The sequence below is a fragment of the Melozone crissalis genome, unplaced genomic scaffold (assembly GCF_028551555.1).
Source record: "Melozone crissalis strain CALT ecotype California unplaced genomic scaffold, PUWL_Pcris_2 ptg000068l_1, whole genome shotgun sequence".
NCBI classification, from domain to species: domain Eukaryota; kingdom Metazoa; phylum Chordata; class Aves; order Passeriformes; family Passerellidae; genus Melozone; species Melozone crissalis.
The window spans coordinates 16,107,180-16,228,743 of record NW_026535846.1 but is presented as its reverse complement, the minus strand read 5'-3'; the positions used below and the strand labels follow the sequence as shown (position 1 = coordinate 16,228,743).

Below are 121,564 nucleotides of genomic sequence, written 5' to 3'. Positions count from 1 at the left end.
ACTGGGACAGCCCGCAGGACTCAGGTCGGAGAGGAGCTAATCTCGAAGCAGGTTATAAAACCTTTTGCCCCCAGAGACGGGAAGACGCGCCGGGCTTGTGGCCGGGCCGGGACTCGAACCCGGATCCTGCTCCAGGCCACGGCCCGGCCACGCCCCCGCGGCGCGCGCGTCCTAGCGACCGTTGCGGCGTTTCAAACACACACACGCTCCTCCCACAGCCAATCAGCGCGCGCGCCGGCCCCGGGGGCTGTCGGGAGTTCTCCCGCCGCGGAAGCAGTGCCGGGGTGTGGAGCCACCGCGCATGCGCCTTTCGAGGCGGGCGGCGCTGCCTGCGCCCCGATCCCCGCGCATGCGCAGTGCGCGGCGGCGGCGGGCGCGGAGCGCGGTCGGCGCCGAGGGAAGCCCCGGGAGCAGCGGGAGCGCTCCCACCGCCACCGCGGGCAGCGGCACCGGCTGCAGCCGCTGGAGGAATCGGCCGCCCCCGGGCCGCCCCCGGGATGCGGCGCTGCTGCGGCCGCCCCCCCCGCCGGGCTCGGCGCGGCCCCGGGCTGAGCCCGCGGCGCCGCCCGCGGGGCCTGTAGGGCCGGGGCAGCGGCGGCCCGAGGAGCCGCGGCGGCCGCCGGCGGTGAATGGGCGCCGCCGCGGGGCGGAGGAGCCGGAGCCACCGCCGCCGCGATGGCTCAGGAGAAGATGGAGCTGGACCTGGAGCTGCCGCCGGGGAGCGCCGCGGCCCCGGGCGACGGCGGCGGCCTGAGGCGGTCGAACAGCGCCCCGCTCATCCACGGGCTCAGGTGAGGGGCCCGGGGGGCTCAGCCAGCCCCGGGGTCGCCGCTGCCCGCCGGGGCCTGGGCCAGGCCCGAGCTCCCTCAGCGGCCTGTGGATCGTGTCCCTTGTCCCGCGGGGCCGCCGGTGCCCCCTTGTCCCCTTCCACTGCTGGCCGCGCTCCCGGCGACAGCAGCGCTCCCGTTCAATAAAATGGTGTTTGCAGCGCTCTGCAGGCTGCAGCGCGTGTCACAGCACTCTGGAGCTGTAAGTAAAGCGCACCCAAAAAAGCTGCTCACAAAACTTTGTTTTCTCCCCCTGCAGTGACAACTCCCAGGTGTTTCAGCCTTACGTGTTGCGGACTCGCAGGAACAGCACAACAGTTATGAGCCGCCATGGAATGGTGAGGAATCTGAAGCATGTCATGTTTACACACATCAGGGCATAATTGGAGTAGAGAAATGAAGTTAAACTTGATTTGTATTTGCACTAAGTATCCTAGCAAGCTTCCAAGCTGCAGAATAAGCAGTTTTTCATCTCTAACTGCAATGTATAGTGAAATAATACTGGTATGTTGACTGTCTCCAAGAAGACAAGAGTAGTTGGCATTTTATGTGACTCCCCATATTAAGTCCAATTTTAAATTTAGGCCTGTGTTAGAAGAGTAAAATGCTGTCAGAATTAAGTGTCCTGAAAGGGTGTTTTACTGTGTTCTGAAAATGGGCAGTGTCATGGTTCTTTGTTGACCTGTTTGACATAGTGCTCTTTTTTTGCAAAGGCAGAACACTAGACCTCAGAAAATCCCTGAAAGAAGAGAGATTTATTTGTTGCTCTCTGGTAGTGTACACTACTGCAGTTGTTAAACTTTTCAGAAATGTTCCATTTCTTTTTTCTACCCTATCCTTGTCAGGTGAGGCATTTGTGTGCTCTTTCCACTGAAATTTTTCTGTCTTGTCTGAGGATAGTGAAGATTGAATATTGCATTTCTCAAAACCCTAAATTCCTGACATAAGTTTCCTCTCTGTCTTCTGTTCAGGAAAAGTGACAGGGACTTTTAATTCAAAGTCTTCTGTTGTGAGACTTGTTAAGAATCCAGAATTTTGGAGCATGTCAGTAGGTGTGACACTGGACATGTGGCCATCCTGAATGGGAACTGTTGGCACATTTGTATGTGATGTTAGAGTTCCAGAGGAATTAAATGCATAAAATTGCACACAATTGAAAACTTGCAGAAGTTAAGCTTTAGGGAGTGTTGTTCAAGACTGGGTTGAAGCCCTGAGATTTCTCCTTTCCAATAGGCAGCAGGTTGAGTTGGGTGTCCTACAGGGATTTGTCATATCCTGGGCAGTGGGGAGTTGTGTGACAATCACAGTTTCATTTGTAGTATCTCCCTTGTATAAATGGCATCTATAGCTATGTGTGCACTGGAGATGCTGAGCAGTCTCTGCCTGCAAGTCAGATCCATGCCACTTGCTGGGTGATACCAGGAATTTGTGAGTGGTAAAACAAATCTTTTCTCTTGAAGGTCAGTGTTTGCTTTTTTGCAACATTGTTTGAGTCACCCACATGCAGTTGTGCAGCTCATATTGAGCTCCCTAAGAATGAGGTTGATGGTAAATAGTGTGCATGCAAGCAGTGGTGTGTGATTTAATCATTGTGGCTGTCACTTCTTTTCCCAGTTTTTGTCATCATCTCCCATTCGTATTCCTAGCAGCCGACTTCATCAGATCAGGAGGGTGAGTGGAGTTTTAATCTGTGTGTTCAGTAACAGAATGAAAAGTACTGTATGGTATTGAAGTACTTGCACAGTGAGGGTTTCTTTCCTATTGAGTATTTCAAGTACTAAAGAAAACTGAATATTTCTTAAGACTTAATTTCATCAAGGAAGTGGCCTTGCAAGGCTTATTGTTGTGTTTAAGCTACCTTGCATTTTAGGAGTATTTCATTTAAGAGAAGCAGTGAGCTGGACTGGTGGCTGTCCTGTCTCTCTGTGTAGTGGTTCTGCTGTTCATTTTTCAGTCCTGATGGCAAATAATGGAATCACAAGTGTTATTTCAAGTACCTGTGATGAGTCAAATGTTATGGGAAAACTTAGGACATTTATCTCTTGCAGGAGGAAGGAGTGGATTTAATGAACAGAGAAGCAGCACATGAAAGGTGAGTGTTACTGCAAGAAGGTGATAAAATAGCCAGAGTTATCCTCTTTGTAGCTACTGATGGGGTTTTTTGTATTCTAGGGAAGTGCAGACAGCAATGCAGATAAGCCAGTCATGGGAGGAAAGCTTGAGCCTGGTAATCTTTTTATAGATGTTTCCTATTTAATTCCACTTTTACACTCAAATGATGAATTTAAGGGAAAGAGAGGAATTAACTGTGAAAATAATTTAAGAGGAATTTAAGCCCATCTGCTTTAGCTACTTTGTGCATTTGACCCAATGACTTTCCATTAGAAGGTTGTGCCTTGGATTTCAGGGTAATGTCCTGTGCCAGTGTTAAGTCTGAAACTTTGTATTCACAGAGCGACAATGACTTGGACAAGTCTGAGAAATCTTTTTCCCCAAAGAGAATAGACTTTGTTCCAGTTTCACCTGCACCTTCACCTACAAGAGGAATAGGAAAGGTAGGATAAGTGAAATACCAGGCTGAGACAATATTTCTGAATTCTGGACCAAGCTAAACTGTCAAGATGTTTAACTTCACAAATTGTTCCATAGTTTCAAAAACCCCTGGACAGCACAACTGAACAAGCACCAAAAAAGCCAAATCCATATTTTGTTGGTTTCTTAGAATCAAATGGTTGCCCTCTGGGAGCCTGCAGAGTTTAAGCAGTGAAACACTGGATGATTTTAGTTGTTGAGTTGGGTGGGTTGGGATTCTGGTTCTAGGGAAGCTGGAACAGGTCATGAAATAGTCATGGACAGCATCTCCAGGTGCAGAAGTGAGGGGATTTTGGGGAAGAAGGACCAAAATTGGACTGCAAATCTGTATGGTGAGAGATGAAAATGTGTCCATCAGTTATGGAAAGGAAGGCACAAATGTTCTCTGAAGGAGGACTTGGGTGTGTTGGACTTGTTCTGAAAACTGGTGGCAGATGCCAGGGAAAGAGCTGCATGTTAGATAAACTGCTTTTCCAGTGAGGATTGGAAAACTGAAATGTGGCACAGAGAAGCTGGCACTGAGTGTGAAGATGAGCTGCTTGACCTTGTTGGCACCCTCTTGTGTGATTCTGCTTTTGTACAGAAAAGGAGAAATCTCTGTGCTCCCACCAGATTGGTGCATGTAACAGCCCCACACGAGTGCTGGGTAAATGTGTTCCTGGGAAAACACTGGTGCTGCCAGCTGGTCCTGCACCTTTGCAATTCTGACTGTGAAGCACTAGCAGATAACTTGACACAAAGATTTTTGTGTTTGGCTAGAGTCATTCATGGGCTAAGCTCAAATTAGCTGCAGAATCACAGAGCTAAATATCCTGTTTTACTCTGGAATATTGTCAGTTTTCAGGTTAGATGTATTTTGAGTAAACTCAACTTGTTTGTTTAAAAAGCCCCTTGAAAGAATTAAGTCCTGAGTACTGTATGCTGTTTCTAAATGTAACAAAGAACAGAAACAATTCTCTTATTTAGAGAACAGTGTCTATTTCAATTTTACTTCTCTTGTGGGTCTCAAGTTTAGTTAATCTGAGCAGAATTGCATGGGCCACTATGTTTTTTAAGTTAAATTCTAATACTTGTAAGATTATATTTGATAATCTGTGTAATCTGTTGTTAGTTTTTCTTTAAGAATAAAAAGGGAATAGAAGAGGGGATGTTTGTTTTGGAAGGTGGAGCGTAACATCTGAGTATTTTAAAGGAAATTCTAAATTATCTTTATTTGAACTTTCTTCCTGCAGCAATGTTTTTCACCATCATTGCAAATGTTTGTGAGCAGTAATGGATTACCTCCAAGCCCTATTCCCAGTCCAACAAGGCGATTCTGCAAGTAAGAATTGAGTGTCTGTTGTGCTAACATTGGAATTTAAGCCAAAGATTAATTCAAGTTGATGTTAAGGCATTAAAAGAGATTTCAGTTTTACAAGTGCTGAAGCATTGCCACATAAAAATGCACTGAAAGTTCATCCTTTATGTGTGTGCTCTTATAGAGCAAGTGTCAACTTTAAACTGGACTTGGTAACTTGGGGGGAAGTCCTCAGGTATTTCAAATTAGCTTTGTCAGCAGATTGGTTGTACATAAATACACTGCAAAATTTGGAAAAGGATTGAAATGAGGATGTGATCCACGAAGGGAAGGAGAAAACCTTAGAAAATCTTCTACAACTTTGTGTGACAGATAATCTGCTCTAATAGGCAGCCCTTTTTTGTTGTCTATGTATTTAGATTCCACAAGAGTTCCAGTTGTGCAGGAATAGTTTTGAAGAATGCTCCATATGCTGTGGTTGTGTTGATTTGGTGCAAACTGGAACCTTTACAGGCCTGACTCTCAGTGTTCTCTCTTCAGCAGGAGGAGTCAAAGTCCAATCAACTGTATCAGGCCCAGTGTTCTTGGCCCCATTAAAAGAAAAGGTATGTTTATTCACCTTACCTTAATATGGATGTAGTTTTCTAGCTGGATACATTTTTTTGTAATTCTGTAAATATAATGCACTTGTATGCACAATGAACTGGAATTTGCCAGGCATAACTCAAAATATAATATAAAGTAGCTAATCTAAAACACAGGAATAAAAAACTTAAAAAACAGCTACTGCTTGACAGAGGCAAACTTTGTTATACATCAGATTAAATGTCAGAGTTTACAAATGTTCAAAACATTCCTCCAAGTACCACTGAACAGTGCACACCCTTCAGATCATCTTAGGAATGTTGCTTATCATGCAGTATCTTCTAAACTTAGTACTGAATGTTTGTTTTCACTCTGAAAGTTCAGAAGGTGAGTGTTTAGAGAAATGGAATAGATCAGTGCCCTCTCCTCCTGAAGGAGGAAAATACATTCTTTCCTGGAACTGTTCCTTGTTAGATATTTACAAGTAACATCCTCAAACAAATCTCCACAGTAGAACTGTAAAAATGACATATTCCTAAAGTGTGCCTTTAGCTGTGCTTATCATTTCTGCTTTTTTTTTTTTAACTTAGGCATTCTTAACTGCACCAAAAACATCCTTTTATTGTACAAGACTTACATTTAGGCTTTGAGAAAAGTTACTGGTTTTGTTGGCTTTTTTTTAGTACTGCTTGTCCTGTCAGATAAAGAGCATTGTCTAACTGATACTGATTTGACAGAGGAGAGATACCAGTTTTCTCATAGATGTCAGTTCTATCTTGGCTTTTATTTCCTGTGTATTTTAAAGGCACTAAAATTGATCAAAAGTTTATTAAACTAAATGATCAATAAGGAATAAATATCCACACTTACACCTTACACAAATTGTAAAAGCAGTGCAGGTAGAGGGACAGGCCTTTCCTCACCAAATCCATGTGCTCCCATGAAACATCTTTTACAAAGTGGAGATATGAGTTTTCCTTTTCTTTCTTGAAATATAGAGGAATTTTCAAAATGCTGCCTAATTTTGAAACATCTAATCCATGTAAATGAACTTGCTTTCTTTTCCTAAATATGTGGTCCTGTTTTTTTTTCTGGATTTCAGTCATAGATTTACAGTAGGAGAAGGAAAGCCATGAACTGAAGAACTTTTCACTTCCATAGGGATTTATACTGGTGGACTCTGCAATGTATTGTAGCTGTGCAGATTTGTCTCTGTGAAATTTAAGGGGCAAAAGTGTTGGTGTTTTGTTCATTTTTCTGCACAACCAAGTATTTTATAAATGTTTTTTGCCCATTCTGCTTGCTAGAAGCAGTTATTCCTTGCCTTAAGATAGGAATGTATCCCTGTGGGCTGAAGGAAATGAAACTTGTGGAAGTTACCAGTCTTCTATAAAGCAGTGTGATTCTGTTGCAGAATGTGTAGACTGATTTGGTATAATGCTCAGCTTCTGTCAGATTTTTGAACTGACTTTGCAACTACTGCCAAGTGTAGGCAAAAGCCAGAAAAATTGTTCCCATTTCATGCTTTTTTTCCCAAAGTAAGAATGAAAATATACTGTAGGTGAGAAGGTTTGGATTTTTAAAATTTATTTTCAAGTTCATGATATTTTCAAATGTGTGTTGTAGAGCAGCTATTGGTGAGCCAGCTCATTCACACTGAAGATTATACTAAACAGATTGCATGAATTCTTCCCATCATATTTAATCTCTTAATGTCTGTAGATGATTACAGGTACAAAGATAATCTGATCCATGATGAGTGAGTGGAAATGCTTCCACATGACAGATTTATTCCATTCAGCTTCCCTGTAAAAGTGTACCCATGCATCAGAATTCATTGTACAGGGGAGGGTGAAACTGAACCCAGCTGTCATTCTTATTTTCATAATCACTAACAATTTTAAACTTCATATTTTGACTTACATCAGTTACCTCATCTCAGCTGTTTACTTAAAATATGTCATGGTAATTAGTTTGCTTTAGATTATTTTGTCTGATTGCAGTACAAGTAGCAAGTTTTACGTTTTTGAGATCATTGTAGGCCCTCAGATACTGCTGAAATTTTAGCTAAGGATGGACTGGATGGTCTAACAAAAGCTATCATCAAGTTGATGTCTTAGTCTTGGTTGGCTGAATTGGAGAACTGGTGTTACAAATGCAGCCTTGGGGTGTTGTAGGTCAAACCTCTCTTTTACAGCAGGCAAATATTAAATGTATATTGCAGGCTCAAGTGGGTTTGATTATTTGCACTGTTTTTCTTAGGTGAAATGGAAACTGAAAGTCAGCCAAAGAGACTTTTCCAAGGAACAACCAACATGCTTTCTCCAGATGTTACACATCTGACAGATCTCAGTTCATGGTAAAATATTTCACATACCCTGAAATGCCAAAACAATGAATGTGCATTTTTCACAAGCTTTCTAGTTGTTTTTTTTTTCCAGGAAAAAAATACTTTTGTGTGTCTCTTGTGGATGTCTATTAATGGAAGCTGCCCTGTGACAATGCTCCTTCTCCTTTAGTCAATTCTTCCTGAGCAGACTCTAGCCTAGATTTTGGGTATCACATCTTTTACACTGAATATAATTGTTACAAATCCCTGTTGATTCATAAGCAAAGTTACTTCAGTTCATCATTGCAGTATGTTATAGGTAGTGGTTGTAGAGTATCTGTGGCACTTCACTGAATACTTAGAAAATGTGTGTGGGTACTTGATTGTTCTTGTCCCTAAGTTCATGATTTTTAGAATTATCTTTCTTTATTACAACCATAAAATACCAAGGGTTTTTTTGTGTTGAGTCATAGACTAAGTATTCAAAAATATCAGCTGTTATTATTGTAATTTCAGACTTTCACTACAGACTTGAAACGGCTTAGATGGCTTTTTCCATGTTGCTTCCCCCTAAATTGAAAAAGCATCAATTTATATGCCCTCTGGGATCTTGTATCTAGACTTCAAAATCCAATCACAGGAATTCTGTGAGAAAAATAGGTCTCAGTCTTGCTTTGAGTAATGCCATGTTAAAGAGCATACCAGCTAATTAATGATAGCTTTGCTGCATTACTGATTAATTTATTTTTTTTCCTTTACTATAAACTTTTAAGGTTTTATATTTACTTGTTGTCACCTCCTTTCTATGATTAAAATCAGCTTCCTGATTTATTCTGCATGTTAAAAACACCCAATAATTCTGCTCCTCGTTCCCATGAGGAGCATGAATACCTCGAACATGCTACAGAAAACAAGGAGTTTTCAGGGCTGCCAGTCTTGCAGGAAAGACTGAGTGGTAGTATAGGTCTCCTACAAGTCCTGTGCAAGGGGGAAGCTTTGCTCAGAGCCTCGTGGCCCTGCACTAAAGGAGCTTTTTCCCTTTCCCCAGCCTGTCCTCGGATATTCTGGACGGGAGCAGCAGCAGCGTTGGCTCCTCCTCTGACTCCCTGACTAAAGGCAGCATCACCACGGAGTCCCCAGTGCCCTGCTCCAACTCCTGCTCCTCCTTCATTCTCATGGATGACTTCTCACCCAAGTGACTTCACCAAGTCCTGAGTCAGTGTCTGGCTGTGCTCTCCCCTTGCTGTACGCTCGTACAGAGAAATGAACTCTGATCCTTGAACCATTCATATGAGGTTTATTAAAAGGAAAAATTGTTGTTACTGTAATCCTTGGCTACTTTCCAGTGATTTTTTTTTTTAATTTATCCATTTAATGGACATTGTAGACCATATTAATGTCTGGTTTTGCGAATTTATTTTTTAAACAAGATGTCTGCTGGTATTATACTAACTTTTGCTTTCAGGAACTTGCATACACTTTTTGATTCCAGGAATAGGTATTTACCTATTAGTGTTGCAATTTTTAGGAATGTACTTCTGTCATTATCATGGTCGCTATGTCTAGGGAAATAACTTGGTTTGGAAGGATTTGAAAATACTAATTTATTCTCTGGCACTTCTACTATTGAGTAAAATTACTCTTGCTTTTTTTTTGTTTTTTTTCAGTTACTAGCCTCAAATTCCTTTATGGAAGGGAGAAAAAAATATTTTATTTCCTTAGTGCTGCTAGTCATTTTTATGAATTCATTTACAGAAGACCACATTGAGTGTGGAAATCTCACTCTATTACATTAAACTAAAAACCCCACAGCAAAATAACTAATGACTGTCACTTTTGCCATCAGTGAAAAAATAATAATACTCTGCAAACAATTAAATTAGCTGCATAGTTCTCTTCCCAGAACATTTGTCCTGCAGATTGTATGAAATAAGGTCATTATTCAGCAAGATTTGGCCAGGAAAAATTAATCCACACCTCGATTGAAGACATACAGTGCAGATAACTAAGTTAATTAAACTACTGTGTAGGAGAACCATGTATGGCACCATCGATGTCTCCTGTGGCATTGAGGTCATAAGTATTTTTGTGCCTTAGGGGACATTGTTACAAAATTATGGAATGTAAACCAGAGGGGTGGGTGGGGAAAGTCCTTTGTGTACAGCTTGTTTATAGAGTGCTTACCCAAGCGCCTGTCGGGGGTGCTGCTTCCCTTTGAGTTCCCTTTGAGGTGTGGAGGTGCTGGGGCAGCCCCAGCTCTGAGGGGCAGCCAGGGTGAGATCCTTTGCAGCTTCTCGGGGCAGGGTTTGTCCCTTTCTTGGTCATGAGCAGAGCAAACAGCTCAGCCAAGGTTGGATCCCTAAGGAAAGGCTTTGGATTGGATGCAAGCTCTGCAAATTGCTTGGTGAAGGAGTTCCCTTTGAGCTATGAGTAGTCTTGATACAGTACCTTGGTCAGTCTGAGGTAGGAACAGAGATTTTACTTTTTAAAGACTATAACGGGGCAAAATAAATCCGTTTGTAATCTACTGTGTTATGCTATTTATTATTTATAACTCTGTAAAAAGTCTGTGGTGATGAATTATAGTATTTTTTTATGATTGAATAAGTTTTTTATGTTCAGTAATTGCTGGCTGGTTTGTATTTAATACGCAACATTGTCTGCCAGAATCATAAGCTTCCATTTTTGAATGTTTGTAACATAAATGCTTTTGTTACCTAAAACGTACAACTTGTGATCTTTCTGAAAGAAAATAGCACTGAATTTAAAGTAAGATTATGTGCTTTAGATGTGAGCACAATCTCTGGCAATACTGTCTGGCTAAAAGGGAGGGGAGAACTGTAGTTTTTTCTGTTCTGAAGAAGCCGTTGGGTATCCAGAAGACATGTACATACCAGATTATTTTTAAAAGTGTTTCCATTAAATTGTAAGAAGTACCAGAATGGGCCAACAGTGGCACTATTATTTGTATGATCATTTCCACCTGTGGAACATTAGTTCCCTACTTCAAATAAATGTGCATATTGTAAAATATTGTCCATTGGTGCCATTTTTAAATGAGCTCTACAGTATTGAATGTTAATTTTGTTTGTATATGGACAGTGCTATTTCTTGAATTTTTGATGTCTTAAGTCGCTTACTTATTTTTTTATTCATGCCTGTATGTTCTCTGCCTTCTTGGTGCTTAAGGAAGGCTGCTTTTCCATTTGCAAAATATTGATAAACAGTCTGTGATGAAATCCACCCCCTTACCTGTGCCCTGCTTCCCTTCCACCGTGCTTTTACTGGTGTGGAAATCTGAGGGGTGCCAGGAGGGGGAAAACTATTGCATGCTTTCTTAAACCTGAGAAGAGCATAGCTATTGTTTCATTTTGGCTGATTTACCTGTACAATTGATGTATTCCAGATTTGTTTGTTAGTGGAGAGTCCTATCTGAGTGCTGGCCTCTGTAAACATTCGAATGTAAGCTGCATAAAGCGAGCGCACAAACAGCCACTCTTGTTACAGCAGTTTTTGTAGTGTTCTGCCTATTCCCCACTCTTGGAAGGTCTTGTACAAGACATTGCTCTTTTATAAAATATAAAATATATCTGTAATGCCCTTTCTGGCTGTGTCTGTTGTTTCAGAACTAATGGATATTGCTGGGTAACGCCCAGGGTAGGCCCAGGCTCTCTTTCACACTCCTAGCACAACTTGTTTATTTTGAAACTAAGTTTTTTAAATGCTGATTATTGATTCTTGCACTGCTCAGAGGGATCATTGATACTGCAGCATACTCTAAAACTGACTTTTAAAAGTTGCATTTCTGGATTTGTTATCTGCCTTGTCTGAGAGAATTAGACACCAGTTGGGAAAGAAGGCCAGCTGGTGCTGGTAGTCAGCTTTAATGTATAACTATTGACATTTAACAACTGTTTTTTATGACTTCACCAGACTTATTGCTGCTGAATTGCCATGATGAGTGTCTGAGAATTCCCGTCTTTCCTCCACTTCCTTCTTTTTAAAAGGGATCATTAGTGCATATCTTTTGCTGAGAATCACAGTGATGAGTTACCTTTAATGTTGTAATAGTTGAGAACTAAGTTAAAATACCTGTGTTATTCAAGCAGCATTTTAGATGGACTATTTTTAATGTGTTAATTAGCACAGCATTACAGCAATGGTCTTTGCACAGCTCATTGACCAGCACTGCCTTTAGATCATATCCAGAGCACGCTGAATCCTCATTTCATGGCCTTGAAATGCTGGAAGGATTTTACCAATGGTTTAGAAAAATGTGTGTGTCAGCTGTGGAACTCTGTATGTTTTGATAATATCAAGTGTTCTGCATCAGGAAATGGATCACAGTGTGCATGTTTCATTCTCCTTCATTGAATTTCAAATGGGGGGATGATGGGCCCAAAAGCCTGTATTTAAGGGGCTGTTTTTCTGACTGTATGTGATTAAATACTTTCTCCTGCAATGGAAGTAATTAAACTGTCAGTGGGTGAGGATGTAAATCTGAGTCCTGCAGACTTTATTGAAAAACTCATTTTTGAAAGGCTTGAGGAACTCTATACTGCATAAAAACACTAAAGTGGGATTTTTTAAAAATTATTTTGTAAGTCATGATAAAAATAGAGAATCATTTCAATAATTCAAAATGCTAAAAACATTTTAAATGCAAGGCTTTATCTTGGCATGTTTCTCCAGGCAGGTCTGTGTTGGGGGCTGTTTGCAGAGGTGGAACTTGAGCAGGCTCGGGCAGATTTGGAACTGAGGTTCTGGTGCACAAACACAATAGACTGGCCCAGGGAAATGATTTTTTTGCAAATATTCACATTCTTATCTGTAGACCCTGCTAATACATTGTGTGACAACAAAGATGAGAACTTGTTTTTCCTGGAAGGAATTTAATCAGCATATAATATTCCTGGTAATTTAATAATAAAAAAGTTTGCATTAACATGAGTTCAAGAATTTCATGAAGTCATAGGCCTGTTGCATTTGGGTTTTTTTTTTTTGGAGTAAAGGGCAAGGAATATTTTTGGAGCTATACAAACTGCCCCTTGTATTCCAAGGCTATTACATGAATGGCAGCTATCCATAGGAGATGGGAAGGATCTTTGCCTCTCATTGAGTATTTTACTCTCTCTTGAGGCTTGTGAAGTAATCCTTAGCAAATTCAGTGTAAGAGGGGTCACTGGAGGCACCAGAAGACCCAGTGAGAAGGAAGTAGTGATGTGTTCCCCTAATGATAAATTAAGAGTTTTAGCCTTGAGTTAATCTTGCCCAGCTAATTTTCAAAGGAAAAATGCATTTTTCAGACAACTGAGACTTTTCATGGGAGTGTGCCCTGTCCAGACTTAGAGGAAAAGGCTCCTTGTGGGCAAGTCTAGGGCTGTTTTCCTTAATCCACTCCAAAAATGAGAGCTGGGCTTGCCAATCAGAATTGGAGTGGCATTCTCTCAGTTCCAGCTGGTTTTGGGGAGGGCAGAGATTTGGTGTCTGGGTTTCCTTAAGGGCTGGTTATCTAATTCCCAAGGGTCCCAACAAGGTCCTTTGTCATCAGGCTAAAATCAGAAGTAGATCTTTTTTAGGGCAAGTCTGTGTTCTGAGGGAGTAGTTTTGCTGCAGAGCTGGTTTAAGGGTGACAGCTGGGTTTGGTTCCTGCTGCAGGGACAGGGCTGCTGCTCCTACAAATGCACAGGCACAGAAACCCCTGCAAAGGGTCCCTGCACCTCCAGGCTGTCCTTCATCCCTTCACAGTGGACTGGGCACTTGGCGGAAGTCTCTTGTTTCAATCCAAACCCTTTTTGCATTCAAGCTGCTTTTTATTACTTGCTCTTAGATCTTAAAGCCTTTTGGTTTGAGTCTTGCCTCTGATTATCATGCCAGGGCCAGCATTTTCTTCTTAAACCTGGAGCAATTTGGTTTGTTGTTCTTGCATGATGAAGTTTGGAGATGGAGAGGAGGTGGGTTCTTGCTATTAGCAAAGAATGCAAGTTAGCTTGGATGATCACAAAAGATTGTGGGGGTTTAAAAGAAATGAGACCTGAAAACACAGAACAAAGAAATGCCTATTTTTAGTGAACCAATTTGGCTGGTTTGATACCAGGCTCCTTTTCTAAACACAGGCAATAGTCTTCTGAGCATATTTTTAGTAGCAGCAACAAAACCCAATGTGCTTCCACCTTCAAAGTCTTCTTACTGTAAAGTAAGAATTTATTACTGAAAGATCGCAGGTTTTGCTCATCTCTAACCAACCAGGCCAGGTCTCTCTTGGTCTCTGCCTAAGTTTGCAGTGACAGTCCCTGTGATTCAACAGGACAGTGAGTGACACCAGGCTGTCAAGCAGTTCCTGTCTGTCCAAAAAGCATCATCTTACACTGTACAAGAGTTCAAACACTCTTCTTCTTCCTTAGCTTATTTCTGAGGGCCATAAAATTTTATTACCTGCTATACAAATACAATTATGATTTAATTACTATAGGTTGCCTATCTTACTGAATAGCTGTGGTAAAATTCCTGGTGGTCTCTTGCCTGTCTCTTACCTTGGGGTATAACAGAATTTGGTATTTTTGATTATTTTTCAGATATTTTCTGAAAGAAAATTTTCCATTGTATTTTGATTCGGCAAGGTTTGGATTTATGCAGAAGTAAGTCGTATTTGACAACATGAGTTAAATGAATCTTGGAGACAATGACATGAGATTTTTTTCAGAAGATGAATAGCTTAACCCCTCTATGACCTAATGAAACCTCCTGCATTCTGGCACCACTTCTGAACTACCACCAAAGTTGAGTAAGTTGGCAGAAGCTCCCAGCTATTACTTGTGTTTGGATAGTTTATAACACAGATTACGAAAACCCTATTGTGTTAGAACAAAAATATTTTCCTTCCCTCAAATAATTTGCAATTTAAATTTATCATGAGAACTGTAATCGTTTATCAATGCAATGTGTGCTCAATAATTTTTTCAGCATGCAAAAGTTAAGGCTTGTAATAGGCAGGTAGGAAGCAGGTGGTATTAAAAACTGTGGGCCCAAGTAAAATAAAGAATGTAATGGAAGTTAACTAATCAAGCATCTAAATACAAATGTTGGATCTAGCCTCTGACAAAGCTCTACAAGCCCCTAACATTTTGGAAAAATTCATCTACTGCCATGAACTTAACAGCTCTCTCTCAACCCTAGTTAATGTCAACACTTCCCTATTTATGACCAGAACCTCCAAGAACTTGGAAGAAAATTAAATATGAAAAGGGGGAACTAGAATAAAAATGCCTCTGTGCCTATGATGCATGAGTTCTGGTTTGAAAAATGTTACAAAGTACAGTGAGTTGGGACAAATATGCTTTGAATAAGAGCTGAGGATGTGCTGTGTAGAGTACGTGTAACATCTTGTTCATGTGCAAGAACAGACTGTGAAAGAAACAGCTCTGTGTGGGAGAAGCAACATCAAAGGCCCTGAAAGAATCAGTGCTGTAATAGAAAACATTTGCCTTTGAGGACTCGTTTTGCTTCTGGTCACTTCTTATTTTTTTCCTCAATTTTCCCCCTCTTGTATTAAAACACAGAAAGGAGCATGAGTAGGGTGAGCTGGATGGGCAGCAAGGAGGGATATGGAGGGACAGCTGAACTTCCTTCCATGGGATTGCACAGCTTCCCTCCGACCCCCTTCACATGGAGTTTGCATCACCCTTAAAGGCTGTGGTTGTGTTTTTTGGGCAACCAAAGCAAGGCTGGAAGCTCAGCTTTGTGTCTTCAGCTGGAAAGTGAGCACATGGGATTGTCAGCTTCGGTCAGATGTGTCCTGCATGGGGGCAAAGCTCTCCCTGGGGCAATGAGAGGGGAATTAAGGGGGCAGGAGTGGGACAGAGGTGCTCCAGAAGCTCTGGGCACTGTGGCAGAGCAGGAGGGAGCTGGTGGGACAAGGGACTGTGGATAAAGTGTGGAAACCCAGAGGACACTGGGAATATTTCTGTGTCTGCTCTGGGGTGCCCTGACCCGGGGAAGCACTGACTGACCCTCATTCATGGAGAAAGTTTCCCAGGCTTCAAGATAGACTGGAATCCGCAAATGTGTAAAATAGATTATAGAGAGCAGTGTAGGTGTATCACTTGGTGAGAAATTTAGGTTTTGGGGTTTTTAGTGTGTTGTGGATGGGAGCAAGATGGAGGGCACAGGGTGCTGTCCTGGGTTGCTTCTTCATGCTGCTTCTTCATGGGTTTGGGTGGCATTCTGTAATTGGGCAGAAAAGGCCACATTGTGGGCTCTGTGGGATCAGTTATCAGGTTAAAAGGGAAAATAATCTAAGTGTCAGCTCTTAACTGGATAGTTTAGTCTTAAAAGCCCTTGCAACAAGAGATTGTTGGCCATTTTGTGCCTTGCTGCCGAACTCACAGTAGTGACACTGTTTTACTGATAAGAAATAATAAACACCTGAGTCCAAACATGAAATACCATCTCAAGTGCCTTCAATGCAGAGAAACTCACAGCTGGAACCCCACAGTGAAGCACCGTGACTGAGCAGGGCAGCAATGTCACCCCGTGGGATGGCCGTGGCTGGCACAGGCTGGGGCACACACTCGGTGTGGAGCATTCCCTGGTTTTCCTGCAGGGCTGGGGCTGTCCTTGTAGCCAGCAGAAGGCTCACACTGAGGGAGGAAGGTGATGGCACAGCTGGATGCATCCTGAAATCTGCCCCGGCACATCCCGCAGCCTGCGCCTCTCTGGGGGCATTTTGGGGAAGTGGCAGAATTTTTGGGAAGCGGCAGAATTTTTCAGCCTTGCTTTACATCAGCAGCACAGAACGTGGAGCATGAAGGACTCGGAGCGAGCACACAGCGCATCCCTGAGCGGGCCGGGAGCTTTGGAGCGCTGGGGAGGTTGGTGGGGATGGGGATGGCCACGGGATGGCGTCTGGCGGCTTGCAAAGCGCAAGGAGGTGTTGGAGCAGCGGTGATGCTGCCTGGAGCGCTCTGATCTGCCCTGACCCTGCAGCTTCTGTGCTGGAAACTTCTAATGTCTTCTTCCTTTTCACTTACAAGGTAATCTCTTCTTTCAGAGTCAACACCAGCTTCCCAGAGTGAGGATTTGGACTTCTTCATGCCAATAACTTTAAACCTGATTTTTAAAAAACTTCTGTGTGGCTGTAAGGATAACTCAATCCTATGCTAGAGGGGACTGGGATCAAATTTATTTGACAGTCTGAGATGAGTGAATGGCCCTGCTCACAGTAAGAGAGCTTTCCTAGCAGTGCATTGCACATTTCCCTGCTGTTTCCCTGCTGTGGCACATTTTGGCTGGGTTTGGGGGTTGCAGTGTTCAAGCTGGGGTTTTCCCAAGTGCTGATGCTGCAGTGTTCCCATCAGACTGCATATCTTCCTGTTGTTTCTCTGAGTGGGCATACACAGACCTGGATGCTGGAGAAGGTACAGCAGATCCAGCTCTGTGCCTGCAGCTGCCAGGGAATCCCTGCCTGCATGGGAGCATCCATGGAGCCCTGTGCCTGCAGCACCCAGGGAATGCCTGCCTGCATGGGAGCCTCCATGGAGCCCTGCTCTGCTGCCCTGGCCAGGTGAGAGCTCAGGTAAGGCTGGCCAGAACAGGTCTCAGTGTCTGCTGCTGCTCTGGACAGAGCTTTGGTTATTTACTGAAACCAAGGTGTGAAAGGGGCAGCACCAGCTCTGGGCTGTGTGTCAGAGCTGCCTGCAGGGTCACAGCGTGGGCTGGCATGGTCCAAGTGCTGTCCTCCAGCTCTGAGGCCTTACCCAGTGTGGAAAAGAGCTGGGGGAAGGTGGGGGAGCCTCATGACCTCCCCAAAGGGCTTTGGGCTCCTGCACAGCACTGAGCTGAGCTCTGTCAGCTCTGCTGCTGCTGCTGGGAGCTCTGGTTGCTGCAGGCTGGGAGCCCTGGACCAAACTGGCCCTGCTGAGCCCGTGCTGCACGTAGGTCTGGCTGGAGCTGGGAGGGTTTCTCTGCTCTTTCATAGTTTGCCTTCTCCTCTGCACGTCTCCAGCAGGAAGTGCAGATTCAGCAGGCATTGTGTGCCTCAGCAGCCTGCCAGCTGCTTTGCTGAAGCTAATTCACAATTCAAGTCACTCCTGATAAGTTTGCAAACAATGTGCAGTGATTTCTGAGCTAGATAGCAGCTGAGCTGAACTCCTCCACTTCCAGCCTGTCAGTTGGACAGAGCTCTGCACTCACCTAGTGAGGCTCATGGGGCAAACGTGGCCTCAGTATTTTCTGCTTCTGTGATGTTTCATAAACTTCTCATTTGTTTGGGAGTAGCTTTGAGTGTCATCATTATTATTGAAACCCTCGAGTGTGTGGAGACACAGAGAGGTCATGTGGTTAGTGTTGGTTGAATCTGAGTTAGAAATTAAACCCAGGATTTCTGACTTGCAGTTTACTTCTTTGATCATGGATAATTGTGTTACCCCCTTTATAACACACTGGAATGGGCTGGGAATTTCACTGGGAATAACTCCAGTCAAAACAAGAGCAACGTTTTTTTCTTCTGCTCAATAATGTGGCAGCCACTGGAAGTGGCTCTGAGGAACTGGCCCAGAGGAAGGGACTCTGCCCTCGTGGCTCATCAGCCCTGGAAGGAAACAGCAGGTCAGAGTTAGAAGGAACTCAAAAGCTGATGAGTGAGAGGAGCAGCAGGCACTGCAAGGCTCCACAGTCAGCAGGGAGCGTGGGGCTCTCTGTCTCTGTCCTTACTCCACTTCCTCTCTTCTTGCTCACTTCTGTTTAACCAAAGAGGTGCCAAGGTGTTGATCTGTCAGATGAGGGTTTGCAGGTGAGACTGTGCCCTCTCCTGATCTGAGCACAGCTCCCTCTGGAAAATGGGGCTGGTGCAGAAAACACACTGTTTAATCTTCCTCAATATGTTTTTATGAAGTTAAATTAAATCCTCATGACTCTATATCTCAGCTTGGCAGATACTGGGTTTTTTCAGACATGTGTAAGGTCAGTAGTCACAAATGTAGCAGCCTAGAACGGCAGGGTTTGACCATTCTGTGCAAAAATTGGTACAATACAGTGGCAGAAACAGGAATATCTATTGCTCCTGCCAGATGACAGCAGAGTTTTTTCCCTAGGCAGGCTTTGGGAAGCCCTCCTTGGTGCACTTTCCAAAGGGCACGAGGTCACATCACAAAGCAGACTTACATTTTGGAGTGTATTTGTCTCTGTGCCATGAGCTGGGTCGGGTTTTTTTTACTCCTCCTTTAGTATTGGAATTGAAAATTCAAGTTGGAGAAATGTGAAAGCAATTGGGCCTAATCCATTCCTGTTGTTACTCCTTTTGTTTTCACTGGAGTTACTCCAAGGCTGAATGCAGCATATGATGAACAACTTGTTCTCCAAAGCTGGAACTTAGGGGAGAAGGTTTTCGGGATGATCACGCAACTCTGGGGCTCCTTCTCAAGCAGCTGAAGCTCCCACAAGAGGGATGATATTGGTGAGTTCAGATTATTGAATTTAGTGCAGCATTCTAGTCATAAACCCTCTAGTCATAATAAGACATTATTATGAATTACTTGAATAAAACCCAACTGCTCATTTAGATTAGATGGAAAAATCCTGTTGATCTCATTTACCAGTCAGCTGCACAGATACCAACCTTGAGCAAACAGAAATGGTTCTGAGCCTGGCAATCCTCATCCTGCTCCCTGTCCTCTCACCTTCTCTGGGACCAGCCCCTCCCGGGCTGCTGCCTGTGAATGCTCACTGCTCTTTGTGCACTGACCGTCTCAGCTGCAGACCAGAGAAGCCTCCAAGGAGGTTACAAGCCCTAATTATATCTTGGCTAGATGGAAAAGGAGAGTGCTGTAAGCTATGGAGAAGCTGAGTGCATCTAGCTGAGGACTGGGTGCTGTTTATTTGATTTTGGGGTGGGCAGGCTGTTTGTTTGTTGGGGTTTTTTTCAGGATCAAGGATATTGCTGTTAGGAACTAAGATGAAACTCTTCACAAATTTGCAAGATGAACCAGTCCTCAGTGCTGGTTAATTCCCCCTGTGTTCCTGTGAGCTGTTGGAGGGGTCATGGCAGAGGCAAGATCCCCATGGTAAAATTAAGCTTTTCCTTCTTGGAGAAATAACCATTACTGGCTCACTCTGTTTCATTTACTTTCTAAACAACTCACATCACAAAGGGCTCCAGGAGGGGTGCAGCACTTCCAAAGAAAAGGCCTGGATGACTTTCTCCAATTTAACAGAGTCTTGTGAAAGTTGTGCTTCCTGCCCTTGCCCAGAGAAGAGGATTTATAACAGATGCTTCTGCAGCCTGCATTGTGTGATTTGGAAGGTGGAGGATGCACCAATCTTGCTATGCCTGGGAGCCCAGGGCAGCTTTGTGCTGAGCAACACAAACAGAAAATCCCAGAGCCCAGCTGACACTGAGATCCCCTCTTGCAGGAGCTCCGGTGTGCTGGGGCACCTCTCCTCAGCAGCTCTGCTCAGGCAGCATCCAGTGCCACAGCCAGGGTTTGTCCTTGCTCTTGCTGAGGCTGAGCACTCCTCTGTTACCCTTTGGTTTTCACCTTCCTCTTCCTTTCCTTTCCTTTCCTTTCCTTTCCTTTCCTTTCCTTTCCTTTCCTTTCCTTTCCTTTCCTTTCCTTTCCTTTCCTTTCCTTTCCTTTCCTTTCCTTTCCTTTCCTTTCCTTTCCTTTCCTTTCCTTTCCTTCTCTTCCCTTCCCTTCCCTTTCCCTTTCCTTTCCCTTCCCTTCCCTTCCCTTCCCTTCCCTTCCCTTCCCTTCCCTTCCCTTCCCTTCCCTTCCCATTTTTTTATATCTTGTAGCTTCCAAACTCTTAGGATCTGCAATTCCCAGGTGACTCAGTAGCTGGCAGGAACAGAGTGTTTCAAAGTGAAAGACCAGGTGCTGTTTTTTGGAGTTTGGGGTGGGCAGGTTGTTTGTTTGTGTCCAGTGCCACAGCCATGGAATGTGCTTGCTCTTGCTGAGGTTGAGCACTTCTCTGTTACCCTTTGGTTTTCACCTTCCTCCTCCTTTACTTCATTCTGACCTGCCAGCTGCTCTCCCTGCTGCTGCTCCTTCCAGGCTTTCTCTGTTTTCAGGGATCCAAGCCTCAGTTTGTGCGCCCACAGCCCTGACTCCCAGGGATGGTGCAGAATGTGCTAAGAACAGACACAGCACTACAGGAAGGGGCATTTACAGTGCTTATTGCACTTAATTAGGACTAGAGAAAATGCTTCCTTAGTGCCTCAGCTGATGCACTGGGTGAAATACTTTCTTCAGCAGTTAGGTACTGAGGAAGTGGCAAGGAAGAACTCCTCACTTTTAAAACCAAAATAAAACAACTTTCGGTCTTACGTGTCTTGACCTGTTTCTCTCCACAGCAGAAAATGCATCACTAAGAAGCTTGCAGGGGTAATGGTCAATAAGATGCTGCTTCACTTAGCTCTGAGGAGATTTTACGGAGAAGGCAGAAAATTTGATGTATTCTAGACAGTCACTGGCCCCAAGGTCAGTGGAACAAACACCAGGAAGCCAAGAAGAAGAGAAAGAATAGTTAAAATCTTACAAACATGGATGGATTATCACAGCACTCTTTGGTTTAAGCTCACATGGCAAAGAGGATCTTTGTCTTCTGGGAACTGCAGCTCCTGCTGTTTGTCCCCCATGCTGCTCCAGGACAAAATCACTTGCCCAGCTTTCCCTGGTCATCAAGAGGGCTGCAAGTTGGACCAAGACTTCAGCACTAAGCCAAGGATGGTTTTGCTCAGCTGTAGCACAGGGCAGGAGGGGGTGGATTTTCCCTCCCATGGCTGTAGTTCTGCAGGCACCCAAACACAATGAAAATGCCTGGATTCACACAGCAGGGATTGACACAGTTTAGAGGTGGGATGTGCTTGTGAGCAAACCTCACCTTCCCTGAGAGTGCAGCACCAGGTGAGACTGGAGCCTTTTGCCTCCAGCCCTGCTGAGCTCTTATTTTGTCTCCTGTTTGGGCCTTTGCTTCATTTCCCTTCAAACACTTGGCTCTAGGAATTGGTGCATCTCGTCTTTCACTTTGAAACTCTCTGTTCTACCAGCTACTGAGTCACCTGGGAATTGCAGATGCTAGGATTTTGGAAGCTACAAGATATAAAAAAATAAAGCCTTTAAGAACTGTATTGTCTTAATTCCCGTAGGAGGTGGATTGTAACTCGTGTCCTTGAATGCTCTGCTTAGGTGCTCAGCCCATTTCTCTTGTAAATGAAAATTTTGTTTATTTTGCCATATGAAATATTTACCCAAGAACTTTATTCTATCCCCAGGTTAGTGGTAATGCCTGTGGAGAAAGACTGACTGCTTCTTCAAAATCTGTCAGGTCTGGGTGGAGGACACAGACAGGCAGCCTGGTGTGGGGAGCTGGCAGGGCTGTTTTGGATGAATTATTACATGGCCTCACGCTGTACTCATTTGATTCAGGCAGGAACTTTCCTGAAGCTGGGAATTTTGGGTTCTGCATTCAGCTGTGAGGGCTGAACATCACTTTCCAGATGGGCATCCGCACTTCTTGAAGAAAAGCCCGGTTCAATCTTGGCCATCAAGGCACTGGGTATTTTCCTTGGTGCTGTTCCAGAGCTCCATAAATGCTCTGTGTCCCAGAGAGGTTGTGGCTTGTCTGGGGCTGCTGCTCAGCCCTGTCTGCAGAGGCCACTGGAGCTGAGAGCATCGAGGGGCACATCAGGGCCAGGCCCTGGTGAGTCTTGCGGATTTTACCTTTTTTTGTTCCCTTTAATTTTGCTGTAGTGCACATCCATGCTTCAGGACTTCCAAGGGCTGCCTCTCTAATCTCCCCAGCAGGATTGCTGCCTCTGGAAATAATGAGGGCTTGGACCAGCTATCAGCTTTATCAGGAAAGCTTCTTTCCGGCCAAGCCAGCGAGAGCTTTGCTGAGCAGGAACCTTGGGTTGAGGCTGCTCTTCTCATATTTCACAGATGGCCTCAATGAATGATTTACTAGCAGAGTAGAAGATTAGCCAGATTCCTCCAACTGCATCTCAAGGCACATAAAGCACTTGGTTTTGCTGGAGCGTGCGCCACTGCAGTTTCTGTAGCCTCGTTAGAGGGTTTTACAGTGATTAACTGCCCTGGCCTCCCTTCCCTGGGGTTCAGGTGTCTCCTGGGAGGATCCACGCTCCTCACAGAGCCCTGGAACACTGCAGGCTGCCCCACATGGGCAGGAACCCAACAGCTCTGCATGTGCTGTCTCCAGCTGTGCTTTACTGGAGGGGTTCGTGTCCTCCTGGAAGAGAGAGAGATGGTAAAGGGAATACCTAAAATATGCAATGAGGTGTTCCCATAAAATTATCAAAAGCTTTGCTGAGTCTTCCTGTGGAGAAAAGCCTCACTGCAGAGTTGAAGTGAACAGTGGTTTGGGGAAGGGCAAAACCTCTAGCTTTAATGTTTTAACTGGTCTCCAAGGCTTGGATGAGGTCTCCTGGGGGAAGGGAGATTACCCCATGTTTGCCTGTTACTGAGTTTCTCACATTTTTCTCCTTTACACTTGGCAACCACAACTCTGTGTCTGCCTCTCTATGGCAATTTCTACAGAATCTGGCTGTTTTAAAAGACTGCTTGATTGATTTAAACATCCAAATTGGAAAAACAGGGTTTAAAGTGGACCAACTTTTCCCTTTAGAGTGAGACTTGTTAAAGGTCTTTGTTAAATTATTTACAAGGGGTCTCACAAGATGAACAGATCTTTGCATGTAATCATTTGTTTGACTTCCATTGTGCTTTTCTCCCCTGCCCAGTAAATCAAACCACAATCCTGAGGTCACTGAAGGGCTTGCAGGGAGGGATGGCCCATTGCTATCCGTGTATGAAGCGTGCATGCCATAAAGCCTAAAGCAGAATTGGCATGTGCTGATCTCCTGTGAACAGGCTTTGATTTACAGCCCTCAGAGACGAGAGCTCTGGGGCTCGCTGGGGGAATCAACCCCTACCAGAAATGCTTAAAATGCTTGGAGTTTGGCCAAGAGGCAAGAAAAGAGGGGTTTGTGTCTTCCTTTCTCTCTGCTGTGATCTCCTCTCATGCAACTCTTAGAGCGGTGTGAGACACAGGGATGAGAGGAAACAAAGTCTGGACACTTCATCCCCAGGACATCAAAAGTCATTGAAGATCCACAGTCTGCCCCACAAGTACAAGCATAATAAAATTTGCTACTTTTCTGATTTTTGCATCACCATTTAGACAGAAAAATTTGACCTGAACCTTCACCCTGGCAGTTCCTTTTGGCTGAACCTGTGGCATAAAGGAGTGCCCTTGATGAAAGCTCCTCCACTGCAGTTCTTCAGGGCTAAAATCTTCCCACAATAGCAAAATTTAAACCCTGAAGCAGGGTGAGGGAAGAGCTATAAAAAGTATAGGAACACAACATTCTGTTTTCTTCTCAGTGAATGCAGAAATAAAACATTCGTGCACATTTCCAGGACAGAATATTATCTGCCACCAGTTGTGTCCCATATAAATGAGTTGTGCATTGGCATTTGCTGCACAATTTTCCAAGCCTATCAGTCAGCAGAGCAGGCCTTTATTTTGAGATGACTGCATCCTCCCCACGATCCAACTGGCCTGTAGGAGCAGAATATTAACACCAAACATCACTTTAAAAGCAAATGGCATCCTTTGATGTTTAAATATAAAAAAGGACAGCCTGTGTTTATGAGGGCAACACCAAATCTCAGGGGATTACTCACCATGGCAATTTTTTGAGGCTTTTAAGTCACTCACACAGATTTTATCCATAGGCTGCCAGGCCAGGAGGATCCCTGGGGTTGCCTGAATGTGATCTCCCACCAGTGACCATGGAAGGTCTTGGAGCCCTGCAAGTCCTCATCAAAGGCTGAGGCTCCACTTCTCATTGCCAAGCAGATGGGGCTGTTGAGGGTGGTTTGAAAAAGCACTGTCAAAAGATGAAGAAATTAACAGGAAGAATTCAAAGTTGTGAGAAAAGACTGTGAAATAGTGAATTTCCTATTTTTGAATATCTCTCTCATTTTTTTCAGATGTAAGATCGTTGTGCCAGATGCAGGAAATGGGCCCCAGTGTCATACTCAGAAAAGGTGCTGGGCTGTGATTCCAGCATTCCAGCCTTTTGCTGTGCATCCCACCCCATGTGCCTGTGTCAGCAATAGTGGGACAGCTCTGCAACATACTGCTAGAAAACTTTCCTCTTGCAGTGCTGTCTTGCTTTTTATTCTGTTCCTCCTGGTTTTCTATTGCTCCTGTCGCTGCCAATGCAGCAGTGGATCTGCTCCTACAGAAGGGATTGCTCTCTGTGTGCCTGTGTGATGTCTCAGGTTTTAGCTTTTATATTTTTCAGATTCTGTGCTGCTTTATTGTGTGGGTCTGAGATTCACATTAGGGGATGGTGAGCTGTCTTCACAGAGCAGGGATACAAAACAATTCCTGCTCCAGCTGGGCACCAAGGACAAATGATCCCAATCTCAGCCCAATAGCACAAGCATCATGGGCTGGAGAGAGAAAAACAAGCAGGGTGGGACTGCATGGGCTAAAGCTGGAATGGGACAATGAACTGCAAGGTGCAAATGGAGCAGAACTTATAAAAGTGAGAGACCCTGTGAGCGGTCGTGCATTTTGTGACCATTTTGGTTCATCTTGGGTGTAGACCTGGCTGGGCTCTTGTGCTGCCCAAGGTATATCCATGGAAGCCTTTGAATAAATTCCTGCTTTGTTCTTTAACTCTGTCCAGCCTCTGTTCCAGGTCAGCCTTCACAAGGCATCACCTGCCCTTGTCCATGCACAGATTTGAGATACCCCTTTTCAAAGGCAAACAGGAACTGGAAACAGCAATAAGCTAAACATTGCAATAAAAATGTATTTATGAGATTACTTAAAATGCATATTTCTTACTATTTTGTGAGGATTCTGCCTGACAGCAGCATGAGGGTGATTGCTTGGGAGCAGAGACAGGCAGGGATAGGAAAGGAAACAGCTGTGATCCCTTTTCGGAGTGTTTGCTCTTATTCATCCCCTTAGATGTATCCCAATGTAAATAATCTTTCAGATCACTTTACAAAGTGATTGCTAAGTGGGGCTGAGGAGAAGGTATTCTGTAATGTAATAATTTCTGTCTTTTCTCTTCATTTTCCTGCTTGGTCATGGAGAGGAAATGTGGCTGGTTGTTAATTTGGAAGCATTTGTAGTGGTGAAGGCATAATAGATATGAAAGTTCACAGGACTCTGACAACTGCCAGTGTTCTGAGGCTTGCAGAGGAAAAATGAAAGGTGCCTGTAAAGCATTCCCATTTGTCATGGAAACCCCACAATACCCCAGGACAGCTGCTTGCCTGGGATCTGTACCTCATATGTATGGAACCAGAACAGACATGTGCTCTGCTGTACAAAAAGTACAACCCCACAGAGACAGGTAAATCATTCTTTATAAGGGAAAAGCATCATCTAGAATTAATGTTTTCTGTAAAAGATGATTTTCAGGGTTTGCTTGCTATCCACCATAATCAAAAATATGGCTTAAAGCACATAAATCACAGCCTTTTATATTCTAATGCCCTAGTGCCTCCTCTGGAGATGGATTTGGTGGTGCTGCAAGTGTGGCTGCAGAGCTGGTGGGGTCTGGTTTGGCAAGGAGCTCTCCTGTTGTTGAGCACAAAAGCGAAACAGGTGGCAAAAGTTTCCTGGGAGATGCTGGGTCTGGAGTCTTTCCTCCCCTCGAGCCATTCTGTGCTTTACCTTGCCCCCCAAATCAAATAATTCAGTGAGGTTTCACTTGAAAATTAGAATAAAAAACCCAGTCCTGGGCTGAAGCTTTACCAAGCAGGTGGGAATTAGGAAAGGCTAAGCTGTGATGCAAAGGGAACACAAATTTCATGAAAAGGGTGACCTTCTGGAAAACCTCCCTCTGGTTGTTTTGGGGTGCATTTCTTTTTCATGGGGTATCTTTACAAGGGTTTCAAACACATCCTTGAACTTCAATGTGATTTGGACGGTCACAAAAGGTCCCTCAAAAAAACAGGGGTATTGCTGTGAAGTTCAGGGAGGAGAAATAATCCCCATCAAGCTCCCTGTGAGCCTCCTTTTTGGTATATTTTTAGCAATGGCTCCTTTTAGTTCAGTCTGTGTCAGGAAATTCTGCACTGAGCTTCCCCCTGTGCCACGCTGTGCCAGCAACCTCACACAGGCAGAGCACCTCAGTGTGGAAGAGTTTACCTCATATTAATTCCCTTAACTTTGGCAGATCCAAAGATTTCCTCCCATCCTTTCTTCTTCTCTCCACTTTTTGGTTATGGCTTCAAGTAACCAAACCAAATAACACAGTAAGCCTTGTAGAACAGGGCTGACAAAATTATGAAAATAAAAGTGCAAGATTAACCCAATTGGAGGCTTAGTGTGCACAGACACAGGAAAGTGAAAGAATACTGAAGGAAGCTTTCAAAACTTTGTTTCTTTGCCAGAGCTCAATCTCCAGACACTAATTTAGCTGTGCTAGTAATGCATTTAAATGTGTTCCTCTGTTAAGCAATATATCCCCTGTGGAGCAGCTCTGGAGCAGCTGTGAGCTCTGCAGGCTGAGGTCCCTGGGTCAGGAGCGCTCCTCTTCCACCAGCACAGCCCCTGACTGCTCCACACACCCCTGATCTGTCTGCAGAAAAGGTGAGTTCCAGCTCTCAAGGTGTTGTGATTCATCTGCTGACAGAGGCTGAGGGCAGCTCGAGGGTTTGCTGCTCTGCCAGAGGGAAACGGCGCGGCTGGAGATTCAGCACTACCTGAGCCTCAGCACTGTCCCTGTCACACCTGGAGATTCACCACTATCCCCTGTCACACCTGAGACTCAGCACTGTCCCTGTCACACCTGAGCCTCAGCACTGTCCCTTGTCACACCTAGACTCAGCACTGTGCTCTGTCACACTGGAGACTCAGCACTGTCACATCTGGACACTCAGCGCTGTGCCTTGTCATACCTGGACACTCATCACTGTCCCTGTCACACCTCTGATGAAAACAGCACTGTCCCTGTCACACCTGAGATTCAGCACTGTCCCTGTCACACCTGAGCCTCAGCACTGTCCCTGTCACACCTGTGCTGAGAGCAGCACTGCCTTTGCTGTGAGGAGCAGTGCCTGGCTGCTGCATGCTCACATAACCTGCTGCTCCCATGCATTCAAACACAGACACTTCATTTTCTCTAACCTGGTCATCCTTTTCCAGTGCCCCCAGGCTCCCAGAGAGCCCATGGGCAGCTGAGACACCAGGGCTGAAGGAGAACAGCCTTGACTTTGTTGCTGCTAAAGAGAGAGATTACATTTAATGTAAAAGTTATTGTCCTGGGCAGCCTTCATCTCACCAGTGCACAATTCCAGAGTGCTTTAAATTAAGTCTGGAGGCTAAAAGTGTGTTAGTCATTGCCCATACATCTTGGGGGAAGCAGGGCTCTCTAAAGTTATTGTTAGCATTAGGCATCTGGTTTATGTTTATAATGATTTATTCAGCAATGGGAGACAGGTAAGGAACTATCGTGAAAGACAAACTAGAAAAGATTGGGTTTTTCAAAGCTCTGAAGCCATTGTTAAATCAAAGTTGTCTGACTTCAAAAGGAATATATAACTTGATTAGATTCTTTAAACAATGTACAATGCTCACAAAGTTGGCAGCTATTATTAGAGGCAGAGTTGGTAGCACAGCCTGCTCTGGAGGTTCATGTCCCTTCTAAGTACAAGATCCTGTTCTTATGTCATGACTCTGGCTTTTGGGGGTTTTTTTAAGAAAAAAAATCAGCCAAGTACTTCAACGGCCTGCAAGAGCCAGGGAAGAATACATTTATTTTTTCAGTATTAGAATAATTCAGGAAATCCTTTCTTTGCAAAGATCTAATGCTTCCATACTTTGAAAGGAGGACTTGCAATCCAAAGTAGGAAGATGGGCTTTGTGCTAAAGAGGGCGTGTTGCCATTGCCATAAGTACAATATAACAAGGGTCTGGCCACAGTTTTTTCAGTTTTATGAGGCTCTGAAGAAGCCTAGCTTGTGTCTGTGCAGCAGGGCTTTGCAATGGCTTAGCTGAGATTAGAGAAGAGTCTCTGCTCGTGTCTCCTCGTGCCTGGCCCTCACTGGCCTGTGCCCCTGGTGGAATTGATCTTCCTCATCTCCTGTGCACAGGACCTGGGGAGGGACCAGGGGCAGCCACAGGAGTGCTGAGGGATGGAGCAGGGATGGAGCAGGGATGGAGCAGGGGTGCGGCTGTGTCTGGAAGAAGGAGCCAGAGGGACAGAGCAGGTTGGGAAAGGAAGGACAGGCTGAGAGGTTCTCTGGTTCTCTGCCTGTTTGAGCCCCTCTCCCAGCCTGATGGGTATTCCCTCCCTCTCCTGCCAGAAAGGACACTCACAAGCAATAATCCTTATTCCCTCCAGGTGTGGATCAGGCAGGGAACACCTCTGGCTGCAGCTGCCCCAGGCTGAGGAGCTCCCACCTCAGGGGCAGGGGGGCAGCCCAGGCCCTCCTGGGAGGGAGGGGAAAGCTGAGTCTGGAGATCCTCAGCTCTTTGCTGAACACACAGTTGTTCACCTCACTCACTTTTTGGATAAAAGATGCTGCTCTGACCTGCAGCTGATGCACTCAGCAGGTTCAGCCTCCACAGTGGCAATCCCAAGCGTCTGGACAGGGGCTTCTCAATTTTCTGTGACACAGAATGGATAAATCCTTGTCATCACTCTGTTCTCTGCCTTGTTCCAGACTAACCTGCCTTCCTGCTGAGGAGGGGTGAAGGGACACAGGGGCTGGGCAGCCAGAGGTGCCAGCTGCCAGAGCAGGCAGGGCATTTCCAGTGCCTGCTGTTTGCCTGCAGGATGCAAACCAGGTCTGTGCAACTATAACTGCATGCAGGCACTGGATTTACTTACCTTGGCTTTTTATTCTCCAAAACACCTCATGATCCAAGGGATGACCCCACCTTGGGTTTGCTACCCTGCCAAGGAAAACTTCAATAAAATGTTGTGGATTTGGGGGGAATACACTGCTCATAGAGAACTTATCAGGGCTCTGCTATAAACTCAGCACACCTGTGCCACCAGGTTCTGCCAGTTCTGGGCAGATTCACCTGTCAGACCTGCAGCCATCCCACAATGGAAATAAACAACCCATGTTTTGCATGGCTGCCCTTCACCTGAGAGGAACCCTACACACACCACCCGTTCCATCACTCTTGTCCTGGCCAAGGCAGCTCCTCAAAGGTGTCCCTGGGCTGGGGAGGAGCACAGCACACCCTGAGTGCCTCTGGGTGACAGCCCACTGTGGGACACACATGGTGTGAGCACCAAACCAGCAGTCAGCATGGGCAGTTCGTGGGGCTGCTGGGAGAAAGCCAACACCCCACTCCTGCTCGAGATAGAAAAATGTCCCAGCCCTGGACCCACCCAGCTCAGCCAGAGCAGGGCTGCTTGGCCAGACAACAGACCTGGCTCTCTCTCCAAAGTGGATGAGTGCCAAAGGGGATTTTTAATTTCCAGATGCTTTTAAAATAAAAATAAAGCCTCTGCTGTAAACTGGCTTTGAATGGACGCCTCCCCTTCAGCCAAAGAGCTGACTGATACCAGCGAGCTGACTGGGCAATAAAACCTTGCACTGCAATCTGCTGCATGGTGAGCACTGGCCAGCCCTGTGCTGAGCTCTGCATTGGACAGGGCTCCCCGCAGAGCTGGGGGACCCACAGAGCCAGCCTTCCCCACAGAACTGCCCTCCCCATGGAGCCTGCCCTCCCTGCCACCACACAATTAGACATGCTCCCAAAGCCCTCTGGCTCCAGATCAAAATCTTTATGCACTCTTCATTTCCATTTTGCCCCTTTGAGGGGAGGTGAAAGGGCTTTGCGAGAAGAAAGTTGGCAATAGTGGAATGGGAATGAAAAGATTTTGGGGGAGCGTTTGTCCTGAGCATTCATAAGGTGGCACTTGGGGATGTGGTTTAGCAGTGAACACAGTGGTGCTGGGTTAATGGTTGGACTGGATGGTCCTGCTGGGGGAGATCCAGGTGTGCAGGGGCTCTGCCTGGCAGCACCTCGAGGGCTCCTCTGCCAGGCATTGTGTGACCCACAGGGGAGGGGGGACGTGTCTAATCCTTGCTCCTGTTTCAAATGTCATCGATTCCCCGTGGCACCTCACAAAAGACTGAATGGACAGCGAGCATGAGGGCAGGATAATGGTTATGCCGGGAATGCCTTTGAAGAGCCCTGGCCTGCCCCCGCAGGCACCGGCTGGCACCGGGGATGCCACCACGGGGTTCTTGTGTGTCTCAGGTTTTGAAGGTGGGAGACAGGATCCTCACTACAAGATTTGCATCTGGATTAGAATTTCAAATGCCAGAACGCACATCTGTGTTGCTCCATGTTAGTAATTTTTTCCTGACTTGATGTGCCTGGTCATTGAGTAAGAACCACAACAAATTTGCTTTTTCACCCTGCTCTTGTTTGGCTTATTAATGACATCTCCTGTGACACTGCAGCCTGGCCTCAACAGATTCGCTTGGGATTCTCCTGGGCTATGCATGCTGTAGCAGCAGATAGTAGCACACAATCATTTAACATATGAATGCTGTCAGAGAGTTTAATCAAACCCAAAATTGCCGCCTTTGTGCCTCGCACTAACTCGTTGTGACTGCACGAAGTGAGCCCAGCTCCCCAACACAAAGAGCAATCGCAGCCTGGCTCTTTGTCTACTCTCTTTGTATAATTTCCTGAACCCTGCCCTGTTCCACCTGCTCACTAATGTTAAGCTTATTTATGGATCATTTACATGCAGCCCATTCCAAATGCACAAAATGCACGGGTTTTATTTTTTTAGAGGAGCTGTGGGAACGAGCCTCTCCCCACGCGTGTTCCCTCCACTCTGCAAGTCCCCAAGTCCAAATGCTCCATCAGCACTGTCTGAGCCTTCCCTGGAACACCGATGCGTTCCTGCCCTCGCACCGGGAATCCAAACGCTCTTTTGGGTGATGGAGGATAAGTCACAATTTGTTTTTAATTTATTTTTTTTTACCAAACCCGCTGCCAGGCCTGCCGGGCGGGCTGCTCCCCTCGGGCAGAGCACAGCGGCGCTCGCAGCCTGACCCGGCGCTGCCGCAGGAAGCGCGGGGTTCCTGCTCAGCATTGTTCCCCTGCTTGTTTGTTCCGCGCCGGGAAGGAGCAGAATAAAGGGCAGAGTACGGGAGCAGCTCCCGCGGAGGGACCCGGCAGACAGGACCGTGTGCCCCGGATGATCCCCCAGGAGCAGCCCTGCCCGCACACAGCCCCTGCTCCCTGCCTCTAGGGCACCATCCCAGTGCAGCACTCAATGGAGGGATGATTCCCTCCCCAACTGTCTCCATCACCCCTTGAAATGTGACTGAGGGGCAGCCAGGCTGGTGCTGGTTGTGTTTCAGGAAAGCTCTGCCCCTGCTCTTCTCTTAAATTTACTCTTTAAGTCATCCATTGCCCTTCTCCTGGTCCCCTGTGACCACTCTGGGACTTCAACACAGTCCTGTATCAGCTCTGCACCTCCTAGGATGCTCACTCCAGGCAGGCAAAGCCAAAAAAAAAACCCCAAAAACCAGCCTGTCTGCTGAGCAAAAGGTTCAGGAGGAGGAAAAATAAACACAGGAAAAGCCACAACATTCAAGAACTGGACATATCACTGGGTACTTAAATGGTGACAAGGTCCCTACAAGCTGTGTTTGCAGAAATGTTTCAGAAATGGCATAAATTTTACATGAAATAAAATAATAGCAAGACAACAGTGTCACAGATAGCGTCTGTCTGGCACTCCAAACAGCTGATGTGGTGACTTCCAGTCTGACAGAGCTGCCAGGCTCTGAAGGAGCACACTGATACCCACTGAGAGATGGGGAAACTGAGGCAGGAGTGTATGCCTCAGCTTTCCCCACCAAACCACAGCAGCTTTTGTGTGCTGGGGAGCTCTGCAGGGAAAGCTTGGATTTGATCCTCTGCCACCCAGCTCCTGTTGAGTGTGCATAAAAAACTTCTGCTTTCCAATGAAAAAAGTTTGTTCATGGTCTTCTTTTTTTTTTTATGTAGGGCATGAATGGGAATATGGGACAACTGGGATTGACTCCCATTCCCAGGAATTGCTGGCCTGACGTGGACAAATGACTCATTAAATATTGCAAGGACTATTAAAACTATTGCTGATAAAAGGCAGGAATCTGGGAAAACAGACTAGACTGGACTATTTTTAGAAGCAGTGGCATCTGGACAGCATGAGAAATGCTTTGTACAAATTTAGTACAGCTGATGTTTGAACAAGAAGTTTGCTGGCAAGACTCCAGCACAGGCACCGTGACCAGCACAAAGCAGCAGCTCCAATGCCAGCCAGGAACCCATGGCCAGGTGTCACTCAGGGCCACCAACAATAGGGACATGAGAGCAGACAGCACTTGGGGGGGCTCTGGACAAGGATTTGCTGTGATGCTGTGTCCCTGGGCAGATGTGCCACACCATGGTGCCACCACAGCAGTGTCTGTGCCGGTGGCCAGCTACTCTGCTTCAGGTGGAGTTGGAGTGGGAGGCTGGGCAAAGTTTGTGGTCAAAAAAAACCAACACTGTCAGCATTTAAAATAGCCAAACTATTTAAAAATTAAGTGCTGGTGACTCCTGATCCCAGACAATTTTGCCTGCCTGTATTTCTGCAGCAGCTGGGCTTGAGAGAGGGAAAAGCCCTGCAAGTGCAGTGTGGCGCTCCCCAGAAAGGGAACATACTCATCTTACATCCAGAGAGCCATTTAAATTGCTGATAGAAAACAGACATTGCCTGGCATGTATTTTCTCTCCACCCGTGCAAGGAATTAATCTCTCTCATGCTGTTACTGATACATCCCTCTTGGTTTTATTTAACAATGATTTGGATTTGGAATCAGGGTCCAACTGACTCCAGGTGTGACTGAGGGGACATTGGCCTGGGCCAGTGAGGTTTGAAGAATGAGTGGCACAGCTCCCCCCTGCAGACTTGTCCTGCACAGACTGAGGTTGGGGAGGATCCAGCCAGGCATGGCCAAGGGCAGCTCCAGGAACTGCAGCTCCCAGTTTGCAGGACAGTGGGATGGCCAGTGCAGTTATCCCCTGCAGAGTGTGGGACTGGACACTGAGGGTGCTGCACAAGGCCCAGGAACCTTTGCTGCCCACCCTAAACCCAGACACCAGCCTGGAGTGGGGTTTTGGGGGGGTTTTTGTGCAATCTGGCAGCCAAGTCCTTCAGCACACCTGTGCAGTCAGTGCTGATGCCAGGGGTCTGGGGAATGGCAGATTTGCTACCATGATGTGGCCACAGATGGTGGCCCTGCACTGATGCATCCTCATCCCCAGCAGCTCCAGCACCTCCCTGCATCCCTCCCTGCCTGACCTACCTCCTTCCTCATCCCTGTAGGACACTGCTCTCACCCTGCAGATTGGACCCCTGCCCTCCCCTCCCCTTTGAACACAGCAGCCCCTGCACCACTGCTCCCAGCCTGGCTGTGTATACAGACACTGGTTCCAGTCCTGGCAGGGAGAATCTGCCCCCAGATCCCAGCAAGGGCACAGGGTGCCACCGAGCTGGGGGTGAGAGGGAGCCCAGCCCAGTCACAGCAAAGGCAGCAGAGACACTCCTGATGGCTGTGTTGTGATAGAAGTAATGAAAAAGTGCCCAAGTTAAACCCTGGCCATCTGTCTCTGTTTTGTAACCTGCTTCTCTGGTTGGAGCTGGCAGCTCAATGGCTCAGCTGGCTATGGAACTTTTCCAAAGGTTACTGGAGGGAGTGTGAACCATCTTGCCATGGCCTTGGGCTCCCAGACCAATTTCTTCATGGAAAAAGCTCTGGGTGAGTTCTAGACACAGCACTTGGGCACAGAGGGGGCAGCTGTGTGTGGCTGGGAGCCCCTCAGAGCCAGCTCACCCAGGTTTGCAGCCCACCAGCAGCAGAAGAGGCAGGCACAGGGAGAGGGAACCAGGAGCTGGGGAGGGGTTCTGGGCACAAAACCTCCTTTGTGCAGCCCAGACACACAGAGGCCACAGCACCCCCGAGACCTGGCAAGTCCCTGTCCCCTTGCCCAGTGACAGAACAGACTGTCACTCCCCTTCCCTGCGCTGCATTTGCTGTGGTTGCTCATTGTTTGTGTTTGGACATCCTCTGGGTACTGGTGAAAGCACTGAGAGCCCAGACAAAGCACTGAGAGCCCAGACTCAGAGTTTCGTGTATTTCAACACCACTGATTATTCATCCAGTAATCTCAGATTCAGTGTGGTTTTTATTATTTGCTAGTCTTCAGTGTCCTGTTTAAAATGTTTCCAGCCCAGGCACAGGAAGAGCTGCCCTGTGCCCCAGCAGACACACGCACACACAGCAGAGCTCACTGGCACAAAGCACTTCCCAAGCATCTCGGTGAGCAAAGAGCATGTGGGAACAACCCAGCTCAGCTCAGCAACCCTCATCTTTCCCCAGAGGAGACTCTGTTTGCTGTGGTGATGACCTCTGTCTCCATAACCAATCATTAAAACAGAGTATTTATTTCCTATCTTCTTCTGTTTCTCCTGAAGGATAGAGTCATGTCTCAGAGTCAGCAGCCCAATAATTCCCGTCCCTGCACTGTGACCCCATGTGCAGGACAGACATTGTCCCAAGGAGATGTTTACAGCTGATGGGGAAGCTCCTGAGGAGAGTAAGGTATACTGGGCTGGCTAGGAGGCAAAATCAGAGCTGGTTTGGAGTTTGGGATGCTCTTCTGAGCAAGAGGTCAAAGTATTTCCCAGAACTTCTCTGCCTGCAGGTGGGGGAAAAGCCTGAAAAGATTTGATGCAGATCAATGGTGCATTGGGTTTAGATCTTGTTTTCTCTATATACCCTTTGCAATGCCTCAGCTGCCACAAGCAGGTGTGACACAAGCTGACAGCATGGAGAGATGCATCTGAGAGCAGCCAAGCCCCTGTGTCACCTGCAGCCCTCCAGCATCTCTGAGCATGTCCTGCTCTGCACACCCAGCTGGTTCCGCCGGTCCGTGCAAAGGACTCGCAGCTCAGGGGTTTAACAGAGTTGAGCAGAGGAAGAAGGGCAGCAGATTCCTGTCCTGTGCTGTGAGTTATCAGCCCAGACCTCAGCAGAGGAGGCCCTGAAGAGCCCTTTGCAGGTAAGGCTGTTGGATCTGCCACCTGCCCTGACTTTGGGCCCTAACTGCTGCCCAGCTTGCAGGAAGGAGCTGTGCCACCCTCCTGCCTCAGGCTGCTCACAATAGTCAGTGTCTGAGAGAGCATTTGGGCTCTGAGCAGAGGGAACAGGAACCCAGTTGAAGTGGTGCACTAAAAATAGCCCCATGTGTGAGTGGAAGCACACTGTGGTTGGCTGGGGTTTCACATCCCTGAGGAAGCCTGAGCTGAGCAGGGACCCTTCACTCCTGTTCGTGTCCACCTTCCCCCTGTCCCTCCAGAGACACCCTGGGGACTAACCAGCAAATAAATGGCTTTCCATAGGACACAATGACTTCTGTGATCAGTCTCCATGAGATGTGGTTTGGTAGCTTTGCAAGAATCAAGCCAGTTGCCAGTATGGCCTGGAATAAATGAGAAAAGCTGAAACAGGGCTGTGGGGATGGAGAGGTAAAATGCTGGGGCCAAGGAACACAGCCCAGGCCACCTCAGGAACACTGCAGAGATGGGACTGCCTGGGAGGGAGCTGGGCACGGGTGACCCTGGGGAGTGGCAGAGCTGCCCTGCTTTGTGGATGCTGCAGAGGGAAGGAAACAAAGACAAGTTTAGGAAAGAGCTGATGAGAGAAGCGCGTCTCAAGGCATTTAGTTTTAGAAGAGTCAGGCTACCAAGGATGTGGGTGTTTGTTCATTTGACTTTGCTGGTTTGGGTTTTCATGAAGTGCCTCCTAGAGCCACAAAAGCCAAACTCCAGATTAACCCAAATCTGCTGCCACAGTCACATTACAACACTCAGGATTACAAATGCAGTCTGCACCAGACCTCATCCATGTGGCTCCTCCACACAGAACTCCCTCCCTTGTCCAAAGGGAAAAGACAGATCAAGGTGGATGCTGGGTACCACAACCCAGCAGCCTCTGCCTCTGTACCCACTAGCCCACACCTGAGACCCCTCCTGCCCCTCTGGTGCCTGGTGTTGGACCAGCCCCATCCATCTGTCCCTCTTGACCCCCCAACCAGCATTCCTGCAAAGCCCTCATTACTGAGGCGTATGCAATGAAACATGAAGGAGGTGGATTAGCATTTCAGTGGCAATTCAGGTATTTTTCACCTTTCCAGTGTCTGCCTTAGACATCTCACCCAGTGCAAAGGGGAGGTTTCTGTGAGCCACCAAATGCTGGGCACTTACCCAACAGTGTGTCTGCAGTTTCAGTGTCTGTTGGGTCAGAGACTACTGGGATCCTAGGGATGGTGCCTCACTGTCACAAAATATTACTGCTGATGGAAAAAGAAGTTTGTTGCTCACTCAAGAAAAATAAATCCTTGACCCTTTACGAGACCTGTGCAGTAGTGGCGCCGCTGACTCCTTGTGAAAGTGTGTGGGTGGGAAAATAATCTGTGCTGACTTTTCTGCTGGCTCTGTGAGCTGTGTCAGACATACACCCTCTCAATAGATGCCTGATAATGCTCAGCTACTCCTCTGCTCACAGCCTGCAAGCCCCTACAGAAATACTGACTGAGAGCCTGGAATTAGAGTCTCCCACTCATTATTTGAGAAGGACGTGCCTTTCACAGCCAAGTGGCCTCTATTTGCTTGGGGGGAAACATGTGCTTATCTCTTATTTATGTGATTTATTTCTTGAGATTAATGCATCAAATTGGCTTGCTCCCAACCTCTCAGTAAAGTCTTGGTTTTTGTGGGGTTGTCCTGAACCACACAAAGTTTCACTGCCTGTTTGCTGAAACTGAGAGGAGGATTTTTATCTCGATCATAAAGCAGAAATTGGGGGTTTTTCAAATGTAAGGCAGTCAGTATTGTTTTGATCTGCAGGCAAATGATAGCCTTCTCTGAGTTCAAGGAGGGCTATTAAATCAGCCCTGTGGAGATAGAGCAAACAAAACCAGACAGAGCAAAGGAGAGAGGGGGAATGTTCCTATTCACATAGGCACGAAAGCAGGGGAGGCGAGTTAAGGATCAGCTCATCTGGGGTGTTTACTTTTGCATGCCACTGGGGTAAACAGAGCCATGTCATCCCTCCAGCCTGCCCTTGTTTATAAATACACAATAACATTTACAGCTGAGCTGGCTGGGCTGCCCTGGTCCTGGCTGGAGGAGCCAGAGGGGTCTCAGCTCCCACTCCTGCATGGGACAAGCCCTACTTTTAGGGCTCTGCTGCTGCAAATCCACCTTCCAGCTCTGTGTTTCCATCTCTTTTTGCTGAGAGGCACAAGCTCACCTGCCAGCACAGTCCCTTGGGCATGGCCTTCTAAAAAACCTATGGCAACACCTTTCTCACCTGATTCCTGTGGATCCTTGGAGCTACCCCTTTGCATTGCTGGGTTCAGAGCAGCAGCAGCAGCCTGTTGGTGTTTTACAACAGCCTGAGCACACATAGAGACCAACAGAACACACAGAGACCAACAGGCTCATCTTCCTGTTAGCTAACACACCACAATGGCAGTCAGAGTGAGGATTTGAAGTCATTGGTGTTATTGACTGCAGGTCATAGTTATCCTTCAAAGAAATCACATTTCACCTAAAACATAAAGTTCTTACAAGTGCTATAAAGTTCCTGTTGATGCCACTATTCAGTGAACCCCAGGGGAGGAAGCAGAACAGCAAATCCTGGGCGATTAATTCAGTGCAGCTGATGACTTAGTGCAATGTTTTTGTCCTGGATTCATTGATCACCACAGAGAAAAACTAACAATCTTCCATTTTTTTTTTAAAGTTCCTGCCCTAGCTCTTGGTGCTGACCTGCCGGCACTAAAGGTACAGTGTGCTGTGAGTTTGGAATGTGCCTCCAGGAGGACGTGTCATGCAGGGTTTGTCTGCACGCAGATCTGCACCGGCTAAAAGACACTGATGCAACTTCCTGTACAGACAGGACTGGTGGTTTAAAGCAAATTTCCTTGTGGCTTACTTAAAACCCACTTCCAAACAATTTAAATTAGATATATCTGGCTTAAGACTAAGACACAGTGGTGGTCATATAGGTTTTCCCACCTTAAGTGTTGCATTTGCAGTTTAATAAGTGCAATTCCATGTGTGTCCTTATATCCACATCACATGTAAAAGTATGCACTGAATCTACATAATATTTCTATGAATAATGACTGATACACATTATTATTTTGTTAAGTAATTCTGTTGACAAATTTCTGCCAGAAATTGCATAGAGGGCAAGAAATTCTGCTTCTGTAAATTGTCAGTGTAGTTATCAGGGACAATTCATTCTAGTTTTTATTACTAAAACCATAATCCCATAATGACGGAAAAGAAAACTGAATAAACTGCTGAATAAATTGGGACTAAATTGGTTTACATGGGAATACATGTTTACAGAAAGTTGTTGTTCACAGTGACAAATGCATCTCCCCATTTGCATCCGTCCCCCAAGGGGACTTGCAGAGCCCTTAATCAAATTAAAAATAGCCAAATGAGCATCAGTGGGTTGTGTGTTTCTGAGGGAGGAGCAGTTCTGGGTTGCTTGATGTCCCTCACCTATACAAAGCAAGTAATGCCCAAGCTGGCATGGATGTTTGCATGAATGTTGGCATGGATGCTGTCTCTTGTCATTGCACTGCTGGCATTTCAGGCTAATATCAAGATCAGCACAGGATAAAAATTGGAAAAAATGTAATCACCAATTGTTACATAATGAATGCGAAAATGCCAAACTCTGCACAGAACCTTATTCACAATAAATTATTCAACCAGCTGTAATCAAGGTCATTTCAATCTGAAAGCATTTTCTATTGAAATCCCCAAGAGTATTCAGGCCCACCATTCAGAGTTCATTGCCCAACAGTGAGAAAGCCACAATTGCTCTTGTGTGTCTGATGCCCCAGGGTGGTGGGGCTGCCCCTCGAGGATGTGCCCACCAGAGCCCTGACAGAGCCTTGTCACCCGTGGAGGAAACCAGCACAGCCTCTTTTTCAGGAATGTCAGACCCAAGTGTGACTCACACATTTCCAAAACTGCCATTCCCTTCCGCTGGGGTTTGCTCGGTTCCTCTCCTCCATGGTGGCTCCAGGAGGATGAGCTCTTTGCTCTGCAGCTTGAGCCCTTGGGTCATGAGATCCTTGTGATTTCATGGGCCTCATGCATGGTGGCACCTGTGCCCACATCACAGGGACCAGCCCCTGGGGTTTGGAGCTGGGCATGGGTGCCAGGACAAGTCAGAACTGCCTCTGCTCTGCTGGAGCTTGGCTGGTCTCTGGGAAATCTGGCTGGGGCTCAAGCTTTTGTGATGGAGGTTTATCCATGCTGCTGCCTGAGCTGGAGAGAGTGGCTGAGTTTCCAGAGGGACAGCCTGCAGCAAGTACAGGGAAGCTGCTGACAAAGGGTCATGGGTAGAGAGGGGGATGCTCTGAAATGCTTTGCTCGGCACATGGGGGACTGTGCAAGATGGTTTTGTAGTTAAAGCTCAGGCCAAGGCCCCCAGAGACTTGAGCTCAGAGCCTCCAAGCAGAGCTCTGCATCCTTGTGCTCACATTTCCCATCCACACAATGGGACAATGACCCTCCCTCGGCGCCTGGACGCCAGCAGGACAGTCCCCACAGCAGCTGCGACATGGACACACTGCTCTGCTATGAAAGACAGACAAAGATATAAAAAATTCTGGCTGTGCTTTCCTAAAAAAATGCTGAAGCTTTGCTAGACAAGTTGTAAGGGTTCTCCCTGCAGCAGCATCAGAAGTAACTGTGCAAACTGGCCAGCGCAATTTAATTCCTTTTCTGGAGTGACTAACACCTCTATTATTCCCATCTGACTGCTGCAGACATCCTGCCACACAATTGTGTTAAACTCTGTGGCGAGAAAGATAACCGGGCCTAAAATTAAATCATCCAGCACATTTTAATATTAGCACAGGCGAGGAGTGAATTCCTCCTGGGTGGAATTCACCTCTTCTTGGCAAAACCAGCCCTTGGTACCTCACCAGCAGCAGTGATGTGCTGTGAATTATTTGTCTTTTTAGTTTGTGATCCCCTGGCCTGGGCAGAGCCTTTCAGTGCAGGGACCTGCCCTGCTGCCCCTGCCCTTCACAGGGTGCTGAAGGAGGTCCCAGGTGGGTCATGCATTGCTCAGACAGCTGGAGATTTATTCAATGAGGACAAGCAGGCTGGGGACACTAAGAGTGTGAGCAGATACTCCCATGTGAATAATCTGGTTATAACCAGAGTCTCGTGGCATTTCTGCCTCTGGAAGAAAAGACAACAAGAAAGGCAGCACTGAGCTGCAGCAGGGATATCCCAGGCTCCGTTGGCTGCAACAGGATGGCTGCTCTGTTTTCTTTCAAATATAGTTTTCTGCCAAAAATAACCCTCTGGGGCTTGTCACGGTGTCTTTTTCATAGTGAACTCCAAAAGCAAGTCGGGCTTGGAGGTGCTGAAAGCTCCTTTGCAGGCAGCCTGGCACTTCGGGGCACCGCTCACAGCCACTGCCTGCCCTCCAGCCCCGGCCGGGGGTTTGCTCATTCCGGCAGCGAGAGGAGAAGGACTCAGTTTCAGGAGAAATATGAATTGAAATGTGACTGATGAGCCTGCAAAGTCACTGCAGAACTCTGGCCATGCACAGGCATGTGGACTGTCCTCGCAGGCTGTGTCCTGACTGCAGGACCGGTTGTCTCGGCATCTCTCACCGGATAAAGCGGTTCGGGGGCTGCTGATGGAGAGCCAGGGCAATGACGGCTGCCTGCGACACCCGCACCTTTCCGCACCGGTCCTGCGGGGATCCCTGCGGCTCTGGGATGGGGCAGCCGCGGGGCGCACACCGCAGCAGCTCACACCGGCCCGCACCGGCACACACCGCGCACACCGCGCACACCGGCACGCACCGGCACACACCGGCACACCGGCACACACCGCGCACACCGGCACGCACCGGCACACACCGGCACACACCGCGCACACCGCAGCAGCTCACACCGGCACACACCGGCGCACACCGCAGCAGCTCACACCGGCACGCACCGGCACACATCGGCACACACCGGCACGCACTGGCACACACCGCGCACACCGGCACACACCGGCACACACCGGCACACACCGGCAAACACCGCAGCAGCGTACACCGGCACACACCGCGCACACACCGCGCACACCGGCACACACCGGCACACACCGCGCACACACCGGCACACACCGTGCACACACCGGCACACACCGTACACACACCGGCACACACCGCACACACCAGCACGCACCGCACACACCGCACACACCGGCACACACCGGCACACCGGCGCAGCCGGAGCCCTCGGTCCCCCGGCTTCCCGGTGGGATTTCTGCACTCTTGTGCTCCCTCTGCTGGTCCTCAGCCCGCCGCCGCTCCCGCACCATTCCCGCACCATTCCCGCACCGCTCCCGCACAGACTCCGCCGCGTTTCCCCCTGGGCAGCACCAGAAGCGCCCTCAGCGTGTCTCCGAGCCAGCCTGCAGCGAAGGAGGGGTCCGAGTGCCAGCCGGACAGACGGTGCTGCTGGGACTGCTCCAAGCAGGGCATGCCAGCATCCAGACGGGATCCGCATGTCCAAAATAAAAACCTTAAACATGCTCTCGGGAGTGAGACTGCAAGACATGGCTATGAAGAAGATGGCAAAGACTGGACTGGGGCTGCAGTGATCACGGTATTAAATTAAAGTTACACAGAGAGGACACTGGATTCATCAGCCCAGTTTTGTAAAAACACTGAGTAGCTTTTTGCACCAACACCTCCACAGCTTGCACTGTTGCTGTCACCACTAGCAGAGGTGATGTGCCCTGCTCTGACACTGCACAAGTACAGCTGGCCACCAATGTCCCACCAGCAGAGATGGAGGACACCAGTTCTGGGCAAAGGCTGCAGCTCAGCACAGTGGCTGTCAGACACCAGCCTGCTGAAGGGGACAAGAACACACCAAATCAGGCCAGGACATTGTGCTGCAAGGTCTGGTTTGCAGGCTGTGCTCCAGGACTGCATGGGGTTCTCCTGCCTTTCTGTCTCAGCATTACTTGCCAGCTTTATTAGAAAGCTGGTTGTTGTTTTAAGGCTGCTTTCTGGCTGTTATTGCCAGCGAAGGACTGAGGTGGGGGAGCTCCTCTCTGCACGGCGCAAATGGCAGCTGCCAAGACACATTCTCCAAGGCCCCATAATAACTTGGTTATGGCTCAGGCTGCCTCGTCTCAGCCAGACATCTCAGAGAGACCCAGCACGGGAGGCTGCTGCACAGCCAGCCCTCCCAGGTCAAAGTGCTGTGTCCCCGTCCCCATCCCTGTCCATGCAGTGACGTCCAGCTGCCCCACTCACTGCCATGGTGTGGCCCTGTTCCTGACATTCTTGGGACTCAGACAGGAGTTACTGCTTAGCAAGGAGGAAATACCTGCCCCAAGCAAGCTAAAACTCACTGTGCCCCAGGAGCAGCCCAGCATGAAAGGGAGCTCCAAAGCAAGGGGGAAGGAAGAGGATGCAAATTGAACAACAGAAAGAATGCTGTTATCCTCACACTGCCTTCTCCTCCTGCCCAGCACTGCCACTGCACTCTGAAGCCACATGGTGACCCATGGTGGATCACTAATCTGGCCTCTGCCACCACCACCCCAAAATCCAGGCAACTTGATGCAGTCTCCAAGTCCAGCCTTCTCTGAGGGCAGCCCAGCAGCTCCCAACAGCGCATGTTGCTGTTCAGGGGGTGCAGACCCAGTATTTGAGAGCTGCTTTCCAGAGCAAACAATAAAACTTTAAAATAAGTGTGAGGTTCTCTGAAAGTCACTGAATTCAATGGCTGAGCCCTGCAACAAAGGCTCTTCCTGAGTGTGGTGGCTCCCTGCCCACCGCCTTCCCGGGGGGACGGCAGAGGCGGCAGAGAGGAGGTGAGTGCTGGCTCCAGTTTGTAAACTGTGACTGCTGGAGAAAACAAAACCTGAACAGGAGTTTCAGTAGGTCTCGGTGCCTTTCACTGATGCAGCTGGTTCCCAGGGGTGACCAGCACCACGAGCTGCTGCTTTTCCCCAGCCCCAAGGCACCTGTCTGCCCAGTCTGTTGAAACCCTTTCAGGGGGAGCTGCTGGTGCTTCTGCCAACACCAGCTGCAAGTGCTGGGTGATGCCCCACAGAGGTTTTTCCTCGTGCAGAGCTCACAGTTGGTTTCTGCACATCACAGGGCTGCTCCCATCTAACCACCACCTCACAACCCAAGTACCTTTAGGGTGTCCTGTTCTGCACTGGCATCACTGGCAAGGAAGAGCCACTCATCAGTGCAGGCAGCCACCGTGACCCCGAGCAGTGCTGCTAAAAGGAACCAGCTGCTTCTGCATTTTGCAGGTCGGTCCTTGCCTGAGAGGAGATGAAACTCCACATCTGACTGACTGCTGCAGAGCCATAGAGGACCAGACAGGCACAGCTGGTGTTCTACAGCACAGGGCATTCTCCAGGTGAAGCGCCATCACTGACCCTTTCACTTCATACAGACTTTTAGGCAAAATATTTTCCATAGAAAAATCCCTCATCTTTCAAAACTGATTCTTCTGAGCATTTTTCTGGATGCAAACAAACAGTTAAACACATGTAGTTGTCTCCCATGTTAATTCTCCTTGGTATCATTTACAGCTGATATCCTTTCAGTGCATGAAACCACAAAGGCAAAGTAAGTGAAAGCATAGAAGAATCAGGGCTCAGATGGTGAAACCTTCTAAAATGAAAGAGTAAAAGTTTTCCTATGGTTGAGAATGGCCCTGTTACCTCCCAGGGAGGCAGCAAACTCTCCTCTCTGAATAGGTAAGTAGGTAACACCAAGTGAGGCAGTCTGGCTCAAGTGTGCTCAAAGAGAAGCTCTACAATATATTGCCATATACTGAGAGAAACACATAAGCTCCATTACTCTTGTTAATTCTGCAGCAAAATTATTTTTCCAAATCTTCCCCAAACCAGATGTGGAAATATTTGCTACCTCTGCACTCCTCCAGGCTCAAGACTGAACTAAGTGTTTTCAGGCAGATGGGAGGCAGAGGGAGATGGAAACCGTGACTGGTTTCAGTGAAACTCATGGATTTCCCAATTCACGGTATCATTTACTGACATCATGAAACTAATTTGGGCTTTTTCTTCTGTCTCTTTACAGTTAGGTATTTTCACCAAGAGGATGAAATTTCTCTTTCTTGCAAACAAAATTGGATTTCTTTCCTGCAAGGAGTACAGAAATGTAGAGGTTTTTTTTCCCAGAAGAAAAATTGAGAATTAATTAATTTTTAAATTAGAATACTTTGTTAGATGTAGTCAGTGCAAAATACTAAACTAAAAGGCAGCAGCTTCAATAGCTTATCTCATCACTGACTCTCCCAAATCACAAATCAGTCTGCAAAACAAAAGGGAGGTCACCTTGCTTTCCTCCTCGGCATTCCCTGTGGGTTACGCAGCCCTTCTCTGCTGGGTTTCTCTGTCTCCTGCCCCCTTGGTGTGCTCCCATGAAGCTGGGACACTCAGGACCATCCAATGCACGTCTCTGCTGGGGTGATGGGCTTCTGGGAAGGGCTGAGCTGATCCTGGAAGCTGATGACTGCCATGGGTCTGCCACCGCTCTCCTGTGCTGCAGCCAGGGCACAGCAACAGGAGCTGCCCCACAAGACACTCTCCATGCCCCCTCCATTAAAAGACATTAATTATTTTTTACAGTTTTCAGCACCCACTGAAATAAATAATGTTGGGCAGAGACATAATTACACACCCTTTTCAAGCTGTGCAGCTCTCAGGGTGGGTGGGGATTCTGCTGTGCACAGTGTTTGGATGTACACGTGCATTCCTGCAGGGAGCTCTGCTCTGTCCCTTCACACCTGGTCGAGTTCCCCCAGCAGCATCAATCCCAGCAGGGCAGGCTTTGGGGCCGGCATGGGCCTGATCCTGCACCCCATCCTGAGGGCAGCCTGGAGGCACTGCCCGCTCACTGCCTGCACATCCTCCCCTGCTCCCCAGGAGAGCTTTATCACACCCACTAAACTTGACATTTCATAAAGGAGAAAAATTAATGAAAGACGAGCAGAGAGAAGCACTAATTTAGGAAAAGCACTAATTAGACGTATTCTGGGTGGTCTCATTTTGGCGTTCTGCCTTTTGGGCTAGACTGGTTTTGCTGCCGCTTCCCTTTCTCACACTTCTGCTCCTCTCTCACCTTTCCCAGCACCTACAGCCATCCCTGCAGGGCTTTTCTGTTCTTTTGGGCTCTGGTGTCTGGGGGTCACAAGGCACTGCTGGCTGCCCCTTGACTGGGTGCAGGATTTCCTCCATCTCCAAAGGCTGTTCCACCCTTGCCCAGCACACAGTGCTCTGGACACCTGCACTGTCACAGAAGCCAGGGCAGGTCACAGGTACAGACACACCAAGGCATGGGAAGCCCCAGGGATGATTGCAGCTTTCAAGAGACAATGTCCAGTGATGATGTGAAACAGACACACACACACATATATATAAATACTACTTCTTTCTCTACAAATAATGCTACAGTTTGCATTTTCAATGGCAAGGATAAAGCTCTTAACAGAATTCACTGGAATTCGGCCAGGTGTGGCAGCTCAGTGCCCAGTATTCTGTCCCAAGAGATACAACTGTATGTGAATTTGCAAAGCAGTGTGTGGTGTAGTGCAGTCACTCTCCATGCAGGCTTTGGCCTCCTGCTCACACAACATCTCTTTGCAGGACAATATGAGAAACACAAATTGAAGCCTGTTTTGATGTTTCTCCTGCACTTTGAGTTGCTGAATTGATTCCTGGTGCAAACCTGCAATATTATACAGAAAATCAGATCTTGCATGGCTTTAAATTCCAGATTTATCTCCAAAGTCTCCATGCTAGTTGGAAGCACTGTGAGATAAAAAGCATTTAAAAGAAAGGAAGATGTGAACAAAGTGCCTCCCTGTGAGCTCTGCCAGCACTGATGGGAGGGTATGAGCAACAATTCATCGTGCTCCTCAGAGTGAAAAACACTCTGTTGTACAGCAGGTGCAACTCAAGGTAATTGAGTAATTAAAAAAACCTGAGCAATTTAGGGTAAAAAGCTTGTGTAAAGGTATATTGTGCCCTGGCCATATAGAAACTTAATTATTGTATATCCCCAGGAGGAATGCTTGTCTTCCTGTTAAAACTCTGCTAATAGGATGACTGGAGCACAGCCAACCTGCACACCCAGTGCCATGATTTCCTTCCCCCCCTGGAACACAGCACTAGCAGCTGGGATCAGCACAAAATGGTTACACCAGCTCAAAAATGCCTTATTAGAAAGCAACACCTCACTTCAGAAAAATGTCAGTTTCCAGGAGTAGCATCAACAAAACCCACGATTTTCAAAAGCAATCAAAACCTCAGTGGGAGCTGGGTCCCTCTAAAGCCCTCTGAGATAAACTTTCCCTAGGCAGGGTCCAAGAGCCTCCAAATCAAGTGGTCTTGGGCTGGAGAGCTGCATGACACTTCCCAAAGCCTTCCCATTCCATCCCAGAGTGGGAAAGCAGGGAAACACCAGCAGTCAGAGAGCTTGGGACTGGTGTGCTGGGCTCTCCCCAGCATTTGGACTCCTGTTCCTGCATGAGCCCAGCCCATCTCTCTGAAATGCACAGCTTCACTGCTTGGGTTTTCTTTGGACTATTCTAGGGCCTAGTCTTTGGGAATTAATACATTTTCCAGGTAAAAAGCTAGGAGCCAGACCATGTTTCCTAGGAGGAGGGCCAAGGGCATCTAAAGACAACCACTGACCCACCATTTCAGACTCCTTGCATGCCTAAGGAGTTCCTCCTGGAGCTATTGCCTTGAATTGTACAAAATGGCTCTTGGACAGTATCATTTAAGACTATGTGTCATATGGCAGAGGTCCATGGGATGGTCACAGAGCACAATACATAAGATGTTCAGCTAGAAATATCAGTTTTCCTACAGTATCAGCATAACAATAACTTTTGCAACTGTCTGATGTTGGGACTGGTTTGTATTGCAAATGTCCTTGTCTAATCTACAGCTCTGTATTAAATAACACATTATCCTATCATGACATTTGGCTTTGCCAAGAGAGTACAATATTTATATGTACATGCCCACAGCACTGTATTTCTGAGAGAATACTGTATCAATGACAAATTGCAGGTTTGGTAACACGAGTCAGAAAAAGTTTTAAGCGTGCTGGCATTGGGGAAGTCAGAGGAGCTTGTTTACATTCAGAACAATCACAGGAACAGACAAAATTATTGTGTGCTGATAAATATTGATCTTCACAATTGTAAACACTTTTGCATGCAGAAGCTGGAGAGCTGCTGTAACAGATAATTGCTCAATTTTATTTCAAATCAAAATGCAAAAATTGCTTTCAAGATGTGAGCAGCTCTTCACTCATGAGTTGGGACATCTTCTGCTGATGGCATTTGCTCAAGGGCAGAGTCAGCAGACATTCCCAGAGCCAATGGGCTGGTGGTCATGTCACAAAGACAACACTTCTGCCAGAGAGAAAAAAGTGGGAAGTGCTTCAGCCCTTTTTGGAGTGACCTTGATGTGCAACTTCCCTCCCACCCCTTTGACCTTTGCTTTTTGTATCCTGCCTCTGTTCCCTCTCAGACTCCATGGGAAAACCTGAGCAGTGATTTTGGGATGTGATCCTGCAGCAGCACCTTCTCCCCTGCCTTCCTCTCCACGCTTTCTGTAGTTGATGCATCCATGGGGAGAGCTCACAAAAGAGTCAGAAATACACAGGGAAATGGCTCTGAGCTGAGCCCAGGCTCTGAACAGCCAGGTCACAGCAGCAGTGCCAAGGGCTTGCCTGGGACAGGCTGGAATATCTCACTCTTCCCCGCCCTGAGTTTAGTTAGAATGTTTTACAGGCAGTTTTCTATCGAGATGTCGGCCGTGCTATCAACCCACCCCCTCCCCTGCACATAATCAAAATATTTTGATAACCAAAAAATGTCAGGCAATACAGCACATTTTGCAGTAAATAAATACAGCAAATAACTGCAAAGGCAAGGAGGGGAGGACTGGGGAGCTGGTGCCTCTGCTGAAGGTTTCCATCTCCAAACAACAAAAAGATCCTTTATAATTAGTGTTTCAATAAAAACCAGATATTTTCTACAAAAATAACCCAACTCTAGTGAAAGAAAGGAGGTGATGGGAGGGAATGTCACAGTGCTGGTTCACACCTCGAGATCAGAGCACAGGCCGGGCACAGCCGCATGTGGGCCTGGCAAGGCCCGGCAAGGCCCGGCTGCTCCTCATGCCAGACAAGGAACGATTCCATCATCCCAGCACACACCAGACACGTGTGACAAATTGCAGTGACAAGGCTGTGCTGGCAGCCTGGACGGCAGGCAGTGAAATCCCTGTCCAGACAGTGCTACGCTCCGGGCACTTTCTGAGCCAAGGCAAGGCGGGAGATGCTGCCAAAACGCCATTGGCATGGCCGCCACACCCATCCTCCACACTGCAGAGTGCCTGAGGCGGCTGCGAGCGCTGAGGGTGCCCGGGAAGCCAAGGCTGGGACTGTCACACCGCACACAGAGCTGGGGGAATTGCAGAAGGCCAGGGCTGGTGCACAAGGGCAGATGAAGAAGACGTGGAAAGAAACCAAGCAGTAACCCACTGTTGAGTCTGGTCACAAGGGACTGAAAGGCTGGAGGAAGGGTTGGTGCACAAGTCAGAGTTCAGGACAGGCAGTTTACTGTGCTAGAGGGGTAATGCAAGAAATAAAAGACCCTGGTCCCCATTCTGCACACCAGGAACACCCGTTCTGTTCACTGGGAAATACAAAGTGCTGTGGCTGTATCCACACCTGGTCCTTTCACTGTCCCGGGCACCCCAGGCTGCCCACCTGCACTCCCTACACAGCCCCTGCAGGCACAGGGACCCCCTTGCCCATGCTAAGCCCAGTGTTAGGATGCAGTCAGGAGCTGGCTAGATACTCCTCCAGAAGCAGCACAATTTATGAGCCCAGTAGCAGTGGAAAGTTTCCAGGCTGGGCAGGATGCTCCAGCAGCAGGGACTAGGGGCTGCCCAAGGCTCTTGCAGCAACAGGAAAGCATGGGCAGCCTGGCAGCACAGCTCCCAGACCCCAGGGGCTGCTTTTGAAGAGGTGTTTCTCTTCAGCTGTTTGTCCCCTCCAATGTCACTTGTCCCACCAACAGCCCTCCTCAAAGGGCACGTAACCTCCAAGTTTTTTCTTTATTCTCCTTGCACTTGCAGAAGCAGATGCAAGCTCAGCATTGGGGCTTGTGCTGGGCAAACAGAATTGGTCTCCTCAAAGAGTTTCCTGCCTTTACCACCAGCCTGCAGCACGGAAGGAGTGGCCACAGCTCACCCCTGTGACAGGGAACAGAAGCATCTCAGCAGGCCACATTTCACATATGTGGTGGGGGATGTTTATTTTTTTAACCAGTTCCATGGCTGCCACCTCCACAAGGGCATCACATTCTGAGTGTCTGACAAGCCCCAGCCTGGCTGGGTGTCTGTATCCTGAGGCAAGGGAAAACCAGTGGGCCTCAGAGCATCTCCATATTCCCTGGAATGGGACAGAGATGCCCCGAGAGCCAGGAGACAGTGACAAACAGGACCCAGGCAGGGCCCCCACAGGTGTGCCCGTGGGTGGGAGGGCAAGCAGCAAACAGCTCTGCTGGGGTATTTTGGGCTTTTTGCTTTCAGCCTCAGTGATCCCTGGGGTGCATCTCTGCTTGGTGGCAGCAACCATACAGCATCCATGTGCAAAGCCACCCCAGCACACAGAGCCTCTGGCCCTCCCCCAGGCTCTGTGAGCAGCATTCATTCCTCGCTCTCGCTGTAGATCCAGCATGCCGAGTCCTTTCTCCCCAAGAGTATTCTCCCTTTACAAAGCAAGATCATAAAGCGGTGACATAATCCAAGCTTGGCAAACACTTTTGCTGATGTTAAGCCAGTGCCTTTCGTGGTTCTCACTGCAGCCTTTGAGGCCATGATATACATGGTGCAACCAGCTGATTAAATGTGCAGGAGCCTCCCATGATACCATTTCATCCGAAACGCTGACTTTTATATTTGACTTCCAATAAGTGTGGGGCGCTTTTTTTTTTCTATTTTTTAATTAGTTCTCACAAGGGTGGGAGTCAGACACAGCTACACAATGAAGTTCTCCATAGAATAGGTATGATTCAACCAGATGACTCCTGGCCAGACTTCCTAACCCATCTACCTTGCAGCGGAGCCTCGAAGCCAAATTAATTAGAGGCCACCCACAAGTAGATGTGATTCTGTGTAGGTGAATCTCTTTGCCCATTCATTCCCTACCACATCTGCTGAGATCTCAACATTCATGCTAAGGGTGAGTGGGAGGGCTCTGGTGCTAAATAAATGACTCGATTCGTTTCTTTTTGGCACCAAGACTTAGCCAGCCAGTGAGGCCGAGCAGTAAACAATAGTAATGTGGAAAAAAAGTTTAAAAAAAAAAAAAGCAGCATATAAGATGCCTCAATGAAGAGGTGTGATTGTTGGCAAAATGCGTCCCATTTGAGTTTATGGGATGTACAGAGTCATTTTATTGGGGATACTTTTTGCTATTAGCGTAATAAAAAAGGACCAATTGTTTCTGCCATCTGAGAAAACTCTTGGTGGAACAGGCATAAATCCAGGAATAATTAAGAAAATAATAGTGCACACCCAACAAGAAAAACATTATTTGTTTAAAGATGAAGTCCCTCTAGAATACTTGGTAGTGATTGCGTTTCTTTCAAAAGAGGGGGAAAAACCCTTCTAAATGAAAAGCAGCAGCCATCAGCTCATCTCTAAGATCTCGAGTGGAAAAAGCGTGGGGCTGTAATCCCCCTCAGTGGTGAGGCTTTTCCGTTTTCATCGCTCTTATCAGCCTCTGCAAGTTGCAAAATAAAAATGTTTTGCCCCTACATGTTTCCATCAGAGGATCAGAAGCACTTTACAAAGCAGAATTAATTGAGCTTCACTGTTTCACCTGTGAGAACAGAGCAATTATTTAGCAACAGGGTTTGGTTGTTTTTTGTTTTTTTTTTTTTTTGCTGTTTGGGGTGGGGGTAGAAATAAAAACTGCAGGAAGAATTCAAACCCACCAGGCCAACAAGAGACTCGGTAGCTTTAACCACTTCCAATGATGAATGTGACAAATCTGCACGTTTGTGACCACCAGATCTGGGTTCTCCTTTTGGAAAGGAACATTTTGCCTCAGCATCACTTTTCCCAGGTCTGAGCTTGCCATGCTCTTCAAGTTCTGACTTTATATTTAAAAGAAACCATTTCTCAAAGAGCCCATCCTCCCTGCGAGCCTGTTGTGGTGCCATCGCACAGCCAGGGTGTGCACTGTGGGCTCTGAAATCCTGCTCCCACTGCTCCTGTGTGACTCTGGGCAGGTTATAGGGCTGTACCGGCTGGACATGGGAAAGCCTGCCGGTCAGAGAAACGCAGACTGAGAATCAATGTTTGTAGAGAACTTAGCATCGCAGTAATGGGGGAAAAAAGAGAATGATTTTCAGTCCTGCTCTGATGTCATGTGAGTGCATGGACAGAGACACACACTGAGTAACAAGACATCAACTTTTACCAAGCAGGGCTGGAAAAGCATCATCCCTTTTCCGTCTGGGTTATGAGCGGCCATAAATCCCCGACGGAAGAGGCAGCGGAACGAACCGGTTCGCACGAAGGGCGCAGCTGAGCGTTCCCACCGCTCCCGCGCAGCTCTCGTGTTTTACATGCATCTGTTTACTCCTTCCCTAACTGAGGTTTCTTTTCTCTGCACGCGGCTTTCGGCGGCTGCGGGGGCGCGGCGGTGCCGGTTCACAGCCCCGGGCCGGGGGCAGGTGAATTCCCGCCCCGGCGCTCCCCGCAGCCACAGCCGCAGCCACAGCCGGGCCGTGCCGGGGCCGCACCGCGCTCCCCGCCCCGCCCCGCCCCGCCCCGCGCCGCGCCCAGCCCGGCCCGGCCCGGCCCGCCCCGGCGGGCGGCGCTGCGGCCGCCCCCGCTCCCAGCAGCCTTTGCAGCCGCCTACAATGAAATTTGCGAAGTTTTTTCGGTTTCGGCGCCATTTTCGAGTGGACTCGGAGGTGAGGAGGGAGGGCGGGCAGGGCGGCGGGGCCGGGGCGCGGCGGGGGGCGGCCGGCGGCCCCCGTGCCCCGTCCCCGCTGCGGGCGGCACGGCGCGGCCCCGCGGGACGGACACGCGGGACGGGGCGCGCTGGGGGGGGGGGGCTCGGCGGGACCCCCTCCCGCCGCCGCTGCCCCGTGGGCGGGGTCGCGCCGCTCCCCGCGGGGCACGGCCGGACACGGGCCCGGCCGAAACTTCGCGAGGGGGGCGCAAAGAACTTTGCAAAACCCCCAAGCACCCCGCTCCAAAACTGTTCAAGAAACTTTCTGTGGCGCGGGGGGTGGGGAGCGCCCCGGCAGCGCCCCGGGGGAGCCGCCCCGCGCGGCACAAAGGCGGCCGCGGGGCTCGGGCCGCGCCGCCCGGGCGGTGACAGCGGCGGCACCGGGGGGCGGCGGGCGGGGCCCCCCGGGCCGGTGGTGCGGGAGCGGCGCGCGGGGCCGGTTCCCACGTGGGTGCGGGGCGCCCCCGCCACCCCCCGGTGCCTTTTCCTCGCGGCTTTTATTTTTTTTTTAATTTCCATCCCCCCACTATTAATAATTTTTAAATCTTTTTTTTTTTTTTTTTTTTGGGCCGCGCTCGCCCCCCGCAGGTGGGGCTCGGGGTTGATTTTTTTTCTTTTTTTTTTCTTTTTTTTTTTTTCCCGTTTTCCTCTTTTTAAAGCGAACGCGGGGACCCGCGGGCTGCCGGCCCGGCGCGGAGTCTGCGCGGCCCCGCACGTAGAAAATAGTTTTATACGTTTAAAAAATAGTGCTAGTGTAACCAAAGAATAATTCGCCGAAATAATTTAAAATATTAAAGAAAATTCAATTGGCAGCCAGCTTTTGCTTTTTTTTCTCTTTTCCCCTCGGTGGTTGCTCGCTTTGTACAGGAAATTTGAATATCCTGGCAAGGGCCAGCTTCCCAGGGCAGCCTCGCAGCTCTCTGGGAGCTGCAGTGATGGAGCAACATGCGCAGCGCTGAGACTTTTCCCTCTGAAATTGGTCCTACATACAATATTTTTTCCCGTATACGCATCGGGTATATAAAGACAATTTTTTTGAGTTTGGAGAGTGAGTTTTCCGAGGTTAAATCATTAATTGTTCCCCTCAAAAAAACAAATTCTGCTTGTGTGTCTTATGCGTGTTAAGTGTAGGTGAGGGACCATCTGCCAAGTTTCATCATCTTCTGTTCCGAAGAAATCCAAAGAACTCACCGGCAACTCTGAAAGTCTGTATTTAGTTAATCGACTTTGGTGGGAAATACAGTAAAACTCAGCTGCTGATGCAGTAAACGTTTATGAAATATAGGAGGGAAGCTTTAAGTAATGCTTCATGAAAACTTAGCCCAAATCTAAAAAGGAAAAAAAAAATTCAGTGTGCTTGTTATGTTTTGAATTATTGTTCATCTGACCAAAAAAGAAATTGGTTTTTTGTTCGTTTTTTTTTTTTCCTGTTCTTAACAAATAAACTTTATAGAAATTGGGCTTCCAAATCTGACCCTTGTTTAGAACTGGATGAGATGACAATGCTAAAACTTGGAAGTAACAAAAAGCATCATACTTTTCTTCTCCTCAGCAGTGTTGAGAAAAAACTGTGGATCCTGGAATTTTACAGTGGATTTTACTGGTTTTCTGGAGTGCTGTAAGTTGAAGTCTTGTCCCACAGGCCCTTCTAAGCGCCAGTAGCTCCCTGTCCCACTAACACCCCTGCCTTGGTAAACACAGCTGATCCTGCTGGTAACAATGTTGGGCTCGAGTTTCACCCCGAGTGAAGTGAACGAATTAATTTTTTGCGTTATTTCAATCTGCCCTTTGTAGCTGCAGTTTGGTTTCGGCTGTTCGGCCCCACCTAGGAGCGCGTCGATGGCTGTGGTTTAGCGCGGGGAAGGTGCAGGGAAAACGTGCTGGGGTTTGTCCCAGCTGTGTGCTGCCTCCCCGGCCCTTTTATGGGCAAATTAGCGAGGAAAAAAAATTAATTTTGATGAAGCGCATGAGGAACGACCCGCTCTCGCATGGCTTTGGCAAGAACGGGCAGGAAATTTATTTTCTGCGTTGGTTTTGTGCCCCCGGGAGTGATCGTGGCTGGGCAGAGCGGCGATGCTGGGTGATGGGGACATGCTGTGGGTGCCGTGCAGATGAAAGGGACTTGGCTGGCGCAGTTCCCTCTGCTCGGGCTCCTCTCAGCCCCTTCTCCTCCTGCAGCCCTGCCAGGCAGTTCCTGCCGGGAATGGGGACGGGAACGGCGGAGCTGGGGCCATGTGGTGGCTGTCGATCAAGCACCGGCTCTGATCCCAGCTCTTCGCCACATCTGTAAATATTCGGACGTGACTTTTGTTTAAACCTCATTGTTCGAGAGGAGGCAGCAACGAAAGTGTTGGGATTTTTCAGAGGCAGGCAGATATGAAGTGTTCTGCTGGTGTTACTCACACCCTTATTTTCGTTTTGTCACCGTAAATTTGCCTCGCTGATGAGTGCCTGGGACCTTCAGCTGTAATGAGATGGTTTACTTTAGTCTTTTTCTAAAATAATAAATGCCTTTTTTTTTCAGTTGTTTCAAATGAGAACAATGACTTCAGGATTTGTTTGTGCATGTCTCCTAGAAAACTGTTGGTTAGCAGAGCTGGGGTTTTTGTTCCTATTTTTTTTCTATATATAGGAAATGCTCAATATTTACTTGTCTTTGAGCTCACCTAGCCCTGGAGTGTGTGGGTCAGTAAAGGCTCTGTATGCAAATCTGTCCTGTCATGGGCTCCTGAATTTATTTCCTTTCCTTTCCCATGGTGCTCCTTCTCACTTTTTTTCCCTTCTCTTTTTTTCTGGTCAGTGTCAGTGAGGAGGGGTGAGGTTGTATTTTAAGGGAATTCAGTATTTCAGAGGGAATTTGTTTTAGTTTTGTGTGTGTGTTTGGGACGGGGGGGGTGTTTTTTACTTAATTGCCCAATATACTTCGGCAAGCAGAAGTTGCATTGTTTTGTGAATTGCATTAATGGTTTTCTGCATGTTCAAATTCCCCAGTTATTTGGGGGATTTAATTAAACCTCTGTAGGTGGCTGGCTTACGTAGATGACAGGTAGAAGTTTCTATTTCTAGAAGGAGCTGGTGCACACACTGCAGGCATGGAGCAGAAGGGCTGTTGCAATGCTTTGCATTGAGGCAGACCTTTTGGGGCAGTTCTTCTCATGTTTGGGGTTACCATAAGAAGGACACCCCCTGTTCTGTAGGGATATGCTGCTTGGAAGCTGGAGGTGCTCCTGGGATGCTGCCTCTGTGTGGCAGAGAGAGGATGTCACCACATCAACCCCCAAACAGCCTCTGTGCATCTCATCTCCTGCCCTAGGCCTGCTTTATCACCTAAACCAGCACAATTAAGATGTTTCCTTTGTTTCTGTTCTGCCAGGACCAGTAGAGTTGTTCTTGCTGCTGCTGTAGGGAGGAAGGTGCTGGCCATGCTTGCTCAATGGCTTTCCCACCTGCCCAGAGCTGCCCCTGGTTTTTCTGGCTGTCTCTCCTTGCTCTACAGCGCCTGGGTTATGATTGATGTGCCTTGGGTGCCCAGAGTCACACTGAGCCAACAGTGCCAGTAGCAGGGGAGGATGGAGAGAGGAGGGATGTAGTTACTCTGCTGCATAGTCTGCACTATCTAGAGCTGAAAACTTGATTTTTTTTTTTCTTCCCTGATTTCAAAAATACTTGCACCTGTCTGTGTGTGCCTTGGAAGGGAACTTGCCCTGATCCCCTCTCCTGGAGTTCCCCTTGAGTTGCCTCTCAAACCCTCTCTGTTGTTGCTTTGTAGCTCGCACTGAAGCAGTGATCTGGTTCTCCAGAGAGGCTGTGCAGGATGTGCCTGTGTTCAGAGGTGAGTTGGCAAGGTAAGCTCATGTCCCACCTGCTCCAAAATACCTGAGCACCTCTGGGTCAATGCAGGTCCCTCTGACACACAAATCCCATCTTGGGCACTGCAGGTGACACCTAGGAGAGGTTCAGGTGAACTCAAATTACCCTGTTCAGCTGCCAATTTCTGATGCAAAGTTGAGTTTCCAAAGCACAAACTAAGTTGGAAAGAAACTGAAGTGGGAGATGGGATAATTTCAAACATGGAACTTTGTGTTGCATAAAATATTGATGCTGTCATGTCACAAACTTGCATATTTTCTCAGATATGTGTTTCACTGTCTATCCCAAATTTCCAGTTGCCCAATACTTGGTGTGACTGTTGATTTTCCCTCTGTGCTAGAGGCTGGTGGAGGTGTATTGAACCCTTGCTTGAAAAGTCCTCCTTACTGAAGAGAGCTCTTGCCCTTGTTGTTGAACTGAAAGTCTGGTTTACATAAATACTTTATATAAATATAAAAACATTAATTAAAACATGAACCTCAAGCACTATCAAAATGGATTCTAAAGCTGAACGTGTTTGCTGCTGCTTTTTTCTTTTGGATTCATTTGAAGAGATGAAAGAAATAAGATTGCACAGGTACAGTCAAGTAAAACATTGTTGCAGCAGTAATTAATGCTAATATTTTGTGGGGGGTGTTTTGGTTTAGCTCTGCAGCTGAACCCTGGGTGTGTGTTTGCTTTGCAGCAAGTAGCAGCTGCTCATTAGGGAGTTGGCCCTGGTGCTGTCAGTGTTGAGGACACTGAAGTGGTGAAAATATACTGCTTTTTGTTGGCAAATATTTGATTTCAGATTTGAAATCGCTTGGCATGGGTCACAAGAGCTTTTGAGATTCCTATTTTGAAGTTTGCTGCAGAGGCCGGGGCTCGGTGGCGCGTTGGGCACGAGGGGATGGCACAAGAATTCAAACCCAGGGCGTCATTTCTGACATTGTTCAGGATTTTTTTGTGATGCTGCTTTTTAAGAAAATGAATTGAAGGAAGTTGTTCCCATAACTGGTGGGGTGTGGGGGGAAGGTTGAAAGGAAATACAGAAAATATCAGTCTGTCTGCAGGGCTCCTGTGCAGCCAGGCAGGCTGGTGTGCAGATGCCACTGGCAGCTGCCTTTGCAGGGCTGCAGCCCCTGCCTGCCCTCATACAGGCAGGGAATGTGATGAAGTTCCAGAAATCTTTAATTTCTGGTCAAATAAGGCTTGTCCATTCACATAATAAATAAGCATCATTTACTCTTTTAAAAAATAAGGATTTTTTTTTACATATCTCAAAATTGTCAAATTGAGCTGAATGAAATTTTTTTAAGTACAATTTAACAGGGTTCAACTGTTGGAATATGGATTTATTTATCTGAAATGTAAACATTGTGACTTCTGGAAAATCCCTGATGTTCAACATCACCTAAGAGGAAAGTACAAGGTAACATTTCCCCACAGGCCAGTTGGAAGGGCTGGGAAGTTCTGCAGGCTCTTCACAGTAGCAAAAGCAACACATCCTCTGGATCTGAAAGTGTGTTATTTGTTGAGACCCAATACTAAGTGTGGTTTGGGGGAACAGTTAATTTCTGCCCTTGTTTGTGAAACTGGTTTGTTTGCACTGTATAACTGCTTGTTCTCTTATAGTTACAGACTGTCTGATAGCACCTGTGAAGAAAAAACCCTGTCCTGTGGTGGTAATGCATGCATGTTAAATGTCTTCATTGTAGAGTGTTCTTCAGTTCTTTATATCGTGGTTTAAAAAAATTACATATATATATATTCAAAATACCATTTGGAATGTCAACATTCAGTGGGCTTTGAGGAGATGTAGCAGCACATCATGGTTTGTAGGGACAAGGAGATACAGACCATTCTGGGCTGCCTCATTACCTCAAGGATAAGACAAGAAAGTGAGCTTCTGGTTATCATAGATGTGGAAGCTAACACATTCCCATGTATCTCATTAGCTCAGGTATGTGTTGGTGCTTGGACTGTGCACATCCTTTACATCCCTGGAGCTCCTGGGTCTGGCCCTGCAGGCAGGAAGGACTTGCATCTCCTTTTTGTTCTCCAGCATGGGCATGACCACATCCTGTGCTATACCCACCCCTCAGCCATTGCTCTTTGGGCCTTTCCCTGGCAGAGGATCAGCCAGGGAGCCCTTGCCCTGTGTTTGGGGCAGAGAGGGAGGTCTGGAGGCCGTGGAGAGCTGTCAGCAGTGCTCTAGCAGCACGTAAATACTGGAGTTTGGGATTGCCTGTTGCTCTCCAGTATTGCATTGCTGCTTTAGTGAGGCTGGAAATCGGTCCCTGCCGCAGGGCTCTGGCTCTTGGGGTCCCCCCTGGCACCCCCACAGTGCTCCCACCCCAATAAACCACTGCGGAGGCAGCAACAACCAGGGCTCGGTGTCGTCAATGGGGATGGGAGGGGGCTGCACCCCAACACTGCTGGGGGGTGCCCCGTGCCCAGGGGAGGGGACAGGGCGCAGTGCCTGCCTCTCCAGGAGGTGGGGGTGGGCCCTGGGTGCACCCTCAGACCTGGGGAGGGGGTGTGGGGGACACTGGGGGGTGCAAGGGCTGGTGGGGCCCAGAGCTTCAGCTGAGTGAGAGGGAGGGAGGGATGCTCATTGTGCCGGGGGTGCTCATGGGGGAGCCCTGCTGCCCGAGGCATCATCTCCCCAAATTTCTGCAGCTGTCCCAGCCTTTCTCCCTCAGCTCAGGCACAGCTGCTATAGGGGGCTGCCAGGGCCAGCAGCATCTGGCACCACTTGGGCCATCTTGGAGAGAGTTTGGACCACCTGAGGATTTGCCTGCAGCCCCACCACTGCAGCAGTGATTTCTCCAGAGCTGTCCCAGCCCCATGGTGAAATGTTTTTCCTTAGCATTGCCCCACTTGAGGCTTCCAAACCCTGCTGGAATCCACACAAGGGCCAGCACGGAGTCAGGGATGCTCCTGGGGTGGTGCCTGCCTGCTCAAGATTCATCTGCTGTGGGCTGAATGAACGGTCAGTGCTGCCAGTGATGGTGCATCATTAACAGCCCCAATCCACCAGCCTCCTGGTGGCTGTGAAGTCCAGAACATTTGTTTTTTCAGCTATTTTCAGGAATTACTAAATCACAGCCAATGGTTTTAGGATAGGGGAAAATCCTGTTGCTGATTTACACCTTCAGTCCCAGCTCCTGCTCTGCGTAGGGGCTGTCAGAGCATCGTCAGGAGGAACACAAATGTCTCTGGCAGGGGGAGGTGCAAGGGGGGGTGTGAATGGGGAGGAACAGCTTTTAAAAGCCTCTGCCCTCAAAGGGGGCAAACTCAGTGTTTGGCCACACAACCAACGCATTCTAAAGCAGACACTGCTATTCTTCCACTTGTGAAATGGTTCATTCCCACTCTCAACAAGTCAAGCCATTAATTGCCAAGTCCCATAGTGTTTTCCCTCAGGAAAGTAACTTGATGAGTGACTTGGTTGACTGGGAAATTGATCAATAAAGTTGGTTATTGTATGTTTATATTAATTTTGCATCGCTTTTTTCAAAAGAAAGGTTTCTACTCATTTATAGGTGGAGTGTAAGGTTTAAAATTTCTTTTACTTTTTTTTGGGCAGTTTCTGTTGTGGTCGGTTTGATTTTACTCAGCTAGAAAAAGACATTTTCAGTGTGTTCACAAACTGAAGACTCCTGCTAGAACTGCTTTCAGGCTCTGGTCTCCTGCAGGATCAAAATGGAAGAGTAAAAGCACAGTGGAGTTTGTGGAGTAGTGGGCACAAATAAAATACAAATACAGAGGCTGAATGAAGGCAGTGGGATCCCAGGGGACAGGGACATGGCCCGTGGAGTGGCTGTGCAGGTGCCAGCAGTGAGGGATGTGCCATAGCCAGCAGTGACTGGGACAGGGCTCTGTGCCTGCCTGGCTCCCAGGACCTTGTGTGTTCCTGCACTGCTCCAGATACTTCAGGATATTGCCAATTGTTAACACAGAAAGTCCAGGGGACAGACAAGGGACAGACATCCAGCTGTGCTTGTCTTTCTGAGAAGCCAGGGAAGCTCCTGTCATTTTTTTCTCCTGAGGTGTACAAATTTGCCTTTGACACAAGACAGATTGGCTTGTGTGCAAATTGGCTTCTCTACTGCATTTGTGCACAAACTACTTGGAAAAAAACCACTAAATGCCTTTGCAGAGAGCATCCCTGGGCTGGCCAGTCCCCCACAGACCCACATGGCAACTCTGGGGTGTCTGCAGAGGCGCAGCAGCACAGGCAAAGCAGCCTGGGTGAACTCCTTTGTTCATGTAAGATAAAGCAAGATGTGGGTTTTTTGTTTATATGTGAAATTTGCTGCACCAGGAGTGCATGTGACCACTGTAGAGGAGAAGTCTTTGAGTTCCCTCAGTAGTTTTTGCTGTGATTTTATAAACAAGCTGGAAGGCAGCAGTTCCCTGTGTAGGTAAATGCGTGCAGCACAGCATCACAGCACTGCATGGCTGCTGGGCTTAGGAGATGGTCGTTGAACAAGTCTCTAATTCACGCGTTTATACACCAATCTTCATTTTTTTAAAATTTCCCCGACCAAAACTTTCCCACCTACTAAGATTGAGAATATATTGCTCTGCTCACAGTACCAGGTACCTCCATTAGAGGTGGTGTGGGAGTCAGAGGAGGTGTTGCAGATTCCTGTAAACACTGGAAAAGCAACCCAAAAAGCCACCTTATCTACCTTCAGCCTTTTCCTGTTCACCTCCTTTGATGCAGAAGGAATTCTTGGCAAGGGCTGGTGGCTCATTGTGGTATCCAGCACTGTCTTGCTTTTCCTGCACTTCTTGCCCACCCACCTCATTTGCTTTTCCTCAGCTCAGATCCAGTGTTGGGAGCCAGGACTGCCTTTGGCAGGTGTTTGTGCAGTGCCTTGCACAACAGCAGCTCCCAGAGCCTGCTGTGAATGACTTCAGGTCCTGCTCTTTGCCCACAGAAACCTCGCACGTGTTTTGCTCTCTCTTTGCAGGGTAGGGGACCCTGGCTGGGGACCAAACTGTGCAGCTGCCCCCAGCACAAAGCTGCACAAAGAAAAAGATCTTGGGTTAAATTGGATGTGGCAGGTATCAGCCACATGGCAAAGCAGAAGCCAGCTCACCTCTCCCATGAGGGTTTGCTAAAGTGACAATGATGACCAGTGCAAATGATGGCTCTGACACCCTGGTGACATAGTGGATCCTGGCAACAAACTCACCAAATGGAAGAAAAACACAAATTGAAGTATTTTATTTTCTGAAGCAGTGTAAGGTGTTGCTCTCTGCAATTTCTCACGTAAACCCATCCTTGTAGCAGTTCAGGAAACTGAGGGTTACTCAAAGTGTGATTCAAGCAGAGCATATATTCATTTATAAACTGTCTAGGGTGAGTTCCCATACCATGTAGTCAGTGTGAGAAAGTAGCTTCCCCCTCATACTGAAAAGAAATTATTTGAGTGTGCAGGGCTGCCAGTGAAGGTCTGATGGCCGGGAGGGGACTGGAGGTGTGGAAGATGCAGCTCAGCAAGTAGGGAGCTGTGATTATGCTGTACTAGAAAGCACAGGGTGGTTTTCTAATTTCACGTTAAGGACTTTACACCACAGAAGATATTTCTACCTTGTATTTTGTATTCTCTGGTTGCTACAGGGTATTTGATATTTTGTGAATGGAGGAGAAAAATTTGTCGTGAAAAGAAACGGGGAGAAAATCTGATAAAGGCACATCAATAAACATTTAGAAGCTCGCTGCCTCTCTCTCTCTCTCTCACACACACACACACACGCATGCACACACACACGCATGCACACTCTCCATTTCCCTGCTCCTCCCTGCCTTAGGGTTGGCTTAGTCACGTCCCAGTTCCTCAGATGGGAAACAGGCAAGCGAAGCATCAGCATCGCTGCTCTGGCGCTTCCCGGAGCGCAGGAGAGCGGCGCGTCCCGTCCGTACCCGGGCACTGTTCCCTTCGCGGGGAGAGGGGTTTTATCCCGCTCCAACCTGCGGGACAGCCGAGCCGACCCCGTGTGTTTCTGCCAGCCCTGTCCCGCGGAATTCCCGGCGGACCCGGGGGCTCCGGGGCGAACCCAGCCCCTCCCCGCCCCCTCACCCCTTCCCCTCGGCCAGAACCCGTGCGGAGACGGCGGGGTTCAGTGGCAGGGCTGGAACGGGACAGCTAAACAGGGTTATTGCACTGCCAGGGGTAGCAGGGTATCGCGGGAGAGCCACGCTTTGCCTAAATCTCTTCAAAAAACCATCCTGTAGTATTCCTGCTGCTGCTGCTGAGATTTCAGGGCTGTAAATCGGGCACCAAGAAGCCACATAAGAGAGCTGGGGCTGGAAGTAGCTGATTCCTTATTGATACAGACAGGACCTACTGGGGTATTCTGATTGTGAAGGGCTGGGGTGGGGAATCAACTTGTGAGAGGGCACAGAGTCTGGGAACCCCCTCACGCACCCCCGATGCCCAAAGCTGGATCTTACCGGAGCCGTGATTTGCTACAGCTCACCCGGAGATATGCAGGACACACACCAGGGTTGGTTCCCTTTCTGCTCACAGTGGGGACAAAATAAAGATGCCACTAATAATGATTGCTAGATAAACACCTGGAACAGGTTACTCTTCCTGCACCTCGATTTACTCACCATCACTGGCCTGTTTCTCCTGCCTGGTTCCACAAGGATTTCCACCTTCCAAGATGAAGTTTCAAATCATCACTTGGTGTTTCCTGGAGCAGAGCCCACACGCAGAAGAGCATTTGCAGCCACTCAAACGTGTCCCCAACACACACCCTGCACCAGCCTTTCATCACCTGGCAGTTACCAGCAGGATCCCTCTCTCGGCTTCTCTAGGGATGAAAATCCTCACAGCCAGCTCTTAGATTGTGCTGAATCTTTGTGCTTTTCTAGCCCTCTTCACCTTGGTGCCTGGAGTACCATGAGCTTACTGGGTACTGGCACTGTTACAAAGAGCTGGGGAGTGTTTTCCCCATCAGAGTACTCAACAAACTACATCTGCTTGGGTAATTAAATACTATAATAACTAAAAAAAAAAAAAAAAAAAAAAAAAAAAAAAGAAAAACCAGACCACAGTGGTGTCTCAGCTGTCTCAGCTTATAAAGGTGCTTGCCAAGAGTGGAGATCTGATCTTGCAAGGTGCAACCTGCACAGGAATTAGAGGCACTTGGGCAGGGCAGGCAGTCCTTTAATGACTTGTAACCAGCTCCCTGTAAGCACTGTCAGCTCCTCACTGCTGGATTAGTGTGTTCCTGACAGGACTGCAGCAGCATAATACACAAAGAAACACCACCATTTAATCAGTCAGGATATACAATTACAAGGCAGCTCAAAGATCCTTATTTAACTCAATTTTCAAAACCAGGATTACCAAAAAAAAGCCCTAAGTGAAGTGCCAGCTCAGTTCACAGAGAGACTTTTCATCACATTTTGTGTCTCAGCTACCAAAATGTACAGAAATGCCAGATGTCACAGGGAGAGACAGTGGAGCAAAGCCTATAAATATTCAAAATTATTTTTCCAGCATGCATTTGTGATTCATAAAATGTGGAACTATAATGAATTTCAAATGGCACATAAATGTTCAAATACAAGACACTCCTCTGTGCTTTCATAATGCTTTAATATATGTCTGGGTCGTATAAAGCTGGTGTGTAACTTGCAAAGATGTGACTAAACCCCCAGACTTTTAACCAAAATTACCAAACAAAAACCAACAATTGCAGTTTCAACGTTTTTCAAGTGAGGATTTATCTTCCTGTTGTGCACACACAGCAGCTGTGAAAGGCTGCAGGAGACAGAACTATTCCAGCAAGAGTGAGGAAGGGGGTGACCTTTCATCTGAACAATTTTCAGACCAACAAAAGCTTTTGAATAAGGAATCTCTCTGTGGTGATGAACTTGACCTGACAAGCACCTGTGTGAAGTGAAAAAATCTCTGTGTCTGATCCACAGCACCTGAAATGTGGGAACATGCAGTGGGATTTAAGTACAGACCTTTCCCATCAGACACAGGGGGGGTAGGAGGCAATCCTGTGCTGCTGCAGCACCACTCCTGGGGCCAGTGTGGCTCAACAGCATCTTCCCAAACCTCTGCTGTGCCCACACAGTCCTGCAATCCCAACCCTTCCCCAGCAGACCAGGAATTCCCTGCTCCAGCTGCATTTGAAAGATCAACCCCTTGTTGTGACTAACTCAACCCCTCCTCTCTTTCCCAAATCACATAATGAGTAATTGTCTTAACCATGACTGGAAATCCTTTCAGGAGACTCATTATTTCCTCTTCTTGGAGATGCTCTGCATGTTTTTGCAACAAGTCACAGGTTCTTGAACAGGCAGATACACAAAGGTGATTTAGGACAAATCCAGAAATGCAATCAGACTTTGTAGTGCATTGGAACAAAAGCTCTTTGAAAGGATAACCTACAATATAATTTTGATCAGTTAAAGAGAATTCTGATTTGCAAATAGAACTGCCAGAAATGTGGTCATTTGATGTAATTACATTGTGTGAATTCATATTTTAGGTCTGCTATTAACATTAATATTAAGTCAGCTGTAACTGAGCAGGCCATGGATGGGCAGTAGTGTGCAGTTCTTGGAAAAGTACAGACTCCAACTTCAAAACCAGAGAAAAATCTTTCAAAACAGAATATTTCAAAAACTCCATGGTGTATTAGGCACTGAGCAGCATTACATCTGAGGATGTGGTGGGAGAATCCACATGCAGAAGAACAAGAACCAAAAGGCTGCCGTGCTCAGAACTGGACTCCACATGAACAGAAGTGCTAATGAAACAAACCAAAAGGATTATTTACAAAATGGTTGTGGGTTTTTGTGGTTTTTTTCCCCACATGGATATGTTTAATGGACACAGAACCTCCACTCTTCATTTCTGCCAAGACAGAACAAAGGACTGTTGCTTCAACTCTTCTCTCTGGAATCTGGTTTGGTTGGAGAATGTGCAATTGTTTCAGTATCTCCCCACAGCACTTTTATCACCTTCTCTTAGACATGATTACATTAACCAAAAGCTCTACAAAGGTAACAAATGTAGAGTCTGCCTTCACTGTCACAAGCACTTATAAAAATATTGAGAAGAAAATTTCAAGAGCACTTTAATATACAGAATGAGTGGGATAGATGTGTGGGGCTTATTTTAAAGAGACAGCCTTTATTTAAAGTACTTTGCTTTGTAGGTCTTATAAAGTAAACATTACAATATTTCTTTTTTCTCCCACAAATATATTAAAATTGTTTAAATTTAAAAGGCAATTCCACAAACTGATGGATATTTTTAAAGAAAAAAAATCTAACAGAAATAGGCAGCTCAACTAAAACTAGATTTTAAAACATTCTGTTTTGTCATTCCATCTTTAAAAAAAAAAAGAAAAGAGGAAAAACACACTTTTCACCCAGACTTCCTTTACAGCAATAAGGCAACTCCAGGAGATTTGGATGAGCCCCTTGGAGATTACAGATACTGTAACTGGCTGCTCCTCATGCTTTATTACCACCCAAAGGTGCAACTATCCAATAATCACAATCACATCTGTGCATTAAAATATAAAACTTAAATTACAGATTTAAAAAATATTACTAATAGACTTCCCTATCATAAAATGCTTTACATTTACAGTACTTGAACTATTTCAGTTCTGGGTTGATGAGGTTTAAGCAATTTACCACTGCAAGAGTTAGACTCTGGAGCTCACAAACAGCACAACCCAACCAGGGGCAGCGAGAGTCGGTAGTGTCATAGTGCAAATCAAAATAAGGAGTGCAGAACTGCACTAATTGTTTACATTTCTAAAATATAAATGAACAAGACGAGCTCTTATATTGTACATGCAATAAATTACAGTAAGCATATGGCAATGGGGCTGGGGCATTCTACAAGTGTAGCTGGTGTAGCAGAGCTGAAGCCTGTGAAAGATAGGACTCAGTAAACAAAACATTTCAAAGCTCTGTTGTCACTTGAACTCTGCTTTCATGCTTTGTACTTCTGCTTCCCCGTCTCGCTGATCACACAGATATGCTGAAACAAAATAAAATAAAAAGCTTCTGTTAGGAAAGTGACCAAGGTTTGACATCAATAACAAGCTTCTGAAAGCAACACAAGTGTGCTGTACACACTTGAGGAGGAAGAATCTTCTGACACTGTTTATGCAGAAAAACTCAGGCCTTGTTTTGGTCCAAAAATCTCCACATTGCCTTCTTTTCCCACCCATTGTCTGCTGGGGCTGGTGAGACCCAGATGAAGAGTTAATGATAAAAATAATAAAATGTGAGTCCTTCTTAACTTCTTCCCAGGTCTCTCTTCTTTAACTCTGAAATAACTAATCAAATGCACTTATTTGTTGCAGAAATCTGGTGAGACAAGAAACTTCTCACAAACTTCACATTATTTCAAAGCTGACAGTTGTGCAGCCTCCACTCTGCATGCAGCAAAATAATTTTTTTGTTTTACCAGAGCTCCAAACACTGCCCTGCTGCTCTCAGGCTTATTCTCATCACTGGAATATGAGGCATGATTTACAGAGCAGGGAGAATGATGTAAGGAGATTTCCCTTCCTTCCTCCTCCCCAGTTTTAAATGGAGAAAAACATACGGGAAAAATGACTTACGTTCAAATCTCTGAAGTATTCATTGTAATCTAGGGCGTATCCCACAACAAATTTGTCTGGCACTTCAAATCCAACAACTGGAAAAGTCACCAGAGTGTTAGAAAAAGAACCTCCTAGAGTTCACTAGATCTTTTTACAGAGACAATATGGAATTTTATAGATATAGATAGTAACTAATTTTATTTCTTCCACTCTAGTACCCTCAGATTAATATTTCAGCCATTTTACAATTTGAACTTACTTTGTTGATTTATCAACTAAAGGAAATTAAATAGATGTATTTATTGGTTCCCACACAGCTGCCTGGTGCTAGCCTGCAAGAAATGAATGGAAGCTCTTAAATTTCCTGACAGGATATTATTATGAGAATGTAAAATTCCTTGAAAATGTCCTCTGACTTTACAAACATGTGCAGAAGTGCCAATCCTTCCTGGCACTTCCTAGATGCCTGATGTGCCAGTGCAGCAGCGGTGATTTGTGAGCGCAACACAGCACTGGAGCTGCACTCCAGACAGGGCTGCAGGAAGGGTCATCTGCAGGTTTCAGAAATAGCTGTGGGTTGGCTGCTTTGGGTTTGCTTTTGGCTTTGGTTTGTTGCTGGTTTTTGAGTTTGGTTTTGATTTCTATCTCGCAAAGTTTGCCTAACAAGAGGACATCAGACATTCCAGATTGTCTGAATAGCTCTAGCAGAACACTTTGTCAGGCAGGACTAGTCCACCCTGTCTATATATATCATAATATTACCAAAATAAATTAAATTATCAAAAATATAAAATTTCCAAAGGGCTTTTCCCCCTCATGCTAAAATGAAAGTCTCCTGAGCAGGAAAGCTGTGCCTTTTTTCTCTTCCTGGCTACAATAAGGAAAACAGTGAGATAAACTGTGCAATTCAAACAAAAGGCTGTGGGCACTTTTAGAAAAACTAAGGTGATGTTTAGCACTTACTGGGCCTCACAAAACAGTGATAAAATGGAGGCCCTGACAGGTTTTCTCTGGGGACAGATGGCAAAACAAATCATCTGCTGCAGGATGCTCCAAAGGCACTATTAGCCCAGCTAAGCCTCTAATGAGCTCCCAGCAATGAGGGGTGTCCTTCAATGAGGGGAATACCTCAATGAAGCCTTGAGGTATGAAAAGCTTCACTTACAGAGCATTGTACAACCTTGCAAAGGAGGAGGAAGAGGATGTGATTCTGTGCTCAATTCTCTTCACTTCCATAATGAATGGAAGAGGAATTTGGCCTCTGGAACATGGTGAAAGCACACAGCCCTGCCCAAGGCAGGAGGAGCTGTCACTCCCACCACTGTCTGCCCTGGATGCTGTTCCCTCACTCACAGTCTTGGGACAGACTGGACAGGACAAGAAGGGAGTAATTCAGGTGCCCAGACATAACCAGTGCCAAATGAGGCATTTTAACACTGTAAACCTTTATCAGAGCTGCTACCCCATGTAGTCCCCCCCCATTCTTGGGGACAGCCAAATGGAGGAGGTAGCTAGGCTAAGGCACACAAATCACTCCCAAAAGTGTCAAAAACTGAATTCAGCAGATTCCACTGACTGAAGCATTTGACTACATGCAAGTTGAGAGAAATTGCACATGACAAAGGTGTAACCTAGACCAAAATATCAAAGTTTGATTTCCAATATAATAAAATGTTGCAAATGTTACAAATCCTGATTAATTGTCTCAAAGTACATTCCAAATATTTAATTATCTAAACAAGAGCAAACTCTATCAAGAATTATTAGTGAAAACCTGTTTGGAACACCCTTGACTTTGAGCAAAAGGCACCCAATACACAGACATACTTTTAAAAAAGAAAAGTGGTTGTCAAAAGTCACTTACAGTCTGGCCGGTATCCCACACTTCGAGGAGTTCTTTTCACCAGCAAACTGTCAAATAAAATTAATGTACAACTGAAACAGGGAAAAGCACCATGTACAAATACATGACACTGTTTTGATGAACAGAGAAGCTGAGTTAAGCCAAAGTGTGCATAACTGACAGCCTAATTACACATATTTCAAACCATTACTTTACTTGCAGGTACAAAAGATCATAATGACAAAATCAAAACTTGCTAGAATCATGAATGGTTCACAGCCTAAAGGCTGACTAACAGGTCTGCAAGGGAAAGGCTGGGAGACACTGATCTGGATGGATTTTCACTGTCAAAAGTCACTTAGTAGGATTTTAGGTATGTTAGGAACTTCAGGTGCAATTTACCTTGTACGTAAAGAGGCAACAATCTGGGATGTGGCCCAAGAAAAAAAGCCCAAGATTTATGAAGGAAAGCTTTAGGTGCTTGAATGTGACCTCAATTGCAGTTGCACAACTTGTCCTTAACTGCTTTTCACTGGAAGTTATAATTACCCCCATAAAGAAGATGTAACTGATTCTGATGATCAGAATTAATGGTCAGAAGGGTAAAAAGCATGGAGATACAGAGCTGGGGGTACTGTAGGAGAGAGAAATGCCCTGCTAACTCAGTTTGATTTGCTTATTATTCAGAAGAGCACTTCTACCTTTTCCAAGACAATCCCACAGGCCTGATGTCTGTCTGTCTGAGGAACATAAAAGGTGTTTGATGGCTGAATGCAAACAGGACCAGCATAACTCTGTACACTAAGCACAGACCCCTTCCCTCCTGGATCACCCCTGAGGATGTGGCTTCATTTGCCACAGTCACAGTTTTGATTTTAGTTTCTGAAACTTCCAATTGGGAGACCTAATTTTTGAGAATTGATGTAGAATTTGATCAAAGAAAGCCCAAAATAGTGCTGGCATTAGTTCACATCTCCCTACTACTACTACTTAATTGTCTGAAGGAAAATAAATAGAAACCTAAAAAAAAAAAACCCAAACCAAACAAAAAACTCAAAAAACCTCAAAAACCCCAACCCAATAAACAATTGCAACAACAACAACGAAAAAATTAACAAAGAAGAAAATATACATATAAATGAGAGAAGTCAAGCAACCGAGAACATAAGTCTGTCTAGAATGATCATGTTCCCCTAGTCAGGTCTTTCCCTGGGCAGACCCAAATTACTGCATCAGGTTTAAAATACAGAAAATTGGTCTTTGCACATATATTATATTTATTATATTAAGTATATATTATATTAAGTATATACCATATTATATTATATTATATTACATTATATTACATTACATTACATTATATTATATTATATTATATTATATTATATTATATTATATTATACTTAAGACTTACACTGTAGTGTTACAATACTTTTCAATGACACATATTTAAAAACTGGCCAGGGAGAAATCCACAACAGCCTCACCTTCAGCAGGTCACCTCCAGATTACCAGCAAGAAGAGCTGTTCTGGGAAGTCTAACAGCTGCTTTGACATTGTTATGGCAACACAAGTGATTAGATATTACACCCAGCTCTGCTTTATCTCTAATCCCCAGCAATCATTATGCTTTTATTAAAAAATACACAACCACAGCATAGCAGCACGAGAGATGCAATTAAAAAGAAGTAGGAGGAATGTTGATATTGGTTAATAATACAATATCACCCTCAATATTTCTTGTTGGTTGCAAGTTGTTTAATTATGAAATGCTTTGAAATGAATTTATTGAAGGTGTAACTAAGTAGAAAAGCTGGAAGAGCATATGGCTGGGTGACTCTCACAGAATGACCTCTAAAGCTCAGCTGCACTGTGCACACTACACCCTCACTCATGTTAGTGTGCAAACTAATTAAATTCCACAATTAAAGAAGGAAAACCAGAAAATCTCCATTGCCCAGGTACACCACTGCAGTACAGTGAAGTTCAGACTGTGCCAGCAGAAAGAAACATCTTTGGAGAGACACTACACACAGGTAAGTGACAACCACTCATTTTTCTTATTCCCCCTTCTAATTAAAGTCTGCATTTATTAAATAAATTTGTGCTGAAAACACTTCTATTAACTTGAGAGGGTATTTCTTTTAAGACCAAAAGATTTCAATTCTTCTAGATACTTCTAAACTTGGACTTCAGTGCTAAAAGCCCACAAACTTTACCATAATATGACAGGCAAGAGGTGTTCAGGCATGCACAAGTTCTGCCCTTCTGAAGCACAGGAACTCTTCCAGCAATAAGACTGGAAAAAACAGTGTTTCCAATATCCTTAACACATATATGTCCTTACAGTATGCAAAAGTGCTTCAGGAGTTTAAACAAGTAGTGACTTTAACAGATCACATCACATGACTCTTGAAGAAATGTTCCCTCCTGTTTCTCTTCCATGGAAATGTTTTCTATGTTTGTTTTTACTTGTTGGTTTGGGGTTTTTTTTAAACCTTCTTAAGGTGAAAACCAGCACAAATAATCATCAAACATTTACCTGGCTACTTTCACCATCTTTGGATTGTACTGTTTAAGGAGAGACAGCAACGTTTTCATTGTTTTACCAGTATCAATTATATCCTGAAAAGAAAAACACTCATGTAAGACAGAGTATTAACCACGTCAGAGCAGCACTTTCAAGTTTCTACCACTGAAATTGCTCATCCACAGCAGCATGAAAATATGGCAAACTACAGCCTGTAAAAATGCTCCCAACCAAATCCAGGTGGCAGAAAACAGAACTGGGCTTACACAACCACACTGGGTAAAGTGATCACACACATTAACAAGAGTGCTTCATTGTTGAGGATAACCAGGGCTTTGGAAGCAGCTGCTGAACAAGCAGTTACTGCAACGACCTGCTTGGCTCCTTTTGGATGTTGTGCTCCTTGCAGCAATGAGATAATGTTTAATTTGAGTGTGATAAGAGTAATGTTAGTCTGGCTGTTGAGCTCAGTTACAGAGTATTCTACAGGAAGAAAAGCAAGAAGGGAAAACAGGTAGAACAACTCATTACTGCAGTTAAAGGAAAAGGGGTACAATTTACTTTACAGAGCCAAGAAATACCTGAAGAAATTGCACAGGGAAGTCTGAGTGCAGTTCTGAAGTCTAAAATACACTAAAATAAATTTTGACACAGCATTTTAATCCCATTCACTGCACATATAAACAGAAAATAAAAAGAGAATAAATGCCTTGAAACTGAAGCATCAGAAATGGCCTCCTCATTTGGACTAAACAATCACACCATCTCTAAGAGGGACGGTCCTTGCCCTGGCCTAAAATCAAATCTATTTGAAATGAAGGAGCAGAGAGCAAGGAAGTAGCAATATCCTGGTTTCAGTTGATTTTCCTATGACTCCTAATTAAAATAAAAATCAAACAACAAACTCAACAGAGTACCTGTCAGCATTACCATTAACACTCAATGCTTTTAATCATTAAACTCCAGAGAAGTTGAAGATGCACAAGTATACAGATAAAAATCAAAGTTGGTAAATAAACAGCTACTTCCATGCTTTAAGAGAAAAGCAGAACTTCTTACTGATTTTCTGTTGTGTGACGAGATGTTTATTGGAGATGAATTTCTATTTTGTACAGAATTCTTTGGACATTAAAGGGATGCAGTAAAGCCTAGCACTCAAGACATTAAATTTACAATAGATGTGCATTTTACCATTTGACAGTATGAATGGTGATCAGTAAGTGGTCATATCTGACTCTGTAAGACGAGCTAATGGACAGATGATTCACTAAACAATAAAGAAACTAACCTAATCTGGGGATTACATTCATCTGAAATGGAGCAGATCCATAATTAAACACATCTGTCTATCTGAAGCAAAATATACTTCAAAGGACACCCCTGATCACACAGCGACTGCTGGATACACACTATTTTGGTAGGAGTTTTGGAACTGCATGAGCTTCCTGTGGAATAATATAACCTTCTCAAATTAGAAAAATAATACATAGAAACACATTTTATGGAGGAAACATCCTTTCCTTTGGCTGATGCATCAGTTGCCATAGTTGTTTCTTTGCTTACATGCCATTTCCATATTTGGAGCCTTAACACATTATTAGATTGCGCATCTGCTTTTCCTGTCTGCTGCTGCTACTTCCTATCCTGAAATTGCCAATTGTACTCAAGGAAAGTGACATTGGCTGCACATCAGCAATGGTGTTCATCAAGATTGAGGTATGAAAGCAAGAACTGAGCAACAGCACCTAGGAGGCAGTCAAAGTGAGCTGTGCTGAACCTGGTATCACCCAGAGAACCATGACAAGACAGAGAAATGGGAACTCAGCAATTGCAAAATGCCAATTAAGAATTAGCATTCTCTGTGTCCCTATTCTCTAAACAAACCACACACAGGGACACTGGGCTTAGATCTGTTTTTCATGTATTTTAGGATACTCAAACCAGGAATCTCTTTCTACCTCTGCAATTTAGTTTCCTAACTTGCTGGGATGAACCCAGAACAATAACATGCTTAGTATCACTTTTTTTTTCAGGCTACTTCTTCAAACAAAAAAAAAAAAGGGAAAAAATGAGACATTTTAGAATTTACAAAATCTCAGAAAACAGAAAGAAAACACAAACCATTTTAGATGGATGTTTTCTGGTTAAATACAGCAATTGAATGCAATTTGAGAATTCAAAACAGCTTAGTTCGAATTCAGAGGCCACTTGCAAAATTCAGGGCTGAAATCAGGAGCTGGAAGCCTTGAAACCTCAAATGCAGGTTTTCTGCCTTAGGAACAACTTCTGTTAGAACTCTTTTACCTGTCACACATTAGAACTTCCAAGTGAAACATAATACTTACTTCTACGATCAAAACATTCTGGTAGGAAGAAAAAGAAAAACAAATCCATTAGTATCTAGACAACACACAATTTCTTATTAATCTTCATAACTCCTTCTCAGTGCACTTAAATATTTGCAGCACCATTTATGTATGATCACATGTGTAACAGCAACTGCTTTGTAGTTTAACATTTGTAGTTTGCATTTCTGATGTTCTAATAACAATTAGTTGAGATTCTTTTCAACAGTTCATGCTAAGTACAGTCTTTGAATTATTCACACTTTGAAAATTCTATTCTATTCTTTGAAAATTCATATGCAAAAGAGATCAAAACAGAGTCTATACACCTCCTAGTCTTCTAGAGAAGGGTGTCCTACTGCAGAGACAGGTAAAATTCTGTCATACCTACATCCTTTACATGACACACATGTCTTAAAAATCCCCTATGTGTGAGGAGAAGGGGAAAGTGAAGTGTTCTGACAGAGCAGGAGCAGCGGTGCTCCAACCCCTGACATGTGGCTCAATGATCTCCACAGAATCACTGCAGAAAAGCAGATTCCCAATTTACATTCTCCTATTTCCTCCTCTTGTCACTGCCTATCATGAGGATCTGTGTTCCTGATGTGGGCTGCACCTCACACATGTCAGCAGAATGAATTCCCACCACTCCTGCAGTGGAACAAACACAGACACACAGAGCTGCACCCACCTTCCCAGTCAGGGTTGAGAGGTCATCTCCCCCAATGACTTTGATATCTCCAGTTGACTGATCATTCTAAGAAAGAGGAGGGTGAACATTTGCATGACAAGAATTAAACTGATTTTCTTCTTGCAGTAAATGTCAAAACTGTGAAGTACACAACTGGTAAATGTTAAAGCTTTCAGAAGCACAGCAACAACAGCATCTCTATGAACAAAGAAATTACAAGTGATCAACTTCATAGATAGTTTTTCAGATAAAAGACTGTTTGACAAGAGATTTGCATCAACACATAATCTGTGACCATTATATACACATATGTATCTAAAAAGCAAGGACTTACTATGCATTCTCTACAGATATAGAAACAGGACAAAAACCACTTCTGGTTTCCAAGCTACAGGATGCTGTATAGCTGGTAATTTACATTTTACACTTTATTGCTTTAGAAAGTCTTACTCTGAATAAGAATAGGCAATCATAACAAGAATAGCCAGCAAACAAGGCACTGATTACTATTTAGAACAATAAGCTACAAAAATAGCCAGAAAAGCTTATGCTTAGTTTACAACCAATATTGCTAACAAATCAAATTAGTTCTTATACAATTGAACAGCAACACAGGTACACCATCACTACACTGCATTTTGCTTCAGTAAATCTAAACTATGATAAAACCACTCAATTGACTTTAAACCTTGACAGTGGCTCACAGCTCATATTAGATGTCATATGCAGGTGCTAAGTTTCAGAGCAATGAAAGGGTGAAAAAAGAGTTAAAGATTTCTGACATTGGCTATAACCAGATTTCCACTGGCAAGAACTTTGTTTAATCATTAAGCAATGTTTTAATTATCTTCAGGAGCCTTATTTCCGAGTTCAGTACTGGTAAGACTTTAATGCTTCATGGTTTAACACACAAGAGTGTTACTGTTTAGATCTGTTTTCACTGCCTCCCTGTTGTCACTGCTGGAAAACAATAATGTTTTACAAGACTGTGACTCCTGACTCAAGTGACTCCAAGATCACCTTTTAAAGTGGCATTTGAAGTTCCTTACAGTATCCTGCTGGAAGGTTTGGTTAGCAGAGACCTTTCAGAACACTGCTGTGACCAGCCTAACCAGAGTTTACCACACACTCCACTGAAAACCCAGATTTTCACCAGTGACAGTGCAACACATCCACTGTCTTTTGGCTGCCCTTCATGACTATACAACATTTGCTCATTTCCATGCTTAAATGCAGGAGACTGGTGAAAAGCCATTGTTCTTGTAACACAAACAGAATAAACTGTTTGTCAAGAATAGTGAGAGCTCTATCTGATCACAAACACTATCTTTCCATTTCTTAACAGCTTGCCGGATCCTTAAAATTCATCCGTAAGGACCTGGAAAACTGGAGTTACAAGTGAAGTTTAATCACAGCTTGATCATGTCAGTTTTCTTAGACAATTATTCTGGGTGCAGTACAGTATGAATTTTGCATTGCAACACAAAAAAACCCCATAATCTTGTAAATATTAAATGATCAGTTTGAAACAAGAATAGAACTTCAATTACATCAATTACAGAACCATTACAAAAGTTCATCTGCTTCATTTATGTGACCAGGGTATTTTTAACATCTTTTATGCAGTCTGTAAAGGCAGGCAGCAAGATCCAGTATTCACATCCAGAGACAGCAACAAGAGAGCTGAAAGCTCCACCTCCAACTGTCCATTACAGTTTGTGATGATTTTCACACCACTGAACACAGATCCCTTCCTGTAGCAAAGCACAGATGAAACCTGCAGAGCAGATTTAGCACTCTGACACTATTACTGATGGAAGACCCAGCCAAGCTGTTACATTCATGTCCACAACAGGATAATCTCATCCAGTCTATCAAATTATGCAATCTAAAGAACCTAAATTTGGATATTAATAACCACCTAAGAGAGGCTACAGAAAATAAATGCTTATGAATAGTGTAGTGGAGGCATCACATAGCAGCTCCTCACTCATCCAGAACAAGAAAACATTCTTTTATAGAGCTGGCTGACAAAATCAAAAGCCCTCAAGCCAACACCTCAAAGAGAATGTCTGGCTTCAACAGCTTTCTGTCTACATTTCTCTGCTCTTCTCTTCATCCACTTGTTTCTGTAGTAAAAACAGGATTGTAATCTCCATAAAACTTACTTTGCTGCTCACTCCCCTATTAATATCAAGGCACTGTAGTTCTGAGGGGGAATAAAAAAAAACAGCTGAAGTAAAGAAATGAACCAAAACACACCTAGGAGACCTGTTAAAAGTCAGCCTTGCTTTTTAGCTCAGACTTTTTTCAGGTGTTTCAAACTATTTCTCCAGTATTTTTTTTTAGTTAGAAAGTAGAGAGCATGAAGGGTGTAGTCTTTGTACTGATTCTTTAAACAAGGTAAGTAAATTATTGGAAGTGTTCCTAAGTGGAGAAAGCAGAAGATACACAATTTCCACTCCAAGTAAAAACAGGTGGAAGTCATAATTTCCTATTCTTTAACCTACTATTCTGTAATAGAGACATTCAGTTTTCTGCAGCTTTTACAGGCAGAACAGATGGGCATATGGGGGCTTTGGGGTAAAGTGGATGTGAGACAGCAGAAAAGAGGCTCAAACTGCTCTCCCTCACTGATTTTAACACAGTGCACAAGCACAAAGTGCCTTGTGAGATACAACCAAGGGCTGGCAGAGCCCTTCTGCCCAGCCCTGCACTCTCATTAAAGCACATAACTGAATTAGTGCTCTGCAAACTGAGTGTGGTCTCCAGGTAACCCCTGCACAGGCAGCTGTGTGTGCCTCAGGCTGCTTGTCCTGCAGAAGGACTGCAGCAAAGCCACACACAGCCCTTGCCTTTGTCAGGACACTCTACTGGAGAGCTTGAGAGGAATCATGGATTTATCAAGTTCTGCAACAGTCCAGGCTAAGTCTGTAAATAATTCCATCTCAGATTTCACAGTTTAATGAAACAAAAGATGAGAGTGATTTTTTTCAGTATCTGTATTTTTCTCCTGGAATAGGAAGTAGTCTAGAGATGGGACAAGTAACCCTGACTTCAATGCAAAGCTGTTGATACAGACCATTGTGAAACTGTGTATTCAAACACTCTAAACTGAAACAAGAAAAAAAAAAGTCATTATTTCCATTTTATATATGGTCTTAGGGAAAAAACCAATAAATTTCTGAAATCTCGAAAATATGAGACTTGGTTTCAGTAAGCTGGAAATCATATTGTGCTAACAAACATCTGCTTCTTCCCCTGACCTCCACAACATAACCCTATGCTTCCCTCTGTAAAACCTAAAAGTTACCTCGTGTTACAGAATGTTCTGTTTCCCTACAGTTGAATACTTGTGCTCAGAATCAAAAGAAATTCTTCCCCTAAAAATCTAAACTCAAGGTAACCTATGCCTTTTCTTGAAAATGTAATGCCATATTCAGAGGCTATTAATCACAGATCTAGGTTTATGTATCTAGTGTTTCCTCATGATCAAATACAACTAATTTTGTTCATTGTTTGGTTTATCAAAACAAAAATGAGACAGGGAACCATTTCTGCAGCTTTCAAGTCATCCTGTCCAAGAGTACTGGTCTAGAGCCACAGCTTTAGAGATGGGGTAGAGGGCAGAGAGGAAATTGCTGAACAAACAAAGAACATGTAAAAGGGTCTCTCTCCTCAGCTAATGATTTTACTGGGGTGAGGAGACATCAAGGTCTAAAAGAAAACACATTATATAATAAGGTAGAGAAAGTATAAATTGGCTTGTGACTCTTAATTCCCTTAATTATTTGTTTAATATTAGCATATTAGAGCAGTAACAATATTAAACCACCTGTTAATAATTTGTAGTCAACTTAGCTAAAAATTGCACAGTACTGCATAGATACTTACACAGTAACTCTTCAACCTAATGAAGTCGACTGTCATGGGGATTGATTTGTCACTGTTTCTGTTCAGGGCTTTGATGTAGTCTAATAAATCAGCAAAAAATTTATAGCCACCCTTGAGTACACAGAGTGCCACAATGTGGTGTCCTCCCATGCCCTTCATGATTTCTCGTGCCAGTCTCTCCGTCCTAAACAGAACCAAGGAAGAGTGAGCTGTCATAACATTGCACTTGTCCACTGACACTCCTAGCAGCAGCAAACACACACAGCAAACCTGGAAACACATTTTGCTTGGAAATATTTGCCCACCACTTGGGTCACTTTTACACCTTACTGGCCAACCAAGTTTTGCTTTTCAAGGTTAATCCAACAGCAGCGCTGCCAAACGCGCTTGTTTTCCTACCAGGGGCAGCCAAAGCAAACCTCAACAGCCTGAAACTGCTTCACTGGCAGATAAGAGACATGAAGGTGTTTTCTCCCTCAAACACAGGTTCAGCTTCCATGCAAAGAGCAATGTAAGCTGACACAACCCCAAAGGCAGCGGCCCTCAGCAGCTGACGAGCAAGAAAACTCCCCAATTGTAAACTGAAGAGTTGATGTTAATTTGCCAAATCAGAATGCCAGAAATTTGTCCTGAAAGCAGAATACAATACCAGCAAGGCAGCACAAGAGAATGCTGCACCGTTTTTCTGAAATAATTGTTTCTAAATTTATTTTGCCATTTATTTTAGAAAGCATGGTCTGCATTTATTGTGTGCCAGCTGACAGCAGGTTTCTCAGAGAAAGCCAACCATTATAAACATTACATCAATTCCTTAATGATGTGTACTTTGTCCGATTTTTTCCTCTATATGGACTTCCAATGTAAAGTTCTAATATTTAAAAAGAAATTTTTAATAGGAATGTTCATTGTATCTAGTCAAACAGAACCATGCAAAATCTGAATACACTCCTAGTCACAAGATCCCCTGGAAGACTCATCCAACACCACTCATAAAAGGCTTAAATTCCCTGAATTTGTCGTTCATTCTCACAAAGAAAATTAGCAACTTTCAACCACAAAGTAAAGCAAAAATGTCTTGTGGGCTTGTGAACACATTTCTGATCACACAAGATAAAACTTGCATAGCACATCACAGATTTCAGCAACCACAGAAATGACAGATTGATATTTGCAGAGGATAATGTCTTTCTTGGAAGGCAGGAGAAAGCTGGACGTTATTTATCCACCATATCAACATGAGAGAGTCTAAAATGATGTGATCAATAGTATACCTTTAGTAGTATCTTATGGAAATTCAAGAGACACAACAAAATGTCTTCTAGTTAGATTTTAAGAAGGTAAAACATCAAAGAAGCACTGGAAAGAAAATCCTAAGTTGCTACATACTACAAAATTTTGCCTGAGAATTATGAGCAATTTTCAAATAACAGCATGATTGCAAATGTAAACTCTATGAAACAAAAAAAAAAAAAAATAAAGAGAGATCAATTGTCCATTTGTATCTCTAATTAAATGTGATCTATTCAGACAGTCTCCGAGCAGCAAATTTATCAGTGGAAGATGTTTATTCCAGTTTCATGCAATCAGTACACTGTCTGAAGTCAAACAAACCTGTCCATGATGAGCCCATGAGGAATATAGACTTTTTCTAAATCATCTGCATAATGTTTAGGTATGCAGAACAAATCCAGGTCGTAACCTTGTTCATCATCGCCAATCTGAAAAGGAAACAAGGAGAGATTTCTACAAAGTCTTAGGGAAAGTCTGTGCTGAGAAACTTCAAGTCCTTCGCTTTATTCAGTAAAAACTATCAAAGCCACGAGTAAAACCTATCAAACCCACAACGCTCATCAGAACCATCTTACTCTCCTCCTCTCTAAAACCATCAGTCACACTGAACACAGAGTAAAGTGTAATCTAAGAGTTCACAAGAGTTACTTGAAATACCATGAGTTGTTATGCAACGCAGTGTGTGAAAGCCCTACAACGTTCTCCTCCAGTGGAGGGCAGGAAACTGAAGTTACTACATCTCAGTGAAACTCTATATTCCATTATAAAAATAATCAAGCTTTTTAACCCCTCTGATTTTCCTAGTGTACTGCAAAACCTGCATCTGCAATTAAGCAAGCAGAGGTTCTGACATGGACACCTTCCAAATCCCCACAACACTCGATCACAACAAAACACACAAGCCAGTTTGCAGGACAAGACGAGAGAGCTCCATGAGTATGACAAGTTATGCTGCTGTGAATCTACTCTGCTCTGAACACCGCTTCCAAAATGGAGAGGTTCAAGATTATTCAGAATCTGAAATTAAAGTTTTCAGCAACCTGTTCCACATGGGCAAACTCCCTGTATGAAACAGCCTGCAACACTGGCAAGGGCATATTAATTAGGACAAGGGATTAGCAAACATACATACATTAAATAATGATACTGAACACTGCTGAGGTTTAGGGCACGCTGTTACATCAAACAGAGCCTTCCCTGAACCCTAACCCTGCTGCAGCTTGAAAATGATGTGGTTTTTAAATTACTTTCCTCTCTGGTTCTGTAGCTGAACACTACCATGTGAAAAAGAATTTCAGAGGGAAAACAGAAGGTTAGTGCTGACAGTTTCACCAGGGCAGGCATTTTAAGTATCCATTTCGGCCACTAGTACCCTTGCAGGACTCAAATCTTATTTCAGCGCCTGTGGAAACACTTACCTGGCTAGTGGTTCGACAACTGTTTACATGGGTTTTTTGCTGATTAATATTTAATGAGTATTTAATCTGGGGAATTTATTATTTCACCTCGCATCCAAAACTGACCCTGTGTGAGCCACACACACACAGCAACAGCTCAGGGTCCCTGCAGTCCACAGGGACTTATTTTAAGAAATAAGGCAGGTCCTACCCAAAACTCATGGGGTTTTTCTTTGGTCAGACCCATCGTTATATCCAGCGTGTCTACTAAACCTTCCGTTCTGCATCTGGCAGGGAATGGGCCCTTCCTACAGGTTTTATTAGGTATTTTACGGACTGCGGGGATTTACCGTCGCAACCTCGCGGCCGTCACAGCTCTCGGCCATCAGACACCGCACGCACTTCATCAGCACTAGCACTTGCTTTAAAACGATAAATAAAAATGAGCATTAAGAGCCTTAGCAGATGCGGCAATTACACAAAATACCAAGGATGCTGCTCCTGCAGAACCAGACCCCGCTCACACACGTGGGGCTCTCCCGAGCGGAGCCTCCCGCACGCCGCGAACAGCAACAGGAATAGGAAGTTGTGCGGCGCTGGGGGAAGTTCTTCCACCTTCGCTCCGGAGGCGCCAACGCCGGCTCTGCCCGCCGCCCTCGGGCTCGGGATCCCCCCGGAGCCCACCCCGAGGCACCCGCGGCGGCTCCGGGAAGGGACGCGCCCGGCCGGGGGCACGGAGGGCAGGGACGGACAGCCCGGGCCCGGCGCCGGGAGGCCGGGGCTGCCCTCAAGGTGACTCCGCGGGGCGGCGGCTCCCGGCGCCGAGGGACGCGACGCGACATGACACAACACACGATACGAGACGCCACGGCACGCCATGCCACCCCTCGCGTTCCCTCACAGATCACCGTATTGCGGGGGGCAGGCGGGGTACAGCGGCCCCGGCGCCCAGCATCCCCCGTCCCGCGGGCGGCAGCCCCCGCACTCACCACGATGCAGGGGCTGGGGGTCGCCATGGAGCGCGGCCCGGCCGGCGGCGGCTGCGGGCGGCTCGGAGCGGCGGGAGCGGGCGCTGGGAGCGGCAAGAGCGGCGGCGGCAGCGGGCGGTGAGAGCAGGAGGCGCCGCGCCCGCTGCGGCCCCGGCGCCGCCTCCGCGCCCTCCGCGCTCCCCGCCCTCAACATGGCCGCTCTCGGCACGCTGTGCAACCGCTCGGGGAACGGCCGGAGGGACGGGGCATAGGGGGCACATCACCGGAGCTGTGCCCTCGGTGGGGCTGTCCCCATCCCAGCAGGGTGTGGGTGTTCCCCCGCTGTCCCACGTCCCCGCTCCTTGTCTTGAGAGCTGAGCCTCCCCTCGCACAGCCCGCTGTGCGCTCCCCGTCCCCTCAGGATGACATGGGAAGGTGACGGTGCTGTGTCCGGTGCTGGGCCCCTCAGCTCAGGAAGGACATCTCTGGACCGGGTCCAGAGAAGGGCAACAGAAGTGGGTAAAGCCCCTGGAGCAGCACAAGTCTGATGGGAGCTCCCGAGGGAGCTGGGGGTGTTTGGCCCGGAGAAAAGGACGCTAGGGGAGCCCTGACTGTTCTGCACAACGCCCCGACAGGGACTGGAGCGAGGCCGGGGTCGGGCTCTGCTCCCGGGGAACCACGACAGGACAAGGGGATACAGGCTTAAGAACACCTTTAGGTTGGACATTAGGAGGGATTTCTTCACAGAAAGAGTGATCAGACATTGGAACAGGCAGCCTGGGGAGGTGGTGGAGTCACGGTCCCTGGAAGTGTTTAAGGAAAGACTGAACGCGGCACTCGGTGCCATGGCCTGGCTGACAAAGTGGTGCTGGGCCCTCGGTTGGACTCTATGATCTCGGAGTTTTTTCCAACCGAATTGATTCTGTGCTTCTGTGGCTCCTGATGTCGGGGGAACAGGGTGGGTAACTGCTGACATTCCAGAACCAGGCACAGGAATGGATGCACATCCATCAGGTGTTCATGTCCATGGAGGGGCTCCACAGACAGAGGTGAAATAATAAAAAAGCATGGATCGTTCCAGTGGTCTCAAATGAGAGAAAGAAAAAAAAAAAAGTGTCAACTTTTCCTGTAGATGTGGACAATAAGGACAATTAAGGACAACACAACAGTGCAAATGGAAATTCATGATTTTTTATATTATGTAGCAGCTGAAGACTTTCCCCATCTTTCTCTACGGGGTGGAAAGCAGGTTTTATTTTATGGTGCAGAAAATCTTGGTGTCAAGAAAAGGATAATGATTCTTAAAAATAACTTTACTCATAAAGAACTGTAGCAATCACCCTCTGATATGCATCTAGCATTATTACTGTTAGCTCAGAAAACACAATGAAATCAAATTAAGTGTTCCTTTGTATGAAGCAACCAATTTAAGCAAATTTTAACTAAGCAAATGGGCACGATCCTGATCCCTCATGAGCGCTGTATTGTTAGTCTGGGTGGGTTAACTGGAGTGGGTGGAACTTTATCGAGTTGCCTGGAGCAGCAGAATGAAACATGCCCTGCAGCTAAGGGATATGAGGAATGTGTCATAGCTGGACTGCTTCCAGAAGGCCAGGGAGAACAGCTGCCCTGTCAACTTCAGGGAGAGCCTGACAGTAGTGGGCAGTGGGCAGTACCTGTGGGGAGACTCTGCAACCTCAGAAGAATTGCAGGACCTGATTGTATTTTAGTTACTGAAGTGGTTTCTCATTAATGACTAATATCAATGTCTGCCATTAAAGTAGCATCCAACAGCACCTTTCTGATGGCAAGCAGGAGGAGTTCTTGGCTTGACTTCCATGTGGTTTCTCCCCAACAAACAAAACCACTAGTCCTGTTTTGCCCTTCTGGATGAGCAATTTCTTTGTTCTTGCTGCCAAACAGCGCATTCCTGAATCCAAAGCATTTCTGGTCCCACTGGCACCCCATTATGGAGGGAAAAACAGATTTACAAAAGCAAAAGTATTTGCTGATATTACAGGAAGTTGGTCAGCTGAGATCAGCACCAGATTTAGAAGATGACCAATTTTGCTCTTGCTGGTTATGAGGCCACTGAGCCTTGCAGGGCAGGGTGAGGGGGGGGGTTCAGAGGTACCTGGGAGCTGCACATTTTCTGTCTAGATGAGGCATATGGTGGGAAAGCCAAAGTTCTGATTTCTCTGGTATGCACAGCTTTTTACAAGGCAAAATAATGTAATAAATGTGCAGAGTGTTTTGTCTCTGAGTAGACTCTTAATTTCATAATTATTTCGTCCTCTGTTGCCAGCCAGGCGTATCTCAGTGCTCAGGCCCAGTGAACCATGGCCTGTGTGAGCACCAGTTGTAAATAATTTTATTAGTAGACTTTTAAAAACCTTTCCTGCTGACCACATGTCCCCACTGGTGGGGTACCTGGAGACAGCAACTGAATATTCATCTTTTGGAAGCACCTGAAATGGTGTGCACTGGGTCACATCTTCAGGTCAGTGCCCATCCACCAATCCCCCGCTCTTCTCCCCATCTTTCCTCCCAGCTTTGACATTGCTGCTGGCTGACTCACAGGGAATCAGCAGAATTAATCTGCTGGTTTTGTTTCACAAAACAAGTCTCCTAAAAAAAGCAAAGAGTACAACCAGTTTTCAACAGATTAACTAGACCAGCAGGACTCCCTTGTGACCAGAAATTTGTCTGTGCTCACAGAATGGGGGAAAAGGAAGAATTCCAGGGATATTAACCCAGTCCTGAGAGGAGCACCACTATTTTTAATCAAGAGGAAAACCAAAAAGAAATATCTGATTAAATTATATAGAGAGCATTCACTAGAATGTGAATTTAGTGCACAAGCATCCCATCTTCTTCATGGTTGCAAAGAAATCTTTCCACTCTGACTAGAAATTTAAATAGCATAAAATTATTTTTCTAGCCAAATGTTTCAAATGGGAGAGGAAGCCAGATGTACCAAAACATCATTTAAAAAGAGACACACCTTTCCTAAGAAATATGAAATAGATGTTGCTCGTTGCAAAACACCTTTTAAAATCATGTTCTTGTTCTCTGCCTTGTTGATTCCTGCAAAAAAATTGTCATCACAGTGATTCTCAGTGGTGGTGTTCTCCATGGATTTTGGAAAGTGGTGCCTATTTACTTCTTGGTTTCAAGACTGGTATATCCTGCATGGTGAGAGTTTATCAAATTTCCTCTCCCTGCCCAGATAATAAGTGACAATTTACTTACCAAAACTAAGATAAGCAAAACATCTGAATTGATGTACTTCTCTGGAGCTGTAGATAACTTCCCCTTTTCACTAAAAATGTTTTCACAGTCCAGGATGGAGGTTGGGGGAATTACAGACATTAGGTCTTTATTCAGTAGTGCAAGGATTGGTCAGTGGCACAAAAATTACACAAGTACTACAAAACACAGAGCAGCGGCTGATCAAAAACCTGAACCATCCCGAGAAACACAGCCTGGATGGCTGCAGATGCTCTTGGGGCTGGTATTTGTGGCATTTATCAGCTTCCATTTGCAGACACCCGTTCAGAATTGAGGGCTGGTATTTGTGGCATTTATCAGCTTCCATTTGCAGACACCCGTTCAGAATTGTCCCCGCAGCCCCAGCAGGACCAGACAGGCTCTGTCACAACAGAGCCGAGGCCGCGCTGGCACCGCGCTCAGTGCCCAGAGCTGCCCTGCCCCTGGGAGGGACCCGGGCAGCAGGAACTGCAGCAGGGATTATTGAAAATGGCACCAAACAAAGGCAGATCCGGGCAATGCAGCAGGGCATGGGCTGAGTGCTGCCAGACCTGAGCACAGCCCTGTGCTGTGGGGCCTTGTGCCCATAGAGGGACCCGAGACTGTGGCAGCCCAAGCCCCGTGGCTGTGACTGAACACACGTGTGGTGAACCTGCCCCCAGCACCTCTGAGGTCTGGCCTTGCTCCTCTCCCTGCTCTCCAGACACCTTGTTCCCTGGCACAGGAGAGCTGTGAGAAGTGGCTGGGATGGAGAGGAAGGCACACCTAAAATCCAGAGGCCAGCCCAAAGGATATTTTGTTTGTTTGAACCTGTCCTAACACAATGGTGGAAGCCTGAGCAATGAAACTACAATTATGGTATTTTTCTTTTTTCTTGTTGGAAGTGGATGTTTTCTGAGCTCAGCTTGACTCACTGGATGATGTGTTCTGATGGAGTTGCTGACTGAGTAAGAAAATAAGAAAGTTCTTAAATACAACCATGGCTCAGCACCAGCTGCAGAGCCACTTTGAGAGCTGCAGCACCAGCCCTTTGCTGTATGAGCAGGATCCCTGCTGCCACACGAGGGGGACACCAGTGTTTATCAGCCACTGTCACATGGAGGTAAAGCCCAGGCTGACCTCCTTCCACTCCTCCCACACCTCCACTGACTGCAGCACTGCCCTCCCTACCCTCAAGGAGTCACCTGAGGTCCCCAGCAATTCCTTTGAGCAGCAAAGCAGAACAAAGAGCAGGGCCATGGAAGTTACAATAATCAAATTCCTTTCTTTGCTCTATAGCAAGGAATAGCGACAGGTACATTCTCTACAAGGGAACCTTTTCTGCTCCCCTCATTCAACATCAGCAAGATACCTGGGTGACCCAAAAAGATTCTTTGTGGGACATTTCAGAGTAAACTCTACCAAAATTAATGTGACTGATGGCAGCCACATTATCCTGCTGGTTTTCTCAAAATTAAATGGTCTCTGGGAACACATTACAACATCCACATTGCAACATGCACGTGCAGCAAACTCCCAGGGCTACACAGGAGTAAAAGGACTTCTGGGAGATGGGCTGTGCATGGGCTGTGCATGCTCTTGCTCTTAGTTTGGCAGCTTATTTTACCCAACAACTTTAGTTAACACAGCCTCAGGTTTTGCAGTCATTCCTTAGATGGTGGTGTGAAGCAAGATGCAAAGGGAACCCTGCAGCAGGACTTCACCCTAGGAAATCTGCACTGGAAGCTCATTTGCACACACCTTCCACTGGAACCTGGGGGAGGGCTGGATTTTTCCAAATGCAAGAAGTTGGTGCTGGCAGGGCCTCCCACTAGGGAAGGGCAATTGAGGGAGGAGAGCTGTGGTTGTTCTGTGAATTACTCCTCAGTTGTTCCAGAGGAGTGAACAGGTTCATCTGCTCCCACCAGGTACTTGAGTGCAGGAGCTGCCTGCAAACTGCATGAGCATTTCTAAAAAGCTGTAAAACACTTGTTGTGCCATGTGTCTGAGGAGAGGTGTCTGCACAGCCACACTGAGCTGACCTAGGTACAAGGATTGCTTAAAAAATCCCAAACCTGGAGCCTGTTGACACCAGCAGTGGCAAAGGGGCCAACAGGACAGAAACTCAGAGCAGGCAGGAGGCAGTGGCAAGGCTGTTTGAGTAGCAGGGGAGGAGGAAGAGGAAGAGCAGCCTGATCAGGTAACTCGCTGACGAGACACAAGGGCTGCACACGCCAGGGCTGGCGGCTCCAGCTGGCTCTGCCTCAGTGAGCATCAGGTGTCAGGGCTCACATGCCAAGGCCCTGCCTCCCATGCAGACCCTGGCAGCCGTTCAAATATCTCAGAAATCTTCTCTGGGCAGATTACAAGGGAAGATGAGACACAAACACCAGGCCAGGAGGGAGCTGCACTTCAGGACTCCCCTCGCCTTTGCAAGTCTTGAGTTGTGTGGTACAAGCTGGCAAAATTGTAATTCAGATCCTCAAATATGAAGTGCTGTTCTAAGAGAAAAAACCTCATCTGAATCTGGATTTGTGTGAAGGGTGCAAGGCTGGATGAGGTGCCTGGTAAGGACAGAGTCCAATGGTTCAGTTGAAGAATGCTTTTAGAATTCAGTTTATATTTAAAAGGGAAAATAAATGAATTTTTAGAGTCCCAATCTAAACGACCAGGCAGCAGGAGCTAGAGTTCTTGGTGTAACCCATCCAGAACTGCTTGAACCAGTAGAAAACACCTTCAGAAATCTGTCCCCAAAAAGTCCCATGAAACAGGGGTGGGAAGGGGGAGAACTGCTCTCAAAGCAGTTCCCATAGCACTGAGAGGAAACAACCTTCTTTCTGGGACAGAGAAAACAGGACCTAACCTGAACCCTCCCTCCAGACAGCTAGAAAGCTAAAGGTTCCAGAAAAAGAAATAGGCTTGATGCTTTTTAAAGCTGTCTGGCTGCAGATGCTGACCTGACTTTGTGAACATGTTTGCAGAACAGAGCACGTGTACCTGTGGCTGCAGAAATGTAAGATATCATGAAGTGCTCCACAGAGATGACAATAGGAGAATTTTGCTCTACATAACACTTTTTTTGCCTAACCTCTGTTCTTATCTCTCAACTGAAATCCATTCCTCAAATTGTAAATCTGTGATATCTGATGGGCTAATACAAGTTTTACACACTGATAGCATCAAGAGTTTTTAAATTTACTAAGGCTTATCAAAGTCTCAGGTTGCTTGATTTCTTCAGAGCCTGGAAAAGTTTTCCAAAACTCAGTTCCCTGCTGGTGTAAATATTGTTTGGCAGCATCAGAAAGGCTTTCCAAGGGGAAGTGAGACAGACTGGAGCTCCTGTCTCTTTGAACTCCAGCCAAATGCATCTTAAATTACAAACTTGGACTGGTGTGGTCCTGCTCTTGATGAGAGTTTAAAGAGAATGTAAAACACAATGACACTGATCTTCTGTTTAATTGCCACACAAACCAGATAATTGGATACAGAGAATTAAAAGAAAAACTGAGTATTTGATAATACAAAGTTGAGAGGGAAATATCCAGCTATGCAAAATTACTGTGTTATCAGTGATTCTTGATCATTTTCATAGCTGAAAACGACCCAGAGATTTAATTAGTCTTGGAAAATGTTCTTCCTATAAAATCATGATAAAGGAAAATGTGAATCTTGTTATGCCTAAACAATCAGCAACTATTGAAATGAAGGAAGAGTGATACTGAAACTGAAACCTCAGCCTTCATAGTCAAAATGTACAGAAGAATGTGACATGATTTATTTTAGGGCAAAATGTTGGCACTAATAAGCAGTAAAAACACTGGAAAATATGGCAAACTCAAACAGCTCATAGACTTCAATGCCTGAATGAATCACTGCTGTTATTCAATCCAATCGCCCAGAGTCTTGTGTTTATTCTTATTAAAGTAGTCTTATTTAAGGATCCAACTTTCCAATTTCACATCACCTCAGTGGGATTTAAGGATGTTTATTTAACAGCAATTTGGAGAATTTTAAAGAATTCTGCAGCCCAGCTACTGCACTTCTCACTCTGCAGGAAAGCACTTTTTGGACACATCACCTGAGCATTCCAGCGTTAGATCAGAGGCCTCCTCCTTGCTTTGAACTTTGCAGACTCCAGGAATTGACAGCACCAGTCTCAACCATGGTTCAGGTTAAAAAAACTCCTGACCTTAGATCCTGAATGAGCTACCTGCACAGTGGAAGAAGCTGAAATTGAGACAACACAGCAGGGAATAGTAAGATTAAAAGCATTGCTAACTGTGCTTAACTTGAGTGACTTTCTGTTTTGGTGAGGTATTTGGGCTTAAAACTCTCAGGCAGCTGCATGGCTGCCTGCCAGAAGGAAGTTCACAGCAAAGCTGTTTGCACAGCATCAACCTATTTTTAGTGTAGGGTTTGGGAGGGAGTTTCTTCCTCCCCCTGTCCCAAGCCTCTGAAATGCTCTTCACTGGCAGGCAGAGCCCGATGGCAGTCTTTGCACAGGAATATGGAATTTTTTGGCCAGCAGAGTAAATTTCGGTCTTGCATATGTGCCAAGCAACCTGCATGTCTACTCAGGGTATGAAAAGCTGGGCAGCACCAGCCCTGGTTGCTTTCTTCTCAGCTGGAATGTTGTTTTAGGGAAAATAAAAGCAGAGAACCCAGTTTAAACAAAGTAAGATACCATCTCTGGCAAAAATACAGATAAAGGTTTAAGATTCCTGCCATAGTAATTGGGAAAGAGAGCAGCCACTCCAAACTCTGTATCATCCCAGTGCACATCCACACACAGTTAAGAAGTGGTTTGTGTGCACTAATCCTACATTCATAGGAAGTACTGCTGACACTTTGCTTATTCTTGCACGACAAAAATGTACATTTCAGGTGTGGGATGCATTCACTGTGAAAGTTGAAGTACTCCCAAAAATTTGAAATGGAAGCATGGAGAGTGCCTTGCACTGGGTGGTGTTGGGAAGTTTGTACTGACTCTGCAGACATGGGCCACACTGCCAGCGTGCCCACAGATGTTATTGCCACAAGTGCTTTTTTAAAGAAGGGATGGAAAAGGAAACACATGGCTGTGAGCCATGGCTGTGCTGCAGAGCTTTGCCAGGGCAGTGTTTGCTCTGGAGCAGCTCTGACCCCTCCCAGGTCTGGGTGGGAGTCAGGGCAGTGCATGAACTGGGAGCTCTGCACTGCCCTTATCCCCTGCACCTCCAACCCCCATCTGTGCCAGCCCTGGACCGTGCCCACAGACCCCTCCTTCAAAATCTAAATTCCAGAGATTCCACAGCCTACCCAGGAAAGGTATTCCAGAGCTTTGTTGTTCCTGCTGTCAAGGCCCATTTTGATGTCTCAGCTCAGTATCTCCTGCTGTGATAGAATCTCTTTTCCTTGTTCTACCCACAGCAGTGGGAAAAAGCGTTTATTTCCTTTTTTGCACCTACCTCTGACTGATTTGAAAACATCTCTCCCATCACCTTGAAACCAACCCAGTCATCCATCCTGTCACCCCTCTCATTGCTTTTCTCCAGTCATCTCCAGCTGCTCCCCATTTTGCAGGAAGTGCAGTGCCCACAGTTTGACACCATGCTCTGAGAAAGGCTTTCTGCCACCATGTGAGGAAGAGGGACCACACCATGTATCCTACAGATTACATTCCTGTTCATACATTCCATAACAACACTGGGGTTTTTTTCAGGAACAGGATGCTGTTGAATCATGTTCAGCTGATGGCTGGCTGTAACCCCAGGAGAACTCTTCTGCACAAGTGCTACCGTAGCAGCCTGTCCTGTCCCATCCTGTATTTGTTCAGCTGATTGCAGCTTCTCTGAAGTCTACAAACACACATTTGTCAAATCCATTGCTGGGCTTACTGCATCACATGCTAACTCTTTTGAATTTGTCAAGTTCACTTTCAGTTGTATTTGTCCTCTGCTCAGTCAGTAGTTAGCTCAAGTCTGGTGCACACTACAATTTAATCAGCATATGCCATCCAAGTTGTTAATGAAAATACCAAGTAATCTCAAATCAGAGAAGAACTGCAGAGAATCCCCCTCAATACATCCCTGAAGTGTGAATTTTTAATAATTACTCTGATAAGGTTTTCCAAACAGTTTTTATCACCTCACTTTAAAATTGGTGTCAGACCACATTTCCCTGCTATCTTACATAAAGTCATTAGAGTCACTTAAAATAAAGCTGTGCTCACTGCTTCTCCTCTGCTCAAGGAGCTTGTTAACTTGGTGCAGATTAACAAAACTTGATCTTTCTTTTAGACACTTACTGATAAGTTTCCCTTTTCCATTAATTTTCCAGTTCAAACTATTGACCCTGAGTTCTGAGCAGGCAGAAGGAAGCAGAGACAAGCTGAGCCTTCAGAGGTTACAGCAACCCCTTTGTCTCTAATGCTGGGAAGTAATTTACCATATGGGGTGTCTCACTTAGGCACCAGGACACCTACAGTTGTTGTGCTTGTGCTGCAATCCCTTCCACAGGGCAGAGTAAGCAGAGCTTGTCTAAGTGAGGACCTGAGAGCCCTCCAAGCATTCACTGCTGTGCTCTGACACAACACAGGGACAATCAAAGTCTTTTCCTCCTGTGCCTATGGCTCCCCCCTCCACTGCTAGAAGTGTCCAGCCATACCAGTGAGAAATCCCATCCATGAAACAGAGAAGGTTATTCCACAATATCCTACACTTGCCTGAAAGATCTCAGGTGATTGGATTAAACCACCACAAAAAAAAAAAAAAAAAAAAAAAAAAAATCTAGCAAATAAAGTAAACATGCATCCCGCAATAATTTGATGGCATTACAAGCCATGTGATGAAAATACTTCCAACATCAGCTTTGGTAATAGAAGTCTTGAACAGCCTTTGCAAGAAACCTTTGCAAAGATGGCTGTGGATCACAGCATCAATAATTACAATCTGAGTTGTCCTGTGCAGGGCCAGGAGCTGGACTCAATGATCCTTGTGGGTCCTGTCCAACCCATGATTCTACGACTTCATCACCAAGACCTGATCATTTGGCAACTCTTAATTGAACATGATGCTCAACATTTTTTTCCTGACACTTAAGTCTGTGCAGAAAGGATATACTTGTTTTCAGGTCTCAGTAATTACCTACTATACTCATTAAATCAACTCCTTGCTTAAGGTGATGACATAATAATAATAAAGTCTTCATCAATAGGGAACACTGCCCTTTCTCCTATGGCGTTTTCCCAGCACATTTGTTGATGCTTTAAAATCACTGACAGGTATCACTGTTTTGCTCTAGGCAGTTGCATATTTGGACAAATGCAGTGATTTCCAAGCAATCCTTTGCTCTGTTAATCTCTTATGCTGCATTTCTGTGGTTCCAGAGTGCATCCTGGATGCAGCTGCATGTCTGCAGTGTGCTTCACTTGCACTGTCATGGAAGCCCAGCTGGTAACTCAGCCCCACACAGCTCACTCACTGCTCCTCCCAGTGGTACGGAGGAGAGAACTGCAAGGGTTAAAGGGAGAAAACACATGGGTTGAGATAAGGACAGTTTAATGGTGCAGAAAAAGATGAAAATAAGAATGGTCATGATGATGATAATGATAAAAAATCAGAATATACAAATCAGGTGATGCACAATCCAACTCCCACCAGGTGCTGACAGATGCTTGGCCAGTTTCTGAGCAGCAGCCCCAGCCAGCTTTCCCTCATTTATGACACCATATGGTAGGGAATATCCCTCTGGGTCAGCTCTCCTGGCTCTCTGCCTTCCCAACTTCTTGTGTCCTTTAGCCACGAGAAGCTGCAAAGTCCTTGACTTAGTATAAACACTACTTAGCAACTACTAAACCATCAGTGTGTTATCAAGTGTATTCTTATACCAAATCCAAAACACAGCACTGTGCCAGCTACTAGAAGAAAATGAACCTTATCCCAGCTGAAACCAAGACATACTCTGCATTCCCTTGGTTTCTTAGTCTAAAATAATTCACTCTTGGAAAAAAAAAAGTTCTTGAAAGGTGTGAAAGGGAACCTCCAGCAAGTCAGTAACTTTGCATTAAGCAGTGGTAAATCCAAAGCAGCTTACCCAGTGCAGCGTTAGGAACACAGACAGACAGAGTTACCACCAAGCGCCACACTGTAAGCATGATGCCTTCTCACCTCTCTCCTGGTAATGTTTTCCTGTAACCTCAATAGGAAATACTGCATTTATGCATTAAAATGACAGTTTCAGAAGTTATACTTTTGGAAAAAGGACAGATATGCAAGCATGAAATTCATAACTCATTTATTGAATATATATATGCAAGGATACCAATAAAAAGAAACTAATACTGCAAACTACAACTTTGGAAGTAAAGCCAATATAACAGGAACAAAATATACATAACATTGTAGATAGGAATGCATTTACCCTCTTCCATACATTCCTTGTCTTTACACCTAATGTAAATATATGCTAGAGCAAAAGCTGCAAACGTTGGCCTAACCTGAGTGCTTTGACAAGCAACAGCTCTCCAGGATTTGTTAAGGGCTGAGATGTCACTGCAGACTAATGGCTGTGCATACAAATGCATGTACAGGAACTGCTTCACCAAGTATATAAATCAAGGGCTGTGTTCTGTTTTTTCACCTCCATCACTAATATAGTGGAATCTGACTCTGGTGACATGGAAGAAGAGTTACTAATTGCTATCATGCACTTTCAGTTCTCTTCAGATTAATTTAATCTAATGAGGATTAATTTTCCTGTCAATCTGATTCAGCGTATTAATATTTTTGGAATGCACTGATTATCACCTGTCAGATAAGTCTGATATTTCAAATAGATTATCACCTCTTCATTCTTCACTCTGTTTTAGCATGAAGTTCTTTTTCCTATAGGCAGGAGTAAGAGGCAAACTCTTCCATTACACTACATTTTAGGGCCAGATTTGGCAGACTCAAAGCACTGCAGATCAGCACAGCTCTTTGTACCTGGAGCTGAGACTCTGTGGAGTGTAGGTGTAGCTCCTACTGGAGCCTTATCACAGACCCTGGTGTGGATGGAGCAGCCTGTGCTGCAGGAGCAATGTTCCTGTGCTCAGGAGCTGCACTGACACTGAACCAGCCCTGTCCCCTGCCCTGGACAGCACAGCCACTGCTCTGGGGCCCTGACCTGGGGACTCTGGCATTGCCCCAGCTGTATCCTCAAGATATCTGAACAGGATCCTTGTGATGCCTGTCCTTGCTTGGCACAGTCCTTCTGGGAACAGCAGAACCACAGATCCGTGAGACCACAGTGAGTTGGGGAGATCTCTTAATGGAGAGGTGCTGGGGAGAAACCTCCCTTCTCAGAGGGTTCCAGGCATCTTAAACAGCACACAATCCTCTTGTGAGCAAAAGAAATGCCCAAAGGCAAAATGTAACAGTAATAAAATAAAATTTAAGAAAAATTAAAGTGAAACCAGTTTTTTAAGACAAGTTTTGTTGAATTCATGACGTTGAATTCTCTGATTGTGAGATGAAAGCAGAAGGTGCCTAGTAAAAAAAAATCTCAGTAACAAATTGACTGTATTAATTTAACTAGCTAATTTAAACATACCTAGTTCACCTATAGAGCACTTTCATTACTTCTAACATTTCTGGGAAGGCAGTAGATGCTCCAGAATAATCTTCAATATATGCTTGCAAAGATTACATTGCTTTACCAAAAAAACCTGCAAACCAAAACAAACCCCCAAAAATTCAGAGAGACTGTCTGAAATTCCAAGCTAAAATACACATAAAAAGACAGTAATGGCAGTATTTTGTCTTTTAAAAAAATGATGTAAATGTTGTATACTATGATACATTGTCATGCTTTTTAAAACTACAATTAAGGATGTAAGAGATGTACAGTAAATACACTGCTGAGGTACATTTCTTCTAAATATTAACACCACGACAGAATTACTCCCCAGCAGGTGATGCTACTTGGGAACATATAAATACAATTTTTACATTGTAAGGCACTTTTACCCAGCATACATGAGTTGAAGTCAGTTATGACAAATTTGAGGCTTGTAAGAAAAGGTTTTTGCTTTTGACTTTGCTTCCATGAATTCTGAACTGATGACAGTTTCACCAGGCCATTTCAGCACTCAGGGGCAACAGGGAAATCAGCCACTTGCTTTTCTGCTGCCAAAGGTAAAGTGCTGTTCTGGTTCTTCAAGGCAAGGAATGGGTGAATTTATCCATAACAGGTGAGTTATTGGACTGAATATTATACTAAGCCACTGACACAATGAATTAGAGCTCAGTCTCAAGTACAGTCAGTATGCTGGCAGATCTACCCCATGCAAACTTAGTTAAATACAGTAGCTGCAAACAAAGTGCCTTTTTTCCATGGGAGGGCCATGTCTGAGGCACAAACTGAAGTAATTTAAATATTGAAGGATGCTATTTTGCATTCTAAAACTGTTCTGAGTGGCTGAGAAATGTTCATGTTCTAGGAGAAACAAAACACCTTGATAGACAATTTCAATAATCGATCTGTCATTGCAATTCAAGTCACGCTTTTAATTTTGAAAGTTACAAATACAAAATAAAAATGAGCAATGGCATCATGTTGAGAGCAGTAACTGAATATTTTCTGTACACAGCAATATTTCTTTCCAAACGGGATTATTCTCCAGGAAAGCAAACAGAATTGATTGAATTCTAACAGGTAAAATGTTAGAAACTCCAATATACAGTAATTGAGTCCCTCAAGACATTAAGGGAATGCATAAGAAGACAAATGACACACGTTAAATCTTTTAAAAATACAAGTAAAAAATGCTACAGAAACTCATGTTACATATGAACCGTTTTTGCAATACCAATCACAGAAGAACTGTAGCAGTTTATAGTCAAATCAGTGTCTTTTGCTTGTTTCCTTCCTTCAAATCCAGAAGTTTTGTTGGGAGTTCAGAGTGAAACAAGTCAAAACCCTAAACAAACAATAAGGTGATGTGGTAGCAACAGACAAACATGTGGACTAGGTTCAGCTTTTTGGTTTTATTTAAGTAAGTCTGAGGATGTGCTTTAACAGACCAATTGAAGAAGCCAGTAGCCATTAGAAATGACAAGGTGTTTTGAAAGCAGTCAGAGGACTGTTCTTTAGGTTTGGTATAGCCTAGATCTGAGCGTTCCCTCAAGGAACATCAAATTCTAGCAAGTAGAATTCCATGATGTGATTGTTGACAGAGAAAGGAAAAAAAAATCACTAAAACAATAAGGATGATACGTGAACTTTCCCATATAGTGGTCATATGATTAAAAAATAAATACCAATCTAGCAGAAAAGGTTGCTTCCTCACTCTTCTTACAGAATATGGGACCTTTATGCACATTCTTGACAAAACATGAAGTGTTCCACACAACAGAGAACACCTGAGGTATGGACGTCAGATATGGTGGCTAAATTCCATAGTGAGTTAAGAGTTGTAACTCTCTGAAGTAAAAGAGATTGGGCTGCAAAGTCCAAACATTTGTATAGCAGGGTTTTAATCACACTTGGTGAAGTGTTCTTTGTAAATCAGGACACAGAAAGAGGTGGGTTTTTGGGGAAAGAATGAACTACAGCCCTTTGGCATGAGTTCTAAAGCTCACAGCTCAGAACCAACAGCTGCTCAAGTAAATCTCCCGCAAACAATGCTGGGCAGAATGAGCAATCACAACAGGAACAACCTGAAATGTTCAAGCGTGCTTGGTGTACACAGAGTCCTCTCCTACTGCTGCTGCCCGAGCCAGACCAGCGCTGCCATCAACGGCTCCGGAACTCGTGCAGGAAGAAAATGCAAAATTCACAAAGTACCAACTCGTTGCCATCAAGGACTTGTCCATGTTGTTAATTAAACTAGCTAAGACCTTCCCTCGTTGTGTGAATCCACTAAACAACTTACACATTCCAAATCTTAAAGTTTTTATTCAGTCCAGAAATATAGATCTTACTTCATTTCAATGTCTGCCTTAACTTTTGACACTGTACATGTTACATATCATTTATATAGTGTTTCATTTTTTTCCAGACACTGCAGACTACAAACTACATAATATTGACATGTAAAACTCTGCCACTTACTGAAGGCTCACACACATGAACGTTTCAGGCAGTTCAATGAAATTTCTAACAGAGTTGGGTAGTAAAAAGTTACTAACCCTTTTCTGATTTTTAGAAAACAATTTAAAAGAATTAGTAGTTATGATGTCTTAGCCATTCCCAGTTCTATAACTCTGTCCCTTGAACCTGTTTAAAAAATGATGAAAACAATAGTAAATTTAAAATCATACAGAAAAGCATTTCACAGCTCTGACATTACATCTACATTTAGCAATAGAAATGAGGGCCTCCCTTCTTACACTGTTACAAAGTCAGCCAGATTTAAAAAACAACAAATCCTCCCCGTTCTTCTACAGTATGCCAATAAAAAGTACTCTGCATACACTAGATTTAAATACTTCACTGCAGTAAACTACATTAATTGAATATTGCGTTTCAGTCTTGGTAACAGATCTGTCAGGAGTAACTTCCATACCTAGTTTCCATTGAGCTGCTGCTGAGGAATGTCATTGTGGTCAGTGCCTGATTTGCCACGGCTTTTGCTTTCTCTTTCTTCATCCTCTTCATCTCTTTCATCGTTTCCACTATGGTTTTTACAATAGAGTCTGGCACAATAAAAGGAACAGTGAGGATTTACACTGAAAATATCCATCCAAACCTGACTTCTCTCTCAATTAGTTTCGAGCTGTGCTACAAGTCAGTTGCAAACTCTTAAATCATTCACAGCTTCCAGTCAAGCATCAGTTAAACTGAGAAGGAAAACAAGGGTGAAGAGCAGCCAACAGAACTGTGACCAATCCCAGTTTTGCAGCCCTGCCTCTCTCACTGCTCAGTGAATGCCCTCTCGTGGGCACAGCACGGCAGCTCAGCTGCAGCCAAGCCACAGCTCTTCAGGAAGGATGGAAAATTGTGGGGTCCAAAAAGCCCCTGAAGGAAGCTACAAACACATCAATATGGTGGAATCATGATAAATTTTGTTGATCTAAATTACAGATTACTGGAGAAGGAAAATATAATACAAGTCAAATAATTTTCTCATTTCTTCTATTTACAACAGTACGGAAATTTTAAATTAGCAGAGTAACTGAAACGTTTCATAAACTCAACAACTACATAAAGATACTATTTTAAGCTAAATTTTGCCCTCTTTTTAAAGAACATATTGACTAGCCAAGTTAGGCAGAAAAAGTGTCATGAAATATCTTTACTTTTGTAGCAGATTCAACAATTACATAGGTCCTTACTTATAAATTCCTCGTGACATGTTCTCAATGTATTTAGCTTTGTCTTCTACTCCACAGTGGTAATGGTATGTTTTTATGCAGGCCTTGATTTCACACCCAATAGTAGCACCAGGCTGGCTGCAGAGTGTGCATTTCTGTGCAGGGGAAAAGAAGAACAACAACATTCAGCATCTCAGTCTTTTGTCTCTTAGTGCTCAGTCTAATGCTCCTCATATTTATGGCAAACATTTTGGAACAGAGTAATTCCTCTTCCAGATCATCTTTCCAATGAAAAGTTAATCAAAGACATGGTAAACCAGAAACTGTAAGATACCAACCCACAAAAACATGAACACTAGGATTTACCTGTCTGTTGCACAGAAAATTGCTATGTGATTACAAAACATGTTATTGCATGTCCAAGGCTATTTTATTGCTGCTGAAGTTAGTATGCTAATATATAGAGAGTCTTAAATAATTATTTTCAAGGAAAAACATTGGTAGTTTTTTATTATCTGTCTGATCCCCTATACACTTCTTAGCACTTTAAAAACATCCTGAGTTTTAATAAAATACAGTGTGATGTTTTACCAGCATCCCCATCTCTAAGATCTTAAAATGTTTTCCTACTAAAACACCAAAACAGTTGGAAACACTGGTTTGTTTCCAATTTTAGAGAATATATTCACTGCAAGAACTGCATATTCTCTAATTTTATGTGCAGCTCCACACAGTGTGTTTTTAGTAACACAGGTCCAAAGCTGTTACTCTCTTATAGTTACAGCACAGCTAATATAAATCATATGATTCTGTGATCATAACAGTTATGTACAATTGTCATAAAGAATCCCAAATACCACAAGCCCAAACACCACTAATATTAAGGTGATTCCTATCTGGCTGCCCTTCCCACAAGTAACAATATATTTTAATTTTGTGTTTAGAATGAGATGGAAAAGATTACTCCATAAAAGGAAGGAGGCAGAGCTAACAAACCTTAGAAGAATCACTAACACATTAACCACATTCTGCAGGTACATACCATTCTTTTTCCTCTCTTGATTTCTTGAAGTACAGTTTTGATATCAAAATCACCAAATTCTGCCCTTGAAGTTGTTGTTAGCTGGACAGTGCCAGAGGAAAACAACTGTAAAACAAACAAGCAAGTCAAAGTAATGTCAGGTCCAAAGATGATGGATGAACATCCTTCTTCAAGATGAACAAACCAAGATGTTTTGAATTTTTTTACAGGAATAACTGAGCACTGAACATCCTGTTTTGTGATCTCAGACAGCATGTGCTTTACCAACAAACTAGGAAAAACCCTATGCTGAGCAATTAAAGCATTCCTTCTGATCCCCACCTGACTGCTTTAATTAGAGTTGTTGTTGCCTTGGAGAAATTTCTTTTAAAAGACAGAGGAATAGACAAGAAGAAATGATAGGATGAAAATATAAAGTAGTAAATGGGAAATATTATTAATTGCATTACTCAATGTTTAAGGAATATTCCATTTCCTACCCTGTGACATATATGTAATTCAGGTTCAACCCTAATGTCAATACAGCTGTGAAGTCCTGAGGGATGAAAATGGAGAACAGAATACCATCCCTTCCATCATCATCCTGGTATATTCAGCTTTACCTGCCTTAAAGCTGAAGTTCAGGTAGACAAAGTAACAAAGAGCTTTGCTGGAGTAAGACTCTGGCACACAGCAGCTCTCTGTTTAGTGAGGCTGGGTACAGAAAGTCAATGAGTAACTCCACAGACTGCCTGGACTATTTATTCATTTTGAGGTACAACATAAACCACTGAATTTTGTTACCCAAAAGCCCCACCTCACTCATGGCACTGTCTGCTCATGTTCTTTGCAATGAGATTCTGTTCAGGCTGACAGTTCTACCAATGTGATCATTTAAAGGCAAGAGCTTCCTGGAACTTCCATATCTCACACTCTACTTAAGTCACACAGCCTGAATCCACAGGTCAGAAAATGAACAAAGTTCAAGGATTCTTCTTAATTTGTCCCTGGATGCCTGTGAAGTTGTTTTACTCTTGGAAAGGATTATTTTACTTAAAACTGTTTTCTATTTTCCTTTTAAAATACTTCATATGCATTTAGACACTAAGGGAGCATTTTTAATAAGCTAAAGCATCTCCCTGAGCTAATTCTATCTCTTAGCATGAAGCCAACTTTTATTCATATTGCCTGCAGTGAAAATAAATGAATTGCTCACTTTGCAACACTTCAGTGCTTAAGATCATCAGCATACAGACAATACTCAGCATAATTACATGTGAGGGTACTGTATTAAAATCCAAAATAGCAAATCAGACAAAATGCACAGAATAGACTGGTTAACAACAATACTCACCATGCACTTATAGTGTGCTGCAGCCTTTTTGGCATTAAATATATGAAGCTTTCCTCTAGCTTCATTTTCTTCTTCACCTGCATGACAGAATCCACATTTAGGTTTTGTATCACTGGGGCTGCTTCTGTGGGGAGACCTGTCTCTCTGAAAGAAAAACATTTTACTAAAATATACTGCTGGGATACAAATAAGGTTGCAATTTTAAAAGCCTGTGGCCACCAGCTGGAGGCTCAGACAAATGCAAATTTTAACAAAACTTATATTTCAGAGAAGAAATATGCAATTCTGTCTTCTAAGAAGTTTAGCATATTTACTGCTTACATAGGAACTGCTTTCTATTTCGTCTGTGCCATGTGAGGACGTAGATCTAGTGTCTTCTGATTGCCCTTTTAAATTTGTTTTTCTTGGCTTTCCCTTACGACCCCTCCTTTTTCCTTTGGGAGGTGAAGGCTCCAATTCGTGTTCATTGATATTTTCTTCTAAATCTGCTTTAGAAGTCAGAAAACATCATTAAATAAGATTCTCTACAATTTTATAAAAAATAAACTACGAAAAAACCCCAAACCAAAACCAACCCACAACCCACCAACACTAGACAAGAAAAATCACAAGTTGTATTTTCCAAATTTTGGTCAGAAATAAAAATAGCACCTTTTCCTCATTTATTACAAACATGCAACTGCAGATCCTGAAAACATTACTTCTTCTATGTCATACAGCTTTGCATCTTTAAAACATAAAAAGGTTTAGTGTTTCTTACAACTTCTACTTTCAGACCTAAAATGTGTCCTCAGACAGACATTTTCATCCTCACTGAAAATAACATTCATTTAATCTACACTGAAACTGGAAAGTGTTCTCACCCATGAAATATGCTGATAATTTATTATTTTAAGATGCATAACTCCAATGTATATTGCCCTTGACAGTATGCCAGTGTACCCAATAATACCTCTCTCCTTGCTTTATTAATTGATGCCTGTTGACTTAACAAAAAAAATCATCCATTGGGCTATAACATCAAGCTTTAAAACTGAAGAGTATTTACCTTCAGTGAAACAAATCTACAATTTTATGTCGTTGCAGAATATTTTTAGATCTGCAGCTAAAACCAGCCTCCAGTTTAGAGGAAATCATCCCCACAGACAACATCTCATATCAAGTATTTACAGACTATTAGGAACATAAGAACACATTTTTTAACACAGACATGACAAAAGAGGCCTGACAAGTTCCTTTACAAATGTCAGCTGAGCTGTGACTGCTGCACAGAGCTGAGCCCAGCCCTTGGGCACAGTGGCCTTTGCACAACTCACAGCTCTAGAGAAGATACAGATCAATTCTACAAGATTGAGATTGCTTCCAATAAGAACTGGTTAAATTCTATCTGATAATTACATCCAACAACCAGCTCTATTCAGTCACTAACAACTTTCCTACTCACAGAAGCACCCTCCTTTTTTTCCTTTAATCTGTAGCACTCACCCCTGCTTGAACCACAAACAAATTTCAGATTTGTTTAAAGAACATGCACAGACCCTGCTGAAGGACTTTTCTTCTCAAAACCCAAACCACAAACATCAGTATGAGCCCCCAAACAGTAGGAAATGGTAAAGATGTGGAACATTCACTTGATGGATATTGCCATATTGTTTTAGTGTCCAGACAGGACATCTTAGCTGGAAACTAAATGCTGCCTTGCCAGCACTTGTCTTTCTTACCTATTGTCACATAAAGCTCAGATCACATTTCTATCTTGTGATAACAGACACTCAACTGCACAAAACATGAAGTCCAAGTGCTGAACATATTCCACAGCCCTCAAGTGGGAGCAGAAGACCAATGAAGGCCTGGCCCAGCCTGGCACACAAGGACATCCTGCTCAGCTCCATCCATTGGATCTGTCACCAATCCCCAAGGAAAGCTACAGCTTCTACTCAGTTATTAAAGACAGACAGAAAACTCATCCAAATGCACCACAACAGTTAGACTAGAATTTATACTGATCTGCAAATTATTTTGGTTTAAACTTACAGATTATTCAGCTATATACAGATCTGCTCAAGTTGCTACTAAGACACATCAGTCTGTCTACAACATCCCTATACGTTAAGACTCTTCTAATTACATGTCAGAAGCACCATTTATTTTACACTGAAAAAAACCTAAATACATGATGACACAGATTATGTAATGAAAAACTACATTTTACATGTTTTTCTCAGTATTTCCTACCTAACATTATTTTTCATTTGTCACCACTTGCTAAATTCCCTAAGCAAGATTATGCAATTTAGATATTGACCTCTTAGACTGCACATAGCAAATTTTATTGCAATCTGAAAACCTTTCAAAAAGAATTCTCTTTTTATCTTGTTCATCACGTGAACTCTCCACTGATTATTCAAAGAAACTTGTGAATATTTGTCTCTACTTTTACAGAAATCATAGATAGTTATTCTAGAAAAACAGCCTTACAAAAATGTGACTATTGAATCCATGACCCTTTAAATGACATCAGTAAGAAGTTAAAAAAAATCCTTCCAAAATAATTCAGTGGACTTCCCTACTATTTCATGAAACAAGACATAGTCCATTCACTGCTATTCTTTATCTTTTCCAAAGCTCCTTGTCAATTTTGTCAGCCAAAATGCTTTCTACCTCAGTCCACCCTAATTTTCTACAATAACATTAAAGCATGTCCTGAACTCTTTACAGTCCACTGAGTTATAATGCTAAAAACCAAGCACACCTTATGAAAACCAATTTCTTAGAAGTGTCAATCTCCTAATAGAATAAGTTCTTAAGTGCTGTTTTTCAGTCTATAATTATTAGCATACTTAGATCTGAAGAGTAAAAATGCTGTATTTTTAAAAGATAGTTTCAGTGTAAGATAAAAAAACATGAAGAATGTACAGTTTTCCTTAAAGGAGAACCCCTTTTCTGTGCTCAAAACTACAACTTCCAGAGAAGGTCAGACATGAAAATCCAGATGCTACATGACACCCCTTCACTAAAATAAATTCCTTGAAGATTTACATCTCCTGCTTCAAGTGATGTGGACCTAGAGAGTAACAGCACCAAGATGTGAGGATCTGCTCTGCCACATCCATCCTCCAAGCCTGATTCCTCAAACATTAAAGCTCCTCTTGTTTTTACAGCACCCTGAACCCACAGAACAGAACAGGGGGACTGTAACCAGTGTCAGACACATCTGCCCTGCATGGTCCTCATGTTTAATTTACAGCTTGGTGGGTGCCCTATCCCTCCCCTCAAGCCCACTGCCAGCTTACCCTGTGTCCCTGGCATCTGATGGTTGGGTGTTTCCAACTTCTCATGTCAGCTTGAACTAAGGAAAACACAAAAAGTTGTTCAACTCCTCCCTGACCAGGTGATGTTTTATCATGGATTTCACCCATCCTCTGAATCCCCTGAGATTCCCTAGAATTCCCTCTTCAACTACCCCACATCCCATATCCCTTTACTGCATTGCTTTTTAATATCATGACAATTTTCTCAGTATAACTTTAGATAAAGTTCCAAGGAGGTTTCTATGAGCTTCCCTCAGAAGTCCCTAAGTGCTAGATCTGAAAAGAGCCCAAAACACAACATGGCCTGAGAAAGGGGGGGTAAGGGTAGAAATCAAGAAGAAACAATCTACATTTTAAAAAGCACCTAGGAATATGGTATTGTAAATTCAGATGAGTAGCAACAAGCCCCTAATTTGCATTTTAGAAATCCATGAGCAGTACAAAGTACCACAGAAGGAACCCTGGCAAAATGCTGTATTACATCAACAGGGAGATTCAGCTTCAGAGAGAAATCTAAAAATTCTCCTTTGATCATGACTAGAAGGAAAAAGGATCAAGATGTTTTGCTGTTTAAAATAAGGCTTGGCAGAGAAGAGGTTGAGAAATTACTGATCCATACTGCATCAGCTTGAAATACACATGGAACCCCTTTCAAAAGCCAGGTTAAAGCAAAGTAATGAAGAATTAAGTGATTTAAAGGTTGTGAAAGAACATGTAAAAAGAAGATGTGCACAATAAATATGGCTTTATTTACATCCTACAGTACCTTAAACAACAGAATAAGAGAGCCAGAAACAAAGCAGGCTGATTTTGTATGAGGAGGATAAAAGCTAAAACTACTGGCAAAATACATTTGCAAGTAGAACTGGACATGAAAAGAAGCCAAAGCATAGAATGTTGAAGGGGCTGAGACATGCTGTTATATTAATCTGAAATCACACATATGCAGGTAAAGTTTTACAGTGCACTTGGGATAAAAGAGAAACTAAAAATTCAAGGAACAAAATCAATCTTACTACATTTTTAGAAGAGAAATGGAATATAGCAGAGAAAGAAAAGAGTACTTCAGCATGCTCAAGGAAAATCTCATTAAACTATGGTTGAAACCAAATAAACCACATGAGCCAACATCATTGTTTTAAATTGGAAAGAAACATTAAAGAAAAACCCAAAAGAGCCTTATTGGCCCCATAGTTAATACTAAAAATGTGGATGCATCTATAAGCAATAATAAGAAACAGGGATTTGCAAAAATCCCCTTGCAATCAAACACAAAATCAGGTAAACTAATAATGAAATAATAGTAGTTTTTATCAGCACATGATGTGAAATTAATGACCAAAACGCTGAATATATTTTTTGTGCTCTCTTTTTCAATGGAAAAAGAATAAGTTACATTAAACACATTTAAATTAAAGTAAGAACTGATAGGAAAAAATTAAGTTACCCCTTAGGTCCTGCCACTAATATGTTTTCCAAAAGCCCCAGACACTTGAAGGAACTGATGACTCTCATCCAGAAGTTATTTGTTATGAGGTGCTTGAGATTATTTATTTAAGTACATTTAACATAGAAAAATAATAAAATAATCCTTACTAACCACACAATTTAAATGTATTTTCAAGCAAAGAAACACTGGCAAAGACTGAAGACAGATGATGCACTTGGCTTATTTGCAGAATCACAAAGCTGATGAATTTGTTGAGCAGCTCAAGCCCCTCTGTGTAACACCCTTCCTAGATGGGAGGGAGAATAAGAACACCACAGGACAGCTCCTCAGACAGGACAAACCCTTCACCACATGACTTTTACATTTTTCCTTTTCCCGTTAGCCATGTGGGTGGTTTTCCGTAAGAAAACCTTGGAGTTTCTGCACAAACCCTCATTAGTCTATAAGGGACACTGCTAATTCCTGCCTGGACCAAGTGCTGCTGTGGGAACACCAGGAACACATTTGGTGCCACACCCAGAGCATTCTCCAGGAGACAGAACCAGGCTGAGTTAGCAGAGCCCTGCAAGACTTTCTCATTTCTCACCACCAAAATCCAAAGGACCCCAAAGTGCAACATTACAGAAGCATTTACACCTGACTGTTCCTGCAAACAACCTGGGCCACAGAAAATGCAACAGGGAACAAACACTGCTGCTCAAAGAATCCAAAGATGAATCAGAATGTTACCTTACTAGAATGCCAAAAAGTTGCAGATATTTTTCCTGCCTGGTTTTCACAGCACTTTGGGAAAGTACTCAGTGCACTATAGATTGCAGGGTCTGACAGAAATACCATCCTGACTGAAGTTACTGAGCAGTGTGAGAAGCACAGATTCCATGTCTGATCTTCAGACTGACATGAAAAGGATGCTAACACAGGGAATGTCCTTATTCCCACTGTGGAAACAGAATTCCCTGAGGCTTTGAGCACAGCTACAACAGAAATTACAGACATTTTATTTTCTGACCCCACAGTTCTCAAGCATCTGCTTTAAACATTAACAAGAGAAGTCACACAGCTCTTTGTTAGTCTTTGTCTTACCACTGTGTAACAAATGAAATTACATTCTTATCTTAGTTGATATTGAACTATTCCTCATCAGCTGAGTTTGTTTTAAATTCAACACATCAGCCAGGGCAACCTCACCTGCAGGGAACTGAGAGAGGCCAATTTTTTTCATTTTTCAACAATTATTTTCAGTACATTGGAATAATTTCCAACAGCTCCAAAACATCAGTTCAACAATACTTCATTCTTCACAAACAATAAATGCAATTGTATCAAACTGAACAGTAATTCAACTAATGGTTGGCTGTGATCATTTCACAGCACTGGCAACAATTCCTGTAACCTATTAGGTACTGAAAACTTAGCTTACCTAAAACTATGAATGAAGCTGGTACCTGAAGTTCGGTTATTTTGTTAAATTTGTAAACAGCAAGCCAAAAACCTAGATGTCCTTTATCCAGTTAATGGCAACAAAGAACAGAAAAACCACTCTGAATTACACAAAGGAAATACAGGAGAAATACCATTTTCCTATTCTATGTCACCTAAATACCAGGCCATATAGATAAATTAGATAAACCCAACGATGTGTTGAAACAGATAATGAATTTAAGAGCACAGTACTCTGCTGCCATGCTTCACATTTTCATATTCAAAGAAAGCAGAAGGTAGTTCAAGTCCTGTCATGTGAAGAAAAATTAATTCCCATCACTGATTAATTTTGTCTTGATGAGTAGATACCAAGCCTGATGAATCCTCACACCATCTGAATTTCATAACAGCAATAAAAAACATCTATGAGGTCCTTTTTATTAAGTCTTAGCAGGTAACTTAACCCCAACATAGGTCCTTCAAAATTATTTCCATGCAGCCTCAAGAGATTTTCTTTAACTGTTATTAAGTGTTTAACAGGCACTCTTTTTAAACTAGAACTTCTAACAAAGGTGCAAGAGCCAGACCTCAGACTTGGGCAAGCCTGCCTCCATAAGCATCCATTTTCTAGGGAAGGAAAGGAAAAATCTCACTTTATCCAGCAGTGCTGCCTACAGAAAATAAACTGTTCTGGACAAACCAAACACTCCTAAAAACTCTTTGAACATCTACTGACATCAGTGACAGAATAAAAATACTTGGACTGGAACAATTAAATCTGGATACAAAGAACCAAGCATAAGAACCCACAGATGTTCTAAAGTGACCAAGAAAAAAAAAACTGCAACAAATTAATAATAATAAAAAATCCCCAACCAAAATGCAACCCAGAAAAGGAGCAGTTAAGTTTCCATTAAAAAGGACGGATGGCTCCAGCACCTCACACTGGGTGACAGAACCACAGATAAGCTTTAACTGTTCTGTTAGGAAAACACTGCTAAGCAAAGATTAATGAAAATGAAACTAAAACAAGATTAAAAAGAAAGAAAGCCACTGTGTTAACATCTAGCTTCCCTGCCTGGTCTAGTCACTCTCCTCTGCCAAGTCTGTTATCTGGTTTCACACACCACCATTCTTTCACATTTAAATGCCTCCTTGACATTCACATTCTCATCAAGAAACAAAAAAAATACAAATATAAAGCTTAATCTCACCATCCAACACCTTCCAGCTGTCATTTCACTTAGCAAACTTCAGCATTTAAGCATTAAGGAAAAAACCTCCCAAGTCCACTCTGAAACTCTGAAAACCACTCTATAATTTCTGTCTTCTAAAGTTAATCAGTGTTCAATGTAGCAAAAGACCATTGCTATGGAAATTACTTATAGCATTGTATCAGGCATATGCAATATATATTTCCACTTTATTTGATTTAAAGGAGGTCTATCACAAATGAGCCCCAGCTCCTGGTGGCATTAAACTCATAAAAGTAAATAATAATTGTTTTATGGGTAAAGTTTCCAAAACTGTATGGACTAAAATGAAAACAATCTTTGGGAAAGAGCACTGGGTGGAATTTCAGTGAAATATTAAATAAAGAACTGAAAACAAGAATGTGAAGTTTAGCTACATATAGTTCTAGAAGTGCAAAGCTATTTCTAGAAGTGTAAAGCATGACAGAAGTAAATATTTCAAACAAAAAAAAACAAGTGTGCAAAGTGCTAAATAAAGTACTACCAGGTTCTTTGGCCTCAGCTGTTCTGAGTGACATTGAGGGCAGGAGAGAAGAAATACACAATCTAAGAGGCTCTTGATGAGTCTAGATTAAATGTTTTAATAAACTATCATCATCAACATTTAATAAAAAAAACTCACAAATTTTCCCCAATATATCTATATAAAATTTAAAAGCTTTTGGTGCTAGAAAATGACACTGTAAAATTGGAGATAATGGTTCCTGAAAACTCTTAAAGAAAAGAACAAGTTCAGATCCTGCAAGGAATCCCAAGCAGAAAAAGTAATTCATTGGCTTTGAGCTCCATGCAGAATTGGAGGCATTTTTAAACACATATCAAACACTGAGACATTTGTGAGCAAGTATAAAAGATTATTTTAAAATATCAGTTAAAAAGATTAATCTTTCTGACTCAAAATGTCTTTAACATTCTGTGTCTGCTAACACACAAAGTGACCCCAAAACAAACACAAGATAACGTGGCCTCTTCTCTTTGGAGAACTAATTATAACATAGATATTGTTTTTATTGTTTAAACCCAGCAAAATTAGAGTTTTATATATAGGCACATAACAATAATGATTTAAATAGACTTAAAAAAAAAGAAATCCATTTTCTTTGGTATTTTCTACTGCCTTCAGGATCTTTCTGAACATTGAAATAACATCCAAATCTTTACCATTAATAAGTTCACTACCTGTAGCATAAAAAGCAATACATTATCTTAAAAATACACTTGGCATAGAGACTGAAGTAATTTATGAAGTTTAATTTTCCCCAAACAGTTGCATACTCCTCATTAATTAAATCTGAGGACATTTCAGTTGAAAACAATGCAAGAAGTAAACTACCAACTGTTAGCTTACCAAAATTCAGATACAGCAGAAAAAAAGAAAAATACTTAATAAAAACACAACAGCACAAGTAGTTTGGAATTTTAACAGACCACACAATATATCTGCATTTGTGGCATTTCACTGTTCTTTTTTGCAAAGCTACACAGCTTTAATGAATGGATCCATAAAACTTTTTTTTTAAAATCAATATGATTCAGAAACTTATCTGTAAGTGAACTCATCACAACTCTTTTCATTTACTATTGGGTGTTTCTTTTTCCAAGAGTTAAACTCTATTTACTAGTACAAAAAAGAATGAGTATTTAGGAACATCAGCAAAAATCAGCTGTTATCTGACCAAATATCTCAGATGTTAATATTGTGAATATTTAACTACAAATATTAGCCAGCTTCTTCCAGGGAATGTAGAACTTCTACCCAAACTTTGGTTTTATGGAGCAGCATATCTTTTGAACATCCTAAAATTTATGGTTGGGGTTTTTTTCCACCTCAATCCATAATTTTTAGAGAAAATACAGAAATCAGGTGGACTTCCAAACTCATTGTTTTTCGAAAATATGTAGTTCTAATTTTTACTGCAAACATTTCTATTCTCCAGAAAAATTCAATTTAACCAAGTATCTTTCTACAATGGGAAAAATTTATATTGAATAATTTTACCTTCAGAGTTATGCGTAGTTTTCTTGTGTTTTCGACATAAAATCCTATAAACAAAGTAGTTGAAAACTGTCAAGTCAGTCACGAATCACAGATTATTTACTCATCTTTTAAATTTAAATGCCAGTACATTTTTCTCCCACTTATAAGACTCATTGATACACAAATCTTGCAGCGAAAATATGCTTTTCTAGCACATCGCTATTTTGAATGCCACAATCATAATCAGAATTTTTTGCAACAGTTTTGTTTAGATTCCAAAGTGGGGTTTTGTTTTGCTTTGTTGCTTGTTTTTTAAACAAAGAATGTAAAATACAAATCAAAAATAAACATAAATAAATAATAGTTACATGTAAATGCCTTGTGAGGGTTTCTCTCTTATCTGAGCTTTATCATGCAAAGCACAGTAGTAGTGATATGTCTTGTGACACGTTTTCACATCACAGCCAATGGTCGCTCCAGGACAGTGGCACAAAGAGCACATCTGGAAAGGAAAAGAAAGAAATACTAAACAAAAAGTAACATGAATTGTGCTGGGTTCAGAAATAATATATTTACCACTCGTGGTGACAAAAAATATGGATTGATGCACTTGGTATTACTCTTCCTATCTCAGGTGTTTTGCATAATTTATTTTAAAAATTAGAAATTTGTTACAAGTGTGCAACAGTGCAATAACCATCAGATGCATTATCAACTCAACCACCACCATTAACTCAATGAAAAAACTAAATAATTTATTTCAGTGGATGTATCTGATGAAAGTCACACAGCTATTCACCTGAATATCCCTCTCACAAGGACAGTCTGTTTGTACCAACCATTTCAGAAAAGTTAAAATCATAATTTTACCTCTTTAATTCTGAATTATATTATAAAGGCAAGAAGGAAAAAAATTACACCCATTTGAGAATGAATCCTGCAATAAGAAATACTGACAACCTCCAAATTTACCTCAGGATCATCAACTGACTTTTCTTTTTTTTTTCTTAAGTCCTTTCCAAAACACTGAATTTAGTGAAATATTTGGTAAGTACAATTAATTTATTCCAACTAAACTAAATTTTGCTCTTTGTACTTGTATTGCAAAAAAGATTAAAAGTGAGGCTGTGGCTTTACTCTTCTTTCCCATTAATTAATTCTTCTTGTATCAGACACACAGATAACAGCAGCTATCTAAATTAGCTTCTAAATTGCTCATGGTCCTTCTTATACCGTGGTAGGAAAGGAAGTAATTGACAGTATCACAAAATTTTTTTTCTTTATTGTTCTCTACTGACTTAACAGTCCCCAAAATCTCAGGATTTCCCATTAAACTGACCTCCCAAGACAACTGGAGCTTATTCTTTGTATCCTGCATATTGCCAACACCCCCAAAAGGTTCCAATCGATTCCAAATCTAAGTATGCAATGTAGGATATTCCCTACATATATATCTATATCTATATATCTCCCTATCTCTGTGGATACATTTTTTCTCCCCTGCACTCACTTAGTCAAGTTCTCCTTGCACTCTCAAATATGCCAAAAAAATACACCACCAAAGTTACCAAATATACCTCCAGCCTGTTTTTCCATTTTAACGAAGTCAACTGAACAGTAAAAATGTCAAAGCCTTGGATCATCTCCATTTACTCCTCTGCAAGCTCTGAAATGGTACAGTTAAATACTGTTGCCTAGTTGTTATCTCATTTTTTATGGGCATTTTATCTCATAAATCATAAATCTGTTATCCATTATGATTTTATATATAATAATTGCTGATCAGAGTCCTTTAGAAAAGCCTAGGCTTATATATCCAGCCAACCCAGTGTAGTCAGAACCTCAGTTTTTCTGAAAGCCAGAAATGACTAAAAGAAAACTCTCTTTTTATGAACACCATAATGTGTCTGTAAAACAAAGCACACACATTTCATCCATGTTCCTAGTAAGTAATAAAATACTTATTCCATTGGTGCATGTAGGCTGTCCAAATGGTCACTAGCTTAAGTTATATTGGGTATATTAGAAGTTTGATAAGCTGCAAATTAGGTATGTTCTCCAAAAAAACCCAAAAAACCAACTTTTCCATTCAGGGATACTAGAAATAACACAGATAATTTAAATAATTAAGATATCAGTGACTTGTACTTCCAAATATTTAGACTTCATAAATTTCTGTGTCTGGCCTACCAAGGTTTGAACCTTTTCTCAGACAGATCTATTGCCATCAGAAAGTCTCTACATTCTGTCACTGTCCCTATGGAAATGAGGTCCCCACTGTCAGAGCCCTCCTGGCCAGCAGCACCTCCTGAGGGAGCACAAACTGAGCCCAAGGCATCACAAAATTCACCTAAGCCAGTGCTCTGGGGGTTTTTGCTGAATGTGCTCCCCCAGAATGGACCAGGCAAGCAGACCTGAGAGATGGGATTTGGGCTCATGGTAAATTTTTACCTTTAAACTTCCCACATGCCAGTGGAGAAAGACAAATTCCTCCAGAGAGTGATTCAGAGCTGCAGCTCTCTGCCAGCCAGAGACAGGCACCTAAGTTAAGATCTAAAATTATCTTGTAGGATTTCTCAAAGAGGAACCAACTCAGGACTGTGAATCCATGAGACTGACCAGATCCAGGTTTTCTACAAAAACCTGAACAAAGTTCCTGGTACACACAGCTGGGGAGCTCCAAAATGGAGCCATTGCAATAGAAGGAACATAAAGAGATTCAGAAGCAGAAAGAGAAACCACCAAAGACAAAAGAAAAAACCTTTAAAACCCTTTAAGACACACAAGAATCAAGAAGTCTCTTTATGATCATTAGTTTCATTTACTACCATGGTCTTTGGAAAGTCCTGATCACAACATGAATGACTTGTGAACAGTTATTTCTTTCAGCTAATTAGAGCAAATGAAGTTTCCTAGATGGGAAAAGATTCAAATGAAGCAGTGGATGAAAGAGTAGACTATTATTATAAAATTGTAGTTCTACAAAATACTTTGGACTTCCTTTAGTGGTGCAAGAACTGGTAAATACATAGAGTGCTTTAAATAACCAAGCTGAAAGGTTTTAATGTGAGGAGCGAACTGATTGTCTGGTAAAATTATTTTAAGAAGAGCCTCACTCATTTCCCCGAATTGGAAAAATATTAGTTCAAAATAAATAATAATTTCAAAATTCCTTACGAATTTTAAAAATTTTAATTCCAGGAATTTAAAAAAGTCACTGCTGTGCAACCTCTTTAATTTTTTAGAGCTGCAATGACTACTGTACCCACATATCTCATAAACCCTCTACACTCACAGCATTATTTTTTAAAATCAATATAAAAGGAGCAAAAGGTGTATTTGGTAGTTAAAACTAGATTTTGGCAGTAAACCCACGTTATGGTAACACCCTTCCCAGGAGCCTAAAATATGGATTTCTTTCAGAAATCTAACAGAAAATATTAAATAGATTAAATACGCTGAACAACTTCCTTGCAAACTTTATGGAGGGTATGAAAATACTGTCTTCTTCAAGAGCCAAAATTGGGACTTACCAGTTTTGTGCCTCTCTTTATTTCTTTCTGAATATCTTCAATAGAGAATCCACCAAGACTCTCATTATCAGTGTGTGAAGAAACCAGTGCGGACGAGAACAGCTAAAATCGCAGAGACAAAATCTGTATTTTAATTTTTAAGGGTATAAGTGATAGAGAAATTTACAGATATGAAACCCACCAAATCGCAGTGGTTAATCACGTGTGCCAATTCCAATCTGGGTGGGTTTTCCACGTGTTGGCAGCGTTTTCCCGGCTCCATCCCTCTCCTGGTCACTCACCATACACTTGTGATGTGCCGCCACCTTCTGGTTCTCCGACATCAGCAACTGCCCACATTCGTTATCTTTATTCGAGCGACAGAAGCCACACTTCCTTTGTCTGGAGGAGACTTTCTTCTGTCCGACTGAGCTTGTCATGGTTTTAAATGACCTTAGAATGCCACTGCAATCCTCTCAATGCTACAGGGAGAAAGAACTGCAATCAGCATGTTAATATCAACAAAAGGCAAATTAACATAGCTTCATAAATAAAGTATTGGATGCTTGGAAGTGATTTGTCCCTTTTCTTTATGCTGCTTCAATATAGCCAAATAAACAAGTGACTGGCAGAGGCAGTATTTGGCCAAATTTTAATGAAATTATTTCAGCAAGAAAAAGCAGTTTCTTTACCAAAATAAGTTTGAGAATTAAAATAAAACTTTGGATGCTAATACAAAAGCAGAAAACTGAAAAGAAGTAAGTGAGAAATACAACAAGAGAATCATCAGGGAAAAAAAGTTACAGCAACTCATTTTTATAGTTATTTATTACAGGAAAGGAATTTGTGGAAAAAATATATATATAAGTACATGCAATGAAATTCATGCTATTGAACTTCTTCATGAACAGAAGCAAAGAAAACCAGAGTCCAGCACAGCCTCCTGCACAGGTTTTGGCTGTAAAGTCACAAAGTCTCAGGGCAGATGAGTAAAGAGTAGAGACGAGATGATAAAATGTTACCACTTTTGGTATCAGAGGTATCTTGTGGCTACTCAAACAGGATTAGGAACAAAACTTTAGACCTCTCTGAGGTGCTGCAGTGGAAATCTGTGACCAAGAGTTCCTTTGGCAGCACCACACCAGGTTTCAGTGAGTGCACGAGAGCTGCTGTTCTCAGCTCAGAAAAGTAACTTAAAATTAAACTCAGTATGAATCACAAACTTTCAAAGTGCTGCCAGCAACACGTTTCAAAATGTAACACTGAGGTCACAGCGCTCAACTCAAGCAGACACAGCTCGTGCAGAAGTGAGAATACTCAATGAGTGCATGAATATCTTGGCTTAGTATTAAGAAGTTTGTGTTCTTTTGCTTCCACATCTACCAAGAAATAAAAAACTCATCTTCTTCAAACAGCCTTTCTTAGAGCTTTTTACTTTGGAGATTTGAGCCTTACTATCAGAATTTGCCACAACTGCAATAAAATCCTCCTCAGCCTTTCTCTTCATTTGACTCGGCCGTAAAAAAAGCCACCATAGGGTCTGATATTTGTGTTGGAAAAAAGTGTAAAATCCAGCCCTAAATAAGAGAGCAGAGTTGCAAAACATCTGGACTGGGCCACAATGGCACAGATCTGCATGAAAATCCACGGCTGCTCTCTGGAATTGGCATGGGCAGAGCCGGTGCTGTCAGGAGCTCACAATGCCGGTATCACTCACTCCTCTCAAAGCAATTTCCATCGGCTCCTGCTCTCAGACCCTCCTGCTTCAAGGGATTTTCACAGACCTTGGAACTGCTGGCCCTGCACCTTTTACTGCAAAACTCCTCCTGCTCTAGAGGTGCCCGTGCTGTCCCCCAGGCTGTGCCCTCCCAACAGCTCCATCTGCTTTCTGTTCTAACAACGAGCCACTGCTGCACACTCAGAACAAGAATGCAAAGATTTTGGATCTTGCTGATTGGCACAAAAAATGTAAATGTGCCAAGCTGGATAAACCATTCACACCCTTTGCAGTGGCAATAGGAAGTCCTTAAGTGTTAAAATACAAAAGAATTATTATACTGTGTTCTTCTGAAGAAAAAATAAAATAAGAGTATTCTGTAATCCCTTCTGAGCAGAAAGAATGGTTCCTGAAGAGACAGACAGATAGATATGTATGTATGTATATTAAAAAAGAGAAATCTGGGCAATTTTTAAAATTTAAATAATATTCAGGAGCAGAAAAATACCTACAAAAGACAAGTAGGAAGTAATATCACGAAGATTACTTGTTTACATCTCACATTCAACAGATCAACATAAATCACAGGGATGTTTACAAATATACTAACAAAGTGATGTAAAATGCAAAAGTTCTGGTTATGTATAAACAGTGTGGTATAAAAACATACAATCACTTGAGTCTATCAGTTTCATTTTCTATTCAGATTATATTATTAAAATATCGACACCATTGATACCAGTTATTAAAAGCAAGATCAGGAATTTCCATGTACACGTGCACAGGTCCTGACTCTCAGCAACAGGAATTACTAATAATACTACTCTTCAATTTAAGCAGCAAGTTTGTATTTTAGAAAATGAAAGTAATTTATAGCACAGGTAAAAAAATTTTAAGTGGCTCTCATCATATTTAATTTATAGGAAAAACAACTGTCCAAGACACAAGATTGTAAAGAAGCCTCTCACAGCTCGCTGCTCTGCACTCCCAATGCACGACAGGGACGTCACTGCAGCAGCACCAGGACCTGACACAGCCTCACTTCCTCAAGTGCTTCTGCAGAATTTGATTTTTTAAGGCTCACAGTGAAGTTAAAAATAATGTCTATCTTTACTCAATACACAGATGTTGATGTTTTAAAAAAAAAATAAAATATAGGTTTTGAAATACTTCACAATTAGAAATAATTTAACACTTGAGAAATTATTCAAAACTCAAACGGGCCAAAAAGGAAATTCACGTTCTTTTCACCATCAGATTAAATTATTCTGAAAGCATTTTACAAGGGTATCTAAAAGTTTTCTCTCCAACCCCACATTTGTTGTGGGTTTTTTTTGTTTGTTTGTTTCACTGGGCATTTACCCTATTTATACATTTTTTAAGAGTGCTGAAAAAAAGTTTAGCATGAGAAATATCTATAGACCTCTCCATAAATTACATTGGCTTTCTCATATATGTGAGAAGACACTACTCTCAGATCACTTCTCTTTGTGTCAAAATGCACTTATCCTGTCCATTAAAAAAGAAAAAAAACACATTTTCTGAGAAAGATGACCCAAGTAATGCAGCTACAGCCCCACAATGCTGAATGCAAGCACTCAAAATTCTGTTTTCTTCTCTCAAGTTAAATCACCCAGAACAACTAATCTAGTTTGCCAAGTATCAAGCTACATTTCATTGGAATGAGAAAAAATGCAACTTAAAAACAGCTCAATATTTTGGTTTTCCATGTTTAAAGGCTAACAAATGAGTAAGAATTATAAAAAACAGTGATCACATCTCCTGTTGATAGAATTTTGTTTGTCAGCTTTGTCAGAGTCTCACAGACTGGATCACAAGGAGTGATGCACTGTGGAATCACTGGCTGGGAGATTTTCACTCTCTCCACCAAAATAGAACACACATACTACAGACACAAAGATTATTCCATACAAATCAGCTTTCCATGAGCTTGATCTAAGAAATGAAAAGTTACATGTACCCCAGAATCACAAAAACAGAAATTCACTCAACCATTCTCCACCAAAAAATTTGGGTTCATTTGCATTCACATTTCTTATGTGTACCAAAGGTGCTGCTTTCCCTCCCAGCATCTTTATTTTATCTTCAAAGCAGCAGGTTTTACATCCTCCTGTAGTTTCTGTGCTGCTTTACTGAGCTCTAGGCAACAGATTTCCTGATATAAAAGTGCAAGTTCAATAACTCTCAGGCACGGGATGCCCTCAGTGCATGAGACATTGTTCAGCACCAAAGAATGGAAAGTAACCTGGACTCTAATTTCTATTTATTGCCCAAACATGTTTCAGGAGCCTGATTATAGGAGTTAAAACCTCACCTGTATTTCCTACAAAGGACAGTCATCTACAAGCTGCATGTGTAAAGTTTTTGCTGTGTGACCTGTACGATTCCCAAACTAAATTTCAAAAAATTAGAATTTATATTTGTGAAGAAAATTTCAGACACCTAGAGAGAACCTGTGGGAAGTAAACAAGCTTCAGAAAATGCCACTACAGATGCTGAAGTGGTTTGGTCTCTCAGGAAGAGCTACAGAAAATATTTGTGCTGATTTTTCCAAGATGCTCACTGGAGATATCAGAGTCACAAGCTTACAAGTGCATTGCAGTTTCCCGGGTCGGACACCCATTGTTGGGAGGTTTATTTTGGAGAAAGGGGGAGTGAAGAAGGGGAGAGGGGAAGTATCCTGAGAGTTCTGTGGCTGAGAACCCAAATCACAGGTCCTATAGAAATTTTTATCCAAGAGTTACATTCACACAGCATCCTATAGCCACTATAAAAAGTAGGATGGGAATTTATCCATGCAACTTCCTTAAAAAAACCCAAAAAGACACCGAAGAGGGGGCAGATTCGAGGGGAGAAGGGCAAACCCTGCAACGCCTGAACAATGAGAGCAGAGCAGGTGAGTACGGCTGACACAGACAGAGCCCGCGGTCACGGAGATCTGGCAGCCGGCGCTGAGGGATCTCCAGGAAAGTTTCCATCCTCCCCCGGGGAGCGGGGCCGATAGCGGCACCTCCGCCGCCGCCTCCCCGGGGACGGCCGGGGCCGGGCGGCATCTCCCGGGCAGGATCCGCCCGAGCTCCCCGCGGGGCCCGACCCCTCCCCGAACGCGGGGCTCCGGGGGGAGCGCGGGGGACGCGGCAAGGGCGACCCCCTCGCGATTCCGTGGGATTTGGGGAAACGGGACCGGGAGACAAGGGGGGGCGGATCCTCGCTGCAAGGAGGGCGCGGGCCGGGGCGGGCGGAGCGAGCGGCACCGCCGGTCCGGGGAGGGGGCAGGGGGGCGGTACCGGCACCCGGGGCACCCTGAGGGGACACTGCGGGGCGCCGCGACCCTCGCGGGGCTGCAGGGACCGGCTGAAGCCCCGGGAGCGGCGGCGGCTGCGGGCGGGCGGGCCCCGGGCCGGGGGCTGCGGGCGGGCCGGGGGCGCCGCGCCAGCCCCTGGAGCGCGGCGCGGCGGCGGCGGGGCGGGCAGCGGGCGCTCGGCGGGTCGGTGTCGGTCACTCACCCGTGCGGCGGGCGGGGTGCGGGCGGAGGAGCCGCTCGGCACGGCCCGTCCCCGCTCGCGGGTCGCTCAGGGCCGCTCGCCCGCCGGGACCGGCGCGTTCATTCGGGGCTCGGGACGCGCCGCCGCCGCCGCCGCCGAGCGCACGCACGCACGCACGAGCGGACGCACGCACGCACGCACGGCGCGCCTGGGCCGCGGCGGCGCTGCGGGGCGGTGCCCGATTGGCGGGAGCCCGGCGGCCGCCGCTCGCGGCCTCCCCTGCGCACGCGCGACGACGCGCGCGCCTTTCCCGCTCCCGGTTCCCGCTGCCCCCGCGGCGCTTCTCCGCGAGGCCGGGAAACGGAAGATGGGGCTGTGTAGGGAACGGCGGCTCTGCGCATGCGCATCCGCCGCCGCCACTTCCCCCGCGAGGTCCCGGCGCGAGCGAGCGCGGTTGGCGGGAGGCACGGACACACAGGGAGCAATGCGCATGCGCAGAGCTCACCCGCAGCCGTTGTAGGGGGTGCGCGGGGCACTCGCACCGCTGCGGCCGCGCAGCCGCAGTGCCGCGCGCGTGCGCAGAGCGGGCGGCCAGGGGCGGGCGGCGCTGCGGCACCGCGCGCGCGCCCCGAGGGGAGGGGGGAGCGGCGCCGCGCGCGCTCCCTCACGGTGCCCCCCCCGATCCCCGACCGCCCTCACGGCCCGGCGGAACGGAACGGAACGGAATGGAATGATCAATGTTGGCAGAAGACCTTCGAGATCATCAAGTCTAGCCCCCCATCCACCACTGCCACCACAACCCCTAAACCACATCACTCAGCGCCAGATCTCGGCGCCTCTCAAACACACCATTTGTTCAGGAGGTGCAGTGGCAGTGCTGGCTGATGTGGTTTAGTGGTTTTGGGGTTGCGGGGCCAGCGCTGAGGGGATGGCTGGATTTGATGTTCTTGAAGGTCTCTTCCAGCCTTGACGGTTCTGTGGTCCTAAACCACATCACTCAGCACCAGATCCAGACACCCCTTAAACACCTTCAGGGATGGTGACTCCATCTCCTCCTTGTGCAGCCTATTCCAACACCTGACCGCCCTAACACTGACTTTTTTTTTCTAATACCAAATAGATAGTTAATTGCATTTGCTTGGTTTTGTACAAGACTGTTGATCTTATTTTGTTTCATTCTCAAAGGAGCTACAAAATGTCCAGATGTTAAATCTAAAATGAAGCAAAACAAGTCCCTATAAATCCCCTTCAGAAGAACAAATGTTGCCAATGGTGACTGAAACCTTAATTACTACTACTGATTATTTTAGCATAAAGATGTGTATAAGGTACAGCATTCCCAGTCCTGAAGCAGCTCTTTCATCTTCCACAATTACAAAATACAGAGGTTCCTCACTCACTCACTCAAATTCACATTAATTGAGCTCAAAGCACAGGAGTACAGCAGCACATTGGCTGGATGAGGTATCACACTGTGCTGTGTCCACAAGGACACTGGTTTAGTGTTCTGTACCTCAATAGCTGCATCTTCTGTGTGCCACACGCTGCTCCCTGTGGTTCTGGGATAAACGCTCTGTTAAAACATGAACAGATGCATTTCCCAACCCAAGCCCAAGGTTTGTCTCTCAGTTTCTTGATATTTCACATGGTACATGTTGTACCCACCATTACAGTCTCATGTCACTCCACGTCACTGCTTTTTTCTCTCTGTCTTATCCATATAGGTCACAAAATTTACAAGCAGGAGTTTCTATCTACACGCTTATACTGCAGCCAGCATCTGCTATTTCCTAGGCCTCTAATGCTGTGTTACACAAATATTTAAGAGATGATATTTCATATGTATGGACAGAGGTCTAGGTCTCAGTTACTTCATGCCTTACCTGTACTTTGGTACCTTGCAGAGTTCAGCATGACACAAGCAACCAACTCGGTCCTGCTCCTGTACAATTCACAAAATAATCCTTAAAATGAGATGAGCATTACAGAGCATCAGGATATTATAAGTACAAAGATAAAATGGCAACAAGAAGTAAGAATTTCCCACCATTTATGAGGTGAGAAGTATAAATCATTGTTCAGATTCTTCTTTTGGAAAAGGAGAGAACTGAGAAAAATGTGAATGCTGAGTGTAGGCTTAACCAGTGGGACTTCACTGCTAATATCAAGAACATTAGATTTTGTAATTTTTTATTTCCACAAGTAATAGAACAATACCAAACAAATCTGAAAAGGATTAATACAA

General features: G+C 44.4%; 3 protein-coding genes and 1 non-coding gene across 5 annotated transcripts; 2 read left to right on the top strand and 2 right to left on the bottom strand.

The window, feature by feature from the left end:
* Positions 1-627: 627 nt before the first annotated feature.
* On the top strand, positions 628-11,232 carry LOC128945803 (P2R1A-PPP2R2A-interacting phosphatase regulator 1-like). Its single transcript, XM_054289670.1, has 10 exons — positions 628-791; positions 1,087-1,165; positions 2,442-2,498; positions 2,876-2,919; positions 3,000-3,054; positions 3,281-3,382; positions 4,652-4,740; positions 5,257-5,321; positions 7,564-7,660; positions 8,679-11,232. Exons 1-10 carry the CDS (start codon positions 676-678, stop codon positions 8,827-8,829), a joined length of 855 nt encoding a protein of 284 aa, XP_054145645.1. The 5' UTR covers positions 628-675; the 3' UTR covers positions 8,830-11,232.
* LOC128946015 (small nucleolar RNA U109) lies at positions 8,464-8,607 on the top strand. The gene has a single exon (XR_008483922.1). It is a non-coding gene; the product is annotated as a small nucleolar RNA U109 (small nucleolar RNA).
* A 54,619-nt stretch (positions 11,233-65,851) lies between the features above and the next one.
* On the bottom strand, positions 65,852-82,382 carry HPRT1 (hypoxanthine phosphoribosyltransferase 1). The gene is made up of 9 exons (XM_054289938.1): positions 82,294-82,382; positions 80,229-80,335; positions 78,618-78,801; positions 74,724-74,789; positions 74,033-74,050; positions 71,700-71,782; positions 69,179-69,225; positions 67,333-67,409; positions 65,852-66,743 (listed from the first exon to the last, which is right to left on the bottom strand). Exons 1-9 carry the CDS (start codon positions 82,318-82,320, stop codon positions 66,696-66,698), a joined length of 657 nt encoding a protein of 218 aa, XP_054145913.1. The 5' UTR covers positions 82,321-82,382; the 3' UTR covers positions 65,852-66,695.
* A 12,247-nt stretch (positions 82,383-94,629) lies between these two features.
* On the bottom strand, positions 94,630-119,430 carry PHF6 (PHD finger protein 6). Of its 2 annotated transcripts, XM_054289936.1 has the most exons (11): positions 119,341-119,430; positions 114,399-114,578; positions 114,118-114,219; positions 110,953-111,086; positions 110,606-110,649; positions 101,492-101,658; positions 101,171-101,314; positions 99,838-99,942; positions 98,817-98,950; positions 98,048-98,177; positions 94,630-97,758 (listed from the first exon to the last, which is right to left on the bottom strand). In XM_054289936.1, exons 2-10 carry the CDS (start codon positions 114,534-114,536, stop codon positions 98,048-98,050), a joined length of 1,098 nt encoding a protein of 365 aa, XP_054145911.1. In that variant the 5' UTR covers positions 114,537-114,578; positions 119,341-119,430; the 3' UTR covers positions 94,630-97,758. The 2 variants fall into 2 exon arrangements, with proteins under 2 accessions (XP_054145911.1, XP_054145912.1); XM_054289937.1 differs by having other exon boundaries at positions 94,630-98,177; positions 101,492-101,655.
* Between the last annotated feature and the right edge of the window lie 2,134 nt (positions 119,431-121,564).

What these genes read in the sequence shown, in the direction of transcription:
- LOC128945803 (XM_054289670.1), top strand. Translation starts at nt 676, where the DNA reads ATGGCTCAGGAGAAGATGGAGCTGGACCTGGAGCTGCCGCCGGGGAGC. An exon ending in GACTTCATCAGATCAGGAGG is followed by an intron (nt 2,499 to 2,875) that starts GTGAGTGGAGTT and finishes TATCTCTTGCAG; the next exon opens with GAGGAAGGAGTGGATTTAAT. An exon ending in TGGCCCCATTAAAAGAAAAG is followed by an intron (nt 5,322 to 7,563) that starts GTATGTTTATTC and finishes TGTTTTTCTTAG; the next exon opens with GTGAAATGGAAACTGAAAGT.
- HPRT1 (XM_054289938.1), bottom strand. Translation starts at nt 82,320, where the DNA reads ATGGCGACCCCCAGCCCCTGCATCGTG. An exon ending in TTAGGTTGAAGAGTTACTGT is followed by an intron (nt 74,790 to 78,617) that starts GTAAGTATCTAT and finishes CCTCTTTCTTAG; the next exon opens with AATGATCAGTCAACTGGAGA. An exon ending in AAGATGGTGAAAGTAGCCAG is followed by an intron (nt 69,226 to 71,699) that starts GTAAATGTTTGA and finishes TTTATTTGACAG; the next exon opens with TTTGCTGGTGAAAAGAACTC.
- PHF6 (XM_054289936.1), bottom strand. Translation starts at nt 114,536, where the DNA reads ATGACAAGCTCAGTCGGACAGAAGAAAGTCTCCTCCAGACAAAGGAAG. An exon ending in TAAAGAGAGGCACAAAACTG is followed by an intron (nt 111,087 to 114,117) that starts GTAAGTCCCAAT and finishes TTTCCTTTCCAG; the next exon opens with ATGTGCTCTTTGTGCCACTG. An exon ending in AACTACGCATAACTCTGAAG is followed by an intron (nt 101,659 to 110,605) that starts GTAAAATTATTC and finishes TGACTTCTAAAG; the next exon opens with CAGATTTAGAAGAAAATATC.